Below are 117,746 nucleotides of genomic sequence, written 5' to 3' on the forward strand. Positions count from 1 at the left end.
TTATAAGTTTTCCCATTAATTAAAAATTACAAAAACTATGAGATAAAGATTGACCACAATTCTCCAAACAAAACTTTCCAACTTTGTCATTGTCAGAGTATTCTATGGCGAATATATATAGAAGCTTAAAAAATAAGTTACTAGCTAGACCTATTTTCCATGGAAGTTATACTATGGGGATAATATGAAAATCTATCCTTTGAAAATATACTTCCTTAATTAGTTTTTGATGAACTTTTTCATTCCAAGTCTGCAAGTGAAAGGATGTTATTTTTGTACGTGTCAGCTCGAAATTAATGTTAGAAAAGTTTCAAAAATGTTCTAGGAAAAAAAGTACACTGTCATTTTGTTCCAAATTAGTTTGCTTTATACTATTCACCCGTGGTAGCTAGATGAGGAACTTGTTAGAATGTTTTTTTTTTTATAAAAAATAAAATAATAATAAAAAAATAAAATAAAATTATAATCGTTAAAATATTGATTCCACACTAAAATAGACATATCAACGGGTATCTGATATGTAACTTTGACCCAAATGTATTTGATAGCTTTAATTAGAGCTACTTTGATAATTTTTGACATAATTTATAAATTTGATACGAATTTAATACAAAATTAACATATTATAATTTGGTATAATCAAGTTAGAGTCATTAACAAGTCGACCCGGCCGCTTAACCTATTAAATAAATTGATTAATCCTAAGTCGACCTAGCTACTTAACTTATGAGTGACCTATTTGCCTATTTATAAAATTATATATATTTTTCTATATAATAACTACAGGTCGAAACAAGTCGTGTTGGCCGGATTGATCCAATACGACACGTTTATTAAATAGGTTATGTGGGTTGGGTTAACTTAACATGATCTGTTTAACTGTGTCGTACTGAGTCGTCCACCTAGTTAAATGGGTTATGTCATGATTAAAAGGTTTAACTTATTTAACTAAACATATAATGTATGAATTGACCCTCAACGAAGTGACTAGTTAAACAAAATGAATCCAGACCCGACATGCCAACCCCTAACTTTAACGTGTCTCTTTGATTACAAATTGACCCTACTAAACTTAGACGAAATATCAACAGTACTATGTAGCTTATATATGGAAGTTTTATTTCTCAAAATCCTCCTAGATCTCAAATAAGCTTTTGTAGTTGGATCTGACTTTGGTCAAATATGGGGGCGAGAATCATGACCTATGACAAGACATGATAATCCATAGTTGTACGGTTATACATGGAATGGCATGTTGCAGTGTTTTTTGAACAAGAAACTTCGTTTTTTTTTGTTTTTTTTTATTGAGGTCACAAAAATTTTTGTTTTGTTTTGTTTTTTATTTTATTTTATTTTAATTTTATTGAGGTTTTAGCATCTCTTAGAATTGTAGGGTGCAATTCTCTCCTCTCAAAGCATTCATTCAAGATAAGGAAAAAAAAAAAAAAAAGACTAAAGATCAAGATAAGTTAATGTGGTCGGCTACCCAGGATCACAGTTTGGGGTGGCGCCTATTTAGAATTGTAGGGTGCAATTCTTCGCTTCAGAACATTAATTCAAAACTTGATTAAAAAAAAAAAAAAAAGTTGAAAGATGAAAATAAATTAAAGGATAGTTAGTCATGACCCAATGACGCAACATGAGATGGTCGGCTACCCTAAAAAGGCTGTTTAGGGTTGGTTGACCACTCTCAGTGGAACCTCTAACCACCCCCTCATCCCCTCACAAGTGGTCGACTACCCTCCTCCCAAAATCCCCAATATGACAACCCCTTTATCCTTTAAAGGATGGTTGGTCATCCTATAACTAGTTTCCAATGAATTGGATACCTAAATAAAAATAGGTATAAGGAATGGTTAACCATTCCAAAACAATTATAAAGGTGGTCGGCAACTCCCAAAACCCAATTATGGGGGTGGCCGGCCACCATCAAGTCAATTATGGGAAGTTGCTAATTAACTAACCCCTCAAGCCAATTCCCATAATAGAATATTGATGATAACCTAGCACCATATGAAAGCTTCACCCATGGTAATGTGACAACTCCAATAGTGGTGAATCAAAGTGATTGTGCATGTGTGTATTGGTGGCTCCCACAATAGCATAAGGCGACTCCTATGATAACTTTGTTACTTATTTGAGAAATGTTATACACTCTTACTATCGCACTCCAAAATGACGTAACTTAACAATGAAAATCACCATTATATTTTGGATGGATTATTATTGAATCCAATAATACTGATATTCACTACTAATTAGTCAGAGAGTGTGCCATTGAAAGTATGAGAGTAAGAGTGTGTGTAGCGTTTCTCTACTTATTAAGCTCATGGCCTACTCTTTCCTGCTTTAGTAGTTTCCGCGGGATTTCCTAATTATAATTATTTTTTGTGCATGGGTATACCCCATTTTAGATTTTTTTTTATTTTTTTTTCAATTAATTCTTAATTATTAAAAAAAAAAAAAAAAACCGGTTGCTTATTAAGTTTTCTTAGTGTGGAAGGAAATCATTTTCCTTATCATTGTACCATATATAGAATAAGAAGTACTAGAGCCCACAAATAAGCATTATTTCTAAAGTTTCAGCCACATCAATCTAAGTGGTGGCTTCGACCCAATAGGCAATAGAGGTGTCAAAAACAAGCTAAAGAAAAGTATACAGACCTTAATTGTATATTTACATGGTAATTTAACTGTACACAAGTTAAGCCTATTTATAATTGCATGAGGCCGCACGGCCGGTTAGAATAAGAAATACAATAAGAAAGAAATCAGAGAATATATGCAAAATATTACCAAATAATATAAAAATACACAAAAAAAAAAAAGTAAAAAAGAAAATAAAGAGTACATGATATATATGTCCTATGAATGGCAATTGATCTCCACAGAAATAGATTTTGGTATGATTGCCAATAAGGTAAGTATCCAAAATATATTTGTTTGTGAGTATATATTTGGAGTACTGTAGTTTACATGAACTAATAAAGTAAACTTTTTCTTTTCATTTTTTCGAGTAACAAAAAGGCATTCGTTCAACTCAAGGAGTGTAGAGATATTTCTCTCAAAAATGAGTTACAAGTAGAGCATTTGCAAAGGTATAGATCGAGATAAAGAAGACCAAAAAAGGGTTATGAAAGAATAGAAAGGAGCATTTAAGTAGTCAATAATGAGACGTTTCATGGTGAAAGTTTTCCAAAAAAGTTGTATAAAGGATATGGATTTTAGCGTGTCATGTGGTTTGGTTGCTCCCATTTAGGTTCAAAAGCAGGGTGATCTTTTTCCTCATGCTTTTGAATCTCTAAGTTTGGTGGATTTTGTACGTCACATTAATGTGAGAGCATAGGGGCCAGATGACCATACTTGTGCTTCCTTTGTGTTTCATATATTATAAATGTTCTTGAAAAATGAGCCTCTTAACTTATTTCTTTTCTGTTTGAGTTGTCACCCACATGAAAAAGTACAATAAACACAAAAATAATATGACAATTTGATGCACTCAACCCCCATTATTTTCATCCTGGCCCGTACCCTCACCTAAATATGATTGTGAATCACTACTTTTTTTTTTAATTATTATTATTATTTATTTTAATTCAAATCACTACTTAATTAATTAAAAGCATTACCTTACACAAAACTCAAGGTATAATGTACTGATTGCCAGAATATCGATCAATACGGAAAATATATATAGGCTCATGACTGATCGATCAGTTGAGTAGGTGTTCACAAGTTGAATAGGTATTCACAAGATAATGCAGGATTTAAAAAATAACTATTATACAAACAATTATTAAATATTATAAAAACAGTAAATCAATAAACATAAGGAATTTAATAATAAAATGGAAATCTTTTGAAAAACTCTTCAAAAGTAAAACCGTCTCTGGGCAGTTAAATCTAAAAAAATCATTTCATTAAATAGAATTATCAAGTACAGAAAATACACACTTGCAAAACCTTTGTAACACTTACTCCCTTGTACCAAGCAAATTAATGACATTTTTGCTTCTACTGTAGTAGTTTCAGAACTTTTGAGCAATTCTTCTACAAAGCTTCCTCTTGCAATCCCAAGACTCATGTGATTGAAGGTTTTATGTGAAGAATGCGATTATGTAGCTTAGCAAAACTAACTCTAAGAGAGGAGAAACATGAATGTTCGAGGCTCGAAGAAACCTCGTTTAACACAAAGCAATGTAACCTAAAAGCTTTGCAATAGGCCTGCATGGAGTAGCCTTAATCAAGCTTGAGAAACTTGGTGTCCAAGCACAAAATCGAAATCCTGATGTTTTGCAGTTTTTAAGTCAGTGTTTGAACTGATCATTAAGCAGTTTCAACTGCATTAGGGTTATAGGTTGAAAACAAGAATTTCTTTGACAATGTTTTCGAACTAACTTAGAGTCTGTTTGAAATTGCGTTTGAGAAATATAGCTTTTAACTCAAAAATGATTTTTTGACAAAAACTTCATTTTTAAACTTTTGTCAAAAGTGCGTATTGGCCATTTTCTAACTTTTAGAACATTTAAAAACACTTTTAAGTTAAAAATCACTTTTTGGCAAAAGTTTCATTTTTAAACTTTTGTCAAAAGTGCGCTTTAACCATTTTTTTAGCTTTTTTGACATTTAAAAGCGCTTTAATTTTATTTTTTTTACCAAACAAATACTCTTCAAACAAATTCTTTTAGTGTTAAACGCACTTTTAAGCTTTTCAAACACACACTCAAATAGGTCTTTAGGCTGACTTAGAACACTATATTCTGTAAGTCTTCAGGCTAGGTTTATAAAGGGAACGCCACATGGAATGCTGCATTATTCTGCCGGTCTTTTAAGTTTTTTGAAACGTCTAGTACAGCTCAAATTAGAACACCCAATACTGCCAAACTTCAGAAAAGTATTAGTTCGAACTTAAATAATAGGGCTCTTACTGCCTAATCTTCAAAGTCGTATTAACATAGCTTAATTCGAACCAACTTGGAATGATACTTGAAAGTTTAAAACTACCACAAGTTAGCTACGGCTGCAACCTGAACGACTCAGGCTACGTTAGATTTGTGTTGATGTCTAGGGTTCAGTAGATCGAACACGTACACGTACGCATACGGATTCAATGGTAATAAATGCACCTACTTACTTTATGAAAATAATTACTACCCTACTTCAAAACTATGTAATTTTTAGTAATTTTAAGACAAAATACATTGCCTGCATACATGCACCCACTGTCGTTTAGTGGGATCCGGATTCCCTCAAATTGAGGGGAGAATGGGAGAATTTTTAATTATTCATTTCATTTTGATTCAACGCACTATAGAATACCATGTGTCCCATTATAAAATAATAGCATATTATTTAATTTTTAAAAAGAAAATAAAAATTAAAATAATAAAAAATTAAAAAATTTTATAAAATAATATGGGATGACCGACCACCCCATCTGAGCCATGGGGGTGGCGGGTCGGTTGGGGGTGGCCACAGGGGGTGGTTCAGCCACCCCTAAGGCCAAACCTAAAAAATTATTTTTTGGTTTAAGCTAGCTAGTAGCTAGATACCCTTGGTTTTCAATTTTTCTAATATTACACCTCATATGTTTAATAATTTGGTTTAACCTGGCACTCCCAATATTCGGCCACCCCCATGGCCACATGGGGTGGTTTGACCACCCCTTAGGGCTAAACCTAAAAATTTATGTTTTGGTTTAAGCTAGCTAGTAGCTAGTAGCTAGATACCCTTGGTTTTCAATTTTTCTAATATTATACCTCATATGCTTCATAATTTGGTTTAACCTGGCACTCCCAATATTTAGTTTTCCATTTAAATTTCTAATTGAAGAAAGAAAATTTTAAGGACAAAATTAAAACAGTCAATAGTTTTTGGATTGTACAAGAAATTAACCTCAACCATCTATTACAGAAATTTGAAAAAAACATCCATGCAACAAATTTTTTGGATCAGTAAATCGAAATTCAATAATGACCGTTTCAAATTCAATAGTAATTTTTAAAAGATAAATCTTACAAACTACAACATCCGAAAGGACTGGATTGATCCTACACCTCATCTATGGTGATGTCGACATTCCATTTTGACCCTTCCAAAGAATTCGGACCATTTGACTTATGAGTGAGGAAATTTAAACTAAATTCATATCCATTTGAATAAAATATAAGTTTTTTTCTTATGGTGTTATTTATTTAAAAGTTATGGTTGTTTAAGATTTAATAGAAAATTTTACCAAAGAATTGATTTGTTACCACATGTAAGTCTAAGGGATTAATTATTCAAGTGAAAAATATATATAAGGATTAAATGGACACTCAACTTAAAATGAAAATTTTATTATAAGCTAGCTAGGGTTGATTTATTAATTACAATATATATACCGATTCAAGATATCAATTGTTCAAATTTAAAGTATGAAGAAGAATAAATTGACACTATATAAATTATAAACATCATGTATATATATATATTTGTCACCAGCTGTCAAATCTGTGGAGCCCAAAGAAATTAAAAATGAAAAAATAAAAATAAAAATCCAGCCCGATTAGATGATTTATCATTTAATAGCTTTACTTTTTGGTCATAACGCTGCTACTGTTCTTTTGGCTGTCGGAAGAAAAAAAAATAAAATAACAGTGTGCTCTCTTCCAAGATAAACTGGGTTACTCTTTCCTTTCTTTTCAATTTTATTTACAAAAAAAATATATATATATATAAAAATGCTAGTGTGGGACCAGCTGATGATCAGATGGTCGTGATTGATGGGGAATGAGCATCCTCTGTATGGTATAGGGTACAGCCTTTTCCACCATATTCTCCACCATACATTCTTGTCAAACTGAGCACCAATAAATGATATCTTCTGCGCATGCAGATAATGATAACCATGCGATATATATGATGAATTAATAATATAATGGAAATTTAATATATATATATATATATAGTCGACTCTTATTAGGCCTTGTGGCCCAGTTCTCACCTTGCTTTCCTCTTCCGCTCGGCTAATTAATTGGTCCACATGCATTAGCCCAAGTTTAGACAACTGCAGGTATATATAGCTAGGCCGAAATCACGCATGCTGTAGTTTTCTGGCTTCCCTATATTGCATTTAACCCGAAATCTTCCTTTCATGATCAACCAAGAATTGGTACCAGTTTGACTTTATGAACGTGTTAGGACCTTAATATTAATTCTGGACAATTTTATTAATGTTGAGATTATATATATATATATTTGGGCATGGAGGTAGTGATGGTGACGAATATATATATATATATATATATATATATATATATATATATAAGTATGTAGAATGATCTGACCAAGTGATACTGCTGGCTTTTGACATGGGTTTGGAGGTACTAGATGCTTGCTTCTCATTTTCTTTGAGTTGATATGATAGGCAAAACATGCAATGTTTTAAGCTCCATCTGTTTCCATCGACAAAAGGCATTTCCATAGAGACCATAGTAAAAGTGTTTTGAAAAAGTCATGATGACTAATTTATTTAATTAATTAATTGTACCAAAATTCAACAAAAACCCTATCAGAAATCATTAGACAATGGATTGGCAACTGTGGTAGTGATGTTGGCAGTGAGAGGAGTGCGGAAGGGGTAGGAAGGTAATACAAGTAAAAGATAAAAACGTTTAATAATATGTATATTTTATTCATAGCATTTTTTAAATCACTTTCAGTTTCAAATGAGGAATGAAAGTGTTTTTCTCAAATATACATGCATGTACTAATTAGGCTCTGTCTATTTCGACGTAAAATACTTTTTGTTAGAAAATGTTTTAAGCGAATCATCTTTCATGAAAATGAATTTAACTGATAACTTTTTAGGTGTTTGGCTCGTATGAAAAATAGCAATGACGACCACAATCAGCCTCCGACGACTTCCGACAACCTCCAAAGGCAGCCAACAAACTTCGGCGAATGAATTGCGTGAGAAAGTGTATTCGAGAAGGAGGTCGAGTATTGTGAGTACTTGAGAAGTAGAAGCTTAAACTCGAAAAATTGATTACAAAATAATAATAATAATAATAATAAAATCGCATCTCAAATGAGGTTTTCTTAGTCAACAGAAAATGTTTTCGCTTTGACTAAGATTTTCGATCATATCAAACACCGAAAAATAGAGAAAAACTTTTTTAGAAAATATTTTACGTCAAAACAAACGTCAAAACCTTATATTATATAGTATAATAGAATATTTTGCTAACTATGATTATGTACCTTTTTCTCCCCCCCTCCCCGTCCCCCAATCTTTTGTATTGCACAAAACAAAAAATAAAAAATAATAATAATAAATAAATAAAAACTACGATTAAAGACCATTTTTAATCGCAATGCGTCAAAACAGAAATTAATTAGCCGGACATGTTACCATCAAAATTTTGATTTGTTACATTTAATAATATTATCTACAGTACAGTGTCATTTAAAAATTTTAAATAAATTAGCAATTTACTCACTTTGTGACAATATATATATATATATAAAAGTCTCAATAAGGAAATGAATGTTCTCCCAACTCACTTTCTTTGGATAAATCATAAATCATATCCAAAAAAGTAACCAGACAGCATTTACTTTTACCCAGTTTTTGCATTAAATGCACCATCCAAACAAAGCTTTGAATTAGGGTAGAGCATAGTAAACAAAAGGCTTTAATTAAATTAATTAAAAGATGGCAGTACAAAAAGGTTGCAACCCCCAGATCGAGCTAGTTTTGTTATATCTCCAGACTCCAGTGAGAGCATTTAAAGAAAGGGGTTACTTCCCAATAGAAGAGTTAAGGATCCCATATTATATAAATTAAAAGAATTGACTTCGATTTAGCCTAGGGTTTTGTAAACCCTGACACAGAGAGAGGTGTAGTCAACGAGACGGTGGAAGACATAATAAAACCCACCATGCCAAACGAGGTCGGTCGTTGTTCAATGCTGAAAGATTAGTGGAGGGAATATTTGGGAGGATGGATGAAAGGGGAATTAGAATTTACTAAGGCAATAATAATAATAATGATAATGTAGGATTAGGGTTTAGGATGCGTACAAAACATGAAAGCAAACAAAAAACCCTTTGTGGGTCTCTCTCTCTCTCTCTCTCACTTAGGTCAATGGGGGTCTTTCCATATATATATATATATATATATATACGAATTCAATATCTTCTCCAAGATTTTGTAAAGAAATTTTTAAAAATAAAAAATAAAAAATGTCATGCGCGTTTACCCTCTCCCTTGCCTCTTTTGCCTGCTCATTTGTTTAGGGAAATGAGACCCCATCAATATATATTTTCAGAAGAAAAAATAATATTATGAAAGAGAGTGAGAGAGAGAGAGAGAGCGAGGAGAGTGGGGGAAAAGGAATCACACATGAGGGTGTCTTTCTCTCTCTAACGTTTTTTATCCCGTCGTCTCCGGGGAAGGGAAATCCAAAGTGATCATATTTTTTTGGTGCATTTTGTGGGTTTTGACCAGAGAGAGAGAGAGAGAGAGAGAGCTTTCGCTCTTCTTCTTCTTCTTCTTCTTCTACTTCAAGTGTCATTTTCTGGATTTCTTTTATTATGTCTTCCTCCTTTTCTTAACAACACAATCTCTCTCTTTATCTTTCCAGCTTTCTCTTGAGCATGTCTGTTTGTTTTAGAAGCTAGCTAGCTAGATATAGAGCAGATTTTTTTTCTTTCTTTTTTCTTCCTTTGCTTGAGTTCTACTACCCCTTTTATCTTAAAAGCATACCAAGCTGTTAATCTTTGATATTTTTGGCAGAAACATATCTTGAAGATCGAAGAGCAGCATAGCAAAATTAGAGACCCACATGTTGAACAGATACTTTTTCTTTAGTAATTTCTTTAATATAAAGTTGAATTAAGCGAAGAAAAAGCTTGTATTTGGTAAAGAGAGTGTTAATGAAGATGCCCTTGGAAGGGATTTTCATTGAACCCTCTTCAACCCCACATCCTGATCTTTCCCTCAACATTAGTCCTCCCAACACTTGTTCTTCTTCAATTTGCAATAGCACTAATGACACCCAAGCTCACACTGAGCTCTCTCTTGGGAGGAATTGCAGAGGTAGTACTACTGGAGCTGATCATCAACAACCGCCACAAAATCCCTCCTATCATCATCACCACCACTCCAACAATCACTTGAATCACATAAATCATGGGGTTTCGCTACTGGATGTGTCATCAGACGGTTTGAGGCCAATCAAGGGGATTCCGGTGTATCACAGCCGTTCATTTCCCTTCCTGCCCATGGACCACCAACACCACAACACAAGAGAGAAAGATCCCAAGATGTGCTTCTACCAAATTCCTTCTTATCATCCCTCTTTGTCTTCCTCTTCTGTCTCTCATTCTCCTTCTCCATTCTATGGAGCTGCCTTGGATCCCATCTCATCAATCATGTCTACAACAAGGGATGCCTTCAAATCCAGCCAATTGCACCATCATCATCAACATCTCCACCACAATCAGTACGGGATTGGAGCTTCAGAGGCTTCTCATGGGATGATGAGATCATCAAGATTTTTGCCCAAGCTCCCAACAAAGCGGAGCATGAGAGCACCAAGGATGCGCTGGACTAGCACTCTTCATTCTCGATTCGTTCATGCTGTTGAGCTTCTTGGTGGCCACGAAAGTAAATATATTTTAATTTCATTTTTTTTTTCTTTTCTTTTCTGTTTGTATAAGGATTTTGTTTTTCTGTTTTTTATTTTGTTTTTATTTTTTTTTAATTTTAGATTTTTTATTCTGATATTTTTCTGGGGATGAGTTTCAGGAGCTACACCAAAGTCGGTTCTTGAGCTCATGGATGTCAAGGATCTCACATTAGCTCATGTCAAGAGCCATTTACAGGTAAATATCAGATTCTCTCCCTCTCTCTGATCTATCTCACCGGCACAGTAGCCGATGAAAGCAAGTGAAAGAGTCAATGATGAATGAATGAGTGAGTGAATTAAAGTCTAGGGAGCTTTGTTGGAGTATATAGCTTCTTCTGAGACAGGACAGACAGCTTCCGCTTTCTCAGAGAGAGAGAGAGAGAGAAAAGTAGAATGACGACAGAGCAAAAGTAGTCATCATTTCTCAATAACACACATCATTACAACCTTAACGAACATCTCCTTCGTGGTTAAAGACGAAACGGAGAAGCCCACAGATACCCCAGAGAGAGAGAGAGAGAGAGAGAGATATCTGATTTTTTATTTTTTATTTTGTTTCACATTATTCATTGTTGAGCGATGTTTAATTTATATATCTAAATATCTAAGAAGTGTTGGAAATGGTTTGCAGATGTATCGGACTGTTAAGACAACTGACAAGCCTGCAGCTTCCTCAGGTAATTCGTATTGCTTAGCCTTGAGCTCGGCCTTTTAGTTTTAGCAGCCTTATCTTTTTACGTTCTTCTTTTCCCATTGTTTTTACTGCACCCATTTGGTAAATTCTCTCTTTCTCATTTCCATTCCCCTCTTATCTAATCCTATCAATATCATACTTCAACATACATGCACAAACTTGCCCCGTGATCAATACCACATGCATACATAACATTGATGCACCCATGCGTGCTACCTATCATACATCCACATTTATATATGCTTGCATGACTTAAGCATTCACATGAAAAAAAAAAGTCTTGGTTTTCCTTGAAGGCCAATCAGATGGATCTGGGGAGGACGACATCTTCCCTTTGGGGAGCGCTACAACTGACCGTGGCCTTCGTCCATTTACCGATCAACGAGGACCGTCTGATCAGCCCCTTCCACAAGATCATATGGACTATCCTTCCTCCACTCTCTGGAGTAACTCTTCCAGCAGGTACCTTCACCTCTCTCTCTTTCTCTCTCTCTCTCTCTCATACACACGCATATATATTATACAGCATTCCTTTTGCTTTTGCATGGTACCTTAGCTTAGAAACGAAAACCCACGTCCACCATTTTTGAAGAATAAAAGGGTTCTTGCGGCAGCTTTTGCTTTATTTCTGTTTGTTTGTTTTTCTCTTTCTCTCTCAACCCTTTTTCATCTTTAATTTGTCTCGGAAGATTTTTATTTAAGCTGAGATATGAGATTTGTAGCTTTGATAGGTATCAAAAAAAAAGTTACAGACACAATCAATTAGGTTAACACTTTTTTATTTATTTAGAACGACATAAAGATACTGTTATTATTCGTTTAATTAATTATATATGACTCTTGTCTATTAAAAATAATCTGGTTCTTATTCTGCCCACGAGGATATTGCATATATGACCAAAAAGACCACTCTACTGACTCTCAGTGCTTTTTTCTTTTCAAGGTTCACATCAACGTACTATGTATATATATATAAAAAAGATATAATCCTGTTCGAGGTACCAGCTTCCATTTAAATGTTCTTCACCTTTTTTTTCATTAGATTTATTTCCTCTTTTCCCTTAATTTGTTTTGTTTGAGTATAAAACCTAGGAGCCCAACCAGCTAGCTAGTTAGTGGAACCTGTCGGCCAGGAAATATATATAATGGCTGCCATAGAAGAGTGATAGGATGAAGCTTAGTACTCCTTGGGAAGTTTAGTTTAAATTTCTTTTTTCATGCATCTATAACCGCTAATTAATTCAAAATTGGATGCTTCTTTGCACTTCATTGTGTCTCTGATTCCATCGGGGGAATGATAAGGAACATATATATATAAGGAATGATAAGGTATAAGGTATAGCATGTCAAAAATATATATGCTATAACAAGTTCTTTTCTTTTCTTTATTTTCCTTTCTGGATAACTAAGATGTAAGCATTTACAAATCAATCTTTCCAAATTTTCTATAATTTATCACAACTTGTAAGAGATGGTTATAGTCTACTTCATATGGACATTATCTAGAAACTTACAAATTAATGGATCTTCCTGTCATTATAAGTACTGCTTCTTTAATGCCTTTTGGATTAATTGCTAGTGCGCTATTGGCCGGCATGAGAAATGATTGGTATTAATATCTTGCCCATATTTTTCCTATATCATCTTATAAATCAACCATTATATTAGTAGGCTTATGTACACCCCACATAAGTTAATGGTGGACCTTACAAATTTAATGGTTGATCTATTAAATTTGTAGGAGAATATAGAGGAAGTATGAGCAAAATATTGTACATCAGTAATTTCTCTTTTTTAAAATCTAAATATGTGTGGGGATTTCCTTCTACTATTTTGTAACTCTTTTACTTCAGATCTCATTTCCAATATTACCTCTTTTTGTGAAAGGTTTGATAGATTTGTAGCCCTAGTGAAATTCATATACTTTTGGATACCTGAAACAGTATGAGGATTCATTATCATATTAAACGGTATAATTGCTGCTAATGATCATTATGCTAATTCAACTTTTGTTATAAATTAGTTGAGGGTTATAATTAGTTAAGAGAATGGTTTTGTTTTGCTAATCCTCAACCTTCTGATCAGAAGTTGTTTTGCTACGCATATTGATATGTGATTGTTTAGAAGAAGAACATAAGCATCTAGTAATTAGTCATAACTAGAACTTAGGGCTTGAAAAATGAAATGGCTTTATGGACATTAATTCATAGAAATAATTTAAGTACATGGCCAGAGCTACTAATTGGATCTTTGTTTAGTTAACCAAATCAAACGCAGATGAAGTTTTGCTTTATTAAATATAACATTATCATGCATAGAATATTTAGTTATATCCAAGTTGATATGAACATATATCTACCTGCTTTGAGATGCCATTTCCTTCCTACATATTTTTCCAATCTATGTCTTGAGTCTTTCTACTGCCAAAAACAAATCCTAGGTAGTTCATGTAAATTTAACATAAGATAATGGGATTGCTGATAAGAAATTTAAAGAAATGGATTAAAGAAGAAGAGAATCGAATTCTCTCTCTAGCAGGGTTCATAGAATATTATGTTTTTGGAGATTTAATTTAGAGAAAAATAGTACTAATTAATTTTGATAAAACAAACAAAATACTAAAAGATTACAAACAATGAGTGTTATTACACTAGCTAGCTACTATTCTATATAAATATTAGGGAAAATTACACTTTATACCTTATTAAAGTTTGGGACGATTTTTAATTCGACCTTCAAAATTTTAATTTTTGCAATATATCTTTTCAAATTTTTAAATTTTTACAATTCAACTATTCCGCTAGTGAAAGACTAAGAGTACTGAATATGGTAATTAATTGCTCTTGACAAATATGTAGATAGATAGCAGATCTATATGCTGCAAATTGAACTCTAGCTAGGATAGGGGAATGGGACTAGTACTTCATGTCAGGTGAGAGAAGACGAGTAAAAAAGGATCAAATGTGCTTCTTTCTATGCATGTGAGCTGAACAACATAAAAATAAATAAATAAAAAAGAAGAATTGAATGTGTTTCTTTCTATTAATTGAAATTTATTTAAAGATCTATTTATTCATAAATTAGGGGAAATTTGCTAGGTCTAACTCTTGACTGTTACCATGCAATATATGTATGTATGCACAAATAATCTATCATCAGAATAGTTTCGGGCTAACTGATAAATTCCCGATTGAATTTCGGTAGTAGAGAGGCATGGCCACAAGCTAACTCCAATGACATGGAGGGACCCAGACCAGCATCCTTCGAGCCACAACAAAGACCAAGAGGCCACAATTTGCAGGTACTAAATGTTTATTTATGAATAATATTTATTTTTTTCATGGAGTCCCATCATATAACATGCATCAACCATGCTGCTCAAAATATATATATATCATGTGACATCCATATTCATAAAACTTGTGTCAGCACATTCATCCAACAATGCTGATGTACGTACATAGCACTCTCAATTAATCTTTGGATTAACCCATGTTAAAAAAAAAAAAAAAAAAAAGATCGATCCAAATATTAGTTGAGAGTGTCACGTTAACATTTTTCTTCCCGAAAACCTATTTAATAGAAATGCGTGCATTCATTCACTATATATATATATATATACACACATACTTGGTAGTAATCAAATTTCCCAAAAAAAAAAAAATTACAGGAATGTGATTCAACTCAAGTGAAGAGCTACTTAGGATCGACTAATTTGGAGTGCAAGAAGCCAAGCTTGGAGTTCACATTAGGAAGACCAGACTGGCATAGCAAAAGAACGTGACTAATTTCACTGTCTCTCTCTCTCTCTCTCTCCCCTCTTTTTCTTTGTTTTTGAGTTTGCATTTCTTGAGCGAGCAAGCTAGTTCATTAATTATTATCTTCATGATTGAGAAGTGATCGATAGATACATAGAAGGGTGTTTTGTGAGCGAGCGAGGAAGAGGAAAACCTTAGACATTAATGCAAGTTGATGATGATGATGATGATCAATCTTTCAGTAATTATGTGTGCATGCGTGGATCGATGCTAATTAAGCATGTAGTTCATGTTTCAATGCAAGCGTGTAACCAAGTTCATGCTTGTCGATCTACTGTGGTAATCTGTAATACTAATTAATTTCTCTTCTTGTTAGCTTAATTAATTACTTGTAATTCCATCACATTCATGTAAAGCCAATATTGATAATGAAACCAGGAATCCTTCCGACTTAATTTTATAGAAACGCATCAGGCAAGCATACATGTCCTTTGTTTTTTTTCTTTTCTTTTCTTTTTTCTTTTTGACTGAATATGGACATGTGTTTCTTTTTTTAATAGGAAAACATGTGTTTCAGTGTTTCTCATATGTTCAATGAACATGTGTTACTTTTAGAGACCGAGTAGTTTGTAATAAATTTCTACCTAAATACTTGGTGACTTTAACCTCTTAAAAACTGAATTTTAACTTGTGAATATACGGCCATGGCAGTTCAATCCCTTATATATACCCTAAGGGTACCAACAAATTTTCCATGAAAGAAACTTGCATTACAAAGCTCCTTCACCAATGCCCTAGCTCTCCAATATTGAGCATTTATATATGGATTTCTCAAAAAGTTTTATTGCATTTGAAGGATCCATAGCAGCAATTGAATTAGAATTCGTTTGGATGGAGATAGGGTCAGTTCGATAGATTTTGAGGTTTAAAGGTGATAAATTTAAGTGTGAGACATTTTTTTTTAATATTTAAATATTGATTAATAATATTTTATTTTAAATTCTATATTATATTTTTTATTTAAAGATCATCCTTCTCACTTTTTCGGATGCAAAAATACTAATTAATTTTTACAGCTAATCTACTTAATTATAGTTTTTTATAATATGATAAAATAATAATTATTTATTTTAAAATAATAATTAAAATTAATAGATTTAAACGCTTAAGAGCATGGCCCCGGTTGGGGTTTCGGATGACAACGTACTAAAAGAAGGAAGGTGGTTGTGGTAGTGGTGCTAGTGGCGTTGGCTACTATGGTGGGCGGGATTGAGCATAGAGGAGGATAAAACGAATATGAGTGATGAGGGAGCAAATTCAATGCAGCTGGACTAAAATGCTTTACATTATTTAATGTTAGAAGTCCTCTTTACGTTTCTCATGTGTCATTCCAAAACTAATATGGTTTTAAAATTATTATTGAATTTGTGATAGGTCACTATTAGATTTTAATTAAATGATGATTTTAAAAGCCACGTCAGTTTTGGAGGGACACAAGAGAAACATGTGAATGACTTCTGACGTTACTCATTCAACTATATGTGAATCGCTTCCTGTTTATAATTAATTCTCTCAAATTGGAGAAATTTGCAGAGAAACCCAAAAAACTTTCCTTATTTTTTATTTTATTCTTGAGGGATTATTTATCATTATGAAGCACACTTATCATTATGAAGCACACTTATTTCTCTATAACTTAGCAAACTCAAATGCACTAGTGACAAAAACCAAGAGATTTTTTTATGAAGTTGATGACAAGTATGGGAATCTGAATGGTTTATTCTTAGGGGCAAAGGTTTGAGGCAAGGGGACCCTTTATCTCCTTAAAACATTATCATGATTAATGTTCAATGCTTAGGTCCAAAGCAAAGGAAATAAAGATCTCGACAATTCTTCCAATCAACAAACAATCCCAAAACATTGGAACATTATCTTAATCAACTTAAGAACTTTAGTCAACTAATCTTAATGTTTTTTGTTAGAGTACTGTTACTGTCACCTAGCTAACAGCTAGGCTCTTCCACCTTCACGCTCTGAAATTGAACCAAAAGATAAAGTGGAGCACCCATCTCCATCTCACTACTATTCATTTTTTAGGATAAATTACATGTTTTCTATACAATAGCATATCATTGAAAAATTATTAATAGAAGATTAGGAGATGAATAATTGTTTAATTACGTATATCGAAAATTAATGATATATTCAAAACTATCAGCAATGACGAAATCATACAACAATTTCAAAATATGAAAATTTGTCAGGAACAATTGAATAAATTAACGCTTAAAGTGAAAAAAAAAAAAAAAAAAAGGTTATAAATTACATTTATATATTTTAAACGATAATTAATTAAATTTTGTTGAATTGTTTATTAGTTCTTTAGTAAATTCTTTAATATTTTCCGTCATTTTTTTTTCAACTTTTATCTTTTAATCTTGCCCCATTTTTAAACCAAAATCTAGGCTCATTGCTTTTTGCCATTTTTGTTCTTCTTTTCCAGAAAGTGGTCAAACTCTTAGAGCCTTCTGATGGAAGGACAGTGGACTTGAGCTCCAAAAAGCAAAAGTGGCTCGGGAACATGTGTGCCTTCCTATAAAAGGAGGTCTAAGCATCAGAAGTACGGAATAATAATGGAATAATAAGGCAGCCACATTGAAGCACCTCAAACAAGTGTGGTCTTGTTAGGTCCATTTCCACCTGATCAAAAAATAAGAGTTTTTGAGAGTTCAAAGCTCCTATAGAGTAGAGACTTTTCTTGGGCTTAAGCGTTCAAAGCTCTAAAATTATTTTTTTCCTAGTATTTTAGAATCCACTTCACTTTGGACTATCATATGCTATGGCTACTCTGGCTAAAATTGGGCCAATAATAAATTAAACTGGTTATGCGAGTTGTGTCGAGCCACTAAACCACCCCAGCACTGAGTGATTGGGGTGTCACTGATGACACCAACGGACAAATCCTTCGATGGAGACAAGGCAGACGTTGGCTTCAACTAAACTGGCTTCAACTAAATCATTGCATTGCTCAGTGTTATGTGTGCAATAAGATTTAAGAATGGGCTCTATAATTTTTCTAAAACTCATCTATTTTGAGCCAGGGCATCGAGGTGGTCTTGGGCTTCCCAGCCGGAGAGGGCTTGGGCATGGTGGTGGTGGTGTAAGTTTGAGGAACGGGATTCTCTCTAGTTCAAATGAACCGGAGAAGATCCTAATTCGTAGGTTTAAAGAGAGAAAAATGGCTTAATAATCTAAGTGACCGACGTAAATATATTTTAACCTTTATATCTATTTTAAGAAAGGTCTCTAAAATCTAATAAAAGATGAAACTTTATATCTATTTTTGAGAAAGCTGTCTAAAGTCTAATTAAAGAAACCCACTCAACATGTACTTCCGTCACTGAAAATGACTCGAGCTTTTATTTTATTTTATTTTGCTTGCAGACGAGCAGGCCCTTTGAGCATGGACTACCAACTTTCACTAGTGTTCCATCCAAGCTTTAAGGGCATATACAGGTAACGTAGTATACTTTTGGTTCAAATATGTCTTTGGCTGCACGATCCTTTATTTGCCAAAAGCAGCAACCAAACAAAGAAACCCACTAATCATGATAGAACCCAACTTGGACAAGACCCTAACACACAAAAAAACTAGCATTTTCTGGTCGGATAAAATTGTAACACTCAATCCGACATTGAAAATATGAATTGTCCATATTAGGTGAGTAGATTATAAAACATTCATTAGTGAGCGCTAAATTTCAGAGTCCATATTGGGCGAGTAAATTATAAAACATCTGAACTCATAGCATAGATGTGACTAACACTTTCTCTATGTTGTTATCAAAGAAACCTAGACATCATGGATTTAAAGGGAGAAGATTGTAATACCAGTCTCACATGGAGAAAATAAATAGCCCACATAGACCAACAGACTGCAAGCTCTAATCTGACTGGATTAGCCAATAGACCACCAAGTTTGAGGAAAATACATTCAAATCCTAATGAACAGGGGATTTCTTGTTAGGGGAAAAGTGAGATTTTAATTAAATAGAGATCTAATATGAGAAACCACTATCTTGTCTTGGTACGACCCAAACGAGAGAGAGAGAGAGAGAGAGAGAGAGAGAGAGAATCAATACACATTAAATACGAGAAACCACTGTTTTTTTTTTTTTGAAGTAACCACCGTTTAGTCTTCATATGGACAAGCAGACTGCAAACTATGAAGAATTATACAATACAAAAACCAAAAACAGATATGAAGCGCAATATCTTGGCTAGTAGGATCAGATATGATCTATATTTCAAACCACACGCAACAATATCTAGCAGCAACATAATCACAGCAGCCATGTCTCAAGAGGACTGTGCAAGCATAACCATGTACAATACGTGTAAGAGTTTCTACATACATGGACTTCTATTTGCTGCAACTTTTTAATCCGAAACCTTCTCTACTACTCGAATGTGGCGAACATGTCTACCAGAAGAGTAAGCTGAGAGTGCTGAACCAGTCACAGTCAGAGAGTGCTTAGCAAATTCCAAGCTTTTCTTTGTTGCCAACCACAAAGTCCAGAAGAATGCAATCCAACCTGGTTTAGATAAAATTTTGGATCGATGAGTTAAGAGAAAGGGAGCACTATCAAAAGCAAATCCAGTATGAAATTCAAGCTTCACATAATAAAGAAAAGTAATATAAAGTCCATGGTTTGATGGGATGGGACAGCAAAGTCCAGTTGCATAGAGCATCGATTTCGCTAGAAGGTCCAGTCAATGAAACATTTGCTGGTTTCTTGCTTGCACAAACTCAGAAAGCAACGAAAAAGTATATCCTGATACAAAGTATTTACATAATTATTTGCCCAGAATAACTGATTATCATAGGCCGGTACGTGCCCTGATGGCACCAAATCATTTGACAAGAAAATGGCCCCCCACCCGGGAGGCCCGTACACATTGTCAGTCCTCTTCATAGAACAAATCGAAAGATCCCCTAAAGGCTTCAGCATCAATTTATGGGTGATGTCCAATCATTTTTTATTATATCTATCATCTCTGTGAACATGATTGTTTATAGACATGGTACTGATTGGGAAGTTTAATGAGTTCCTACTTTTTAAAAAAGAAATTTCAAACTAAACTACCATTACAAGATCAGCAATCACTTCAGACTAACACTGAAATGCAAAAGTGGGAAATTATAAGTGAGGTTCAAGAATTCATAAACCATTAACCATGTGGGACTTGATAATGAGAAGTAAATAAGTATAATTTGGGCCAAAAACGAATAGTAAGAGAGAATCAGCTCTACCTGTAGCTATCAGTGCAGCTATGATTGCTGAAATTGTAGCACTTGAAATAACAAACGCAGCTACTGACAATGCTCCAATGTATATAAACGTTACACACGTGAAGAAAAGAGCCAAGAAGCCACCTGCTGCCGCCAAAGACACCAGAAGAGATATGACAATGGCATTGAAGGTTGCAGCCACAAAGAAAAGCATAAAGACAAGCAACCCTGTCAACGCTAGAAAAGCGATTGTTCCAACCTGCAGTAGATTTGGAAAGTAAATCAAGAGAAATTCAGAAGAGCTCTAAAAACATTAGAATATGTGTGTGGAGGACATGCAAGTTCATGTTCCTATTCATAATCTAAACTTTTTTGAGAAGAAATAAGGAATATTTATTTGTACGATGCCATAGGTAGCAAGAAAATCAAGTCATAGCTTAGACATTGTTAAAACATTAATTACATTATTAAAATCACTTAAACTTTTGAGACAACTTGTAATTTGTCATAACATTAGAGTAAAGGTCATGAGTTCAAACATGACTCTACGATTTACCCCTCATTTCGTTTAAATATTTCACGTGTTGGGCCTCACTAATTACATGAAGAGTCCACACGTGAAGCGGAGTGTTAGAATATTAATTAAATTACTAAATTCATCATTTTCTATCAACTTAAATTTTTGGAATAACTGGTAATTTATAAGAAACGAATCATGAACATTCAATCCTCAAACTTTGACAACAATTCAACTATATAGAGCATTTTCATTTGTCTTTTATACTCAGCCATATAGAAACCTTTTGCCATTCAGCCATAACCTCCAAAATATATTTTCAATCATAACGTCCTTCCTCACCTGCATAACTCCTGTACTAGGTTACCAAATTGCTAGTCCACATGCCTCCATAATTATATTTTCATTGAAGCTATCCTCTCTCACCATCTTAACTCATGCAGTCAAGTAAAATAACAGCCAGAGGACACAGTCCCAATGCCAGATCAAAATATCCTTACAGGTGTATCAACTGGAGAAATATCAACATAAGAAGATCTAGAAGATGGTAGGTCTCATCTTTTGAGTTCAAAATAAAAATGCAAGTATTCTAGTTACAATCATCACTAAGAGAGAATAAACCACTTGAGAGCAAAATGCATGAGCACCTGCAAAACCATGAGTGGCAAAAAGATAGACGATACTGTTAATTTTTTTAGTGGATGTCCAAATATCAAGTCAGCAAAGAAGTGTCCGGAATGAATTCAAAAAAAAAAAAAAAAAAAAAAACTAGATAACAGATAAAACTATTATACAGCCATCATTAACAAAGGACGGAAAATTTTGATCAAAAGTTCCAACTGTTACCCGGATGTTCAAACACCAAGACAAAACAAGGGATTCCTAATTTCTAAATCATGCTGGAAAACTGGAAGCCAAAAGAAAAACAATTAAAAAACAAAGTAAATGATCACAAGTTGCGACAGTTCTGAAAAAGTTAAAACTTCGAGTAGCTATATGATCTCATAATATCGTGGGATGTGGAAGGATCGAGAAAGAAGGAAACTAATAAATCCAGTTGGGGATCCAAGGAAGAAAGGCGTTCAAAAAGCTTAGAATTTTCACAATAAGATCCATTAGCGGATACTATTAATTTGACTGAACCCTTCTCTAATTTTCACTGTGGTTGCTACACTACTATGAATTAAAGATGAAACATTTTGAGCCAATAATTGGATCACTGAAACTTGCATTAAACGAAAATTCATGTTCAATAAACAAAATCAAAATCCAAACAGAAATTCCATCAACACCATATTTCTAAATGCATGACACACTTACTTACACCAAAAAATAAAAAGGAAAGAAAACAGGCAAGTAACGATTTCAATTATATCCCAATTCAAAGATTGGATCAAATAACCAAAACCCACAACAAATTTAAACCTTAGAAAAAGAAAAAGGAAAACAAGTGTCAAAAATTGATCTACACATTGTCACCATTAACAGAACATGAGGTCCAAGTAGTAGAAGCACAAGGTACAAGTAAGATACTAAGACAGAGAGACTCACGGAAATGACGAGGAGGGCACGCAGAGGACTGCCCCTCCGAGTCCAGAAAAGAACCTTCCGCCCCGTGTTTCCAGAAGCTTCGCGAAGGAGAGGAGCGTTCTTGGCCACAGAGGTCTTGATCCGGTGCAGCAGACGCCCTCGCTGCTCCCCATCAGGAAAGAAAATCTCGGAAATCAGACGACGGCAAACGCCGCACAAGCTTTCCTCCTCCTCTTCCTTTCGCCCCCGGTGGATCCCCCTGTCCCTACTATCACCGTTCAGCCTCTCAGTCTCGTCGCCCTCCGTCACATCCACGAAGACCCCGCCACCACCGTTGGGCTTCTCCATCCCGTACGTTTCCGCCATTTGTGGGTGCGTACAGTTTGACCGACAGTACTGAGTGTTTCTTGAACTTGAGGGAGGAGAGTGAGGAATGGGGCCGTTGAAGTTGAAGGCTTTTTTGCCTTCTGATCGCTGGGATTTCATCCAATTTTAATTAGTTGGAAGACTTAATTGAAGAGAAGGGGCGCCATGATTGTGATACGTGGGCGTACGGCGTTGTGTGGATTGATCTTGGCCGCGTCAGTGTGAGTGCCCCGTCCCGTCACCGCCCGTCACGTGGAGCTATCGAGTTCTCCGTCAACAACCAAATCGAATGGAAATAAGACTCAAGAATTTATTTGTCACAACATCAATTTTCTGATTTTTTTTTGTTAAAATTAAAAATTTACGCCCTTATTTGTCACATGGGCGAGCAATTTTTGGACAATTTTCTTATAATTAGCAAAAATAGGAGACCACGTCTTATGAAGTGGAGGTCACTAGTTCGAATCTCTCTCCCTTTTTTTGTGTGGACATGTTAAAAAAAAAAAAAAAAGTAAATTAATCAAAAGTTTAATGATTTCGAATATAATGATATAATAAAAATAAGTATGTACTTTCTCTTCTTATTTAACTCCAAAGAAAAGTAAGCGATTTTAAACAAATAGATTCTTAAGATATTAATACACTTTAGTTACCCATTGACACTAATTTACGGAAGTGTATTAAAATAATAAACTTTACTTTTCTTTTAAGTACTCCCTAACGCTTCAATTGCTTACCGAAAAATACTATACACAATTTTACTCTCATTCTCACTCTAATATTATATGGTATTAAATATCATTGTCAGATCCTAATGTAAAGCGAGCAAAAGGCTTGACAAGTCGTGATATTCCATATTTTATGGATTTTGAAAGAATTGTTAAGCATGGTTGAGTTCCTCGTATATTAGATTGATCAAATTTATATAAGTTATTACAAAAGATAAATGATTCACATCAATATTTTTTTTTCACATCCTACAAATTTAATATATCAACTATTAGATTTGTGAAGTCCATTAAGAAAATGATTAAAAATAAAATGAATTATATCATTTCTTATTACAAAAAGTCTCCCACATTCATTAATCCCTGAGGATATAAGGTTGATATGACAAACACATCCACGGATCATTTTTCCCTTTCTGTGATACGTATATAGATAGTCCAGTCCCATCACTTTGGGTTCTTATGTTACCATCATCACAATAGCTTAAGAATAATAGCACAGAAAAGAATTGAAAAGAATAATTCGATTAAAAAATTACCAATTTTAACCAATAAAGCAAATATCAAACTCCGCCAAGGGTTCAAGTAGGTATAATTTTTACAATGCATAACACCACACATCACATTATCTTATTCAACAAAATGCAGCAATAGCACTCGAATCAATCCCTGGGAGGCATCTTTTTATCCCTGCGTCAATGTTTCCAATGCTTAATCCCATTTCTTTGGGTGGGACGGACGCAGACAATCACATGAAATCATCGTCATCAAGAGGATCATAGCCATTAACAGCTAAATCATCATATGCCTTGTCCACATGGATCTGCTGTCTCCTAGTGGCTGCAAGAAAGGGTTGACAGAAGATGCATATAAGTGAGCGTCCAACAATTACAAACGATTAACTCATTTATTAGTAAGAGTCCATGTCTGATGGTCTCAAGTGTCGGCACAAGTTCAAGTTCAATAAAAACACATACGTTTCTTCCTTCTACCGGCATTCGCAGCCTTCTCTGCATTCAGCTTTTCGTTCGCAATTGCGTTGATAGAAGATGCAACATCTTTTGCATCTGCTGCTTTCAAAGCAGTCACTGATAGTCTCATTATAGCTTTGAGTAAACCAATGTAATGGAAACTTTTCTGCAACAAGGAAGTACACATATTTTATCAAAGTTAGAATGCTCAGGATTCTCAGGACTTTTGGTCAAAACAGAGGAAGATTATTTCACACACCTCATGCGGACGCAGCTTCCGTGAAATGAGCTCGGCATATTCCAAGAAGTCACTCTCTGATTTGGGAATAAAATTATCAAGGGTATTCTCGTCACCTCTTTTACCAAACAGTTCTTGAGTGGATTTATAATCTGCTTCTTCCACCAGCCTGCAATGGAGAATATAGTTGCAGAAAAGACCCTCTAAGCATACTAGGAAGTAGGAATGAAAAAAAAAAAAAAAAAGAGAGCATATTATTATGCTTTTATGAGCTTCCATACTAAAATGTCTATTGAGACCAGTGCATAAGCTCCATGTGGGATCAAAGCATGCTGATAAATCCTATTTGATTTTTTTGCACTGATTTCGCTCCTAAAGAAAACTTTACTTTAGTAGGGAAACAGGAAACTAAACACACAGACAAGTCCATTATCTGAAACAGAAGATTGTGCATGCTACAAAATGGGGCAAAAAATTTCAAGCACACCATTTAGATCCGTAGGCAACATCCACCATCAATCATGCACATGATCAGAACAAAGGTACACAAACGAGGTTGATGGGCAACTTCTAGATGCCAAAAACTGACAAAAGAGTTTAACACAGATGCACTTCAGACTTATGATATCATTTTTTTTTTTTGGAGTCCACTTTTGTGGTTTCATTTTGTTAAAGAGTTAATTTAAGAAATTCTCCAGGCTGGACACAGTACCTGTACTGGGTTTTAGGTTTTAATTATGGATCTAAAGCAGACCATGTGGCTTGTGGGCCTCAATGTTCACAAGGTAACACCTCCAACAATATAAGATTTCATCAAAGAGCAAAGGTTGAATGCACATAAGCCAAAAATTTCTGCAGCATACCGAGAGAAACTAACTTGCATCACCGGTTACAATATGAGTTAAGCCTGAGCTCCTCAGAAACAGATCAACGTAAAAATCAAACCTAATCCATAATAGTGCAATATACTCGTAACGCTGACAAGATCATATCAATACAGATAAAAAAAAGAGATGCAACTTTAACACATTATGCTGCTCAAGTGTAAAAATTAGAGTATTGCTGCCAAAATATTTTAAATGTCTTTTCATGCATCATTTACTGATCATCAGATGAGGAATAGCCATACCCAAAAACTAGTTTACTACCAACGAGGAAAAAAGAAAGGAAAAAAAAAAAAAAATCCAATACAAGCAAAATGAAGTATTCAAACCTTTACCTTTGCTGGCGAAGTTTCTCAGCTACAGGATCTACTGCCTCTTCATTTACTACTTCAACAGTTTTCACTTTCTTCCCGGTAGCTTTCACTGCAGGTTTCTTTAGGGCCTTTCCAGCTGGAGGTTTTGCTTCAGGTGCCTGATCCCATCACATATAGCCACATCATTTATTGATCAACATGAACAAGCAAACCACCACAATAATGAGGGATTGGCATCACATTATATATCAATCAATCAACCAATACTCAGTCTTTTTTATTCCAAACCACTTGTAAAAAGAAAAATGCAACGAGATCATAGTTAAATTATCAATCATACCGGTGTCGGTTCATCTTCATCCTCCCATGATTCCTTCACGTTATTGACATCCGCATCTTCTTCATCCCATTTATTTTTAGGTTGCTCCTTCGTAAGGAAAGGTGGAATTTGCTCAACCTCTGAAATAAAACAAAAGCCTTTGTAAAACTAAATAGTTGACACCAACAGAAAAACAAATGCTAAACTTCATGACGAAATTATAAAGGAAATAAATTAGAAACAAACTTGGCTTATTATACAAAGTCCCTTCAGGTTCTAGAAAATTAAACTAATCAGTTATAGCATGCAACTTAATTTACTCCCTTCCATACAAATGCAGACACTGTGAACGATCAATTAACAAAAGCTAATATTGACTAACAAAACAGTAAGACAAGACATCCTCACATGTTATGACATATTAAGTTGAAAGGATGAGGGGCACACCCACATCCACACCCACACCCAAACCCATAACCATAGCTAGAAGCATATACATAGCAAGCCTCAGAATAGTTTCATTTCCCAAACATATAAAGATCAAAAGATACAAATTCAAAGTCATCAGATCCACAAAACCTCAACCACCGAGTCATGTATCACCGTCTAGAATACTAGCTCCTCATTCTAGATCAAGAAAATCCCTAAACAAATAGATAAGTAATTGGAGTTATAGCCTTCAACAAGCTATATCTCGTAAGAAAAGTCGTTTGGTTCTACCACAGCATCCTCAAGCATAAATATGAGCACATATGCAATAATCCAATCTATAAAGAAAAGAAAATGAGCATGATGTTGACAACAAGGCTAATCCTAGTAATTAGTAAACCAGAACCACTAATAATAGATCACAATTCTCATGAATTGAAAAGTAAGCTTGCGCAATCCCAAGATTTAAAAAGCTTCCAATAGCTATGAGTTACAATAGCAAACCAAATTGATGCCATGCATGAAAAGAATTTAGAGCAGAAGAAATTACCCCAGTCCTCCATCTAGTTGTGCCACTTAGTTGATGAAAGAAAAATAGAAACGATCTTTCAAAGTGTGACACTGCATACATAAACATAAAAATTATAAAAATAAATAAAAATAAAAAATCAGACATCAGGATTCAGAAGTAAACAACAACATATTGAATACAAAAAAAAAAAAAGATTCTATTAAAAATAAAATCAATTATGTCAGTTGTTAATAATATTAAATTGCCAACGAGGCCACAGAAATGATAATTAAATTATTTTTCAGCATAACTTTAACTTAGGCCATGACTTTCAATCTCTACTAAACAGCAGTTATTATCAGCACTGAAATTGCAGAACCTCAATGCTTTGTTTGCTAAACCATTCTCCTTCTCACTTTTGTTTTCTGTTTTTAAAATAAAAACATTAGCAAACAACCTAAAACACAAAAAACTCACAACTACTTTCACATTTATGTTATATCATACCACTTTGAAATCGATTCCTAATAGTCGATCACACACTTTCATGGCCTTTTATTTCAACGTCAAGAAAAGTAAAGAAAGATCCGATATTCTCTTACAAAACTCATTTATAACAACAATAGGTTCAAAATATTCAATATATATAAACTTTGATTAATTAAAAAGAGAAGCACCTGGTGGTTGTGGTGAATTGTGGCGTCGGGTTTCAGCAGCCGATGCTTTTTTTTACGTTCTCGGTACGCTCTATAATCCTGCAACTATAAAGCAAACAAAATCACAAAACCAAACAAAAAGAAATCGAAAAGAAAAAAAAAATTAAAAAAACTCACAGATCACTTTCAATATAATTGGACTCTTAAGATTTCGATGTTTTTCCGAGAAAACAAACAGAGATTTCTTGATACAAAACCAAGAGAAACAAACACAGATTTTACAGAAATCAGAGAGAGGAATTTGTTTACCGACAATCGGGCGTTGTGGGGCACGACAACTCCGAGTTGACAACCGAAAAGCCCTAATTTCATTTAAGGGGTGCGCGAGAGAAGGGAGAGGAGGAAGACGAAGGGGTGGCTTGTGTTATAAATCGGTATGGTAATTGAGGCTTTTTCTTTTTTTATATTTAATCCGACAGGTTTTAGATTTTGCTGACTGGTCAGACAGTGGCATTAACAAGTTCTTTTTTGTTTGTTTTTTTTTCTTTTCCCTCGGTTTTGCTAAATTGGCGGTTATGCACGTGTCAACTTTTTGCCTTTTCTGGGCATCTCGAATCTTCTGAATTGGTTTACTCTCGGGTCTGGGCCGTCCTTCCGATTTGGATCCGTAACAAAATCAGGGAGAGAGAGAGAGAGAGAGAGTTAAGAATAAGAAGAGAAGTTATGAAGTGTAAATTCATAAAAGAATTACAAATGTGAGGAGGTATAATAAATTCACTAAAATGGAATAAAAAATTATGAAATTCAAAAAAATATAATAATAATAATAATACAAACCTCTAACGAGCACCGTGTAGCTGAATTCTTCTCTCTTGTTTTTCTTTTCTTGCGGCGGCTTTGAAAAATCAGGAAGAAGCTCAGGCTTTTTTTGTCACCCGTTGTTTACAAGGGCGAGACTCCGCTACTTTATAAGAGGAGAAACGTCGGTTAAAGATTATTGTCCATTTTGTCCTAATACAAGTCTGCATTGGATAGAGGAAGTCTAAACTAAAAGCCCAATGACCGACGCCCATGGCCTAAAGCCCAATGACCCCTCAGGTGCACTCAACGTATCTGTTGTAGGAGATCCGTACTCTCCACCACCTCTACGCAAGGGAGTCCACATGGCCAAGAGGCTAACCAACTGACTAATGCCACGTGTTCTGGGAGTCATACCACAACAAAAGGCCTTCGTGGACCAGGACATAGCAATTGTGGTAATTGGTTTATGTTCTTTCCGTATGTCTTGTGTGGTTGTGTTCTCGTAATCGATATTCTTTCCCCCAACACACATATATATGATGCTTTTCATATATTTAGCATTTTCCTTATTTAATAACCCCAAATTGTCCAACTTCAATCTCTATAAAAGGTAGCCCTACTAGTACACAAACATCTTTTCTCTTTCATTGTGACATTGGGGCATTTTTTCTCTTCATTGTGACATTGGGGCGAGGCTTAGGTGCGGTCCAACTAAACTATCGCAAGTTGGACCATTGAGATCGATTGAGGGGTATTAGAAAATTATTTTCTTTAAAGTAATAATATAAAATTCGTTAAATATTAAAATATTCAATAATTAAAATATTAAAATATTAAAAAAATTAAAACTATTAAAAACTAAAAGAAAAAGAAAAAGAAAAATCAATACACCTATGCAGTTTCTCAACCCTGTCATTATGTTTGGTGACTCTCTCTCTCTCTCTCACAAGTTCATGCCTGAAGTTTGTGATGTTTGATTGTGGGTCTATATTATTGGCCTATAATTTGCAGAAAATTTAGAAAAAGATTGATATTTTTTTCTGAGTATATGATTTTCGAGAGTGTTTGGTATGTTTGGTTGGTAAAATTCTGCTCTGATTGTTTGTTTGTTTGTTTTTTTTTTTTTTTTTTTTTTTGTGCATAATTTTGGGCCAAGGATGGCCGGTCTGTGGTGGACGAACCACCCCCATGGCCAAGGGGGTGGTCCGGCCACCCCCAAAAGGCCTAAAGAAGAAAAAAAATAACTTCAAAAAAAGTTTGGGTTTTGAGAGTGGCCGGACAACCCCCAAGAGCTTGGGGTTGGCTTTGGCCACCCCTTTGTTTTCTTTTCTTCTTTTTTCCCCTTCCCCTTTATTCTGCACGCCGACGCCACTTGCTCCCAATCCTCCGGCTTCCTACCTCTTTCCTCTTTTTTTGTTTTCTTCTTTCTTTTTCTCTGTTTTCACGCATTTACACCTCATTTCTTCTCCGGTCTCTGGTTTTTTTTTTAATCACCCTCTCTGTAATAGATTTCAGAAACAAAGAGAGAGGGAGATTTGACGAGAGGGGAGAATTTTAGGGAAAAGATAGAGAGAGAGAGAGAGAGAGAGAGAGATACAGTGAGACCAAGGGATTTCATTTTTTATTTTCTTTTTTTGAATTATTTTTTATTAGTTTTAATTTTTTTAATTAAATATTAAATTTTATATTATTTCTTTAAAAAATTAATATTTTAACCCATTAAAAGATCTCAGCCTTCCATCCAAATTGCAGTAGTTTGGAAGTACCGCATGTAAGCCTCGCCCGTGACATTCTACCTCTCTTTTTTCCAGTGGATTACTTTATTGACTTAGGCATCAAGGTTTTTCTCGTCGGCACACCCAACAAGCCTTTTTTACTAATTTTTTATCTCTTTGCGATTCTCTTGACAAAGCTATCAGCGTGTGGTCAACTGTATCAACAATACCTATTTTAAGCTTCTTGACAGAGCTATTGGCGTGTGGTCAACTGTATCAACAATACCTATTTTAAACAGCTTAAGATGCAAAACTCACATATTCAAAACAAGTGAATCTGCAACTCACCATAATGAATAGCCATTCATGATCATGAGCATTCAAGGAAAAGCCTATTGCCTAGTTTTAAGAAAGAAAAAGAAAATTCAAGCTTCAAATGAATTGAAATAAAAGGGTAAAATTTTATTCCAAATTGAATTAGAGGAAATTCCTCCAATGTAGTTTATAAAATTGTCATACTTTTTAATAGCATGTGTGAAAAAGAATATATTTTTCACAATGAGAATTTTATAAGCCGGATTTGAGAAATTAGTTTGAAAGAAACTCATTCTCGAAGAAAATGGGCATTTTTTTTTTCCTAATTAAAAAATGAGTTGAAACATACCCATTTCAATCTTTCAACTCTTGCTACATGATTGATGATTGACCCAACCATCATTGATGAACTTGACAGAAAAATTAAAACCAAATTGAATAAAACAAGGGACTCCTAAAATCTTCTGTGTGTAGTTTTTAGTTTTCGTATAGAGAATTACTCAAAGAGAGAAACGGTGTCGTCTGAAATTCCCTCATTTTTTTCATCAAGAGCAATTCAAATATTTCAAAGCCAATAAAGCGTGCTCTCCGACCGAACTCCACCCGCAAGTAAAGGCAAAGAAACTCGGAAAGAGATTTCTTCTGATGGATTCCAGTTCCTTTGAGTTAACGTTAACTCATATGTCTACACCTTTTCTTGTGTCATTTGGTCGTGAAATCCATTGATTACTTCTTCAATGTTTTTCAGGTTTAAAAAAAGAAAAAAGAAAAAAAAAAGGGCTTATCATCCTGTAAAACAATAGCTAGTTCAAGTTCTAGGGTATCAGTCAACCAAAGATTAAACCAAACACAATGAAAAGAAAAGTCAAAAGTCTACATCTTCGAGCATACATCTATGATACACACTTGATAAGTTGGTTGCTCCGTAGTGGAAAATCTTTGCATAAAAACCAGCATAAGCTCAGCAAGAAAATACCAGAAACACACATGGGAAATTTGAGCTCTATTGTAAGGCTTGGATAATATGCAGAGACCTTTTAAGATCCATACAGCCTTTCGCCTATAGATATAGATGAATAGATAGAATGTCAAACGCAAACAGTATCCAAGAGTTCAAGACTTCAGCTAGTCCTTCCAACTAAAGATTCATGGCTATATTTAGATTTGTCTTGCTTCCAACTGCAGACTGGAAACAGCTGGATGTTTCCCAATACTTTTTTTTTATAAGTAATCAAAATATCATTAAAAGTATAAGGTGCCCTAGGTACTCAAGGAGTATACAAGAAAAAGAAAATCATGAAAACATATTACACATATAAGAGTCTGAAAAGGGCACAACCTACAAACTCCTAATGCTCCAGTCTGACTCCATTTTCTTTACGAATTTTACATACATAGCAATGATAGAGTCTGACATCCAACTGCTTCAGTTCTAATAGGTTGTGTGGGGTAACTAATTGAGGTAATGGTGCTACATGTGATCTAACCACTTGATTCATTTTCGAGCATTAAATGTTTAGAGTTTGCAGGCAAACAACTTAAGATGGACTATTTAGTCTCACAGAAGTTGGACTGATTTAGAGTCTAGGTTGGTGTTAGCATTATTCATGGACATAAATCAACATGAGCTCTTCCTATGGCAATGTTCGTTTGAAATTTTACATCTAAGACCACACATCCATTAAACAACTCAACCTACCATTGCCTCAACTATGTCAGATATGCCACACGTTTCTAGTAATATTATAATTCTAGCTATCGGCATATTCTCTCTATCAACCCATTATTCAAATTGCGTTCTGTCCCATTCGGCTTGGCTTCCGTAATTTTGGCTCCTCCACTATCCTTCTGGTGCCATAAAATTCAAGCCACAAAAGGATTGAGGCAGTAATGAGAGCTAAAAGTCACAGAATGCATAATGTTCAAATTCTACTTACCCAAGCCAACGCGCTCACGCATCCTTCATAAAGAATGTAAATTCCAGAAATTTGATTCTGCAAATATCACAGCTTGCCTCACTCAACTACATAAGAGACTGGAGGCCCTAAGAGTAAAACTGGTTTAGTCACTTAAAACCAGTTCCAGGATAGAATTCTACCAAATATTTGACTATGCTAAACCCAGGCCCACCTGCAACTGCACATTGAAAACATTTCAGACGAAGCCCATTTACACACGATGCCTACCCTTTATGGCTTCTAGACAGCAACGATCTTTCAGAGTAACAAAGAATCCCTCCATTCTCTTCAAATCTCTATGCACCTAAGCAATTGCTAACCACACCACAGTCGTTTCAGGGTTGATTAACATAATCTAAAATGCTCAACTTGCAAGCAATATACTAAAAATTCCAAATTCTTTAGCCCTCCTAAGTTCTATCAGCAACCAAACCAACGGTTACTTTCTCTATTTCCTCTTTCATGAATTCCTCAGTTTTCACCTCACTTTCCACGTCCATTTTTTCTTATAAAACGTGTAAGGCACTAAGGAAGTATACAAAAAACACCTAATTAGAAGGAGAAAAAAGAACAAAGGAATAAATTCTGCTCACTTCCCACATCCACTTCGAATTGAATAATGATTTTTTATTCAAATTCTGCTCTCTAGTCTCATAGATACAAAATGGAAATGAACCAACATACATATAAAAAGAACCCCACAAAGGCCATTTCCTCATTGCCCAGCTCATCCAAAGAAGAAACACAAAGCAACAAGTTTTGCAACTTAACTATTACAAAAATTACAAGTACCTCCATCATCACAATACGAAGCCCTTCAAGTACTCCGGGTCCCGCTTCGCCCTCTCCTGAAACTTCTTAAACCACCGATCCAAGATATCCATGGGCACCACCAGCTTGCTCCCGTCGACGCCGCAGAAGGACTGCATGAAGTTGAAGAGGTTCTCCCCAACCTTCAGGGCCAGCCGCTCGATCCTCCTCTCGGCCGCCACGTCGAGCGAGGGCAGCGTCGCCAGGTCCTCCACCGAAACCCCGATCTTGGCCGAGAGCGGCGCAGCGTCGGCGGTGAGCTGCATCTGGCCGCCCGGATCCGGCCACGGCAACGACAGCACGGCGGAGGGTCGAGCCAGAGTGACGGCGCCGCAGAAGAGGAAGGGCGAGCCCGGGGACTGGATGTAGACGGCCAGGGCCTTGTCCGGAGGGAGAGTGAAGCTGTTGAGGAGGAATATGCAGACCTCGCGGACCTGATCGTATGCCTCACCTGCGCAGGTTAGAATTCGTTAAGAGGCAGGGGCTAAAGTGCGCCGGGGGTGCGGAGGAAAAGGTGGTGTATCGAGTACTTACCTACGAAGGTGTTCATGTCGAGGACCCAGTGGAAGGTGTCGATTTGGGAGAAGGTGGAGATGTCCATTGGGAAGCTGCGGTTCGGAAACACCACGCCGAACATTTTCGCTTCGGTTACAGAGAGAGACCGAGTGGGTGTGAAGTGTGAACGACAGGAGTCCGATCATAGATTGATGCCGGCGCAAGCTGAGAAGGCTCGGAAGTGGGTTGGGGGTGTGTGATATATGCGGTGGCTTCGGAAGGGTCCAGTAGCGTCTAGAACGGTGGAGACTCTCAAGTCTCAACAGAGAGCGCGTTCTACACTGTTTTTCTTTTGCTTTTTTAGATTAAAGATTGAGAAATACAAATGGAAGGCCTACACTGACGTGGAATCTTACCAATCAAGCGCGGAATGTTATCAATCATGCCTGTCAGTATGAATCGAGATATTCTTTATTTCATTTAAACCATATAATATTTAGTTATAGTGGACGAGTATTTTTATCTTTTTTTTAAGTGAAAAGATAAAAATATCTATTCATTATAATTAGTAAGATATTATCTAATTCATTTGAGCTGGAAAAAATCTTGTTTCAAGAAGCATGTAACTTTGTGACTTTGTGAGTGAGGGTTCAATTTAGTATTTAAAAATCCTCTAAAATATGTTTATAATGTGTAGCTTAGTTGATTCTAGACTATGCCTCATAAAGCAGATATCACTAGTTCAAATCTCCTCTTTTATTCTCCTCTCCCAAACGATACATTTTATGCCACTTAGTTTAAAATTGCATTTTAAAGGAAAAATCATATTTAGTCTTTAGGTTTTTATATGAGTTTTCAAATTTAATTAAGTTTTGCCCAAGTTTTAAATAGTTAATTCTATCACTTTACTGTCAAAATTAATAATTTGTCATCTACTACATGTTTAATGGCTCATCTCAACATCCCAATGCAATGTTATACCAACCAACAAAACCAAAGTTTTTTGTTAGGGTTAAATACCCTTGAGCCCCATGTGGTTTAACAATTTAATTTTTTGCACCATCAATTTTGTTTTGTATCACAACTCGTATCTTGGTTATGGATAAAAACCAAAATGATTTCGGTCAAACTTCCGTCTAAAATTTAACGGAAATCCACGTAAGCGCGCCTAAAAACTCGATACGTGTCCATAAACCTAATTATTTTTATTTTCCTAAAAAAAAAAAAAATTAATTAAAAATAAAAAAACAAAAAACAAAAAACAAAAACAAAAACAGAAAAAAATTTTGGAGCCCATTGAGTCCCAGGAATTGGACCTCGACTTGCAGGTCCCTAACGGCTGGGAAAAGCGTCTAGACTTGAAGGTTCGTCCAGGTTCGTCCATTTTCTCATATGGATCTCTTTCTTTCCGGGAAAATGTTACCTTTTCCAGAATTTAATCGGGAAAATTTTGCGTTTTCCTCATACTTTGTTTTGAAATTCACGATTTTTCTTTGTGAAGATTCGTGCCGCCATGTTTTTTCTTTGGAATCTCTTTCTCTGATTTGGATCTCTATAACTCTGTTATTTTTAGAGCTTCAATTTTGGGTCTTTGCTTTCTTCTTGTGTAAAGAAGATATTGATTCTTATCTATAATTTTCTCTCTAATCTATGTTTGGTCACATTGGAGGAATAGGAGGAAGAGAAAATTGGGGGTTCAGCCACCCCAAAACGGCCAGGGGGTGGCCGGCCAACCTTTTCCATTTTTTTTTTTTGTTAAAAAAAAAAATTTAATCTAATTTAACTTTTTTAAATGTTTTTAATTTAATTTTTTTTTAAAAAATTATGTATATGAATAAGTGTCAAGTTTTTAGGGACGCTAATGTGGATTTCGCTCAAATTTTTAAAGTATCATTTAACTGAGGTACCAACGAATACAAAACCAAATAAAAAAAAAAAAAAAAAAAAAAAGTTCTCATTAAATAGCTCAATCGGTTAGGATTATGTCTAATAAAGCAGATGTCACTAATTTAAATTTTTCTCTTCCTTTTATGTGAATATGTAAAAAAAAAAAAAAAAAAAAATAGACAAAAAAATAAAGTTATTAAACTACACGAGACAAAAGAGGATTTAGATCTTATTTGAGATTGCGTTTAAGGGGTTTAAAAGTGCTTTTAATACTCAAAAAATCCGTTTAAAAAAAAAGTATTCATTTGATAAAAAAAATTAAAAATATTTTTATAAAAATAATAAAAAAAAATTCTTTTGATAAAAACTTAAAAATGAAACTTTTACTTAAAAACTATTTTTGATTCAAAGTTATATTTCTCAAATTCAATTCCAAAATAACACTTAACCTTTTTTTTTTTTTTTTTTTTTTTTTTTTTTGTTATCATGGGTTCTCAAGTTTAGTTAAAATAAAAAAAATCCCAGAACCGTACGTTCCATCCTTTTCCCCGGTTCTCTTTTTTTTATGGTTTTTTTCCTCTTCTTCTCCCTGTACTCGACTCTCACACTCGCCCACACCATAAACTTCGGTTCCACCACCAGCATCCGCCACCGCCAGCCACGTGAACTCTCATTTGGCGACCAAATCCCAGAGAACACACCGGAGCTAGGACATAGCAGCCCCTTTAGGCTCGGCATCCATCGAAGAAATACGGTAATATCTGAATACCTCAATCTAAATGCTTGACTCTTATTTATACCTGATGGGTAAGAAGTTATCTAAAAGAAAATGGGAGTTTAAAATGCCCATTTGAAAGGCTGGAAGGGCTGGACCTGGGAAGGGGAGAGCCTAGGACGAAATCCACACTTTTGGATTATGCGGTTTTTTTGGGGTTTATGTGCTCAAGTATTCGGAGTGTGGGAAGTGGGTTATGCCGTTTCTGGAGGGGCAGCCCATGAACGGATGGCTTTGGACGTGGATGAGACCGGAACCCATTTTGTTGATGTTTATGTTGGGGAAGTATTTGATGATTTCTTTTGAGAATTTTGGAGTTGAATTGTTAACTTCAAACCTAGTCGCTATGAGTTGTTGTAGCATGAACTGTGTTGGAATTTTGAGTATGGATTTAGGAACTAAGAGTGGAAGAAATTCTATTGTGGCCATGAAAGCCGAACACACACTCTAATGTGGGTGATTGAATACATTATACATCATTCGGATAAAAACTTAGCTTACTTGCAAAGGAGTGGAGGAGTGTGAGGAGTGTCACTTGCAGTTCACGTGCTCTTCCTCTGTCCAAGTTAACTGAGATCAGATTTTTTCTTCAATCATGTGTTGCTTTTTAGTTATCTGCAAATTATACTCCATTGGTCTGAATGGCTGCTTATAAAACTGAGAAAAAAAAAATATTTTTCAAGGTTTGAATTTTGAGTTTTAATGTTGCTCTGGCTTTCTTAAAGAATTGAAATTTTCATCAAATTTTTGTTATTTTTGATGTTGATTAAAAAGAAAGTCACTGTTTCATATTTATGGAAGTTGAAAAGAAAAGAAAGAAAGAATACTTATCAAAAAAAAGAAAAGAAAAGAAAGAATATCAAGAGGAGCTAAGGATCTGTGATTTACTTTTGTTCAATTGAGCTCTTTTAAGAAAGTGGTTGCGGCATTATGTTCATGAGAGAGAAGCTTATGGAAGATCGTAGTGAATTCTAAATATGACATTGCGTGGGGTGGGGCTATGGAAGAATATCAAGAGGGGTTAGGGAGAGTTTTTAGTCATACTAGATTAGAGGTTGATGATGACTCTAAAATTAGATTCTAGCATGATGTGTGAGGTGGGGATAAGGCCCTCAAGGCAGCTTTTCCGAACTTGTTCTCTTTGGCTTGTTGTAAGGAGGCCTATGTGGCAGACCATCTTTCTAGCGACTCTCATTAGTGGCTTATAATTGGGAAGTGGATCTCTTTACCTTGTTTTTTTAATTTGTTGTACTTCCTCAAATTGAGACGGGATGACAGAGAGAAGCTTTATTGGGGTACCTTCGAAGAGAAGGTTGTTCAATGTTAGATCATACTAGGCTAATAGCATTCCTTTCCCTTGGAGGAATATTTGGCAGAATGAGGCTCTTTTGAGAGTGATTTTCTTTGCTTGGTTGGCTGCCTGCGGGAAGATTCTAACCATGGATAACCTTAGAAAGCGGCATGTCTTTGTGTTTGATTAGTATTATATGTGTAAGAAGAGTGAGGAGTCAGTGGACCACCTTTTACTACATTGTGAGATGGCTAGTGCCCTTTGGAATACCATTTTCAGCTTTGCAGAGTTGGCTTAGGTTATGCCTAGTCGAGTAGTAGACCTTTTCGCATGCTAGAAAGGGCAATTTGGAGAATTATGCAATGTGGAAGATAGTTCTGTTGTGGCTTGTGATGTCTTTGGAAGGAAAGAAATTTTGTGTTTTAAAGACCGTTTGTGGACAATAGTGGAACTAAAGAATTTTTTCTTCAAGACTCTTTATCTTTGGACAACTGCCTTTGACTTAACTATTTCTAGCTTTCATGTTGTTCTTGAGCTTTTTTCTTCTTTTAACTAGGTGTTTCTCTTGTATACTTATTGTGTACTTGATTTGCGCCTTTTCCATTTTTAATAAATTGCGTTTACTTATAGTAAAAAAAGAGGAAGGAATGTAATACAGTTTTTTATTTTTTCTATATTTAGCAAACAAAGATATGATACTTGATAATAGAGTTTGATTTCTCATTCACATTTGGTGTTTTGGCTTTTCTTTTCAGATGCCAGTGGCTGTCCGGTGAATATGTCGTTTTCAAGACTTTGTAGAAGAACCGATCTCTTCCCTTACCTTAAGAATTTACAGTATACTTATCCTGAATCTAGGTAATTCTTTTCATAAAAACTAATATTTGAACTTAAATCTTTCTTTGATTCTGTTTGTTTTGGTAGAAAAAGTTGGAAGATTATGTTACCAAAAATTTAGAAATTTTCTTGAGGAGGAGACCTAAAATAACATGAGTAGCAGTGATTAAGGATGATATGTTAAAATAGTAGGGGGGCGATAGAGAATATGACTTTGGATAGGACAGTGGTGGAAAGGATACATGTGCTTGACCCTGAGTAGTTGATGAGTATCCATAGAGTTAACCCCAATTTAATTGGGATTAAAACCTACTTGATCGAGTTGATATGAGCTGTATATTTTCTTAAAGTATGGTTAAACTCCCTGTAAAAATTATGCATTTTCTAGAAGCTATTTGAAGACATGTTGCATTTTTTCTCCAGCTTCAGTGGTAGATTGAGATATTTTGCTCTTCAAAAATCTTTCTGTAAAAAGAAATTTCCAGGGACCATTTATTTTCAAACAGCGTATGAGAATGTTTTCCTTTTTCCTTCTCTCGCCAATGAAGCTTAATTTGTTGGAATTTGTTACATGTGGATGAATTTGTTCTTGATTCAGGTGCACACCTAATGCTTTAGGGTGGTCAAGTTACAATTTCATCCAAGCTAATACAGGATATCAGAGGGGTTTCAATTATGATATATGGGGTTTAAAGTTAAGATGTGAATTTAGTACAAGGCCATTTGGCAAGTGTAGCCAGTTTTCACCTTTTGGTTCTGGGTATGTTGGGAAGTCTTGTTCTTTGCTCAATATCCGACGCCACTATGCTTCTCAAGCTTCCAGTGAACAGAAATCAAGGAAGATGCTTTTATACCTTACAGCTTTGGTTTTTGCAATGGTTGGAAGTAGTTATGCTGCTGTTCCTCTGTACAGAAGGTTTTGCCAAGCTACCGGCTATGGAGGCACTATTCAGCGCCGTGAGGTGTGTTGAATTTATTTCTTTGTCCCCCCCACCCTTTCATATCTTTCTTCTCTTCTCTGTTACAACAAGATCTTGCTATCTGTAGAGTGTTGAAGAAAAGATATCTCGGCATGCTAAAGATGGAACTGTCGCCACAAGGTGTGATTTCTGTTTCATAGTTAGAGCTCATTCTTTTCTTGTTTCCAATATGAATGACAATAGCCTTCTCTATTCTCAGTTGACTAGAAGCTAATTGTGGTGTCAGTACTAGATCTTTTATTATTTTCGTTTGTTATATATTTGTGTTTTGCAAGGTCCCCCTACTTTTCATAGTACTGTTTTCAGATCACATATATATTCCTTTTGTTTGATGCTTTATGTTGAGCACGTAATTTGCAAGGCAGTGGTGATGCTAAAAATGACGAAAGAGGAGAAGGGAAGATAACCTACAAAAGTGTGTGTTGACTCAAACAATTTACTTGGAGAAAACATACAAATTTTCCAAATTAATCCCCCGTCCTTGCATGTCTTGTCCCACTACTAGGTGACAAAGCTTGCATCCCTTCTCCTTCATGTGTGAGACTTTTTGAACTCAATAAACCATACATTTAATATTACGCTTCCACTCTCAATAAAGTGTCTCCTCTCTCATATGGTACAAGGCAGTGCTTAGGAAGTAATAGCATTTGCTATAAAAGCCCCTCTTCCAACTATGCACTATTTCCACACAACTTGGAACTCCTATAGAAGTTGTTGATTGGGCTTGTGCTGCCTTGATTTGTGATTATGATCACATGTTTATGTTCTACTCTCTACATTAAGTGAAAGTACGCATTTCTCGAAGAATGACATTAAATGGACTCTGACCACAATGAAGCTGCTTACGTTTTGTTTTCCATACATGCTCTTCCCTGTTGAGTTTTTGTTGTTGTCCTTGCAGGGAGATTGTGGTCCAGTTCAATGCTGATGTGGCTGATGGCATGCCGTGGAAGTTTGTTCCCACACAAAGAGAGGTTCTTCCTCTCTCTCTCTCTCTCTCTATATATATATATATATGTGTGTGTGTGTGTGTGTGCGCGCGCGCGCGCGTGTTGCACACATTTTATTTTTATACATTTATAATAAATATGTTGGTATATGTGCTAAAACAAATAATTTGATTAACCAGTTATTTTACTTCAGAAATATCAATATAAGAAACAAATTAGCTGTATGAAGGCTCCACGTGACTCTAATACTAGAGTATATACATGTTTGTTTGTGAACAAATTAGCTGTTTCTGTTGCTGAGCTGTTATGATCTTGGTATATTTGCTGCAGGTAAGGGTCAAACCTGGAGAAAGTGCCCTTGCATTTTACACTGCTGAAAATCGAAGTTCAACTCCAATAACCGGTGTGTCTACCTATAATGTCACCCCCATGAAGGTACTGATAAACACTGTTTAGTATTTCATGATAACAAATGTGCAGACTTTTCTGAATTGCGAATAGTGTTTCACTCTAATATCATTGGATTTCATATGATATGGTTACTTGGTTCTCTTTTAAAATACTGACTTCTCTTTGTATGATTAGTTGTTGACTTCTCTTTTTAGGTTTAGGGGGTTATTAGCTGTGATTAAATCTTAAAAATAAACTTGTTTATGCTGGTTATTTTTAGAAGTTGATTATATATTTTGTTTTATGTTTGTTACTCAGTGTGTGTGTGTGTGCATGTGCATGTGTGCAGGGAAGATGCCTGGACGTGCATCTTCCCTTTTTCTGTGTTCTTGTATTCTCAAGGTAGTTAAACATGTAACTTGTGTCCAGTGAAAAATGATAATGAAGAATAGAAAAGTGGTGTAGGTGTATTACGATCAAGGCCTGCAAGTGTTTATTGTTTCTAAAAAGATTACTCGAATTATTGGGTTGGTGAATTTGGGTTGACCTTTAGCTTTAGGTGCCTTTGGGGTCCAGACATATTTTAAGATTCCTGGAAATCCCAGAGAGAATTTGCAGGCATTCTTTTGTCTGGCTACAAATTGCTCAATGGAATCTAGATGCCACGGGTGTCCAGATTCCCACAAATTCTCACATTTGTAGGTATGTGGATTCCCTTCAAAACAGGTGCGTATTCACATTCTCAATCTCAGGGCATGGGAAAATTCTATTTTTCACAGAATAAGAGTGCAACCCTTGTTTAAAATAACAATGTAGACGTAGCTGGTTGGTAGCATTAATAATTACTTTGATTCACTTTTACCTTTTATTAAATTTATGGTAGAAAGCCTCTTTTGAGTTAATCAGCTTGGGAAAAGATGTTATGTTATGTTGCAACTCCCGTCACTCTGAGGTTCTATACATAATCATTTGCTAGGTCGCATAACTATAAGCTTATAATTTTTCTCTCTTTCAAATGAAAAATGTTTCCCTAACCCCAAGGGGTTGGCTCAAGTGGTGAAGGCCTTGGTCTTGAGGGTTTGCTCCTTTCAAGGTCCAAGGTTCAACACCTCAGGGGTGCAAACAATCCCTTGGGGCCACACTCCCTAGTGAAAAGTCAGCGATTTAACCAATTCTGTGTAGAGAAACTTTCGAGAGTGCGGTGCACGGGACTGTAGTTTACTTTGCAGGGGTGAGTCCGAAAGGCTCTACCTTGGAGGGATTCCTGACGTAAAAAAAAAAAAATGTTTCCTTAGCTTTTCAACTCAAAATCATCTAAAGTACTTATACATACACATGCGTATATATCATTGGCATAAGCCATCTAAAGTACTTGATGAGTCTACATCCACATGGTATGGCGGTATATTGCTCATCTTTGGGAGTACAGATCTTATGATATTATGGGTCTATAGTTGAATGGGATATAAACGGGTGACTGCCCATTAGGATACCTTAAGGCTTGAGATTGTTGATATATTTTTTTTCCTTCAAATTTTTTAAAAATCTGTGGAAGGGCAAGTGACCCCCCATTTTTCTCCCCAGGCTGGAGTCTACTTCAATAAAATACAATGCTTTTGCTTTGAGGAGCAGCGCCTTCTTCCTGGAGAGCAGATTGACATGCCTGTAAGCAGTATTTTTCATATTTATATCATGATTTATGAGAAAAAACAGCTTATAACTACTGAAATTATATTTATCAAAATGCAGGTATTCTTTTATATTGATCCCGAGATTGAAGAAGATCCCAGAATGGATGGTATCAATAACTTAATTCTATCATATACTTTTTTCAAGGTTTCTGAGGAATAAAAGGGGAACTGCTACCTGAGATCAGCCATGGCCATGGGAGGAGCTGACTCTTGTTTGTATTAAAGAAAGAAGAGGGCAAACAAACGAAATAAATATCTTTTTTTTTTTGTTTTTTTCGAATAGAAAAAAAAATATATCATTTTTTTTTTTTATACATTGTTTATCTCATTTTCTGCATTTTTGTTTATGTTTCTTCTGCCATCTTCATAATTATGGCAAACTGAGGACACAATGTATTCTCACAAATTCATGGTATAATAAAAATTCTTGCTGTTCTTGAAAACCTGCCATATAGTTTGCCCTCAATGATTGACCCTATCCGGGTGGGCAAACAGTCACTGACACTGATAATTGTTGATCGGGATAAAACCCATACACAAAAGAAAACACACAAAGTGTGCAAAACCTAAAATGTCCTGAACAAAATATGTACAAAACCCAAAATCTCATATTTGAACTAAATGAACAAAATCCGAATGAAGGAAAACAAGAAAAGTATATTTTGCTTTTAGGAGGATTATAGTGGAGTCAATCGAGGCTTGGAGGGGGTTTTCTTGAGGAAGATTGGGGTTGTGACTTGTGAGGGGTCATGGGGGAGGGGTGCAGATCCATAAAATTTCAAAAGTATGTGTGAAGATTGATGTATAAAAAAGATAACATGTAGGCACTAGTTAAAAAAGAAAAAGAAAAAAAAGAAGGGCCCTTCGGATCCACCCCTGCAGAGTAAACCCCGATCCAATGCACCGCACCCTCAAAAGTTTCTCTACTCAGAAGTTAAGTCGCTAGCTTTTCACTAGGGGTGTGACCCCAAGGAATTGTTTGCACCCATGAGATGATAAACCTTGGACCTTGAATGGAGCAAACCTCAAGACCAAGGCCTTCACCACTTGGGCCAATCAATTGAGTTTTTGAATCACACATTCAATTGTTCACTTTGCATTGGTGTTTTTCTTTTTTATAGTCCTTGATTCGGACTATGACAGTAATTCTATCGTTTTAGCTTTCATTTTGGTGGTTGTTGCTATTTTCATGTGGGGATTCAGATAGATTCACTATATAATTTTACTTATGTAACCGCTATATATGACCATATTGAGAGGATCTGGTCACTTGTTTGTCCCATTTTTTACATTTTGATTGTATTTTCGTACTATTACTCTTATTTTTGGTCTATTGTTGAAGACACGTCCATTTTATGGTAGCATTTCCATATAATCCCCAATTATATTTCCTCCTTATAACCCTTTTCCCAAATTCAATTAGAAAAATAAAAAGAAAAAAAAAATTGTACACTTTGCAGGAGAGATTTGGGCATACACATAATTTTAAGTTGTTCAGTAACCAACCAAAATTGGCATACACATAATTTTAAGTTGTTCAGTAACCAACCAAAATTGACATAAAGTCTTATTGGGGGGGGGGGGGGACTAATAGCAGTCTAGTCCATTAAATTTCATCATTGCAAAAAGCATGCAGCAAAGAAATGCGTCTGATTGAGAAGCAGCCGCCTGCGCCTCTCCAACCAAATAGCAAATCATATTGCTCCCTGCAAAAATACTAATTAAGGAAGCAACCCCAACTCTAATTAATTAATGGAATTTGTGGGGTTTAATTGAACCATGACACCAAGTCCATAATGGAATTGACTTTTCCACCAACCCAAACACCGATGGCAATAAATTAAAAGCTTCTTGTTCATTCACTTAGTTTGCCCATCCCCTCTCCTTCTGTTACACTTGTCCATTCATTTGCCTAAATGAACAAAGACACCCAAGGCATTGAAGGCAATATATACAACAGTTCGTTAATTTTATTTATTTTTTCTTGTTAGGGCTAATCATTTTTTCCTGCGAAACTTAAATCACAAGCAATATTGCTTTAGTAGGTTGATTTTCGAATTCATGACCTAACGTATACATGACACGCTGCTTACCCATGATAAGCTGAAAAGCTTCTTAATTAGGGTTTCCAACTTTCCCCTAAATGCAATCAAAGCTAATTGTTTCTGTCTTTGTTATGTAACGGCTTTAACAAGAAATACTCGAGAGTGGGTGGTTAACAACCTGTGCTCATCTTTTTGCTCCTTTGATTTGATGAGTGCTTTTGTGTAGGAAGAGACAGTGACAACGTGAGTCAATCAGAGCTCATTTTTCTGCTCTTTTTTTGTTATTATTAATGTAGTTATTGTACTACTAGACTGCATGTCTCTGCCTTCAACATTTGCTTGTAGTAATAAGTGCAACTTGGGATTTTTTCTTTAATTAGTTTCTTTTGCTAAAATTAAATACAGTGGAGTTGCATGCTTCACTGATCACTCGAGTACTAACATGCAAGCTCGAAACACAATATATATATATATATATATATACACACACACACACTAGATCTCCTCAAATGTAAATCCAATTTGTAATTTTTTTTTCAAACTTTAATTGACTCCCAAATTACTTCGCCCTTTCGGTACTTAATTAGCCTCCTCCGTTAAGATTTACTGCTAAACTAGCATAATTTTTTTAAAAAAAATAGCAATAATTCCGTGCCCCATGCATCACATAAATAAATTTTTTATAACAAACAAAAAAACCAACGTGGGAGGAGACCCATGGCCAGGAATTGAAATATTTGTTTTTTTTTTTTTTTTAATATAAAAAAAAAAAAAAAAAAATAAGGGCATAATTGTATTTTCACATAAGTGATGAGGGTATAATGGATATATATTTTATTATTTTATCGGATTTTTCAGAAAATTCTAACATATGAAGGCTAAGTGAAAGTGGTAGGTAATTTTGGGGGGCTCAATTGCAATTTTTTAAAGTTTAGGCTAAAGTACATTGCAAATTTTTTATTTTTAATTTAAAAGGGTAGGCGAGAAAGACCAACTATGATTATTCTACTTGGGTGTGATCATAGTAACATTTCTCTATTAGGAGTAGCACATGAAGAGTCTAGGTGACAAGAATCATAGGCGCTTCCTCAAGTCCAACTGAGTCATAACCTGACCAGTCTTACCAAAGTATTAATGGGAACCAAAGTCGTTTACAAAACCTCAACTCAAGCAACAAATGGGAACCAAAGTCGTTTACAAAACCTCAACTCAAGCAACAAATTATATACATATATGTCATTACGTACAGTTTATTCTTTATCTATTTTCTGAAATCACAGCCATTAGCATTTGAAATTATTGTATAAATTAACTATAGTATACAAAGAGCTGGGCTCTAGTGTACTGAGATGACAACCTACTGAGACCACAAGTGGTTATATATATCCTTGGTTTACTTAATTAGAAGTGAAGTATTTTGATGATTAGTTAATAGGAACCTGGGATTATGTCTTTAGCAAACGCCAAGAGGAGATTTAATTTGAAGGAACAATTGTTAGGGCATGACAAATATAGGAATGAGAGGGAGGTTTAATCAGAAAGTTTGGTGCAAGAGAGCGTGCAAATTTCCAAGCATGCTGGTGATGTTGCAACAGAAAAGAAGCACGGAAGACAGTTACCAATCTCCAACCTCTAATCCCTTATATATATATTCACTTCAATTCACTAACAATTCCACCCATCAGAGCTTATCATGGAGAAGACACACACCAGAGCCGCACTCAAGGTTGCAATGCTACCTTCTTCTTCTTCTTCTAATTCTTCCTTATTTCTAAATCTTTTCTACTACCCATGTTAATCCTTAATTAATATATATGTTTTGTTTTTCTTTTGCCTTGGAAGTTTGTGAAGGCTAGTTCACAATCTGCAGCAGTCTCTTGGAGCTCTACTTCCAGTGGAATGGTGAGATATATGTTCCACGCCTCAACAGGAGCTAGCTTAATTGCCTCTAGACTTTCTAAGTTGATTAATTAGGTTGGGTTGGGTCCAACTTAAAATTCCAAACTTAATTATTATGTGAGCACAATTTTACATATGAAATAAAAAATACTAATCAAGTTTTGGTTTGGTAAGTAGGAGAAGAGTGAGATACATCTTAAATTCAAAACTTATTATATGGGAGCAAATACGTCTGATTTGGATTTACTCATTTTGTCTTTAAATTCATAATTTAGGGGAAACTACATTTATCCTTCCTTAACTAACAATTTTTTTGCAATTTTTTTCCCAATATTTCCCTTCCAATCTATTTGCGGGGTTGCGATATCCACGTTGTTATATCTAAAATAACAAAAATACTTTTCACATAATAAAAATTAGACAATATTTTTGTCATTTTAAGTCGCATAATAAGAGAGGGACATATCATAATTTAACTCATCATTTTGATAGACAACTTAATTTGCCAACTTTGAATACTCCCTGTAGAAGAAGTGTACCTCATCATTAAAGTCATAATTAACATAGACTACTTTACATAACATAGAGGTGTGGGGAAGAGGAAAAGAAAATCTGATCATTGTTTGATTTGTTTCCCCTTTTAATTATCATAAACTTTCTTTTTTGCCATCATTGTTTCCTTACTTATACAGAAAAAGCAACTCAGGATGCACTGCACAGGAGGTCTTAATGTCACCCTCGCAATTAAATCCACTTGTAGTCTTTACACATATATACACTACCAAATTTTAATACAATATATATATATTCCATGTCACAAGCAAAGCTTTTTTTAAAACACTCTTTCGGACGTGTGTTTTTTATAAACAAAAACTTTAATTTCTAACATAATCCCAAACGGAATCTACATCATCAATTATTGTCACTAAAGGAGCTAACGTACATGGGATGTTTTCACAGACAAAAGACGAACTCAAAGACAGGCTCTTTGGCAAATCTAAGGTAAATATATATATGTATTAAACTTTCAGCCATCCCATTCCTCTCTCTCTCTCTCGATCTTGGTCTTGAGACTCCATACATGTATATATGTCGATCTCTAGGCTTCTCAAAAGTCTCTTACAAAAGAGAACACCAAGCCACAGGAAATCAAACTTCGTACTCAAGAAAGAGCCCTCAAACGCGCCATGTTTAACTACGAGGTGAGTGATGAGCTTGCTGATCTTGTACTCGATCTCTTAATTACTTTGAACATTTCAAACGGAAGCAACTACTCATGCAGGTTGCAACCAAGTTGTATATCATAGAGCAACAGAAAAAACAAGCAGAGAAGTTGCAGAAGGTAATTAATTAAACATGTCTTCAAAACACTAATTTATTAATTTGTAATATATATATATATATATAAACATGCTAACCCTGAAGCAGATGATAGAAGAGGAAGAGATTCGTTTGCTAAGAAAGGAGATGATTCCGAGAGCTCAGTTGATGCCTTTCTTCGATAGACCCTTCTTTCCACAAAGGTAATGATGCTTCCCTTTCATACAGTTGCCATTACCAAACAAAAAATAAAGGAAAAACCACAAGTCAACACGGTAAAGGTAAAAAATATTACCCTTATAACCTTGTGTTACTTTTCTTTAGTAAATTGAGAAAAATGAGATCTTTTTATCTAATAATCCACGTGAGGGATCTGCAAACTCTTGATAACATGTTTTTGTTTTTAATTTTATAGGTCAAACAGGCCCTTGACAGTTCCTAGAGACCCAAGTTTCCGCATCGTGAGTGGCAAGTGCGGAACCCGCATCTCTTCCGGTGGACTCTATGATTTTCAAGGGAGTCAAGGTCTGAAGCCCATCAGATAAGAGCATAGCCTACCGGAAAAGCTTGTCAATTACGTACTCCTCATGCTTGTTCATGCATACTACTAAGTACAATGTAGTCGTAGAAAGCTTCTACTTTACTTTCTGTACGTAGTTGTCATATGCTACGTCGTCGTCTATAGGGAGTTAATATTAGTGAGAATTACCTAGTTTTTTTTTTTTTTTTTCTTTCTTTCTTCTTTTGTGGGTGTTGTTTCTATGGGAGGAGACGGCTTTTTCCTTAGACAAAATAAAGTAAATAGTCTTTTGCCTTGTAATCCCTTTCGTTATTATTACGGTATTACCTCTCTCTCTCTCTCTCTCTCTCTCTCTCTCTCTCTGGTGTTTAAATCACACAAGAATTGGGCCATAATCAGATAGAGATAGTAGCATGGACAATGGACTTTAAGCCTATTAGATATTTATCAAAGGTGGGCCGGGCCACAAGCCCGAAACAGACCAACGGATTGTGAGGCCTGGAAGGATATTTCAAGTACAAAGCTGCGAGCAGCAGCTGATTGAAATAAAATACACTTCTCAAAACAAGCTCCACCTTTTTCTTTTTCTTTTTTTTAAAGAGAAAAGATAAATATATTTTATACCATTATCTATGTCTAAAAAATATAATATGTTACACATAAGCCCATCACTTGAACCCACGGGTCAAAGGCCCAATGACCCAAGAAAGCCCGATACATCCAAATGGGTTCTATGAATGCAACCCAGCACAAAACAATGGATACGGCGTCGTTTCTTACACTCTCGGACGACCAAAGGCCAACTACTTTATCACAATAAATCTCCTACACTTAACAACTAGATGCATCTATCACAATCAGGATACAACTCGGTTATATGAACAGTTCACACATAGCAAGATCATCGGAACGGTTATGATCTTGCTCTTAAAAGACTCCTAACAAATACACGACATCCTCGAAATCCTATTAATATATGTAACAGCCTCTTGCCAATCATAAAGATAGGAGACACGAATATTAACTCTGCCGGCTGTTACACCAAAATCCCGTATCTTCCGCCCAGTCATCATAACCACCTCCGCATGATCAACCATAAAAGGCCTCACCCCAAAGGTACGTGGGGGACTAAGACATATATTAAGTTTAAATAAACACTGACTTAAGTATCGGAGCAGGAACCGCCGACCAACACCCAGCGCATCCTCTTAATGCGTGCTCTAATTTTGCAGGTCTAACAGAAAGCATAAACAAGCAAGGGGTAGTGTGGAGGCTTGGATTCCCCTGAGTTCATCATACTGGAAACTGCTTCAACATAATATAAAAACATTTTTAAAAAATACACCAAATTCAAGTAGTTTTTGATTTATAGATAAAAAGATTCAAGCAAATGCACACAATTATAACAGAACAAATATTTCTAATTGATCATATTCACAAAAAACCCAACAAAGTTTATAATTTTTTTTATTCTTTATCTTTTCTTTCAATATCTTAGCAAATATAAAATATATAGAAAACATATTTATCAAATCTTCTTCTGTTTCTTTCTTTTTAATCATTCATGTTTTTCTCTTTAGCAAATAACAGAATGTTAAAGAGTTTACAACAAGCAATAGAAGAGGTTGACCTCTTTGGGAGGCAGCGAGGCACTATTTTCTGCCTTTTTTCTTGGGACTTTTGAGGAGGATAAAAGCTTAGAAAGTGTGAAAGGGAATGGAAACTTCATTTAAATAAATAAAAAATAGGGAAAGGAAACGTTGTGTGATGAGAGCAGAGAGCCATGCTAGAAGAATATTAAAGAGTACTTCATGCTAAGATTTTATTTTTAGGGAAATGACCAAACGAAGAGAAACCCTAAGCCTTGTGAAAACCTAAGCCTCCCTTCAGAGCGCCGCCGCCTCAGGGGAGGAGGGATGCCCATTGCCTGCATCCCTCCTCCCTTCCTTGCTTCCCGATTTTTGTTTTAGGTTTGTTTCTGTCTTTGGTGTTTTCTGTTCTGTTGTGCTTGTGTTTTCTCTCGGTGGGTACTGCTTTTGGGGGTTTTCACTCAAACTCTCCCCCTCCCTATTTGTTTGTGTGTGCCGCCGATCTCCTCCGCGCTCGCTTTGCTGCTCACCGCTCGCTGTCGGGTCTTTTCACGAGCCCCTCCCGCGCCAAGCTTTTTGTGCCACCTTCCGCGGCAGTTTTCGGCCAGCTCGCGATCGGCCTCCTCCAGCTGCTGTCACCCGCTTTGAGTGTTTTTCGCATTTATTTTTCTGTTTTGTTGTTTTTCTGTTTTGTATTTCCTTTAAGTTCCCCTACATTTGATTTTATTTACTGTAATTTCTTTTCCTACATTAGTTTTATTATTCCCTTTATTTCCCTGTATGGTTTTATTTATGCTTGTAATAAGGCTTACTGGTTCAAACCTTTGGGTTGTGGATGTGAAATTTATCCTGGCTTTCAAGTCGAGGAGGATGAGTATCGGCTTGTGGGTTTTGCTCTCAAGGCCGGAGAATAAGTATCGGCTTGGGAGTTTTGCTCTCAAGGCCGAGAAATAAGTATCGGCTTGGGGGTTTTGCTCTTAAGGCCGAGGAATAAGCGCTACCTATGCATTAGATGGTGTTTGTTTGATGCAGATCTGAGTTTTCAACCTGATATTTAGTCATAGGTTAGCGGATGCTGTGTTTTGGTTGATTTGGTCTGTTGTTGATGACTGTATCTTTAGCTTCGGCTATGATTTACTTCATAATTTTTTGTTCTGTTTGTAAGAGCTTTAGGCTCGCAACTTTTATTAATGAATTAATATGATATGTTTCAAAAAAAAAAAAAAAAAAGATTTTATTTTTAGGAGGGGGAAACATTGACAAAGTGACAAAAATGTCCATGCTTAGGCACATGCTTGGCTTTTGCAAGCCCTGAATAAACCATCTTGTTAATGTATTGATTGAATTTTGATCCTTTATTTACTAAGGTTGGATTTGTTTTTGACAAAAATTGGTTTTTTAGGGAATATATTTTTGGGAAAAATGATTTCTTTTTTATTCTTTGATTGAAACCCTGAAAATAATATTGAAAATTTTTTCATTATGTCAAATCCCGTTTGCTTGTAATTTTTTTTTTTTTTAAAAAAAACAAAACAAAAAAACACCCATAAAAATCTCTATATGAAAAGAGAAGTGATTGACAGACGATCGCTGTAAAAAGAGAAGATTATGACAAAATAAAGGAAATGGCGGTCGAAAGGCAGAGGAGGCAAAGTTTTCCTCTATATATGATAATGGATGATTATGTTGTTCCGAAAGAAGGGGAAACAAGCTTCAGAAAATGATGTACGCGCTCTTCGGGAGCGTGAGTTATTTTCTTTCCTATAGCGACAAATTTATTGTTCACTAAAAAATTATTTATTGGTGGCCAACATTTTCCGTCCATATCAAACAACAAAAATTGGCAAAAGGAACTGAAACAAACGCTACCTAAAGAACATTTGATCTAGCTGTTTAGGTAAAGATCGAGTGAGTAACTAAAGACCTTTTATCTTTATAATATTTATTTATTTATAGAAATAGAAGTATTACTTATTATTATTTTTTTTATTTTTTTTTTTAAAAAAAACTATTAGATTACAAAATTATGATCTAAAACCTTAAACTATAAAAGATTATACATAAAACCACCTTGTATAAACATCCCTCTGTAATGTATGAGTGAAAGGGAGATTATATTTATTATTTTTAGTATTTTGTGTTATAAAAAAGATTGCACTTCCTTTTGGTTCTTTTGGCTCAACAGGAGTTTTGACTAATTGCTCTCGGTTTCTTGAAAAGAACAACCCCACCCCCCCCCCCCCCCCGCCACAAAAAAAAAAAATTAAAACGCCTGTCACGCGCGAGCCGAGACGTGTGGGTCTTTGGTCCGGTTCTTGATAGAACCGGTTGGGTACTATAATCCGTAGGGCGATTGACCATACTACTGTTCCTTTTCTCTATCGCCTTCAATGGTGACGAAAGCCAAAACCAAAACCAAAACCAACTGAGCCAAAACTGAACGGCGTTGTTGTTAGGGTTTACTGCCCGTGCCACATCCTTTAACGTCATCGTATAAGCCGTCGCATTAGCCTCCACCGACTCAGTTCTTCCAATTGGTGCGTAAGCTTTATGATTTCATACCCAATCTCTGCAGCTTTCTCTTTGAATTTGCTTCTCTGTTTGTTTATTTGTTCCAGTATTATCGTATTACTGTTTCAGTTTTGAGGATTTGCAGCTCAATTGTTGGATTATGGCTTTTCGATCTTTGTGTTTTGATTTCTAGGGTTTTTAATATTACCTCTTCGTCTTCTTCGTTTTTTTTTTTTTCTTTATTTATTTTTTTTCTTTCTAGTCCTGTTGCTTTTGATTCCTTTGCCAAAGCTTAATACCTTTTGTTAGGCTGGTTTTGTGTAGGTTATATTTGTGTGTTCTCTCGGATTCTAGATAATGAAAATTACTCGGGAAAAAATTAATTGAAGATTAATATTTCTAAATCGTTTTTTTTTTTTTCCCCTCTGGTCTAAAATAAGGAGAATATAGCTAAGAAATTGAACTTCAGCCTCAGTGGAGTGGGGTTTTTTGTATTTTTTTTGTTTCCCATTTCATTGATTTCTTGGTAATTTCTGTTTTTGGGTTCTGGTATTTGTATTCATTCGGGTGTCCTCATTAGTTGTTGACTTCTTTTGTCACAGGAATGAGACGGTGACGCTTCCAATTTACCGTTATTGCTGAGAATTATAAATTGTCTTCGTTCTGTAAGTGTGGGTGGATATATTTCATAACCAATAATGGAGATACAGACTTGTGGCAAACCAATTGATTCTTTGCTAGAAAAAGTCCTCTGTATGAACATTCTTTCTTCTGATTACTTCAAAGAGCTTTACCGGTTAAAGACATACCATGAGGTGATAGATGAAATTTACAATCAAGTTGATCACGTGGAACCATGGATGACTGGAAACTGCCGTGGTCCTTCAACAGCGTTCTGTCTTCTTTATAAGTTTTTTACTATGAAACTCACTGTCAAACAAATGCATGGCCTCTTAAAGCACCCAGATTCTCCTTACATTAGAGCTGTAAGTAGAGCCTTTTCGTATCTATGTTTCACTTTGTCTATTATGATTAGTCAAAGAATTGACAGTACTGAAATGATTTGCGTGCCTATATGTCAACATGATATATGCGTCTTTGGAGTGTCATTTGAATAAGAGGAAAACCATCTAGCTAAGAAATATATTTTCTAGATTTTTTTGTCAAATTCATATTTTCATTTTAATAGTATTTATCATCTACATAAAATTACTAAGAAATTTCCATGCACTTGTTTTGACATCTTCTTAATGTGGGTTATATAAAATCTGAAGTTGCTTTTTGACTAATTGTTTAGAATGTCTGATCTATGTTTGTGATTCTAGAGGGCTCATTTAGGTCTAGTTTTTCCTTTGCAATAATGAATGCTTTTTCATTGGGATTTTATTAGTAATGAAACTTTAATATTTATTTTTTGTTGTGGTAGTGAGTTGTTCTCCACATGTATTTCTTCCCCACATTGCTTACTTACTAGGTAAAATTGAGCATTATAAGTAATTCTAGAAAAGCTTCAAATTGACTAGCCATTTTAGAGTGATAGTGCAAATGTGGCTAGTGCTTTTTCTTGGATCTGTGCCCCACATGTAATTGGTTTTCTTTGTCTCTATATTTTTCACTTGTAAAAATGGGTTCTTTCTGGCCGTAGTACTAGTAGATAAGGGGTTTTAAGGTAGATATTTTGGGATCAGTTACGAAAAGCTAGGAAAATAGGATTAGGTTTAGGCTCTCTATAAGGGTATGAAAGATGGTTGTGATGTGGGGTTGCTAAGAGGAAGGGACACAAGTTGAAACTTGAGTTATGGGATATGAAGAGTATATGCTTAAACAGTGTTTGGAAGATTAAACATGTTTTTTATTTATTTATTTTATTTTTTATAATATAAGTTATCGAAATATCATTAAAAGTGTAAGGCACGCCCAAGTACACAGGAAGTATATAAGAGAAAACATAGATAAAAAAGAATAAGAAAATCATGATAACTAAGCACTAAAGGATAAACAAAAGTAGTTGTCCAAAGATAAAGAGTATAAAAGAAAAAAGACTCTAGTTCCTCCAACATCCTCTCACGGCCCTCAAAATTTCTATCATTCATTTCCCTCCAAAGATACCACAAGAGGCAAGAAGGCACCATCTTCCACACAACACCACCACACCACCCCTAGTACTGGTGTAGTCAACCAACAAGCAAACGAGTCAATTACATGGCTAGGCATAACCCAAGACAGCCTAGAGCGGCGAAAATTAAACATGTTTAAAAAAAAAAAAAAAAAAATATTGGTTACTATGGGCTACGGTTTTAAGATTAGGATGTTTAAGATCTCGATAGCAGTTTAACGAGGGTGATGGTGTTTAGATGGGGTTTTGGTTGTGGTTTAAAGGAAAGAAGAAGTGCAGGAAATTATTGTAAAAGGGTGATGCAAGAGTAATGTAAATTTCTTTAATAACTAATAAAGTTTTGTTAGAAAAATGAGACACCTTAAGTATAGTAGGATTATACAAAAGGTTCACCTAAAGAATACATGCAAAATTCAGATGATCTATGAAATCTAAAAATTGGATGCTTCGAGAACAAGCATCTATGCATACAATGATCACAAAATTAAAGAAACTAAGCTGGGTCATTCAAAGCTTAAGACCAGAAAAGGTCCTGTTGTTTTTCTCCCTCCTAAGAATCCCCATTGTAAATAGAGGAGTAGCATTCCAGGTTGGTTCATTACTATGTCCCCTCAACATACCCTTCCAACTAAAAACACATCAATAACCTTCAAATGCATCGCCCACTGAACTCCAAATAAAGCAATAGGTGTTCAACTGATTCTTTACTAGACTTACTCATACAAAACCAATTAACAAGAATCATATTCCTTTTGATGAGATATCCCGAGTCAAAATCTTCCACTATGCACATTTCCAAGCTTAAAAAAAAAGGCGACCTCCTTAGGGATTTTAACAGCAACCTTTTCTTGGATTTTGCTTTGCCATTTGCTTTTCCAATGAAACAACACCTGATTAGATACTCTCAAAGCCTCGTAAATGTATGGCTAGGATTATAATTAATTTAGGGCTATGATTCAATTATACTTGGATTTTAGGGTTCTATCCTCTTATAAATAGAGGTTATGAAACGCTAAGGACACTTGAATTTGTGTTCTATATAAAGTTTCCTTTTGACTTCTAGGTTCTTTTGAGAACCTAGGGTTCTTGCTTCTCTTAGCACCGTAAGAGGCTCTTTGTTTGTTTTTCTATAGAAACACAACTTTGTCTTCGCTATCATATTTTTGTTAAGTAGGTTTCATGTATATTAGAACTACTATTCGTCGTATGCTCTTGTTCTTATAACTTTTAGATGCCTCATCCATTTGTGCTTTAAAGTTGGGATCAATTTTATATTCTTTCTGACATTGTAGCCAATTTTTATTTTTATTTTTTAATGAATAGTAATTTATTAAAAAGAAAGGGGCATTGTAGCTAATGTTATGATATTCATTATTTTCATGTACATCATATGTTAATATAGTGCTTACAGTTCATCTTAGCTTTGAGCTTGTTATGCCTTAGAATATCTGGGACTGATATGTCAAATGTTGGTTGCAGGTTGGATTCCTGTACTTGAGATATGCTGCAGATCCAAAGACCTTATGGAGTTGGTTTGATCCATATGTTAAAGACGAAGAGGTATTGAAAGGTGTTATGCTGCTTTTATCTATTGGCATATGGTATTTTAGTATTTCATATTTCATTAGAATTTAAGGGAGTGTCTTACTTTCTAAATTTGATTGAATTTATTGAATGGTTGCTTTCTTCTAGTGTGATTACATGCTTTTTCTTTTGCTGCAAAAAATGGTAACTCTTGAAAAGGAAGATGTATTTCTTGATCTCTTTCCTTAATATAGCAATTTTCTTGTCAATAGACCAAAATGTCAAATGTATAGAAAAAAAATTAAAAAATTAGATAGATTTGTAATTTGAAGTACATGAAGAAACCTGGGCAGTTCTACAATAACTGCCTCAGTTTAACAGGTCATAAAAAACCCATGGGGTTTGGTTTGGTTTGATAGAGTCATATGCTTAAACGATCTAATTAAAGACCTGGACTGATCTAGGCATTGGTTCGCTGGCTTTAATAAGGTGTTGAGCCCCCATGGCAAGGTTTTCAATGCCTTAAGAAGAGGTCAGTCTTTTTAGTTATCATTAATGTAAATCCTTACCTTGAGACTTTTTGTTAACTTCATAAGGGAAGCAAGATGGTTCCAGCTCTAGTTCTCTATTCTGATTAACGGCACTCCCAATTAATTTTTCAATAGATCTCGTGGTCTGAGACAAGGTGATCCTCTATCCCCTTTCCTATTTGTGATTGTTATGGAAGTTCTAAGTCGAATGATGCCAGCTGCTGTGAATGGGGGTTTTATCTCAGGTTGTTTGGTGGGGGCTGGGAATGATGATTCATTATCTATCTCTCATCTCTTATTTGCTGATGATACCCTTATTTTCTGTGGAATTGCACCAGATTATTTCGTTATTTGAGATGTGTTCTCATTTGTTTTGAAGCTGCTTTAGGGTTGAAGATTAATTTGGCGAAATTGAATTGGTTCATGTTGGTAATGTGCTGAATGTGAATGGTTTGGCTCGTATTCTAGGTTATAGGGTTTTGTCTTTGCCCATGAAATACTTGGGCCTTTGGGTGCTCCATTCAAGGCAAAATTGAATTGGAATACAATTATTGAGAAAATGGAGAGAAGATTAGTGGGCTGGAAAAGGGCTCTACTTATCTAAGGTGGTCGGGTAAAGATTTTCAGGCTCATTTGCTGGACTAGTTTGAATTCAACTAAAAATAACCTCTTATGTCCAATTAGCTCTCAAGGCTTCTGCTACGTTATCTTTGGGCTGCAAGTGTTGGTTGATCTTATCCAACTATAAAAATATTGCGTTTTTTTCTTTTTCTTTTGTAAGTAAATATCATTTTCACCATATCTATTTGAACTGCCAGTCTTGTGATAACTGTTAAAACACTTACTCAAATTCAATGGAATTAGTTATTTTTCTTAATATAATCCTTGTCCATTTTATAATAGAATCATGATATTGTACTTCAGGAATTCTCTCCTGGATCCAATGGAAGAATGACCACGATGGGTGTATATGTTCGTGATTTGCTTCTTGGACAGGTTAGGTGTGCTTAATATTTCAAATATCAGTGTGCCTGCTTCAGCACTTTCTTCTCTACTCTTGTTTGACTTTATTGAGCATTGGTTAATAATATCCAAGATTCATAAATAATTACTTACTTTGCATACCACAGTCTATTGAATCACTTGATATTGGAATTCCTGAAAATAAATTCTTAAAACTTAAAGTAAGGAGAATACAATAGTTAGTATTTCTAAGTTAAACTGAGATCTTTTCATCTTCAGATACTTTCTTCTAGAATCTTGATGTGCCAGAAAATTCCAAAAAAACAGATACAATGCTGCTCCCATGTTTTAATGTAACAGCTTAATGAGGCACTATAGATGTCTGTGGGCATAAGTCCAGCCTTCTTGTCCTACAAATAATTTGTAAAAGAACGAGCTTAAAAGAGCAAGATGTGGCTGCCTTCTTTTCCCTTCAAGTCTCATGCCAAAGAGAAAGAATTGTGCACTCCTGTGAGGTCTTGTAAAATAAGGTTACAAAATGAATTGCAATAAATTTTAGAGTATTTGTATTTGATATTCTACCTTGCAAGTTTTTACTAAACATCTGGACAGAATCATGGCTTGTCTTCATTTCCAATTTGGTGGAAAAGTGAATTAACACACTTCGTGCTCTTGCAGTACTACTTTGATACCCTTTTTCCCCGCATCCCTGTTCCTGTAATGCGCCAGGTTGTATCGAATCTTGAGAAGTTGAACCTCCCCACTAAGCATTGTGGTGTAACTGGGGATACTACCCGGCATGGATCTGATGACACTGCTCGTCGGCCACCCTCTGTCAAAGCTGCACTTTCTGTCTCTTTTGGTCAGCGTGCTCCTCATCGTGCTTCTACCAGGGACTCCTCACCTGTTCGTCGTACCATAACACCTGCCTCTCATGATAGAGCCAGCAATGATGATCTGCAAAGATCTCCCCGGAGCCGTCGCAGCCAGAGTCGTGAATACTCTGATAGAGATTATCCAGACAGGGATCGAGACAGAGATAGAGACAGGGATCGAGACCGATATCGGAATCGAGAAAGAGAAAGGGATCTGGAGCAAGATCGAGAAAGGGACAGGGATCGGGTTCGAGATCGAGAAAGGGATAGGGATAGAGAGAGGGACAGAGTCAGGGATAGAGATAGGGACCGGGAGAGAGATAGAGAGCGGAGTTATGATTATGATCGGAGGTCCAAATATTCTGAGAGGGAAAGCAGAAGGGAGCATGAGAAGAGCAGCCATGATGATGGTAGGCATTATCATAGTAGGAGTAGAAGTAGGAGCAGGAGCAGAAGTCGGAGCTTGCAAGCTGGCCTTGCACAGATTGATCGTCCTTCAAGTCCACAAAGAAATGGGAGCAAGGAGAGGACATCGGTATCTAGCAATTTGGCTAAACTTAAGGATCTATATGGTGATTTAGGCAATCAAAAAGGCGACTCTAGCATGGAAAGGATTCCTACGAGGGATAATGGTGGTGAAGAAGTAATTAGACTCGGTGGTTCTACTTGGAAATAGTGTGAAGTGGTTCTCAGGCAAATTCCTGTGGTATCAAATGTGTTATTGACGTCTTTAAGGAGTACAGCTCCTTGTGTTTGGATCAATAAAGCAAACGCCTTCATGACTTGGACCCTTTATTCTCTCTCTCTCTCTCTCTCTCTCTCTGAGTAGATGTAGATTGAGGGATGCTATCAATACCAGCCTTGTATTCCATGTGTGCTTTTGCAAGGCTGGCTGCTGTACATTAGTTGTTATTCAGTTTTTGTTTTGCGTACTGGTTACATTCTATTTAATGCTTCATAATTGGATAATTGTTTGGGAGACTTCTGTGGAACATGTAATACTACATCTAACTGATTAAACGTGGATGACTACTTTTGACTTTCATGTTGTGCTTAGATTTTGTTTCCTCAAATTTTTGTGTTTTAGCACTAAGCATGCCCTGAGGGCTGACCTGGGAAAGGCCAACGGGCCAACCAGCGATGTAGAATGGAACTGTTCAAATGCTCTACCAGTTCGGTATCCCATGTCAAAGCTGGAACTGGGATAGATGAATGGTGGTTTAAATGCAGGCTTTGTAAGTTCCCACGAGGAGCTGGTTTGGCGGGAATCTGGTTCCCCCATCCTTTCTGGAAAATCAGAAGCTTGAAATTGTTGAGAGTAATCAAATGAAGAGTGCTACCAATACTCTTGTACTAAAAATTATTATTTAATAGGGATAATTTTTAGTGTCACGTTAGAGCGAGACAGTAGCCATTTATTTCTCCTTCTATATCAGACTTTGGATATTACTGTGTTGCGCCAAGTATGACATAGGAATAAAAAAGACTGTTTTAGTGTTTTTTCCTTTTTAAGGAACAAAAAAAATGTGGATGACAGGGAATAAAACAGATTATTTTTTTAAAACCACACTAGTTTGCAATGGAAGCTTTCTTTCAACGGAAAAAGAAAATAACTCAGCCCACCAGTTAGGCAGTACTGACTTTGTTTTCTTGGTGTTCCTTAAGAAATGGAATATTGAAAATGTAAAAGTAAAGAGGACTGCATCGACCCACATATATAACAAAAGGAAAAAGGATTTGTATAGCCATACCCATGCAGCTCATACGACGATTTGAACAAGTTAGGAGGGTGTCGAATAAAATGAAAAGAATATATCAGAACCAATTTTGGAGGTAAGCATAGGAGTCAGGAGAAGAAGAAGTTATACAAGGTGCCGCTTCAGGTAAGCAGTACAAGATTCTAAGGAATTCTACAGTCCCACTAGATCTCCACTATAGATGCTACCACATTGATAGATTGTGTCAAATCAATCCCTGAAGATTCGAATGATAAGAAACTTGGAAGACAAATCTGTCGCATTGCTTCAATCTTCTCCTGTAATATCAGAAACATTATAATGCGCCTTTCATAGAAGGGGTAGCTTTAAAAAATAGGGCCTACTAAAGGAAAAAGCACACCACCTGTTGAACTTTAGGGAGACCAAGTGCCTTCTTACTCGCACTTGATAGAGCGGTATATGTGACGGACAAAAAATAAGGCAGCACGGAAACCGACAGCCCCAAGCATGAGAAAGAAACCATAGCAAATGCAAGCCATGTACCCAAAGAAGAACGAGGTTTGCATGAAACCTGACATATCTGATCGTGCATAATAGTAGTACAAGCAGTAGCCATAGATGAACAAGCCAGTTGATCCACCACAAAGGAAAGACCTGAGTGCGTAAGAAGTATATAGATGTCAAACACAACCCCTAACAGGAAAATCTCTCTGAGTTGGATCATATAATGCTCCCTGAGTTCCATTTGCATCCAAATGATTTTAAGTGTACAATTACTGAAAGAGGTAAACTACAAGCAGATCTTCCTAAAGATCCAAGCTTAACAAGGTAATATATTTTGCCTTGCCATGATATCATTAAGAAATTAATTAAAAGTAAACACACTGAAAGTTATTGGACAGTGCATATGCTTCTATCCGGACTAGGGCAATTGAGCTAAAAGACTGGTCAACACGCAAACTTCTATTCAAACATATTATAAAAGCAACACTAGATTTTTAGTTTTAACCTCTATGTCACCACCAAACTATTGATGAGCCTGTCTAAGTAACTTTAGTTATAAGAAAGCAGGCAGTAAAATCTGAGAAACTAACAAGAAGCATAGCATTGCTGCATGCAACAGAACACGCGGATTGACAATGAAAACACCCAATAAAACACAGCACGTACTACAGGTAGGAGATATTTTGTGCTACACATGATGCAGAAAGAAAATATCAGAAGCCTGAAAAAGAAAATAATACCTCCACCACCACTCATGGTCTTCGGCAGCAAGTTGAAAATACGTCAACGCCACAGTGATAAATGCAGTGACAATCAAGAGAATGATGAAAACTATAAACAGAATGCTGTAAATGGTGTAGATCCGGTGACCCCATACACTAGCAAAGATGTAGTAGAGTTCAATATAGATAGCACTGAAAGGCAAAAACCCTGCCATTGCCATCTGAGGAAGGGTTTTACGATACCAAGGCAATGATGGGATCTCCCTAGGAAATTTTGCAGTGCGACATGGAGCTTGAAACTCAGCCTTGCTATTCTTTCCAGCAATTCCACCCAATACTAATAAAGGTGAAGTTACAAGAGTCCATATAAGAAAAATCACCACAATTGTTCCAAATGGTAATGCTGCAGTGGAACTGTAACCAATTGCAACGGTATTAAGAAAGCAGAATGTGAGAAACAGTGGTCCGCAGAACAAGCTTCCAGTCAATAACAAATTTCTCACCTGTCATGACAAAAATCATAACTGTTAAATGTAGCATCTTTCCAACTAAGGCTTCTCGTTTCCACAAGGACAGTACCACTGAATAATGTTTTACTCAAGAAAATAATTACCATATGTAATTAGAATTTAAATTATGCATAAAAGATTGAAGACTATGCTAATTTTCAGATATTTCTAATCAAGAAAAACAAGGAACTCAAATCCATTCAAGTTGGAGAATAGAATTAATAAGTTCCAGAGCTTAGTCAAATAGGACAATATGAAGGCTTCTATATTCTGACTTTTACTCAGTCCCTTTGTCCACTTTTTACATGAACTGAAATGCACTCCAAGGACTACATTACTAGACCACCATTTGAAACTTCTTATGTTTGGGTCCCATTTATCACCCAATAAAATCTGATCGCCTTTTTTGGCATTTTGTATAGTTTTCAATGAACAAATCCAAAAACATTGTGAATGAAGCAATCCAAAAATCACAATTATCATGATAACAAATTAAAAGTTAGGATATTTCATGCACTGGAGAAACGACTTATCCTGCCCATTGCAGCGATGGCTCCAGCTTTTCTTAAAGGTGCTATTCAAGATGATAGATTTGCACATTAAATATGAAGGGTCAATCAAATTCATGGGACACACAAACTAGACATTAGATTATTCATCCCCTTCTCCCACCCTTAATTCAAGAAGGCAATTTAATTCAAGACTCAAAACCTCCAAGCGACTTCTGTTTGGAATAAATATCGTGAAACTAACTAAATTCACTATTCAAGACATGTCACTACAAAGGAGTCCCAAGAATATGAACCTCAAAATGGACCACCTATAAAATGATCTATATAAGGGACAAGAAAACAAATAATCCATTAATACATACCCAGTTGTTTCCTTCTAGCTGGCAATAGAAAGAGGCTGCAGTATAGCCCGCAATCCCAGATGTAAGTGCATATATGACGACAAGTGCCGTGAACAAAGCTCCGCGATTATAAGGATAAAATACACCAACTAGTGCAAGCATAAAAATGAAAATGGCACTGAAAACAAGTGCACATAGACAACATTACCAGGTTGCTTAACAAAGAAGTTAAAACAAGCTTAATTGCACTAAACATTTAAGAAGAGAACTTCTTATGCTTACAGAGTAAATAGCTGGGTGCCAGAACCAAGTGATGCTGCAAACAATGACTTGTACTTTGGATACCTGAATACATCACCATGAATGTACTTCCAACCAGTCTCCTCTTGGTCATCGGCTGCCTCCTCATCATGAGCATACCTTATACAAATAAAAGTGTAGACATTACCTTAGGCAATGAAAGGTTTGACCCATGTACTAATTAACAAGTAGGAGATGGTTCTTACTTAACAAAATCATTCTTAAGGACTCGCATGAGAATCGTGGCAAGGAATCCAGTTAAGAGGAGAACAGTCACGCATGAATTTATTATTGAAAACCAATGGATTTCCAAATGATGAGGCAACGAAGAAGATTGTGAGTACTTCTCCATCCTCTTCTCGAATGGAATATCTGTTTCCTTCCATTTGACTGAGTATGTCAATTCCAGATCAACTTCTTTGTCCTCGGTCAGGTCCACAAGGGCATCTGGATCACTTTTTGCAGTAATCTCAATAACACGATCCTTATTGTAAAACACCTCGAAATGAAGATGCTTAAAGAGGTAATACTTGTACTCGCTGGGGTCATCTTTTCCTTCCTTCTCAACTTTCCCTAAGAAACCCCATATGGGCAAGTCGTCATAGTACATTTGGAAGTAGTAGTCCTTTAAAACTGCAGTCCGAAATTGAGAAACTTCTTCCTGTGTCAGCTTCTTTTTGCAAACAATCTTAGATTCTTTGTCTCTTTGGAATTCGAGTTTGTAGGGGGCAACAACTAATCGATCCCCATTCAGCACTTCCCCAAGAGCTTCTGTCTTTTCTTGCAGATGAGCTGCAACCAACACCCATCAACACAAAAAAGAAATAAGAAAGAGAACTTCCACATTGGATTTAGAGCATTTGGATGAAGAGAAAGATGAACATGCACAAACCTGGGTAACAGAAAGGGAGATCAAAATAACGGTATGTCTCACTGTTGCATTAAAGAACAAACAATAACATAACAACGTCAGCCAGTGTGAGAAACAAGCTACGACAAAATCTGAAACCAGCTACACAATAATCTCAAAATTATCTTCCAAATATCAAAATAAACATTAAACTCCAAATTGATTACGGTCTTCATTACATTAGCATGATCCTAGTTTCCTACATATAGATGGGATCGCATAATTTATTCCATTAATCAAACATGTACGAAGCCAACAAAAAATGGGGAAAAATGAGTGAGAATGATCCAATTTCAGGATAAACATTTCAAAACCCGAAACCTCAATCTACTAAACAAAATGAGGAACCAGTAGAGAACGTGTATTTAGGCATCATTTCCTCAACATTTTAGACTTATTGCTTTCAAACGAAAAAATTGGTTAGCTTGTTGTTTTGCCCCCTTGAAATATCCAAAATACTAGGCATTACAGTGTAGTTAGTGCTACTCATAATAAAATATTAATCTACTCAACCGATCTTCTACAGAAATTCGCCTATCTCAGGTTCTATCATTGAATTGGAAACTTAACAACACAAAACGGCAAGCTTCCAATTTTCATTCCTTCTATTTCCAAGCAACCAAACAGAGTTCATGTAACTAAAAACACAACCAAATCGCCGTATATCTGCAACGAAAATCCACTATTCATTATAAGGCTCCATGGATTGCACAGAACCGAAGCACTGACACAAAATTCAGAATCCCCATCCCCAATCCCCCGGTTCGGTTGTTGTACACGCAGACGCATTTGGAATTGAATTCGAATTCTATATCCCAGAAAGGCAAGAATTTTAACTTCCACGGAACTGATATCCCAAAAAGTTCCAATTCAATTGATTGGACTTTTGTGCGATCAAGTCCAAATCCTCGCGGGAAATGAAATCTTAAACCGAATCCAACTCAGTGCGAATCGAATCATAGAAAACAATAAATAAATAAATGAAGAAATTGATTGAATATACCTGGGATTGTGGAAGGGTCCCACCTTGTTAGCGTAGAGAGGGACGCCCTCCCCTCCTTTGTAACGGTGATCGGACGCGTCCGATCTCACGTGAGTCAGGCTGCAGACGATCACAATGGCCACAAACAAACACGCCATTATCTTGCCCATCGAGAGTCAGAGAGAGAATGGCTGAGTCTGCTATGTGCAAAACCGGGGTTGAAGAAGTGTTAATGATAAAGTGGGGGAGGGGAAAGAATGTAGACGCTGGATTTCCCACGCGCCTTTTTGTGGAGTGGCAAACACTCTTCATAACGGGTGGAGAAGGAAAATGACCGGCGTAGATATGTCGGTTAGCCGTCAGCCTAACTATATCGGATCATCACGGAGTTAGCCAAGGGCATGTCATTGCCTGCCCGAATTGCCTCCAATTCGGTCAAATAATTCTAGTCAACGGAGAAGCTATCCTTCATAGATTATAGGATTTATTTGTAATGCTTTCTAAACTACACATTTTTAATCCATCCAAATTAAGAGTAATTTTTAGCATTAAGTCCAAATTTGTATAAAAATTAACAAATTCATGGATGGGGTGAGTGGATGCCATGGTATTACATTCTTACTCTCATATTTTTTGAAATGACTTTAAGAACCTCTATTAGATTAAATGATAATTTTAAGGGCCTCTATTGTGTCGCTTCTAATCCAATAAGGAAGGTGTGATATAATAGTCATGACTTGACCACATTTCCATTATACGAGGGAGGCTAGCCACGATAACAATTCATGAAAATTACTTATTCGTGTTGGGTGGTCCTAAACCTGTCTTAACTCCAAAAGCTAGCTTAAGAAGTAAGACTTTTCTTCACACTTATAAAGTGACAACCAGCCGCTTCTACAATCAATGTGAGATAACCCCAATAATCTCTCCCTCACACATCAGGTCCTAGGTTGGAGGGAGACAACCCATTTCTCCTGTGAACTGTTAGGCCTAAACTTGTTGGTAAACTTGAGCTCTGATATCAGTGTTGAGTGGTCTTGGGCTTATCTCAACCCCAAAAGCTAGATCAAGAGATAAGGTTTTCCTTCACACTTATAAAGTGACCACTAACCCCTTCCACAACCGTTGTGAGATAATCATAACAATTCGAATTGCTATAACTCAACTACCTAAATAGATAGCCAATCAAGCGAAATAGACAAGGTATTCGAGGCTAATAACAAGTAATGACACCATCTGTATACTAATTGAAGCACAACCAAGACCTAGGTGCATGGAAGCGGAACTACATAGACAATTGTCCTTTGAAATTTTAAAATTTTCTCTACATTATAATTTTTTTATGAAATAGACACTTCAAATTTATTATTATTTTTTTTTAAAAAAAAAAAAAGAAAAAAAAAAGAAAATTGCCCCTTAAATTTTAGTTCCTCTCTGCATACAATAAACGAGACAAAATTAGTTGGTGCTAAAAAAAAGGTAAATAGATATATAGCAAGTGGTGCTGCCATGTGTATACATGCAGATTGTCGCTATAACGCATTGGCTCAACGATCAACATCAAGGATGATTTACGGAAGCATTAGCAACCAACAAGCTGAAAGCTTGGCGGTAGACAGCCTGCCCCCTACAATGTACCGCCAAATTGCAAAGGCAACAGTGTGATCGAAGGCAGGCTGCAACGCGCTGCGAGAAGGGCATATGTGTCATATTCCCTACCGTAATTCTAGCTCAACCCATAGGTTATAGCCCATGATGATGGGCTTAAATTGGGCTGGACCTAGGTTAGCTTAGTAGAATGGTTCAAGGCCCATAAACATGTTAATAAAATTCTTAATTTTAATTTGTTTTTGAATGAGATGAATGGTGTAAAAATAGGTTACACTTGGGGCGTGGGTTTTTAAATCTCCAAAGGGTTAAAAAAAAAAAATTTGAAAAAAAAAATCCCTAATTTTGTAATAAGTTTTAGGGTTAAAATACATTTTTGCTAACTATGGTTTAGGGCAATAGCAAAGATCTCAATAATTTAATTAAGTATCAATCTGCAAAGTGGGTGATTGAGCCAACTCCCTATCCTCTCTAGTCTCACTCACCTACCACAATCTCTCTATAAATAGGGCATGTTAACCTAATTGTATCATACAATTCAAGAGAATGGGACGTGCAAAAAATCTTGGAGGTTTGGGTTTCCGAGACCTTTTTTGTTTTAACAAGGCTCTCCTAGCGAAACAATGTTGGCGCCTAATGCAATACCCCGACAGTTTGGCAGCGAAGATAATCAAAGCAAAGCATTACTCCACAGGGTCTTTGTTGTCAGCAAAATTGGGGAATAAACCATCATTTGCCTGGAGGAGCATTTTGGCTGGAAGGGAACTGTTTGAAGACGGACTACTCTGGCGCATTGGCGATGGGACTTCAGTTCGGATCAGGGGGGATAAATGGATTCCTCTGCCGATCACTTATTCCACACAGAGTTGCAGCACACATATTGGACAAGATGCGTTGGTAGCTGAGTTAATGAAGGAAAATCCTGTGCGGTGGAAGAGACAGTACATATTCCCGAATTTTGGTGAGGAGGAAGCCACTGCGATTTGTAATCTCCCGCTTAGTAGACATCATCAGGAAGACAAGTTGATCTGGCGTGCGACGAACTCAGGAGAATTTTCAGTGAGAAGTGCATATCACCTTGAGAAAGAAAGACAAGAAAGAATAAAGGGAGAATGCTCTCTAGGGGTGAAAACGCAGACTATATGGAAGATGATTTGGGGGTTGAAGATACCACATTCAGCCCAAATATTTCTGTGGAGGGCGTGCAACAAAATTCTTCCGACAAAAGATAATCTCAAGCAGCGGAGGGTGGTTGAGGATGATTTTTGCATTTTCTGTTCCAGTAATGTCGAAACAACCCATCACATACTATGGGATTGCCCTTCTTCTCAGGATGTTTGGAGTGTTAGTGGGAATAAGCTCCAAAAGTGCAGATCGGGTGGTGATAATTTTTGTGAGTTGGTGGAATATCTGATGGGGACAGTACCGAGAGAAGACCTGGACCTGTTTGCTACGGTAGCAAAAGGAATATGGAAAAGACGAAATGATGTGGTGCACGGGGAAGTTTTTTCACACCCTAGCATCGTAGCAAGGCAAGCCATTGATCAACTCCAACTATACCGTAAGGTGAACGAGAAACAGGGGGTTGCTCCTGATTGTCCTATGCCGACTCAACAAAAATGGGAAGCTCCACCGGAAGGGTATTTCAAGATTAATTGGGATGTTGCTATCAATGAAGGTGAGCAAAAAATGGGAGTGGGGGTTATCATTCGAGATGAGAAGGGCAACACCATGGCAGCATTAAGTCAACCTGTAATGGCAATCCATGAAACTGTCTCTGCTGAGGCAATGGCTGCTCTACGGGCAGTGGAGTTCAGCAGGGAAGTTGGAATTTTTGATGTGGTACTCGAGGGGGACTCGCTACAAGTGGTGAAGGCGATCATTGATTCCCAAAAAAGTTGGCTACGATATGGGCAGATTATTGATGATATCAAATGGGTTATAGGCTCTCTAAACAGATGGAGTGTTAGGCATGTGAAGAGAGAGGCTAATACAGCAGCCCATGGTTTAGCCAAATTTGCAATTAGGAGTTCAGAAACTCATGCTTGGGTGGAGGAGCATCCTAGTTGTATATCAGATATTGTTTTTTTAGAGCAGATGACTCTATCTTTGTAAGGCTTAGGCCTAATTTCCCCATGTTATTTGAATGAAGAGATTACCATTTCAAAAAAAAAAGAAAAAAGAAAAAAGAATAAAGATGTAGACTTAAGGACCCTTAATTAATCGTGGTGTACATAGGCCACCAAGTACAATTCTCATGTTCTTTCCCTTCTCTATTTATTGCCTTCTTCTATATTTTACATAAATTCCAAATCTCTTGTGTTCTTTTCTTTTTCTATTTGCTTTCGCTATTATTTCTTTCTTTTATATTTTATGTAGAAATTCGTGTAAAAAAAGAAAAGAAAAAAAGAACACAACAGATTTAGTCTCTAGACTAGAAAATGAAGGAAATTAATGACAGAGCTACAAACTATTTCAACATATAGATCATAGTACTCATAGAGCATTGAAAAATAGCATACTTAAAATAAATAAATAAATAAATAACTAGAAGCTTTATTATTCCTATGCAAGGAGGATTATTGAAATGGACTAATGATGTCAATGATACATCTATTGAAAAATTCAAATATTAAATCCAAATAAACTATTAATATTCCTATGGAGAAAACGTCAGACGGACGGGTATAAAATGGGAAGCCTCAAATGCGTTCAATGCTTTGACAATAACGAATGCAACCTTGAATATAACATATTCTCTTTTTCAAAAAAAAAAAAAACCAGCATTATTGCCCCCTGTTTTGATAAAATGAATCGGGACAAAAAGTGGATTCTGCTATGAGATGATCATATTGGTCACTGGTTTCATTTCATTTCTTTTTCTTTTTCTTCTTTTTCTCTTTTTTTTTTTTTTTAAAAAAAAATTAATTTGACTGACCATTCAAACTTTGACATTGGTGCAAAAGGTGGGCAAGCCCCTCTTTTTTCTTCTTTTCTAAGTTTAAATATTTAATTTGCAGATAAAAAAAAAAAAAGAAAAAAAAAAGGGAAGAAAGAAGAAGTCTCGAAACTAGTATATAATATATGCTGTTGATCATTAAAAGGATGCCTCACCCGAATCATAATTGACTAAATTCTGTACTTTTAAAAGCAAAACAACAAGCTACCTTTATATTATACTAAATTCCTGTAATTGTCAAGTGTTGTTTTCTTTCAAGAAAAATCTTATCATCAAAGAATAAAGGGGTACGTACGTACGTATCTTCAACATCAACTTCTGTACATATAACAAAACAAATTCTTCTGTACATTAATTATGAAAGACAGCTTCCCAAATCCCGCTAGTCGCTTCAAGAATGTTCGATCTGCTTCTTTACGTAGACAACAAATAAAACCAGACAACACAAACACTCCTGGCCTATATATATAAATGCCCGCGGCAACCCAATTCTAGTTTAATATATACAAAGGCTTCTTCATTATTGCAGAGAGACACAGAGAGATGGGGAAGGCGCGTGCGATTGGTGTTGGCATGGACTACTCTCCAACGAGCAAAGCAGCGCTTCGATGGGCCGCCGATAATATAATCGAGGAAGGAGATCGAATCATCCTAATCCACGTTCAGCCGCCCAAATCAGATCATACCAGGAAGAAGCTTTTCGAGGACACTGGATCACGTCTCTACCTTTTTACCTTAAGATCTACAGCACAGTATTTTTACCGTCCATGACTTCTTTATATATCGATTTACACCATTTTTTTGTTTTGTTTTGCAGCTTTAGTTCCTCTTGAGGAATTCAGGGAGATTAACTTTTCGAAGCAATATGGGATTACCAATGATCCGGAGGTTCTTGATATTCTTGATACAGTGTCAAAGACCAAAGGGGTATAGTTAAATTTGCTTTTACTACTGTGCATAATTTTTGCTGTAGTATTTGTAAATTAAGTGTGTGTACGTTGGAGCAGGCTAAGGTGGTGGCGAAGGTGTACTGGGGGGATCCAAGGGAGAAGTTGTGCGATGCTGTGGAAGATCTGAAGCTTGACTCGCTTGTTGTTGGGAGCAGGGGTCTTGGCGTTATCAAAAGGTAATTAACCTCTCATAATGATCTCATTGCTTAGTGATCAGAATTCAGAAATATATATATGTTCTCCATTTTTATGTGTCAAAGTGGTAACTTAATTGGCCACATTAATTCATTCATACCCTTCTTTTTCTTTTTATACACCTGAATGAGTTTTTAATTCAGATAGGCAAATATAGATAGAGTTTTCCTCTAAACGATTGGAGGAATTTCTTTCAATTTAGTTGATAAAAGTCATATGTGTCTCCTTTTTAATAACATGTAAAATACACATAAATTTTTAATAAAATCTATTCAAATTTTGTCAAATGCTATTAAAAAAATTACATGTTCAAAGATACATATTACTTTTATAGATTAGGTTAAAAAAAATTTCTCTAACCTAATTTTGAGGAAAATTCTGTCCAGCAGATATTATATGATTAGATTGAGGGAACCGGTTGATAATGATTGAGCGAGGCCTTTTAATTTGTTTTTATTTTATTAATGCAGCAATAATACAGCCGCCCTTTTTTTATGTCAAAAACTAGAGTTTTTTGGGTAGCATCCAAAAAAATATTCTGGATGTAAAATATTCTGTTGAAAAGAGAAGTGTTAAAAGTACTGAAGATCGAGTTACTTGGGCTATGAAAAATAAAATTGCATTCCCTTCTTGGCTTGTCTTTGTCCCCTCATGGAACATCCTGGATCGATTGGTTCCTTAATTGATGATAGAGGATTACAGTTGATGTATAGCTTCATGTACATCACATCACATATCACGCCTGTTTGATTAAAAGCTAAGATGAGCAATAATGTTATTTTGCAGGCTCTTGCTTGGCAGCGTTAGCAACTACGTTGTAACAAATGCTTCATGTCCTGTCACCGTGGTTAAACTTAAGGGAGCCCAATCTTCTAATAAGCCTTAATTGTTAAGGTTCACGTCCCTTATGTGCTCATTCTCTGGATGTTTCTTTTTCTTTTATATATATGATTGGAGTGCGATTGTTGCCTTGATGAGAGAGAAATTTGTATTATAATATATATGTTAGATTGTATGTAGGGATGTTTGTCCCACATGGATTATGTATGTATTTATATGCATTATTGGCATGTATATATTGGCCTCTTCTGTACAATATTCAGTATAATTCAATATGCAATTTTATTTTCAACATGGTATCAGAATCAAAGGTTTTAAATTCGAACATTAACTCACAATTTACTCCTAATTTAATTAAATTATTCCGTGTGTTGAACCTCACCTACTAAAAGTGAGTCTAAGCCCACACAAGAGGGAAGTGTTAAAGTTTTAATTAAATGATTAAATTTACATTTTTCTATTAGTTTAAACTTTTGAAACAAGTAATAATTTAACAATGTAAATATTCGTTTTAGAGTTTGCATGGCCGTTAACAAATTAACATTTTCTCTAGAGTTACCTCCTTTACCACAATGACGCTGTCTATAGATCAATTCAGTTGTGGATTGAATCTCAATTTGATTGTCTATGATTTTATTGTGTGTACTTAGGTTGGAAGTTTAGTATAAAAGTTAGGGGTGAAAAAGCGGTTGTAGTTAGTGGCTAAAACCGCTAACCGTTAACGGTTAACCGCATCCAAATAATCACTTTTTTACTAAGCGCTTTTTTTGGGCTTTTTTTTTTTTGGCCGGTTTTGGAATGGTTTTGGGACTCACTTTAAACAATTTTTCTTTTCCTTTTCATGGCCATTTTAACATTAAAAATTGTTATATACCAAAATCCTTATTGGTCACCTTCTACGAATCTATACAACATATAATACAAATAAAATTACAACGATTTTTGTAAATCATCACTTCTCTTATAGTTTTGTACACAACATATAAATAAATATATATATTATATGAAATATATATATAAGCGGTTAACGGTTAGTGGTTTTCAAAAACCCAATAACCGCTAACCGCTAGAGGTTAACGGTTATAGTGGTTAGTGGTTAGCAAAGCAGTTAGTGGTTCTAAATTTTCACCCCTAATAAAAGTATTGTTATCCTATTAAGTATTTTTATTGAGTAATGCTATAAGTCTTCCTAGAGTCCTCCTAGAGTTATTCCAAATGTGATGTGGCTTTTAAAATCACCAATAGATCAAAAGTCAATAAATCACATCTCAAATTTAACAGTGATTTTAAAAGCCACATCACATTTGGGATGGCTCTAGGAGGACTCTATGAAGACTTAAGCATTCCCAGCAGCTTACTTGTCATTTTTTTTACATTTAAATATCCAAATTACTTTTTGCTTCCTTATGTCAAAATGCACCCCAATAGTTTCCCTTAATCATTTCCTATATCATTAAATATTTGTTTTTTTAATTATATTATATATATGAGAGGAGAGATGAGAGAAAATTGTAAGACATGAGAGGAGAGAGGAGAGAATCTTTTTTTTATTTTTTATTTTTTATTTATTTTTATTTTTTTAATAATCAAAAGGATTGCAATAGTGAAACCCAAAATATTAGGTTCTACTGTAGTAATCATAATGTTTAGAGTTCATTTAGGGAGTCTGATGTGATACATTTTTTACGATTTCTTGGACATATTCCCTAAACATAGGGAATAGACTCCCTTATAAGGAGTCTGCTAAAAATGCTTTAACATTGCTCATTTTTATTTAAATTCTTAAAATATAATAACTTGGTTGAAGCGTAACGATGTTAAAGAGTCAACAAATAAGTTATGGTTAAGGGCCAAATGTCACACAAACCTAGAACTAGTTGAAATAGTAGTTGATTGAACATCTAAGGATAAAACACTGTTTTAGTGCGGGCTTAGGGAGTTGTACCAAATCGAGAAAAAATTTCAATACTATATATGACCTCAAAATAACAAGAGTCATGGCAACAAACGAAACGATGGATAATAAACTTTATCGCTGAGAGGATAAAAGCCCCTAAATGATTGCTCAATAATAAATGAGATAGCGGTCGTACGAAGAAAAATGGAGTACAACGATCTATTAACTTTAGAAAAAATGTCTCGTTACAAAGAAAATGGGGTACAACAATCTACTAACTTTTGAAAAAATGTCTCATTACAAAGAAAAAAGGGGTACAACGATCTACTAACTTTTGAAAAAATGTCTTGTTACATTGTAATGCCTGATCCTGTTATAATCAATGTTGAACTTTTGCCAAAATCTTCATTTATGATCAATGTTGATCTTTCGCCAAAATCTTCATACATTAATTAGCAACGACAATACTCAACTTGCAAGCTATGATGCTAGGTGGGTCTCATGTCTAACCAAAGACACAAAAGCCAATCCACATGACTTACTCCAAGTTTTACATGATATCCGCTTGATCAATTTAATTTTGTGTGGTCTCTAGATAACACTCATCACTCAACTACCAGTCCCACAGGCCTCAAGAATATAAAAACCGATTATATCCCTGGTGGGCTATAAGCCGAAAAGAAGAAATTCATTCCACAGTCGTCTATACTCCTCTGGAGTCAAATAGTAATCAATCACGTGTGGAGCAAAGTCAAATAACAAGGCGCGCAGAATTCAACTATTCATGACCCAAGTGAAAAGCTATCACCCAAATAATTCAATTGCTTATTAAAATATCAGCAGCATGTAAGCTAGATACCACAAGCAAGCAGAGCCAAAACCCTCTCACTTTTAGGAAAAGGATCACATTAAAAAAGAGGTAAAAAGTAAGGGAAGAAGATGGGTAAGCTCGGCTGCAACATTGATGGGAACCTGGATGACACAAAGTTCAGCCAGCCAATGCCATGGATTGGCATCTACGTTGCAGCAGCATCACTGGTCTGCCTTGTTGCAATGGCTGCGGATGCCATCCTAGGAATCCGCAATCGGAAGTTCTGGTTCCCGTGCAAATTCTCCTCAGGCAACGCCACTTCCCTGACCTTGTTAGCCGTAGCAATAAAGCTGTCAGTGGATCTAAATACCTCGATGCCTCGCCCCCAAGATCAGCTTGCAAAACTCAGCAGCACGGTTTTCATCTGCACAGTAATGGGTAATTCTATGCCTTCTCTTGGAACCATGGAGAACAAAGAAATGTTTATGAACATTATGGCCTTGGGAATACTTGTTATTACAGTAATTGTCAATATCTGCATCCAATTAACTACTGGGGTAATCTATGTTTTCTGGAAAGAACATGCTTTTATCATGTTTATCATGCTTCTTTTGCTTCTTATCATAAGTTTTTCTTCTCTAACCGTTCCAACTACTAAGCAGTTTTTGGAACATAAGTACAATAAGAAGTACGAATTAGCTCTGAAAGAAGGCTCAAACGAAACTGGTAAACCGGTTGTTGACAAACTTAAAGAGGACGTTATGAAATATTGGGTGATGTCTCATTCAAGTAGCCCCCAGTTTGTGATGGCCCGTTCAGTGACGTGCACCGCCTCTGGAGCATTCTGCCTTATGAGTGCTGCAACTTTAGCAGAAGCCATGCTTAGATCATTCTTTATGCCCAGGTCATTTAAATTTTGCAACGGAGAGTCTGAGTATAAATGGTCCACCACTCTAGTTCTTGTTATACAGACTCTTGCAGTAGGAGTTGGTACTATAGCTCCAGCATGTAGATGGTTCTTCGCCATCAATTACGGTGGCCAAAAACGAGAGAATCAAAGCTCCAGAAAAGAATTGAAGGTAGAGCACTACTGGGTACAGAGCCTAGTAGAGATGAAAGAGTGCCCATTAACTTTAGGAATCCGAAATCGGCACTACAGGAAGCTTGCCCATGATGCAAAAAAACAATTCTTAAACTTGTGTATCAGAGTGCAGAGTGGGATTGTGATAATGAGCAAATTGATTTGCCTCATTTCCATTTTCTCTGTTTACCCGATCTTGTTATGCCGCAACTACTGCACAGAGTTAAAGAAGAAATTCAAATTCATGAACGGTGTTTCAAACACTGCATCAGCTTCCGAATCAGAGCCTTGCTCGAAGCTGGATCTTAGTCGTTTTGTTTTGCGTCTTGAAGGCGAGGATGAATTGGTTGGGATGATGATGAAATGCAGCCATAACCCTACTGATCATTGGATTCGGGAGGGTGACAAGAAGCGGCCAAAATACCTCATAGAACTGTTGGAGACATCAACACGAGGTTTCAAGGGAGTTGGCGAGTTTGACAATAACCAAGTTCCTTCTCTAGATTCTGAAGAACCACCAAATTGTTGGGCTCTTCCTGTGGTGACACTGGCAAGTATTGCAGTAGCACTTCCGAACATCAGCCCTAGATTCATTAGAGGCTTAATATGTAGTGTGAATGAAGGTCTGATGTATGTAAGACTCATAGAAAATAATCTGCAAAACAAAGGAGATTTGACCAACATCAGAAAGGCAGCAGATGTTGTCTGGCTAGGAGTTGAACTTTATCACAAGTGGTTGGATGTGGATCTCCACAAACTGTCTCTTCAAGGAAAAAGCTTAAAGGAAACACTTCAAAAACTTGCCGACAACGCAAAGAACAGGCTTGTGGAATTCCACAAGGAACAAAATACTCAATGTCTAGAGCGAAGCCCTTCGAAGTGGCCCATCAAGGTATTGGCTGCGAATTCCATGTATAGAATAGCTCAAACTATGTTGCTAAATAGTGAAAGCAGATATGATCAGATGAGTGAGAAATTATCAGAAGCAATAGCTGTCATGATTTCTGATATACTGGGTGCTTGCCTCACTAACATACACCGTGTTGTATCCATGAAATGTTTGAGCAGCGCCATCGAAGAGAGGGAGGAGAGTGTGAGGTATGCCGTTTGCATTCTTGGTAAAACTGAAAAGATTCTGAAACTTCTAGAAAAGAAAGCACTCCCCAGTTTAGATCCTTGTCAAATGATATGCATTGACGAGTGGCGCACATTATACATGCAGAAGAAACCCTTGCCCTTTCCATCAGAGGGCAAGATAGCTTCTTCCAGGTCAGGTGACTTGTGCCTAACCATTAAGTAGAGTTGACAAGCCTGGAGTTGATAAACAGAGCAGCCTATGATTTTAATGTCAGTGCAAAGCTTGTAAAAGGGGAGAAGAAATTGTTTTGCTTCATAGATGATGATCATGTAATTACTTGCAACCACTCTCATTATGAAATAAAATTTTGTTCTATTAAGTGAAATCTACTTTGTATAGATTTTGTGATCTTCCTTTTATTTTCAGTGCCAAAATTTATGCAGACTAAATACTTTATAGTTTATACCACCAGGCACCAGCTATAGATGTATCAATTGCAAAGCTAATATGAAAACCACATAAGCAAATGATGTAAAGAGACATGGAAAAAATGACCCTTTTATAGGTCATTGAATGAACAATTCACCGCCATTACCCTCCACTTGAGAAGTGGGAGTGCCTGGAGTGCGATTGGATTAAAGGATTTCATATTGACCAAGAAGAAACTCCATTGAATACACAAACACGTTATACGTTCAAGGATTTCATAGAAGAACAACTGACTTACAAACAAACCATTTTGTAGTTGATATTCAAAAGGGGGAAGAAATGAAATGAGACGGTGACTGGGAGGTTGATTGGGCTATTGTAAAATTCCAAGTCTCTTTCCTTACGATACAATATTTCACAAACCAAATGGATTCAGACAGCACAAATTGAATCAAATTGGAACCAAAAGGCAACAAAAAAGTTGCTTAAATTTCCATAAACTGTTTAGAATCGAAATCCGAAACATCCCAACCTACAGCGACCGTCACTTCCGCCGCAAACCCCCCAACAAGTTCTCTCCAAAAGAAAATTAACGAAAAGAAAACCTGGTTCCTAAACGACATCGTAAACAGGGGACTAATCGTCCTTGTCGCTCTTCTTTGGCTTCCGATAGGTCTCTTCGATGTGCTTCGCTATCAAAAGCCCAGAGTCGGCGAGCTTCTTGATGTTGGGGACAGCGTAGTTTTGGGCCACGTAGACTCCGACCACTGTGCCCACTAGGAACGAGAAGGTGCTCTTGATCAAACCCATTTTGCCAAGGGCTTCAACGATCGGTCAATGGGGTCTGTATATGGTGGTGACACGCTTCTTCTTTTCTCCCGCTCCTCACGCGTCCTGGTAGTTTACCCCTTCCCCAAGCACCGTTGCAGAGCCAGAGTTTTAAGAGAAAACGCAACCATTGGCCCGATTATTCCGTAGGGTCCAGTCTGCTGACTGGGCAGAATAATGCCCCTTCTTTGTTTTCCCCACTAACCGCTTATGTTTTGCGTCTCGATTTTGTTTTCTAAATGATTTCCGGGAAAATTGTTTTTATATTCCAAAGTTATACATTTGAATTATGTCGCGTTTGTTTTTGGTGCGATAAGCTTAATCATTTATATAGATTTAATAAGCGATAGAATATTCATTAAATAATTATTATTTTTTAATCTATTTTAAGTTTTAAAACAAATAATAATTTAAAGTACTATCAAAATAATCATATTAAATTTTTTTTTTTGAAGATTTGGCCCAAGGGGATGGTTCCACCCCCGAGTTTTTTTTTATTTTTTTTTTATTTTTTTATTTTGGTTTTTGTTTTATTTTTTTATTTTAAATAAAATATGATGTGGCACCCAAAAATTCAGGTACCACATCATGTGGCGTCCACGTATAAGAGTGACGTGACATTCCGTTAAAAAACTTAACCGAATCTCGACAAAGGTACTAAGTGGATTTATTGACTTACAACAAATACCATTTATAATATTTTTGAAAACTTAAATGACTATTTGATTTTAATGCAAACCACATTAGTATTTAACCCTATTATTTATCTCCATCATTCCCACTCACTTAAGTTGACACGAGCTACAAGCAATCCAGGCATGATGAACCTTGATCAAGGGCCCGTGGCTGTGGCCCAAGTCACTTGTTGAACCATTTGTTGTTTATTTTGAGCTTCTCTCACAAAACTTTCATATGGACCCGTGGCCAATATGAGATCCTCCCACTCCCATTCAGCCACATTTGAGCTTCCCACACAAAAGTTGTAGACGGCTGAAAATAATTGCTCTGTAAAGAAAACCAAAAACAAAAAAAAAGAGACGGCTGAACCAAACCAGCAGTACCTTCTCTCCAGTTCATTTTACATAGACAAACAATAATAGAGTCAGCTGAGTAAGCATTACCAAGCTCAAACGAAAGTATGCTTAATAACTTCGTCCACTTAATGAAAAAGAAAGAGGATGATCACCAACTCCAATACGTCGTCGTCAATTCAACTTCAAGCTCTAACAAACACCGTTCATCTTCTTCCTCTCCAATACAAACTTCCTCCAAACCGTAGTGATCTCCCTCTGCGTCTCTATATCACTCTTCTTTGACACCACAGTGACACTTTTGCCAGCCTCTCCACCATCAACTGCTGTCTTCGGGGTGATCTTGGCAGGAAGGCCATCAAGTTCATGCAGCACTTTCCGGATGTCAACCACCAGGCGCTCAGCAAGAGTGCGCGAAAAGTCTTCCCTTATGACAACACGGAGCACCGTCACATGTTGGGCGTCCGGTGGCATGGTGTAAGCAGGCACTATCCACCCAAAGCGCCGCAAATAGTCGGACACCTCAAACTCATCATGGCGTTTGCTGTCTTTTAGAGAGAATGCCACCAATGGCACACCATTGTCTTTTGAGACTATGTTAAAGCGCCCTGTATTCTCCAATCCTTCTTTGAGTACCTGCATGTTTTCTCGACAATTCTCCATGATATTCCTGTATCCCTGGATAACAAAAACTATATATAATTATGATATGAACATGTACACTAACAAATTAATCGTTTTATTAAAGAACATCTCTTGACTAACCTCAAAACCCAGGCGAATTAGTTGATAGTACTGAGCAATAACTTGACTAGAGCCTGCATAAGAGAAAGCATACTACAATTTATAAGAAGCTGGCCATGGAACACATGCAATGACAAATACAATTGATATGGAAGGCTAAAAAAAATGATATAGAGTAATTAGAAGCTTTAATTGCCTTTGGAAAAGTTGAGGGTGAAGGTGGGTTGGTCAGCTCCAAGATAATTGATATGAAAGATGAGTTCTTCAGGCAAATCCTCTTTGCTCCTCCAAATGACCCACCCAATCCCGGCATAGACAAGTCCATACTTGTGGCCACTGACATTGATGCTCTTCACCAGTTTCAAGCGGAAATCCCACTCAAGCTCCGGGTAGAGAAACGGTGCAATGAATCCACCGCTCGCCGCATCCACATGGATCGGAGTATCCCATCTACCCAACAAAATACAATTTATACACTAATTGATAACTTGAAAATTTTGCAGACAGACAAAACTTGAAAGAGAGGGAGGAACAGAGGAAATACCCAGTTTTGCTGTTCTTCTCAGCCAAGAGATCGTTTAGGAGCTTCACATCTTCAAACTCACCGTTGAGAGTGGAACCAAGGATGGCAGCGACACAAATAGTGTTTTCGTCTACCATCTCTACTGCCTTCTCCGGGTCCATCACAAAGTAGTCTTCCCTCAGCTTCACCTCCTTCAACTCTACCTCGAAGTATCTTGCAAACTTCTCCCAACATACCTTCATACAGTACGACACAACTTAGAAGATATATACGAACTGAAATTGTGAAGTATTCGAAGTAATATGAACAAGTGTACCACGATTATGGTCTTCAATATTTGTGCTCTGTTTTCTCCTAACTAATGGCATAGAATCAACCCCCCTTTGAAACCCTTTCCCATTACCAATTAGAAGAAAAAAAAATGACATAGAATCATTCATGGAGAGGTATTTGATTTCTGAAATATATAGTAATTTTGATTTCATTTGCTCTTGCCTTACATACATTTCAACAATAAAATGTTATTTGGTAGGAGGAAATGAAAGAGTTAGGAAGGAGAGTGTTAATAAATAATTTTGTCTTGATTCAAATGGTTTAAGAGAAAGGAAGATCACTTTTGGACAGATTAATTTTGGTGGGTCAAGGTTTTGCCTCCCCTCCATCCCTCTCTCACTGCCGCATCCCCTCCCTACCCAAACGAATAGATTATTGTTTCTTCCATCCACTAAAAAAAAAAAAAAAATCCTTTGACTCACAAAACTTTTTAAATTATTATTATTTTTTTTTTAATTTTTTACTTTTTAACAAAAATAAAAAGTAAAAAATAAAAGCATTAACAAACTGTTCCAAACAAACAAATCCATAATGCTTAACTGCCTCAAATAAAACAATTATTAATTTGATACCCAATTTTTTAGTATAAAACTTAATAAACTATCTCTTTTTTTTTTTTTTGTTATTAATTGGACGCACTGCTTTTTCTTTTTCTTTTTTCCCAATCATATTACAAGCACAAGGTTGATAGCAATCCACTTAGCAAGATGGTGAGCACGAAAGTTTGCACTTTTTGAAACTTATGTAGTATTCCAATCTTAAAAATGTTGGGAGTTTCAGTTGTATGTCAAAGATGATAAGAGCAAAAGACCAGCATGAGAGGAAATACGGTTGATTGATACCCATAATTGTAACCACAGAGTCACATTTCAGCAATTGGACCCAATGCTTGAAGGAAAATAATCATTTTCATTTCAAATTCTCTCTCTTTCCTCGATTAGTGCATTTAAAAGAATAGTGTAGTCATAAAATTTTAACCTCAAATCCCTACAACTCTACATCAATAATTGAGACACTATTCTAAGCTAAGAAGTCGGGATAAGAATCATAAAGCATGTGACTAGCTACAAGGGAGTTGTTAATTAATTGGGTAATACGCGCCAAAAATAAATAAATAAACAAGCACATCTTGGTCACTGTAATTCACTAATTGTGCTTTACCAGGAATGTTACACCTGAGGATTTCCTATTAATTATATTAAATATGCAAATGTTAATTTACTAGAAAATCATACTTGTCCTTATTTGTTGACTGGGCCACATTTAGTATATTATTACATAAACCCCGAATTCAATAAGCTTTACACATCAAACCGACTAATTAAAGAATTATTTAATTTGATTAAACACTAATTAAGACCATAGTCAGGTCAATCATTGTAGGCATGCTTTTATGCAAATTCAGCTAATTAATCTCAAGTGGGTAAGATCAAAAGCTGAACCGTTAAAAAATGATCATACCTGAACATTGGCTCCGGTGACAATGTTGGGTTTGTCATGGGGTTTACCCTCTGCTTTCCTCTTGTTCTGCCACTTCCTCTTGAATGCTAGCCCAGCCAACATTATGGCCTCCGACGACCCCACCGTCCCCACTCCAACCGCAGGCTCGGATTCTTCCAGTGGGGCATTAAAGAGATGCGCAATCATGTTAACACACCGGTTCTGCATGCATACACAAATCAAAAGATGGTTGGCCTTTGCTTTAAGCATCATTTACTTGCCTAAAAGCAGATATTATAAATAAACAAATGATCAATTAGAATATATTGTTATCATTGCAATATTGTTTGATGCACATCTTTCTGTGGAGCCAATAGCCATAAGCCGTCTCTCAAAAGCTTCTTTATGGAACAAATATTCTTAACTAAGATTATTATTTCTTGTCACGTATGCCAGTCAGGAACAATACTGATACTGCCGGTGTTGTATCGAAAGAAACGGGCCCGCCATGCCCCCAAGAAGAAGAAGAAAAAGAAAGACACGCAACCCTTATATAAGTCACTATTGGACATATATAAATTTCATACGAAGAAGAAGATAAAGAAAGACGCCCAACCCTCGTAAGTCACAATAGTATTATTCACTGTGGACATCCAACCCAGTCTTTAAGGAACACATAAAAAGTAAATAAATAAAGAAATGCACCCCTCATATGTAAGTCACATAATAGTATTATTCATTATGAACAAAAATTTCCTAGAAACTGACTTATAGGAATTTTTTTTTTTTTTTTTTAAAGTGTAATGTGTTCTTTAGTACAAGGGAAGCACATGTTTTTTTTTTATTATTATTATAATTATTAATGTATAGCATATGCTTCTTAAATGCTTTTTTAATAGCATAAAAAAAAAAAAAAAAAAAAAAGTGTTTCTCACACGCTCAAAGTACATAGGGTTAAAGAAATTTGTATAATTAATATAATTTGTAGGAACTTTATATCCATTCATTATTGTGTGTAGTATCAAATTTGAGATCAAGATATCTAACAAATGCGTGAGAGAGAACTCATATGGGTCCATCTATTTGAATAAATGAAGTGACTGAACTGATAAATTTCGTAGAGACTCACTTTAATTTTATTACTTGAATTGGTAGAAATATGGACTTTATGGAAATCTCTATGCTCAAATCTGTATGGCTCTCACCAAAATCAAACATTTTATATCTCTTTGTCCTCTCATTCCTTGCAACGAAGAGCATTATCAATCACTTCATGAATCGGGACAGAAAAATAAAAGCGAAACAAGTAGTCCAAAAATCTTTTTTCCAAATTTGGAACCGTATTGACCAGACATTATATATATATATATATATATTGATTGATCGGTTTGATGAGGCGACTAGTTTGGGTTTCTTTGGAGGCCGGAGTACAAATTGTCAAATTTTCACATTCACATTCAATTCTCCATCTGTTCGGTGATTGGAACTTTGGTAGTATCCTTTTGGGTATTAGTTTTTCCTTTCTTTCTTCTTTTCAAAGTTGGAATGATTTGAAAATTTATAGATTTGACAATTTCTATGTACATACTTTAGTTCAACCGATTGCTTCTTACTTTGTATTTTGAAGTATTCCAAACATATCTTTTATTCTCTTTTCATTTGAATCAATAATAAAAAATACTTAATCTGGGGATCACACCTCATTAAACAGAACTCACTAGTTTAAATCCTCTTTTCTATATTCATTTTGGGTGGACATTAAAAAAAAAAAAAAAAAAGTCATCCATTATAACCTTTTTTTTTTTTTTTCCCCCTTATCAAAAAGGAGAAAAAAATTGCTTGGCAGCCGGCTACCAACTCCTATGAAATAATGAAAGTGTGACACGACCTTGTTGAGGCCTCCACAGTCAGAAAATGTTTTCTTAGACGGTGTCTCTTGAGTGCGACTGGGGTTAACTTATAAAGGTGGTTTGGTTCAAAAAGACAGGAGGGTTGGGCAAATAGTCTTGGTTTGACAACATTTTTCGTGGTCGAATGATTCGAGTTGTCTTGTTATAACCATACGTTATGAATTTCATGATGGTCGCTCGAGTCAAAGGCGCTTCAAATTGAATTTCAGTAAGAAAAATATTTTTTAACAGAAGAGTGTATATAACTTCAAATAATATGATAATATATTCCTTATGTGCCAATAGATATTATTAAATTAATTAAAGATAATTTAGACTATAAAATAATTTATCTTCTTTTCATTTAAAATGAAAAAGAACCACTTGAAAAGGAGAGAAAAATAAATAGAAGAAACCGGCAGCCAGCCAATCATAATCTATTACACTAAAATATTACTAAGTACTATTCATAAATCTTTCAGCAAATAATATTTGTATTTGATCTTTTATGGGTTGAAAGCTGTTGCACCTTAATTTTTGGTCCATCTGCTATTTATTCATCCTTTTTAAGTGCAAATTCGCTGTATAAAAATGTACAGCAAATGAACAAGGAAATTATTTTTATCCTATTTCTTATGAGTGAGAGTGGGCCCGAGTGCCCGACGATTAGTCTATCCCGACTCTGTCGTACACGATGATGCAGCTTTGAAGTTTGAACAGAAAAGCCCATCACCCTTAACCACTATAGTCTATCCCGACTCTGGTGTTAGTGCATGGCTTCACTTGGTTCAATGGAACTGGTCGGCAATTTTATTTAGGGTCAGTGCTGCAATCTCGGCGATAATTACGTCTAATCATTATAAAGACAGCTACAAATATAGAAGAAGACAGTTATTTTTTACATTTTTTTTTTTAATATGAAGAAGGTTTAAAAAAGAAAAGACTCAGAGACAAAACAATCGTGTAAGAACAGACCCAAAAAATTAAAATAAAATAATCAGTTTCCGGGCCAGCTATTTATATTCAATGATTATTTGGGATTGTTGCGCATGTGAGGTTACTCTTTCAAAACTAAGAGTGTTTGTTAAACACTACAGTACTGTTAATTCTTTACAGTAATGTTCATGAATAAAAAAAATAAAATAATAATAATGATAATTGATATGAGAAATTAAAAAAGTGGTATTAGAAAGTAAAAAATTTTATTTTATAGTGATTTTTTTATTTAAATAATAATAAAAAGTAAATAATGTGATATAAAAAGTGAATAATGCGATATAAATATAAAAAAAAAAAATTTTTAAAAAAAAGTAAATAGTGTGATAGGATGATAAATAGTATAACAAGCCTAAAAATACAATACTTGGAAGTTGGAAGCCGTCAATTAAGGCACAAGTCAATAGTTTCATCTCCGGTCAATTAAGGCACAAGTTATTGACTGCAACCACTGCCTATGACCATTAGTACGAAAAAGTAAGATGGAACTGTATGTTGTGTTGAATATAATTGGATGATATAAAAGTAAAATTCAGCCTTTAAATAAGTATTTTTTTTATCAAATATTAATTTAAAAGTTAATTTTTACTCATCTAATAAAAATTATATAAAAATTTACTAAATAAAATTACTGAGAAGCACATGTTCTAGAAGGCTACCGATCGGATCTGGCTTAGCTGTGGTAAAAATACTAAAAAAACAGTCTAGGAGATCTTTTATAGTTTTTTTAATAATTCAAATTTAATTTAAGTATTTTATGAGAAAAAGAGAAAGTAGAATTAAATTAAGACAGAATTTTCTGTAGTTTTTTTTTTTTTTTCAACGCCTTAGCCAAAGTCAGGTATTCAAATTTGGATTTCCATCCAAGTACTGGACCATTCTAGCTAGTTTTGAAATTTCCATGAATTACAAGGGGGACCATCCTAAACCCACAGTCAAAATAAGGTGACGCTCCACAAATTAAAATGATGCACGCGCGTTTTAATTTTCCATTGGTCAAATAAAATTATAAATATAGTTATTATTCTATTCTACTTGAAATGCAAGTAAAGAAAAAAGACGACATCAATACTACTAGAAAAATATGGATGTCGGTGAAAAATAGAAACCCAAAATAAAAGATTAGCAAAAAGAAAGAAAATCCAAAAGCATCGATCTAAGAGCCAGGTCACGGAAGAAACTATTCATTAAAAAAAATTTATTTTAGCTCAATTATTTCGAATTTTGTTTTAAACACTCATATTAAAATGAGATCTATGATGTAGTGGATCTAGGCTTCTAGATGTTTCAGTTTGATAAGAGTCTAGGAGAGCGAGGCATATACTGTTATATACCCCGAATGATCGAAATCCAACGGCTACAAAAGGATTGACCTTCATCAAAACAACTTAGAACAAGTTATATCTCGCGCGTCAATCATAACCGTTGATTTTCGTTTCACGTCAAACGTAACTAATAATCTCGATCTTATGAAACTCCAAAGAATTAAGATAGAGAAATGGCAAAGTTCTTATGTGTAGGATCGATGTAAAAAGACTTGCCTGGAGCTCGGTGGTGACAGGGTACTCGTCCATGTCGACGTAGTTCTTGTTGATGGAAGCCATCATGAGCTTATCACACTCCGGCTCCATCCAGGTGGTCACGAACGAAGCAAGGTTCAGCCTCGGGTTCCCGTCCAACATGAGCTCGTCGTTGATGATCTGGTACGCGGCCTCCTTGGGGATCGAGTTCTCCGGCATTCTGAACCTGAAACAATCATATATATATGTCGATCGCCAAAGTAGGGTTTTAGAAAGAGAGATCCGAATACAATTCTGTTGTTCAGAATCAAGTCGCCATTGACAATCACTGAATCTAAAACCTAATTGACCAAAAAAAAAAAAGGAATTGAACAACAGTTTAAAATATGATTAATCAATCACCTAGGAAGCGATGTTCGAACATATCGAGAGGCAAAGGTTGAGTGGACGGAAACATCCGACTCTGATGCAGTTTTGGAGAGAACCATGGTGTGAGAGAGGGTAGATCGAATAAGGGGGAAGACCTAGGGACTTAAATAAGCTACGAGGAAAGGTGGCACCGGTTTGCAGCATCTCCATTAGAAAAATTCATTTTTGTAAATTTGTAAATTTATTTTTAAAATGAAACAAATAGTAAACTCATTATATCTTCCTTTATTTTAATTAAATATTATTATTTTCTTATTTTTTTAATTTTTTTTTATTCTTGGTAGATGAGAGAGAGGAAAAATTAATATATAAGGTTAAAAAATTAAATAACTTTTATTTTATGGCACTTGATATTTAGAGAGCTTTGTTGATCAAAGTTAAATTTAAAATAGAATAAAAAATTTGTTAAATAACTTTTTGAGGAAACTTCAGAAAACTCCCCTGAAGTTCCAGCCGATTTGAAATACCCCCCCTGAATTTCCAAAACTCTCATTTAAGCCACTTGAACTTCCATTTTCTCTCACTTTGGACCCCTTTAACATTAAACTATGTCGTTTTGAATGTTTTATACCCATTTTACTCTTCCCCAAAACTACGTCGTTTTGTGTCCTAAAATTACCCAGCCTAAAACGACGTCGTTTTAAGCATTAATTTTTATTTTTTTAAAAAAAAAAAAAGAAAAAATTTAAAAATTTAAAAATTTAAAAAAATTTAAAAAAAAGAAAAAAACTGGGGTGGCTTCAGCCACCCCCTGGCCGGTCTTGGGGTGGCCGGACCACCCCATGGCCAATGGGGTGGTCCGGCCACCCCCAAAAGGAAGAAAAAAAAAAAAAAAAAAAAAAAAAAAACGGGGGGTGCATATGGGGTGGCTGGACCACCCCCAAGGGGCTGGGGGTGGTTTCGGCCACCCCATACGGCCGGTATGGGGTGGCCGAAACCACCCCAGCCCGGACCACCCCCAAAAACACCCCATCCCCTTTTTTTTTTTTTTTTTTTTTTTTGGCCAAGGGGGTGGCCGGACCACCCCCTTGGCCATGGGGTGGTTCGACCACCCCCAGATCGGCCAGGAGGTGGCTACAGCCACCCCCTTGGCCAAAAATGGGGTGGTCCGGCCACCCCATTTTGGCCAAGGGGTGGCTGAAGCCACCACCGGTTTTTTTTTTTTTTTTAATTTTTTTTTTATATATATATATTTTACTTTTTTAATTTTTTTTTTTAAAAAAAAAAATTATGCTTAAAACGACGTCGTTTGGGGCTGGATATGTGTTGTGATTTTAGGACACAAAACGACATAGTTTTGGGGAAGGGTAAAATGGGTATAAAACATCCAAAACGACGTAGTTTAATGTTAAAGGGGTTCAAAGTGAGAGAAAACCAAAGTTCAAGTGGTCTAAGTGAGAGCTTTGGAAATTCAGGAGGGGTTTTTCAAATCGGCTGAAACTTCAGGGGCGTTTTCTGAAGTTTTCCCTAACTTTTTTATGAGGTTTTTTAAATTTAAAAATAATCAAATTGAAAAAGCTCAATAAAAATGCTTTGACGATAAAAGAATAACGGAGGTGGTTTTAGTCTTCTAAAGCAGAAATATATTATGTTTCATCAGAGAAACACGCGCGGGGCCAATGCGCGGCATTTTTAATAGTGTAAGTGGGAATGCGTTTATTTTTTCGTTGGGATGGTTCATTACTTTCCTCACAGCTAAAAGCCAGCGAGTAAAGGAATAGAAAATTTCAAAAGCAATTTTTATATTTAAGTTTGTTTCGACCTAGCTAGCTACCATTCCATGCATTCAAGAGCCCGAAAGCAAAGGTGATCCGATTCCCAAACTGCAGGAGTTTCAAAACTTCCGAAAGCAAAGATCTATGTTTCGTTTTCCTTCATTTAGGCTCCGTTTACTTCGATGTAAAATCATTTTCAAAAAATAATTTTCGTATTTTACGGTGTTTACTTCGACGTAAAATAGTGGTCAACAGAAAATATTTTCTTTTTGACCGAAAATTCTTCTTTAATTTTCAGAAAATAGTTTACGGTTTTCAAAACCGTAAACCATTTTCTGACTATGAGCATCTCATTCTTAAATCGATAGACATTGCCAAGACTCACCCAAAACCTCGCTGGGACTTGACCGGGACCCACCCGGGACTTGACCGAGACCCGCCCGAACTTGCCTGGGACCCAGGCAGAACCCGCCCAGGACCTAACTGAGACCCACTCGGGACTCTCCTGGGACTTGACCGAGACCTGCCTGAGACCTGCCCGGGACTTGCCCGGGACCCTCCCGGAACTTGACCGGGACCCGCCCGGGACCTGCCCGAGACTTGACTGGGACCCACCTGGGACTTGCCCGAGACTTGACTGGGACCTGACCGGAACCCGACGAGGTCCCGTGCAAGTCCCGGCGAGGTCCCGAGCAAGTCCCGAACGGGTTTCGGTCAAGTCCTGGCGGGTTCCCGGGAGGGTCCCAGGCAAGTCCCGGGCGGGTTTCGGTCAAGTCCTGGCGGGGTCCCAGGAGGGTCCCAGGCAAGTCCCGGGCGGGTTCCGGTCAAGTCCCAGAAGGGTCCCAGTCAAGTCCTGTGCAGGTCCTGAGCAAGTTCCAGTCAGGTCCCGGTCAAGTCCTGGGCGGGGTCCCAGGCAAGTCCCGGGCGGGTCCCGGTCAAGTCCTGGGCAGGTCCCGGGCGAGTCCCGATCAAGTCCTGGGTAGGTCCCGGTTAAGTTCCAGTGGGGTCCCGAGCAGATCCCTGCGAGGTCTCGAATAAGTCCCGGCGGGGACCTTATTGGAAAAAATATATATATTAAAAAAAATTATTAAAAAAAAAATTATTTTTCGTGTGCAAGGTAAATGCCGTAAAATATTTTCAACGAAAAATATTTTCAGGGAAAATAGCTTTCCTGAAAATATTTTACGAAGGAAACCATTTTACGTTGAAGTAAACGGAGCCTTAATTTATTATCAGCGGCCTATATGTTAATTAAAGTTTATCGAATTCGAAGCAAACATGTTTTAGATTTGTCTTTTTTGGCATTTTAAATATATTAGATCTCAACAATAATAGGCCTAGAATTTTTTGTTTTTCTATTTACGTCTTTCTTCTTCTTCTTTTATTTATTTATTTATTTATTTTTTGTCGATCAAGATGTGTTACAAACTTGCAAGGAATTGAATTCTTGCTCCTCTACTGTTATTATTTGTTGAGGTGTCGAAGGTTAAATAGAACAAGGCTTTCTTCCATTCTCGGTTGTAAGAATTTTTTCCAATTCACTTTGTTGATTCTCTCATATAAATAGAACATGAGATTTTAAAGTATTTTTAATGAAAATGATATGGAAGAAATTAAATGCTTTTTAGATATGCAATTAGGGTCGACTAAGGTTAAGAAATTTGTAGATCTAACATTTTTAATTATATGAGTCGGATTATGGTTGACATATATATATATAGTCTTACACTTATTTCTCAACACGAACGACCCAACTTAACATACAAACACAAATTACCATCCCTTACTACGCCATTCATAATACATAAAATTCTTAAACATTATAAACTTTAAATGAGTTCAAAAGTGAATTTATGTCCGTCAAAAGATTTGATCTCACGCAAATTCTGAAGCATGTACACCGTGATGTAAATGTTATATGTAAGAGAAATGTTATTTCGAATTTTTCCAACATTCTTATATGATATTTCTCAATTCACCTTTAATTAAAATATGTAAATACACACCATCAAGTTAAAGGAATTTTCCAATTTAGGGTTAAAAGTATGTCCAAAACTTTTACTTCATTATTTTATTTTTTCTTTTTGCCAAAAATAAGTCTTCTTCGGGTTCTCAGGGTTTGCCAATCACTGTTCATATCCTTTTTTTTTTTTCTTCATTGCATGTCAATTTCCATGAAGTTATCATTGCCATTTGCCGTGATCCCGTGGCGATCAGCCTTCGTGGGGTCAAAATCATGTCACATGCATCTGCACTACGAGTCTTCGCATTTGTAGCACAACAAATTGGCAATCAAGGTGTTCTTGTCGGCTGAATGAAATTGACGCCTCCGGCCCAATTAGGCACCACAAACAAAAACAAAAACAAAAACAAGAAGTTTGGAGTATTATAATTTGTCACATACCCATCTATATTTTAGTGTCTAATGCTTGAATGCCATATGAATTACTATGTTAATTTATAAACATATCGATCGAGTTTACATTTAGTATGTAACACTGTAAGTACCTATATGAACTATTATATTAATTTGTAAATATGACGAGAGCCATATAATTTATATTTTAAAGGTTGATGCCATGTAATAGTTGTAGTATCTTTTATCATCACAAATTATATAATAACATATCCTGGTTCATCTAAGTAAGATGAGAACAACAAAAATGCAAAGAATTGGAATAATTTACACAAATATTCGATCTAATGTGAAATATAGCTGAAATTATCTTCTAAAGTACTATTACGAAGATTGAGAAGATTCACAAATAATTATTTGGCTTTGGAAAATAATACCTTCTTTTCTCGCCTCTCAGAATCATTCGATGCCAAAAACAAATGAGAGAGAGATGTGAAGACAAGTGGCATGAGGGATCCAGTTTACATGCTGTTATTAAAATAACAGCATGTATGCTGTAGTTTAATTAACGGTCAAAATTGAATCTTAAAATTAACTTATTTTTAAAAACTTTTAATAGGAGAGAGAAAATTAATAGAGATTTTGAGAAATTCAATATTGACCGTTGATTAAACTACAACATAAAATAACAGCATGTAAGCCGAATCCGTGGAATGATAACTCATTCATCTTTCATTTTTCCCTTATAATCATATAAGTCAACATATTAATAAACAAATTTCTTCACATAATACATCAAAACATTTTTTCAATAAAAAACAAGAAGAAGAAGAAAAAAAGAAAAAAAAAAGCCCTCTTAAAAGGCCACCTAGCCGAACACCAATAATGGGAAAGGAGAAAGATTAAAGGGAAAAATATAAAAAAGCCCCATAAACTATCAGCCGTTTTCGATTTAGCCTCCTAATGTTCCAAAAGTGATAAAGTAGTCCCTCAAACTACTAAATTATTGCATTTTGGCCACTCCGTTAGTCAAAACCGTCAGTTTGGACGGAAACTGCAAAACGACGTCGTTTGTTACGGGTAAGTTACTACAATGCCCTTTTGAGAAAAATATAAAAAAGCCTCCCAAACTACCAGCCATTTTCATTTTAGCCCCCTAATGTTCAGAAAGTGATAAAGTAGCCCCCTAACTACCAAACTGTTGCAATTTGGCTACTCCGTTAGTCATTACTGTCAAATATGATGAAAAATTCAAAACTACGTCGTTTTAACAAGGGTAAGTTACTAAAATGCCCTTTTAGGAAAAAAATCATATTAAAACAAGCACGCTAAACGGCACCGTTTTTCTTGAAATTAGGGTTTCCTTACACTTACCAAAACGGCACCGTTTTGATAAGTGTTAGGAATAAAAGAAAAAACCTTAGACCCCATGCAGAAAAAAACCCCAACCCCAGTTTATCTCTCTCCCCCAAACCGCCGGCCACCATGTCGTTCTATCTCTGGCAACCTTCTCCCTCAAGTGAAAAAAACGCAACACCCCTCTCTCTCTTTCTCTCAAAACCGACTGCCCCTGCCACCACCATCCATCACCGCCGGCCACACCATCCACTAGCTACGAAGCGCCACCAAAAAATTCTTACCCATTGTAGAAATCGAACAAAAAAATCACGTTCGTAGATAAATAACACCGATCCGATAACTATACCATGAAATACAATAAAAAGATTGAGTTATGGGTAAGATTTACATGCTGCCGGAGATAGACGACGTGGTGGCCGGCGGTTTTGGGGAGAGAGATAAACTAGGGTTGGGGGTTTTTTCGTGGGTCACCTGCGTGGGGTCTAGGGTTTTTTCTTTTAATTCCTAACACTTGCCAAAGTGGCGTCATTTTGGTAAGTGTAAGGAAACCCTAATTTCAAGCAAAACGGTGCCGTTTTGCTTGCTTGTTTTAATATGATTTTTTTTTTCAAAAAGGGCATTTTGGTAACTTACCATTGCCAAAATGACGTAGTTTTATATTTCTCATCATATTTGATGGTAATGAATAACGGAGTGGCCAAATTGCAATTGTTTGGTAGTTTGGGGGCTACTTTATCACTTTCTGAATATTAGGGGGCTAAAATGAAAAAGGCTGGTACTTTGGGGGGCTTTTTTACATTTTTCCCAAAAGGGTATTGTAGTAACTTACTCGTAACAAACGACGTCGTTTTGCTGTTTCCATCTAAACTGACGGTTTTGACTAACGGAGTGGCCAAAATGCAATAGTTTGGTAATTTAGGGGGCTACTTTATCACTTTTGGAACATTAGGGGGCTAAATCGAAAACGGCTGGTAGTTTGGGGGGCTTTTTTATATTTTTCCCAAGATTAAACTTAGGGGAAAGAAGTTTGACATATTTTTCAATTTGAACCCAAATGTTTAAATTTTGTAATGTATTCTCTTAAAGTTTCAAAAAATATCAATTCAAACCCTCTGTCACTCATTGTTGTCTAAGAAGACAAAAAATTCATATGTGAGACGCACGTGCATTTTTTGGTCTTATTTTCCCTAAATTGCCCCTAAAAAAAAGAGAAGTAAAAACTAGGGGTGGACGTGCCACTCCCACGGCCGGATGGAGGTGGCTAGGCCACCAATACGGCCAGATGGGGGTGGTCTAGCCACCCTAGTTTTTCTCTCTTCTTCTTCTTCTTCTTCTTTTTTTTTTTTTTTTTTAAAAAAAAGAAAGAAAATTTTTAATTTAGGAGTAATTTGTGAAAAATAAGATCAAAAAACGCATGTGCGTCTCACGTGTGGATTTTTCGTCTTCTTAGACGGTAATAAGTGACGGAAGGTTTGAATTAAAATTTTTTGAAACTTTAAAATGGTACATTACAAATTTTTAAATATTGAAGTTCAAAATGAAAAGAGGTTAAACTTCAAAAATGCATTTTCCCCTTAAACTTAATCTTTTATTTGGACAACTAATTAAAAAGGAAAAGTGCGCATGTACTTTGTGCATCAAAAGGGTAGTAGTTGAGTTGGTAGAAGAATTCCTTTCATCCTAGTGGTCGCGTGTTCGAATCCGCTTGCGGTAGTAGATGCGTGAATCAGATGCTATTTTGAAAGGGTTCTACTGGCTCACACCTTTGTGGGGTCGTGGTGACGGGCTCGCCTTCCCAGGTAGTAGCTATGGCTCAAACCGGACATTCCACAGCGGGTGGAAACCTCGATGGTAACGCCCAAGAGGGAAAACTACACTAGTCGCCCCTTCCCACCTTTTTAATTAGAAAAACAAAAAAAAGGTTTAAATATATTAATGAGTAAAGAACTAAGAAAGATTATTTTTTGGCTGTGTAACTTCTCTCTATATATATTTTACGTAATTGAGCACGTTTTGGGCAGAACACATTAAAGAAAGAGAAGGAATCGTCGGTGTTTGAATGGATCGTAAATTAGACCTCTTTCCAAGAGTAGCCGAGTAGGTGTTGTCGCCCATATGCACAAAATGTTAACCAACTCACCAGTTCATGTATGAATTATTTATCACAAATTTAATAATAATTTTAAAAATTATGTAGGCTCATTTTAAGATGCAAGCAGTTGGTTTGAAATTCCGGTAAAAGCAAAACCTCCAACTCTAAGAGCCCATGAAATTAAACTCATTTTAAGGTGCATGAAAAACCAAGACAAAAGTGAATGCACGAGGTTTTCTTTCAAAATTGTTTTGGAAAATTTTATTTTAAATTGATATATGTTCAAAATGTAGGTAATTTTTATGTATATTTTTAATTTTAATATGCATTTTAGACACATGTCAAATTAACAACTAAATTAAAAAAATTCTCCTGAGCCAGCTCATTGAGCAATTCACATGTGTTCTATTTGTTTTATCTAAATCATTATTAAAAAAATAAAATAAAAATTGATTAGAACTGTCGGCACTGTAAAAAAAAAAAAAAAAAAAAGAGATAAAAGAGTCGGTGGTATATAGCATTACAATTTGGGTTTTTTTTTTTTTTTTTTGGTTATTGTTATTGTTATTATTATTATTAAATTGGGGAAATTATCTTTTTCTCTCATGAACTACAGCGTTTTGATACTTTTTTTCTATGAACTACCAACTGTGACACCCGACCCTCATGAACTACCATTTTGTGCTCAACTAATTTTATCCGTCAAAGGCCCATTTCGTCAGTTAAAGTCGTTAACCCAGACGGTCTACCTGTTACTTTGCCTTCATAAACTACAATTCATTATCATTTTGTCACCATGAACTACAATGCCAATGCATCGTCACTTTGCCCCATGAACGACAATGTATTGTCACTTTGATCATTTAAATTAACGCCTTTGATTGACATAATAAACGTTTAACTGATAAAATTGAGATTTTAAATACAAAATTATAGTTCATAAGGTCGAATGTCACTATTGATATTTCATGGGTCAAAATAAAAAAGCTTTGTACTTCAAGGTAGTTTCCCCTATTAAATTTTGTAAAAGTTTTGAAAGTTGCTATTTGGGTTTTGAGTTACTGAGGTCCGCCTCCTACTCTGCACTGGAAAAGAGAGACAATTCCAGAGACCCGAAAATGAGTAGTACAACTTTCAAGTTTCCCGCGAAGGCAAAGACCGCTCTGTATCTCATAACAGGCACTGGCACAGCCACAGGCCTTGCCTTCAATGTCTCTAACCCTAATTCCCTCTCACTTTCACACGATTCTTTATTCGGTTCCTCTAATTTACCTGAGAAAATTCGGACTGTCTTCCATGGCGTCCTCCGCTCGTCTCGTGCAATCTCCACCGTCCGTCCCCATTCTTTTTCTCTCGCTTTTATACTGCAATACATTTGTTTTTTGCTCCACACAATTGGCTATGTAGTTATTGTTATTGTTCTTTTCTTTCTATTGGGAAGCTGTGATGCAGATTGCTTGCACTGTTGTCGACTACAAGTATTCTTTACATGGGCTGCCGGTGGACTCTGACGAGTACCTTCGCAAATTGAATGAGGTTTTCCTCTCTCTCTCTCTCTCTCTCTCTGGTTCGCTCAATAGCTCTGTGCTTCTGTTTAATTTATGTTTGTTATTGAGAAATGGTAGGGATTGATTACAGATTAATTGCAATTGCAAAATGAGAGTTTGTTACTGCTGGAGCACATGCATGCGAGTATGCAATGAGAGATTTCATATGCTTGAAATTGCTCTGTCAACAATAGATTACTCTTGGCCTTAACATTTTGCCTTTTTGCTATTTTAGACTCTCTCGAAGCTGAACCATATAGGGTGAATTAATGCTACACGATGTTTCACCTCATAATTGTAATGGCAGATGCATTTATGGGTATAGCTTCCTGATAACAACATATTTTGCAGTATATGCAACAGGGCTTCTTTGGTTTCAGATCTGATTCTATAACTTTAGTTTTCAAATGTGTCGCTAGGTTTTACAGAATTGATCAAAGGCATTTGATTATTCTTTCAAATAACGTCATTCTCAAGAAGTCCACAGCCGCCAACTCATATTAAGTGTATTCTCTAGAAATTACAATAGCCCTAAGAGGAAAAGGACCCTCAATAGAAAAAAGTAAACCATGAATATAGTTGGAGTGTTCTAGTGAGAATTTTGATCTTACAATGGAATTTAGGTCCATTTACGCTCGGCCAAGAGAATGCTGAAATTATGTGAAGCAAATAAAGGTTTTTATGTCAAAGCTGGCCAGTTTGTTGCTGCCATGCGGCAGGTCCCAAAAGAATACTCATCAACTCTTTCTTCATTGCAGGATCAGGTATGAATTAATACATTTGTTTAGTAATAGTCCTTTTAAAAAAAAAATCTGTCTACATTTATGTAGGAAGGGGCACATCTGACTGGTTCTTATGCTAATTTTGTGGTTACGAATGCCTTAGGCAGTTCCTTGTCATTTCAAAGCTATAAAGCAAGTACTAATCAGCAATCTGGGACATGATTTGTCTGAGATGTAAGTCGTTCTTCATTAATTAAAATCTTTGTTTTCTAAATCAATTTATCTGTTTGGTATCTCTTTCCACATTCATGTTATTATATTTATGTTGTAACCTTTTTATGTTTTTGAGTATTACCAATTTCTTCGCTGTCCTGCACTCCAGGTAGAGTAATCCGTTCACTTCATGCAGAGGGTTGAGATTTACGTCCTAGAAAACTCTCTTGTCAAGAATTTATTGTTTATCTGTTAAAACTTCTTATGAATGGAACATGTAATTTCCTTCAGTATCAAGGAACATTATGTTTAGATAATTACTTTTCTTTTCTTTTTGGGCTCCCTCAGGGAAAGTGTTCATTGATTTTTGGAAATCTATCGTGCTTAGTGGTTTGCATTTTTAACGCACTGTTCATTATTAACTATATGTGACATACTATGTACCTTCAGTCCCTTACTACTTACTTTTCATAGAATAAATTCAATGAAATGACATGAATACATTGTCTGTCAAAATTGTCAGCTTTGCCTGTGCTGGTTCTCTTCCTGAATGGATCGTCTTATCTATCAATACAATTTTCCACAAGCAAATGCTTGTTTACACAACATTGTGTGTTATTGGTACTTCGACATAGCTTGGCTAAAGATGTGGTTGATATACGTCAATAGCATGACCCTAATTTTTCAATTCATGTTATGGTGCGTATTTTTTCCCTCAAGATGCACTTTGTGCAATATGGATGTATATACTATGAGGTGCATCCTCGCTTATTCATTTTAGATGGGCCTTAATTGATCTTCATGTGCAATTCAGACCATGTGAACAAGAAATGGAAAAGTTTTGAGTTTATTTGGGACATACTTTATATTAGTAGATGCTATGTAGGCATACTTTGGTAGTTTTTACTTGCCATTGGAGTTCTCTGGAGTATAAATTTGGTTCACCATACCGATTTGGGATTTAGAGACTTTTATTGAAGGCATGGTTGCTTAGTTTCTTGTTCTTCTTCTTTCTTAATGAATGAATTTAATAAGGTCCTCATTTACTTCGTTAATTCTTCTTGTTCTAAGTCCTTATGACTTCTTCATCTACTTCTTGAACTCTCTTTTTAACTCTTCTATCTCCTTCACAGCACTAACTTTCCTTTCCTAGACATTTTTATATCTTTCTTATTTTTAGTGGCATGCCATTGCACTTTTCACTTTCCAAATCGGTAGCATACTCCTTAAATCTACTCATCAACTTACTTCGCTCCCCCAAGAGAAAAGTAGATTCTTTTACTTGAAACGCTGGAATTGTTTCTTGACTTTGGAATACACTTCAGATTTTTGTCATTTGATGAACAACCGATAGCTGCTGCATCTATTGCTCAAGTGCACCGTGGGATATTGAAAGATCACCAAGAAGTAGCAGTTAAGGTTGGTTAAAAAAGTAATGTCAATCTAAGTAATCCTGACATGATTTTAGTCTTAGTATTATATCATACTTGTTTGTGCACCACCTTTTTTGTGTGGTTATTTTCATCAATTTTGCTCAGTTTAGATATTATATTACTGACATTAGGGAAATGAATGATAGAAACTTTGAGGACCGCAAGAGAACGTTAGAGGAGCTTGAGTCCTTTTTCTTCTGTACTCTTTTTCTTAGGATCCCTGCATTTATTTCTCCATTGGTGCTCAATTACTACATTAACCACCATCCTGGGATCTTGTGGAAATACATACATACGTGTATTGTGTATATATATACTGGGCTCTTGCCTCTCATCTCCTCTCAACCACCATCCATGTCCAGTTTCCTATAAAAACTGAAGTCTTTTTGATATTGTTACAACTACAGTTGATAATCACAGTGTTTCAACTTGATGATGAGGACATTCATAGATGATTTGTACCTAAGATACTTCTTTGGATATTAACTTGTGCCAAAAGTAACTGGAATCATAATAGATTGTACCGTCATTGAATTGGTCTACGAACTTTATTGCGTTTCTATTGGCAGATTGCTAGTATCCCAAAATAATGGGATATCCTGCATCGGTGATCTAACCCAAAAACCTGTCCTCAATTTGGATTGTATGTTGCAATTTGCCTGCGTAAAGCCGGAATTGCTGGTCAGCCATACAACGATGAAAAAAAAATACTTAAATCATCTGTAACTAATTGTTTGTTCTTTATCATAAAAGGGGAAGGAGGAGGGGGGGGGGGGGGGGGGGGAGTTATATCATGCCTCTCTCTTCCTTGTCATCTTTGCTTATGTTCTTACACTTATTGCATCTTGTTCATAATCCTGGATTAATATGAGTGTAAGTAGAACTTGATAATGAACTGGTTTGCTTTTGTGGATCATAGGTGCAATACCCCGGGTTAGAGCAACAGATGAAACTGGACACGAGTACCATGTCTTTCATTTCGAAATACATTGCATGGGTGCGCACTGAATTTCTGGAGACTGATGGTTATTTGTCTCGTAATATTGATGTTGCCTTTGTGTTATTTAGGTTATAAATTATATATGCTATTCAAATCATTCTGGAAATGTGCATGAAATTGAAGTCAGTTCTTTCCTAAGATGTGATGTTGAAGCTCTCTTTCCATTTGATATGTCCATTACACTGCAACTCTGTAAATATCCACATTAGCCTTTTAGTCAAATACTGTAATTTGTAATTTTATCAAGTGTGGTCATGTTTGCGTATGGTATGCTATATGCAACACATGACAGTGATGTGCTTAGATTCATTGATTAAAAGATTTGGTTTGTGCCAGGCAAATTCTTATTTAATTCAAGGAAGCCTTAAGTTCAACTATTTAGCTTCAGCTACATCAGTCCCTTTGTTCCTTTAGCTCTATTGGGAGTCATATCTGCCATTAAGCCTGAATCAAATAACTCCTCCTTAGGGGTTCAGCATTGGGATTTTGTTTTACATGACCAAGCCATCTTGAAGAAGTTTACATTAGCTTATACTTAATCCATGCCACTTCTGCCTTCGTACAATGCATTTATTTCTTGATTTTTCTTTTCATTGTGTTGCCAACCATGTACCATATCTTCATCTTGCTGGCTAGTCACAAGGTGAAACATATACTATTTCTCGATACCAACATTTTGTCATGTAAAGCACTACTGCCCTTATTGGAGTCTGAATAAGATATTTGAGAATATGACTCCAGCACCTGGTTTACACATTTCGCCCGTAGCCTGTCATTCACACCTGGTGGATATCTCATTTACCATCCCTCTGCATGGTAATCACATTCTCACAGTTGACACATTACAATCAGCACTAGTTGGGAATTTCATATTATCATACGTTACCACATCTCTCGTGGGGATGTGAGGCCTGAAGAAATCTGAGATGTCAGAATCTTGAGTCATAACTGCAAACCAATCAAAGGAATCCTGACAGATTTCCAAAGAGCGATGGGAATCTTGCAAGGATTCCCTGACTTAAATTGTCCCTTAGCTTATCTTTGTGCATTGGTGACTCTTGCATTTACTTTCCAAGTCATGTGATGTCAACTTTTGTCCTTGTCTTTGTGTTATCAAATGTTTCCTAAATGATTCTGTATTCTGGTTGGCTGAAATGACACACACCAGCGAAATTTAATTTGTTGTCTCCTTATAGTTTAATGATATGTATATAAAATTTTGTTTCAGTATGCACTTTTTTACTTCCCCGAAAAAAAAAGGAAGATTTGTAGTTGAACTCGTATGTGATTTAAGAATCTAAAAGTTCTAGTTCATTTGGGGATTTTCTTTTTGGCTGAGAATCTGTTGAGGAATTTAATTTATTTTTTTTTCTATTCCTTTTTCCTTTGTCTTTTTTCTGTTATAATTTTGTGCTTTTGGCCCAATGTTTTTCATTTGCTTATCATTTTTTTTTTCCTTTTCATTCTTTTCTGCCACAGTTATTCCCCGATTACAGGTTTGAGTGGCTGGTAACAGAATTTGCGGAAACTATTTCTTCAGAACTTGGTGAGTCATAGAATGTCTCTGGTAATTATACCTACTATTGGTTCTTGTTGATTAGAAGCTTGAGTTTCAGGAATGAGGTATAGAAAAGTTTTTAATATAATGAGGATAAACTGCTTAGCCCGTCAGGGGTGAAAGCTCCTGGATTACCTGGTAACTGGTTATAGCGGGTGTGGTCAGTTATCCGTAGGAGTTTGATTAACGGTGAGGATTGTTGTACAATATGCGTTTGCAACGTGCAATTAATCTAAGTAAAGTTCTCCTACGTTATCAAAAAAAAAAAAAGTTTTTAATATAATATTTCAACCTCTGTCCTCTTCAAAATTTTTCGTACTTGTGTTATCTTCTTTGTCCTGCCTATTTGATAGTTCTATAATGGAGTTGGTGTGGGACCAATAGACATCTATGATATCTTTTATGAAAAAAATGTTATTATCAATTGATGAATGCATGGCTCAGTATATTATCTCACTGTTGACCATGATATTGAGTATCTATGACACATGTAGGTAATGAACTAGGTAGTGGTTGAAATGTTTTAAATGCCAATTTAGTGGACAAAGTAACCTATGAAGATGTAAGATATTTAGATATTTCTAAAAGTGCTTTGAAAATTTTCAGTGAGCAGAAAGTTTTTGTTTGCTTTCCATAAGTGTTAGACTTAACAGGTCCCATAAATTGGTCATCTCACAATTGTCTAATATGTAGGTATTAAGGTCTAAGATAAATGCTAAGGATCGAAGGAAAATAATTACTACTTGTCAAATATTAACTCATAAATAAAAATTATACTTTCTTCCCACAATTTTGGGCGCATTTTTACTTTTCAACCGTACGGATCAATATGCAATGTAAAAGTTCATATAGATTTTGATGTTAGTTGTTTTAGCAATAGAAGTTATAAATGTCCCCCAACTTTTTTGAGAGTCGCCAAACCTAACATAAAAACCATTGCAGTACTGTCACTGCCACATCCTCCTGAATCTCGCGTACTTATTAATAGTCGATCCAAGATAGTGATAGTGATTACCTTTTAATATTTATTCAGCTTCACTTTTTCTTATCCCCCTTATTGGTGTTCCTAATAGTTCTTAATCATCATTCCCATATCATCGAATAATATTGATCAAGGAGGCTATGACAGCCTTTTGACCTGGGTGTTAAATTCAAGTAGGTCAAACTTGGAAACGAAATTTAAATTGAAATAGATTTCAGTTTATTGTATCAATCAAAGGCACTTTTGGGAACATCCAAAATATTTTATACCCAAGGTTCTGCCGTGTGAAGTGCATTTGGTTGATTTATGGTCATATAGTATGTAATTTTCCAGTTTGGTGTTGGAAAATATGTACTTTTTTTTCCCATCTTTTCAATAATTTTCTCTTTTTCGTCATAAATTATATTCTCCATATCTGCTTGTTACTGGCAATGACTTTTGTAAAAGTCCATCTATATATAATCTGATATCAATGCTGATAACCGTGGTTGAGAGTATATTAGCTTATGCCTTAAATATCACTTGTTAATTTAGATGAGCACGACTCTTGAAATTCCCCTTTTTAGTCATTATCTAAGATCATTGAAAGAGTAGTTGTTTCCCTCTCTTTTTTTTTTTACTCCACAGACTTCATTCAGGAAGCTAAAAATTCTGAGAGAACTGCTAGAAACTTCAAAAACAATGACTTTGTCAAGGTTCCTAGAGTATTTTGGGTATGGTGATTGGCCTCTTCCTCATTTTTAATACATTGCCCATCAAACAGTTGTCTTCAGTACTATAAATACCTTGAGTTCAAGATAAATACATTGACATGCTTTATTACCTGACTGCCATATAAATGGGTTCAGGAGTTTACGACAAGCCAGGTTCTGACGATGGAGTTTTGTAGGGGTCACAAGGTACGATACTTATGATACATTCAATATCATTTTTCTTTTCTTTTTCTGATTCCTTAGGCTGTTCTAATATGTGTCTATCTCTGTAAGAAAGGAAATGGCTGGTCTAGGTATTACTAGTGGAGAAACTTTAAGAATCCTTCTCATATTTGAAGCTAGAAAACGAAAAAATAAATGAATTTGGTTAGAAAAAGTTTGCTACTCACCAAATTCCCATTTGGATATAGTTCAGGTTAAGGGTTTGTAACTATTTTAGTTCTGCATGTTGACTGCAGGCATATGTTTTTACTTAAAAGAACTTCTGGGGTCCCAGTTAATGATATAGGACGTGAAGGGCAAATCTTAGGGTTTGGGAATTAGGTTTGGGCTTGGAGAGAAAAAGGGGATTGGTAAAATTAGGTATGAGAAAACAAACGGTTTGTTTGGATTTCAATGCATTTTCTGTAAACTGCAAAGAAGACGAGATGGTGATTAGTCTGAATTGGAGGGACCGTTTACCTATTTAAAAAGAAAAAATAGAAAACACTTCTAACTGACGGAAAAAGCTATCACATTTTGAAGTTTATTCTTTACACGGATAACCGTGTGCATGGTTAGGATTGTTGACAATACTATGTACCACTACTTCAGTATTGAATTTGTTTCAAGAACAAGAGAGAATGCATGAAATCATTCTTCTGAAGATCTCATTACCCAACAAGAAAATAATTAAAAAGGAAGTTTTCTTTTTGTTTCTCCCAAACTTTAATTTATCTAGATATTTAAAGTATTCCAAAAGCAACGGAAGTTATAACTTGTAAATTTTTTTTCTAATATCCCCTTTGATGCATTCCATTCTTTTGTATAGCTATTTACTCGATCGCAGACATTGGAATGACTATCTTATGCTATAGTTGTTATATTATGCTTTTGACGTCATACTGTTTTGTGCTATTAACAGGAAGTTTCTTAGATTTCAGGTTGATGACGTGGAATTTCTAAAAGAAATGGGAATCAATCCAACAAAGGTTGGTTTTCTGACACAGCTACAGGTTATGTCTTTGTAATTTTTTTCTGCAATGGCTATGGTATATGTTTTAGGGCTGCAAATGAGCTGCCAAGCCAAATGTCTGGCTGTGCCAGCTTGGCTTGGTGAGATTATAGATATTCAAGCTTAGCCAGGGATCAACCTGAGAAAAGAGCATGAGTTTGAGAATTCGTTTAGATGCTTGGCAACTTAAGATCAGTTTGCTTATGTTACTTAGAAGCTTGTCCATTCTGCTTTGCATCAATTACTCCAATCAATGTGGGTGGGGAGGACGCCCCTATCGCAGCTTCCACTTTTAATTTTCTTGTTCCTGATTATTATGGTTTTATATATATATATATTATTTCAAGTTGAAAAGAAAACCTACACGTGCTCCTCCCCCATATATAGCCTGCAGTTCGGTGAGTAATTGAGATGTGAAGCCTCTGGTCAATGTGCGACTTCAAGCAGCATTTTTTAAAGCTTTTAACCATGAGATATGTTGAAAGAATGATATTTATGAGATAACAGGAATCCCATGATGTCTTTTCCCTTACCAACTCATAAGCTTAATTATGAGTACATATCAACTTGGCTCACAAGGCTAATGAACTGAGCCCAATAATGTTTGGACTTGGCTCATTTTCTTAATGAGCTTGGAAGGTGGACCTGGGCTTGGTTTGCTAGCAAACTATTATCAAGCCTGCCAAGCACCAGCTACTTGCTAGCAGCTTCGCTCACTTCAGCCATATGATATCTCTTTTTTGTGGTGAAACTATACAACCTACGTCCAAGCATGATGTTGACTGATCAAATTTTTCATTAATAAACATTGGCAGATTGTGGAAAGGTCTTAATCGTATAAGTTTTCCCTAAATTATCCTTTTAGCATTGAATCTGACAGGCCTTCCATAGCTCATCCTAGTGCAGTTGCACAAACTTCTGTCCTACTAAATCCTTGGATATGTCAAATCGTTCACCTATTGTAGGTTGCAAAAGCACTGGTGGAAGTATTCGCTGAAATGATATTTATCCATGGTTTCCTGCATGGAGATCCACATCCTGGTAATATATTAGTTTCTCCAGAAGGTCGGAATGGCTTTACTTTGGGTATGTCCTGATTCATAATTAAATATCCATTAATTTCCATCTGGGATAAAACAATGTTGTATATGGGATTTCTGACCATTTTCTTTGTCATAAACAAACCATGCAGTTCTTTTAGATCATGGAATCTACAAACAACTAGATGAAGGATTTAGACTAGACTACTGTGAGCTTTGGAAGGCTTTAATTCTTCTGGATCCAAATAAAATACAACAACTAGGTGAACACTTTGGTGTTGGAAAGTATGCTAAATACTTCCCTCTCATTTTCACTGGAAGAACTATTGATAGGTGATTGTTGTTTTTCCTTTTAGTTTGTGAATAATGGAGTATGTTGTTTAATTATTGATTAAATGATTAAATTCATTCATTTATATCAGCTTAAGTTTTTGGGACAAGTGAAGGTGTTGAGTGAAAATTAACTCTTTATGGAAGTCTCTGGTCCTTTTATTTTCATTTTTTTTTTCCTTTTTTTCTTGCCACAAGGCAAACTAAGCCACAATGTGCTTTTGAATCAACTCTTGCTCTACTTTTGACAGTGAGAACCTCATGTGTCAAAAGGAATTTTGTTTTACGTTCTCATTTTTTTCTTCATTTGTTTTTTCTTGTTTGTTTCTTTGCGTTTAGAGAGACATATTTTGTCTTATATGCCCCATCTACTTTTCCTTTCACATATAAATTCTAAAAATTCAAATTGATAATATGTTATTTTGGTAATTTCTTGAGAGGACCATAAGAAATTTTTTCCCCTAAATATAGTAATCTATATTTTCTTCTTTTTTTATTTTTTTCCCTTCGGTTCTTTCTTTCTACTGTTGGAAACGTTCAGGAACTCCTCTGTTAAATCCTCTCCTTGTTGCTAGATATCCCATTTGTCCTTGGTGATCCTTTTATATGTTACAACAGCAATCTCATGTAACTTTTGTCACATGATTGATAGTAAATCAGCCCTTGGGAGGGGAATGTCCGGTGAAGAGAAAAAGAATTTAAAGCAGGAGTTGAAGTATCTGAAGATGGAGGACATATCTTCATTTATGGAATCTCTGCCTCCAGACTTTTGCAGAATATTGCGAACAGAGTAAGAAGAGCTCAATTTCAACTACAAAAGATGCTAACTAATTTCTGGCAAAGAAGAGCGAAAAGTAAGCTTTATAAGGAAATAAAGAAAGAAAAAATGCTGACTGATATTTTCTACATCCTCTGTTTTTTCATTTTCTTTCTTTCAGTGGGCTACTGAGGTCTGTCATTAGCAAGCTGGGTGCTTCACAACGGGTTAGGTTGCTTGCCTATGCCAAATATGCATTATATGGTCTTTCCCCAAAGTTGAATCATCAATCTGGTAAGCTAACAAAGTGCATAATTCTAATCATGACCCCTAATTTTTTTCTTTTTTAAAGTTTTGAAAGGAAACTTGTCTTGTGGTCAAGGACTTGCTTTCTAATAATTATCAAGGAAATTATATTGAAGGAATTAAAATTTGCTAGGTGCTGAATTCTGCTGCTGGATAATGAACATATGTGACACACACACACACACACACACACACGTGCAGTGAGTTTTTTATGTTCTGTGGGCCTTTCGGACCATATGACTGGACCTGCAAGTTTCCAAACATCTGTCTTTTATATGTCATACAGATCCCACTCTTATTTATTTTCTTCCTTTTCTGTTGTGCTTCAGACTCTACTGTAAAAGTTCTATTATCCAGATTCAAGACAACTGTTAGTTATCTTCGGTTAAGGCTTGTTCTTGGTAAGTTTTCACTTACGTATTTATTTGATGCCCATCTAGTCATAATAACCGCATTGACCTTAGTATTGAACTATTTTAGATGTACTGGAGCTGCTTTCTTGGATGGAGAAGGTCAGGCATTTTCTCTGGACCTTGCCTAAAAGGTTTGTTGGTGCTGTCAGGAGTATCCTCAAGCTTTCTTTGAGCATTGAATTCAAGCCCAGATGAAGATTTTTTATTTTATTTTTTTATGTTGTCTCATTTTAGTCCTTTTGATCGGTGTAGCCTGAATGTTTGTCTCCATCTTGCTGCCTGCAATCTTAAAAGGTGCTTAGGTGCATCTTCCGTGGTCTGAGGGATATTATGAAGCTGCTGATCTGCTTACTGATTGCTTTGACCGGTATTTTCACCTCTTTGAGTTTGGATACACGTACAAAAATCATTCATTTCTGGTTAGGGATCAATAAGATTTTGGGTGACCATATATATTGTCATCTTTCAACTGAGGGAACCCCTTTTCTGGTTGTATTTGCCACTTAATTTAGGCATTAGCCAAACCTTGTGATTTTTGCATATGCCCTAGGTTTTGATTTTGTTGTTTGTTCGTGTATATAGTATGGTTGAGATTCATCTCTAAAAGACATTATATTTATGTATGGATGTCATAAAACTAGAAAGGAGTTCCCTTGGAAGAACAATGGTCCGATCTTTGTTGTTTTCTCCTTTTGTAGCTTGCTTCATTTTATGCAGATTTTCCTTAGTGCCTCTTTTTTGTTTTTTGGTTCCCGTCTTTTTTGCTTCTCTCAATCAAAATAGTTATGTTGGTCTGAATTTCTTAGCCTCTTCTACTGCCTTTTGTTTGAATTTTGTTGTAGTTCACAATTCTTTTGTCCATAGTGTCGTAGATTTATTGTATGGCTGAAAGAAAAGGAAACTATGGAATGGCTGTCCCAAAAAGTTACACTTCGTTTGGCACACAAAAGAGCAATGCCATTAAACAAAGAAAAAGGCAGAATAAATAGACTTGGAATAGCGGCCATTTCGAGTGTTATCATGTACTATAACACCATGGTTATTTTATTCAACATTCTTTTATTTCTAATAGAAGTTATTCCTTTTTTCTTATAGAATAACAATTCCACGTAACAAATGCACTCCAATTGCTTGGTGGATATTAATTCAATTTAATAAGATACTTGGGGATGTTAAAAAAGCAATTCGATAAAACCAAATTCATTTCAAGCATGCAGAGCATCAGTCTGCTATGAAAATGAGATTTAAGATGATCAAGAGTTGAGAGCTCTGTTAAAGCAATCAGAATTAGCCCCGCAAAACTTCACCACATGAAGGCACCAAACGTCCAACCCCCCCCCCCCCCCCCACCCAACAAATGTTTTATTGCTCCCTAATATTATATCAAGTTACCAAACGACTTCTCATTCTTCATGGTGCCTATCCACTTCCTGCAACAAAAAACCAAAACTTTATTTATTTATTCATATTCTCATGGCTCCAAATGAATGTGAAAAATTCATAAACCAACGGAACGAACAGCATAAAGGTAATTTCAAATTTTATAAGCCATGTACAAAATAAAAAAAAAATAAAAATAGAGAAGAATAGACTCCTCCCCATATGCTCGCCTTTTAGCAATAATAAGATTCATAAATCATAATGGGAGATGCTCCCTCCTAATAAATGACAATTGTGACAAAACGATTCATGCTTCTTTCAAGTATGCAAGGCGTTGCACATTAAAAACCACAAAGATGATGAAACAAGCATCTATCTCCCAATGTTTCAGCACTACCCATACCATTTTTTTTAACCACTATACCAATCTAGCAGAAAATATAAGATGGTTTAGGTCAAAGTAATTCGCCAAAGAGATTATTTCACAGTTTTTATCTTTCATCAGATACAGGAGGGGGGGAAATAAATCAGAAACTGAAGTATAAACACCATTCTAGTGCATAGAAAGAAACTAGTAAAATGTTTACGTACAAGCATGCTTAAAGTTTTGCCCTAAGGTTCGCCGCAACAGCATCAATGAAGTCCTCCGTATTCAGATAGTGTTCCCTAGCAAGCCTGTACCACGCATGACAGTATATCACAAACATGAAAACAGTAATAATGTTAAATAGAACGTCTACCAACTCTACACATGCTTACTTAGGTCCATGGATAATAAGTGCAAGATCCTTGGTCATCTTTCCAGATTCCACAGCTCCAATACAAGCTGCTTCTAGTTTCTCAGTGAAATCCAAGAGTCTAGGATTCTCATCCAGCTTTGCCCTGTCAACCAAACCATAGTTAGATACTCGAGCAAAATCTGTTTCCTCTAATTATGAAGCTTAAAATATACATAATATGTCAAGAACCTAGTGCTGAGCCCAACTCCGCAGATCAACAAAACCATACCTGTGTGCAAGCCCTCGTGACCAAGCAAAGATTGAGGCTATGCTGTTTGTGCTGGTTTCACCTCCTTTCTGATGAACCCTATAATGCCGTGTAACCGTTCCATGGGCAGCTTCCGCTTCTATGGTCTTTCCATCTGGACAAACCTGAAACAAATCCATACTTCCAGCAAATCAAAACTACACACATAAAGGAACAAAAAAGGTAGAGAAAGATTGAATCATCTTTTGACCCCAATGCCTTATCTAGTGTGTTTCTACAACCTATATTTTTGTATTCACCCCAATGCTTATGCTCCTTCACTCCCAAACGCTCAAAATACAAAAACACCTCCGGACCAAGAGTAATAGTACATATGTCAGAATTTTGTAATCCATCATATACACCCTTCGACAAGGCCATGGCATTTACGTCTTACCACCTAATGTTGAAATTGTGCATTTTTCTTAAATTAAAAGTTCATTATTTTGGCAGATTTACATGGTATGATGGTATGACAAGTAAACAATGTTGTTCGTATTATGGATATATCTACAATACAATTGCAGCTACTAAGCTAACGCAAGAGATCCAATATGCCACCCATAATTTTTGTTTACACAAGGAACTGTTAAACAAAAAACGCACCAGTACAGATGTCATCAATCCAAGAGATCCAAACCCTGTAAGCACGCATTTCAAAAGAAAGCAGTGAATTCCCAGATACAACATTCAACTCACAACATTAAGCAGTTATAATATGTCGAAGGTCAAGGTTACAGAATACAGAAAGTCTATCTATATTGACTCCTTAAAAGTCACCAGCAGTTTGTTACACACACCTTGGGCTAAGAAATCACTCTGGACATCACCATCATAGTTCTTGCATGCCCATACATAACCTCCATCGCTCTTGATAGCATAAGCCACCATATCATCAATGAGACGGTGTTCATACCTTCCAATTCAATCATATAACTTAATAAACAAAAGGGTGGCCTGCATAAACCATCACTTTAAAGCAAAAAACTAACAGAATGCTCACCATATGCCAGCAGCCTCAAACTTTGATTTCCAGTTGGCCTCGTAAACTTCTTGAAATATGTCCTTGAATCTTCATTGAATGAATTCATAAGATCAAACATACGTTGATGGAATAAGAGGCCAGGAACATGGGTTTAACAAAATTCCCACGAATTAAAAAGTAAAAGAATAGTATTAATTTAAAAATGGAGTAAAAAGTAACAAGCTGACAAGGTCACATACCTTCCATCATACTTCTTAAGAATGGTATTCTTTGTGCTAAGATAAAGTGGCCACTTTTTCTCATAGGCAGTGTTCATGGAAGCCTCAGCAAAAGAACGGATAGACTGAACGCATCAAATATGAAAAAGGAAAATCAGTTTTTGTCCAGCAATCGAGATATTTGTCTCCAACTGAAATACTTGGGAGGTCCAAGAATCAAACCTCATCAGTGTTATACATAGACAATGCCACTCCTCCAGCACCTGTAAAGTTGAAAACCTCAAACTCTGTCTTCTCCTCTTTTCCTTCTGGTACTGCAAGCATTTTAGGAACCTTTTCTCATAAACCATTATATATGAATACCAATTGGAGAAAATTTAAAAGAAAAGAAAAAAAAAAAGTACAAATGAATCATCTGTGTCTCCAGTTGGCAGTAATTATAGAATCAAAATATGTAGGATCTCAAAAAGCCATCAAACAAACTAAAATATTTACCAAACACCAGTTTCAATTTCCCCGCTCCTTTAATAACAGTATCAGTTGCTCGGTATTGATCACCAAAAGCATGCCTTCCAATGCATATAGGCTTGTTCCAACCTGACAACAACCACAAATAAGTAGAAATTCTACTACACTAAAAGAATATAAAGGCCATCTCATCATACATACATGGGACAAGGCGAGGAATGTTTTTGCAAATAATTGGTTCTCTGAAGACAGTACCTGCAGAAAATGCCAACCACAACATCCCATCATAAAAAATTGCAAACAATTGTAACTAAAACATATAACCATAAGCGCAAGTTCACTGACCATTCAAAATATTCCTAATTGTTCCATTTGGACTCTTCCACATGTTCTTCAAGTTAAACTCCTTCATACGAGCTTCATCTGTCAATCACCAGAAAAATTATGAGACTCCTGTTCGTGTCCAGTACTGATGGAAATATCATTACAAAAGTAAGGATTCAGGCAGTTCAGGATTTTAAAATGGATTTTACAAGTATTACCTGGAGTAATAGTTGCACACTTGATTGCTACATTATACCTATAATTGACAAAATATCCGTCAATGTACAACAATAATAAAGGGAGCCAATTAGGAAAAAAAGAAAGAAAGAAAGCAAGAAAGCAAGTCTATGCTGCCACAAATAAAAACAGCGCAAGTCATATATCATGATTAGGTCACACCACAGTCAGGTAAATAATGATTTTTACTACCAAATATTAATAGAATCATAGGCATAGGAATATTAAAAAACCACAAGAAGCAACATTTTCTTTCTGCTTATGAAGGATTGAATATTATTAACAAGCTATGATAAATGAGAAAGAAATATATTATAATTTTCATTCAGAAGTTGCTTCAAGGTAGCTGCATAGAATTGCAAGACTGAATGGTTTGTAGTGCTATTAAAAAAGGAGAAAGACATTATTTCTAGAAACATCAAATAAAAATGTACCAACTACATACTTAAGAGTAGCTTCTGCACTTTCAACAGTAACTTTATCATCAGTGGCATCACGATGAGGAAGTCCAAGGTCAAAGTACTTAATGTCCAACTCCAGAAAGGGGAAAATAAGCTGCAGATACAACAAAGAAAGTTATGCATCTAAGCAATTCCCTCAAAGTTTTAACCAGAATGACGCAACATGTGGATGAGACACAATAATATTAAATCACCTTATCCTTTATTGATTTCCAGAATACTCGAGTCATTTCGTCTCCTGTGTCATGGAATAAAAATTGCATAGTATGAGAAGCAAAAAAGAGAAATATATTTCATTGCATAAAAGTAATTCTTTGAAACATTGAAAATTGCAAAGTCTCGTCATATCCAGTCAAATTTAAAGTGTAATGCTTTGTGGCCACACCCACATGAAGCCAACCCCTTCTTCCAATGATCAGCCATTTCATAAAGAAGTAGCATATTAGACGGCATGATATGCTACTGCCTACTAATATGCAGTTAATATGCTGCATGTGTTGCAAATGATGGAAAAGTTTGTCAAAAAATTAGAAGATGAAATGAGGTCACCAACAAGATAGTAGCCCAAGAACTTGCATATCTGAACAACCCATGACTTCACATATGTTGTTAAAGCTCCATACAAGTTCATCAATTGCAAATTGCACAGATGCTTGTCCCACTACCGAATCCCCTCTATTCTTTTAAAGACTCATTTTTGCCTTTTTAAAAAAAAAATTATTTTCTATTTTTTTATAAGTCGTTTTGAGATTGATATTGTATTATTTGCACATAAAATTTGGATATATAGCTTATTTTAAGAAGAACTTTCATTTGAAAAAGGGACTCCTTCATCATGGATATAGAAAGAGGCAGCAATCTTTACTCATGCATATATCAAAATTGATAGCAGAAAATTGCATTATATCATATCACTTGCAATGATATACGTCATACAGGGGATTTTGTTACTAATATTAAGTTCAGAACTTTTTTATATTTAATATCCCTTGATTGTTAAAAAATAATACTCAAACATGGCACATATGCTTCACATTATGTGCTATAGTTTTTTCCAACGGTCCAAATTTAACTTTACTCCCTCTTTTTCTCATAAAAAAAAATTATAATTAAATTTGGACCATTGAAAAAACTAATAGTTTTTTTTTTTTTTTTTTTTTAACAGCACCTAATCCAAATCCATTATCAAATACCACTCTCAATTATTATTCCATAGAATGACCTGCAGACTAGGGAAAGAATAAAAAATAAACCTCAAAACATGTAGTAAATTCAGAATCTATCACAGATAATAGCAACCAGGTCAGCTGTCTCATGTCATCTTCACCAACAATCTTATTAGTATATTACTTTCTAAACTTCAGATTAGCAACTGAAGCAATCAAATAACTCAACCAATCAACCAGAGAACCAACAAGCCAGGCCTAGCTCAATCCCGGTGATTTTCTCGCAAGCGGAGCACAGCTCGGAATGGAACCTTACATGTACTTGAAAAAAAAAAAATATATATATATATATAGACTTAAAATTCTGCTATTGGTTACCATAAAGCTACTATTGAATAAAATCCATACTAATGAATAATCTTTACAAAAAGCTAGGGATCGGAATATTGTCATTTGTCATCAAGATAAAGCCTCTAAAAGACTAGAAATATATAGAGATCTTATCTGCGACACATATGTACATCAAATACTCTACCGAACAGATCTTAGAGAGTAGAAAAGCATTCTATCAATTAAAAAAATAGATCGGCCTTTTCTGAAACTTGGACATTAAAATAACTTCATGTTGATCATAGTTTATATGCAATCGCAGGTGTTATTTGTGATCTAATGAAAGAGAAAATGTCTTTCTTCGTTCGTTGATAGTGAAATAGGTGTTTGTAGGTACAAATAGTCGGTAAAGGTCGAACAAACAGATCTGCAAATTGGCAGCTCAAGAGAGACAAAGAACAGAGCATTGAAAAGCGCTTCTTAGGAGAGGGAGGAGATCTCACCGTCCATCTCAACGATGGGGTTGGCCACCTTGATCTTCTCGAACGCCATTTTTTCTCAAAACGCTCTGGACAGAAAAGAGTCGTGCAGGAATTGGTATGAAGACAAAGAGCGTTGAAAGAATGGAGCGCAGTTGGAGAGGCAGGAACACCCCTTTTATAATATGAGAAATGAATCACGTTATGCACTATTCACTAAGATTAGCCAAGTAATTCACTAATTCTCTGTCCTTCTGCTCCACCTTTATTACTGTATTGCCATTCCATTCGTTGGTGAAAAAATAATCTCTCTCTTCTAAATTCAATTAAACAAAATTTCAGCGCTTAATATAGAATTATAGAAACAAGCTATTTTTATTTTACATATAGATAGATTTTAGATGAGAAGTCAACTCTTTATAAGCATCTCACATAATGCAGGTTAAAGAGTTTGACACCTCATTTGTAATAATCCCTTAGGAACATTTCAGAATTCACGTGACATAGTAATTATGCCATACGTTTAGGGCGGAGAGATCTGGGATTAATAAAGATTGATGCTGTTTTTTTTTTTTTTTAACCACTGTCAATACAATTAACATTCTCGTAGACTTCGGATCGCCTTTCAAATAAGAGTTCTATTTGCACTCTCAAAATAAGAAGAGGGTGGTCAAAAGGCCGTCAGTCTAGAGATTGAAAGTATTTTGATTTTTTGACGCCCAAATTAGTACAACTTACGGAATGGAGAGTAAAAATAGTAAAAATTTGTAAAAAGGAAATAAAGTGTTTTCGTGAGCGTGGTTGTGGTGTATTCCATGAGGGTAGTCACGCATCTTGTTATTGGTCTTAAACTTTGTGTTGGCTTAATCATATATGCATCTTTTTAAGCTTCCTTTAATCTATTTTTTTATCAGTCGAGCCTTAGAGGTTTGACGTGTAGTGACCAAAATAATTAACTAAACTTAAGTAGCTTAGGGTCGTTACATAACGGTATGAAATTTGATATTTCAGTAGTTCTCCTATTCATTTAGTTGATTGGTATGCTAATGAAAAAGAATCTGAATTTGCCTTGTAAACCTACCAAAATCTGGGCCTCCAGACAAGATTATTGTTTAGCTTTGAGTAGGGGTAAAATTCTTACCTAAATTGGCACACTAATGCTGGACCTTCCAATCCACCAAGGCGAGTTTGGTGCTTGTTTAGTTTAGTCAGCTGGAGATGATCAAAGCGTTGACGGATTGTTGCCTCGGACGGTCAAGGTATGTAAGAGGATCCACTTCTTTTTCGGTAGGTATCACTAAAAGGGTAATTAAGATAGATTTTTTTTAAGGTAGTAACTAAAGTCTAAAGATAACACTTTCTTCCATTCAAATTACAATAAACGTAGGGTAATATCTTGAGTAATTTTATAAGTCTCTCTTGTGTCTATTTTAAATCCCTCTAAAAATGATATGCCTATTAAAATTATCATTTGATCAAAATTCAATAATGATTAATCACAAGCTTAATGGTAATTTTAATAGTCACATCGTTCTTGAAGGGATTCAAAAGGAACTTGTAACATTATTCATAATATTTCACCCACATTTGCTTCATAGATTGTTGTATTGCTGCTTTCATTAACCTTTGAGCTGTCATGTTTATTTTTATTTTTATTTTTTTGTTTCATATTCCATGATCGGAGACCTTCAAATACCATCTTAGCATTCTCAATCAATTGTTCATATCAACTCTAAGATTATCCTTTCATCATCTCTATTATATCACCCTCCGATATGATATTCAAAATACCCAAATCTTTATTAAATTTCAGAGATTTCCATGTCTCATATTCTTCAGTAATACCAAATTACCAATTACTTAAGACTTGAATGAACATGTTCTTGCCAAAACATCCTCATTTTCTCTAACAATTAAGATACTACTTAAACCATATACATGAGCTAATACTTGAGTCATATGGTGCAATAACTTATTTCTTTTTTTTATTTTGTTTTATTAGCCATTCTGGATGGCAACAAGGTTACATACACAGTATGAGAAAATAAAAATTAGTATTAGTATTAGTATTGTCGATCACATTTGGCAGTAATTCATTATCTTAACTAGTGATAGTAGTAAATTAATTAGGACAAAAAAAACTAGTGATAGTAGTATATTTGAAAAATAACAGCATCACATGGCTTAACACATATGTAGATGCTAGCCACTTCAATCATGTTGCGTAGTAGCTCATTTTCTTGATTGGTGTCATGAGTCACTTTTGTCACTTGTCCATTTCATACACAAAGTAACCGGGTCACATAAGACAATGCTTGGATTCATTGCATGACTCCTTGTCTCGCACTGCTTGACAAGAGACCATTCGACAATAATTCGTTATTTTTCATCCAAAAAATTTAATTATCAACATTTTTATTTTTTACATCACATTAATTACCTTTTACTATTCAAATAAAAAAATATTATAAAATTAATTTTTTTCACTTTTCTACATCAAACATTTTATTTTTTTATTTTTTTCAATCAATTTTTTTCTACAATTTTAATCTACTAAACAGTAACTGTCCAATACCAAACGGAGCCATTTTCTGCAAAATTCTTATATGCAAACCTCTCCCATCTTTGTAGGAATCATTTCTCTTAAACCCATCCCAAAATTCACCATTAAAACTATCCTATAATGGAGATTCCTCTCTTCTCTCAAAGGTACATTATGGCTTTGAGGATGAGTTTGTGGTGTCAAAAAGAAAGAAAAATTGTATGCTTTGATATTTCTACTGTATGAGTTCTGTTATTATTATTACTACGTATTAGCACCTCACTTGCTACTCGCATATAAAGTTGGAGAATTATAAGAACATTTTGTAACATAAGTACTTCTATGGTAGATACTTTTGAGGTTAGTTGACTTTGGAGTGATTTTACATTTACTTGGTTATCAAAATCTTGATAACTTTGTGTTAATCGTTGTATTCCTTTTTTGAATTTTGAATATATATATATATATATATATATATATATATATATATAGAGAGAGAGAGAGAGAGAGAGAGAAGTGTTAGGGAGATAAATGAATGAATTCAGAAAAATTTTCAAACTGACATGACAAACTGTGAATGGCAGACAAGAGAGAGAATTGCATTTTTTTTTTAATTTAAAACCTCTTGCCACGTCAGTTTGAAAATTTTTCTGAATTCATTTGTTTGGCTCCCTAGTACTTCTCATATATATATATATATATATATATATATATATCCCTAAAGCCTAAAGGTGGTGTCTATGGTGCAAATATTATAATGTTGAACAACATTTTTTTTAAAGAAATATTCTGTCCTTTTTATTTTTTTCTCAAACTTTCAAAATACTATAGTATGGCAATCCGCCAATCCCTTATTTAATTGGCATAAAACGGCTAAAAATAAAAGGAAACCGACAAATGACATTGCAATGGATTACACGCACAGTCGATAATATGTCACCACCTTGACTTTAGATGTCCTCAGTCAATTTCGAATAGTGATAAGAAAATGTACTCGCTTAAATATTTTCTCTCATGTGAGGTCATGTGTTGGGTGTACATGAAAATAGTTGGTCTGATTATATTTCCTAAAATAATGATTTTGTGACCATTTTAATACAAGGTGTGGACCATTTGTTACAACTGATGTGATATCATAATTTTTTCATATCAATATGTATGAAGGTTTTGAATAAACTACTATCTGTAACGTTTTCTTCATGCATGCCGAAAAGATATAACAAAATTAAAAACCTTCAAAATTGTAAATATATGATGTGAATTAGGATTACAACTGAAACCTCTCATTTTCACGGATTGAGTATGTCTAATTCGGTCAATGAATTGCACCAAATTTCGACTCATCTTACCTTATAATTTTCATTAACTGTTTTCATAGAGAATGCTTCTTTGAAAACCAAACGTAGGAGGTTTTTGTTAAACAGCCTGTCACTTCCAAACATTATTCATCTCATTTTTTTAAAAAAAAATCAATTTCAAAACATTTTTATTTTTTTTATCACATTATTTATTCTTTACTATTATTTAAATAAAAAAATACTTAAAAAAAAAACTTTTTCAATCTTCCACCGCCACTACCAATTCCACTTTAAGGCTGGGAATTTCAACAATAAAGTCTATCATTCCGGTGA

General features: G+C 35.6%; 14 protein-coding genes across 24 annotated transcripts; 7 read left to right on the plus strand and 7 right to left on the minus strand.

Annotated features, from left to right (window-relative positions):
• Window positions 1-9,334: 9,334 nt before the first annotated feature.
• On the plus strand, window positions 9,335-15,583 carry KAN (Homeodomain-like superfamily protein). 4 transcript variants are annotated; one of them, XM_059595818.2, is made up of 6 exons: window positions 9,335-10,654; window positions 10,796-10,872; window positions 11,308-11,353; window positions 11,649-11,832; window positions 14,578-14,671; window positions 15,041-15,583. In XM_059595818.2, exons 1-6 carry the CDS (start codon window positions 9,922-9,924, stop codon window positions 15,152-15,154), a joined length of 1,248 nt encoding a protein of 415 aa, XP_059451801.1. In that variant the 5' UTR covers window positions 9,335-9,921; the 3' UTR covers window positions 15,155-15,583. The 4 variants fall into 4 exon arrangements, with proteins under 4 accessions (XP_059451801.1, XP_059451803.1, XP_059451800.1 ...); XM_059595820.2 differs by having other exon boundaries at window positions 9,336-10,654; window positions 11,667-11,832; XM_059595817.2 differs by having other exon boundaries at window positions 9,337-10,654; window positions 14,575-14,671.
• Window positions 15,584-19,278: 3,695 nt separating this feature from the next.
• LOC132183395 (voltage-dependent L-type calcium channel subunit) lies at window positions 19,279-23,118 on the minus strand. The gene is made up of 3 exons (XM_059596823.2): window positions 22,490-23,118; window positions 20,443-20,680; window positions 19,279-19,723 (listed from the first exon to the last, which is right to left on the minus strand). Exons 1-3 carry the CDS (start codon window positions 22,952-22,954, stop codon window positions 19,569-19,571), a joined length of 858 nt encoding a protein of 285 aa, XP_059452806.1. The 5' UTR covers window positions 22,955-23,118; the 3' UTR covers window positions 19,279-19,568.
• A 950-nt stretch (window positions 23,119-24,068) lies between these two features.
• LOC132181236 (uncharacterized) lies at window positions 24,069-28,313 on the minus strand. Of its 2 annotated transcripts, none has more exons than XM_059594360.2 (8): window positions 28,194-28,313; window positions 27,906-27,983; window positions 27,268-27,338; window positions 26,310-26,428; window positions 25,991-26,127; window positions 24,793-24,940; window positions 24,540-24,699; window positions 24,069-24,402 (listed from the first exon to the last, which is right to left on the minus strand). In XM_059594360.2, the coding sequence occupies exons 3-8, from the start codon at window positions 27,278-27,280 to the stop codon at window positions 24,311-24,313; spliced, it is 669 nt and encodes a 222-aa protein (XP_059450343.2). In that variant the 5' UTR covers window positions 27,281-27,338; window positions 27,906-27,983; window positions 28,194-28,313; the 3' UTR covers window positions 24,069-24,310. The 2 variants fall into 2 exon arrangements, with proteins under 2 accessions (XP_059450343.2, XP_059450342.2); XM_059594359.2 differs by having other exon boundaries at window positions 27,906-27,989.
• A 4,963-nt stretch (window positions 28,314-33,276) lies between these two features.
• LOC132182512 (hikeshi-like protein) lies at window positions 33,277-34,343 on the minus strand. The gene is made up of 2 exons (XM_059595779.2): window positions 34,018-34,343; window positions 33,277-33,934 (listed from the first exon to the last, which is right to left on the minus strand). Exons 1-2 carry the CDS (start codon window positions 34,118-34,120, stop codon window positions 33,474-33,476), a joined length of 564 nt encoding a protein of 187 aa, XP_059451762.1. The 5' UTR covers window positions 34,121-34,343; the 3' UTR covers window positions 33,277-33,473.
• A 932-nt stretch (window positions 34,344-35,275) lies between these two features.
• LOC132181275 (cytochrome c oxidase assembly protein CtaG / Cox11 family) lies at window positions 35,276-43,214 on the plus strand. Of its 2 annotated transcripts, none has more exons than XM_088516205.1 (9): window positions 35,276-35,352; window positions 36,508-36,619; window positions 38,687-38,789; window positions 39,367-39,730; window positions 39,816-39,868; window positions 40,650-40,722; window positions 41,029-41,133; window positions 42,673-42,753; window positions 42,838-43,214. In XM_088516205.1, the coding sequence occupies exons 3-9, from the start codon at window positions 38,710-38,712 to the stop codon at window positions 42,937-42,939; spliced, it is 858 nt and encodes a 285-aa protein (XP_088372331.1). In that variant the 5' UTR covers window positions 35,276-35,352; window positions 36,508-36,619; window positions 38,687-38,709; the 3' UTR covers window positions 42,940-43,214. The 2 variants fall into 2 exon arrangements, with proteins under 2 accessions (XP_088372331.1, XP_088372332.1); XM_088516206.1 differs by having other exon boundaries at window positions 35,298-35,342.
• A 3,302-nt stretch (window positions 43,215-46,516) lies between these two features.
• Window positions 46,517-48,726, plus strand: LOC132182125 (TPX2 (targeting protein for Xklp2) protein family). The gene is made up of 7 exons (XM_088516932.1): window positions 46,517-46,550; window positions 46,667-46,726; window positions 47,684-47,725; window positions 47,827-47,925; window positions 48,006-48,065; window positions 48,152-48,246; window positions 48,459-48,726. Exons 1-7 carry the CDS (start codon window positions 46,518-46,520, stop codon window positions 48,586-48,588), a joined length of 519 nt encoding a protein of 172 aa, XP_088373058.1. The 5' UTR covers window position 46,517; the 3' UTR covers window positions 48,589-48,726.
• Window positions 48,727-52,451: 3,725 nt separating this feature from the next.
• On the plus strand, window positions 52,452-59,716 carry ATSRL1 (PRP38 family protein). 2 transcript variants are annotated; one of them, XM_059594353.2, is made up of 5 exons: window positions 52,452-52,689; window positions 53,266-53,649; window positions 56,259-56,339; window positions 57,758-57,829; window positions 58,475-59,716. In XM_059594353.2, exons 2-5 carry the CDS (start codon window positions 53,362-53,364, stop codon window positions 59,345-59,347), a joined length of 1,314 nt encoding a protein of 437 aa, XP_059450336.2. In that variant the 5' UTR covers window positions 52,452-52,689; window positions 53,266-53,361; the 3' UTR covers window positions 59,348-59,716. The 2 variants fall into 2 exon arrangements, with proteins under 2 accessions (XP_059450336.2, XP_088373089.1); XM_088516963.1 differs by lacking the exons at window positions 52,452-52,689; window positions 53,266-53,649 and having other exon boundaries at window positions 56,261-56,349.
• A 673-nt stretch (window positions 59,717-60,389) lies between these two features.
• On the minus strand, window positions 60,390-65,444 carry LOC132180451 (Endomembrane protein 70 protein family). The gene is made up of 8 exons (XM_059593277.2): window positions 65,191-65,444; window positions 64,170-64,210; window positions 63,484-64,069; window positions 63,260-63,397; window positions 62,999-63,155; window positions 61,634-62,118; window positions 60,793-61,043; window positions 60,390-60,706 (listed from the first exon to the last, which is right to left on the minus strand). The coding sequence occupies exons 1-7, from the start codon at window positions 65,337-65,339 to the stop codon at window positions 60,824-60,826; spliced, it is 1,776 nt and encodes a 591-aa protein (XP_059449260.1). The 5' UTR covers window positions 65,340-65,444; the 3' UTR covers window positions 60,390-60,706; window positions 60,793-60,823.
• Window positions 65,445-70,170: 4,726 nt separating this feature from the next.
• On the plus strand, window positions 70,171-71,966 carry LOC132183015 (Adenine nucleotide alpha hydrolases-like superfamily protein). The gene is made up of 4 exons (XM_059596401.2): window positions 70,171-70,454; window positions 70,554-70,663; window positions 70,744-70,862; window positions 71,668-71,966. The coding sequence occupies exons 1-4, from the start codon at window positions 70,280-70,282 to the stop codon at window positions 71,765-71,767; spliced, it is 504 nt and encodes a 167-aa protein (XP_059452384.2). The 5' UTR covers window positions 70,171-70,279; the 3' UTR covers window positions 71,768-71,966.
• A 2,533-nt stretch (window positions 71,967-74,499) lies between these two features.
• Window positions 74,500-76,964, plus strand: LOC132180450 (uncharacterized). The gene has a single exon (XM_059593276.2). The coding sequence runs from the start codon at window positions 74,558-74,560 to the stop codon at window positions 76,808-76,810; it is 2,253 nt and encodes a 750-aa protein (XP_059449259.2). The 5' UTR covers window positions 74,500-74,557; the 3' UTR covers window positions 76,811-76,964.
• A 499-nt stretch (window positions 76,965-77,463) lies between these two features.
• On the minus strand, window positions 77,464-77,955 carry LOC148585985 (uncharacterized). The gene has a single exon (XM_088516918.1). It carries the CDS (start codon window positions 77,825-77,827, stop codon window positions 77,654-77,656), a length of 174 nt encoding a protein of 57 aa, XP_088373044.1. The 5' UTR covers window positions 77,828-77,955; the 3' UTR covers window positions 77,464-77,653.
• A 932-nt stretch (window positions 77,956-78,887) lies between these two features.
• LOC132182523 (glutamate decarboxylase 1) lies at window positions 78,888-86,893 on the minus strand. The gene is made up of 7 exons (XM_059595792.2): window positions 86,724-86,893; window positions 86,343-86,547; window positions 81,938-82,138; window positions 80,165-80,379; window positions 79,817-80,070; window positions 79,642-79,694; window positions 78,888-79,554 (listed from the first exon to the last, which is right to left on the minus strand). Exons 1-7 carry the CDS (start codon window positions 86,807-86,809, stop codon window positions 79,069-79,071), a joined length of 1,500 nt encoding a protein of 499 aa, XP_059451775.2. The 5' UTR covers window positions 86,810-86,893; the 3' UTR covers window positions 78,888-79,068.
• Window positions 86,894-95,325: 8,432 nt separating this feature from the next.
• LOC132182448 (Protein kinase superfamily protein) lies at window positions 95,326-107,217 on the plus strand. 5 transcript variants are annotated; one of them, XM_059595693.2, is made up of 17 exons: window positions 95,326-95,603; window positions 95,725-95,808; window positions 96,443-96,583; window positions 96,705-96,775; window positions 98,080-98,173; window positions 99,107-99,184; window positions 100,667-100,733; window positions 102,355-102,440; window positions 102,576-102,626; window positions 103,583-103,630; window positions 104,619-104,739; window positions 104,846-105,026; window positions 105,676-105,813; window positions 105,962-106,074; window positions 106,416-106,487; window positions 106,567-106,630; window positions 106,752-107,217. In XM_059595693.2, the coding sequence occupies exons 1-17, from the start codon at window positions 95,391-95,393 to the stop codon at window positions 106,819-106,821; spliced, it is 1,692 nt and encodes a 563-aa protein (XP_059451676.2). In that variant the 5' UTR covers window positions 95,326-95,390; the 3' UTR covers window positions 106,822-107,217. The 5 variants fall into 5 exon arrangements, with proteins under 5 accessions (XP_059451676.2, XP_059451677.2, XP_088372737.1 ...); XM_059595694.2 differs by having other exon boundaries at window positions 106,794-107,217; XM_059595696.2 differs by having other exon boundaries at window positions 95,515-95,603; window positions 95,714-95,808.
• A 620-nt stretch (window positions 107,218-107,837) lies between these two features.
• CICDH (cytosolic NADP+-dependent isocitrate dehydrogenase) lies at window positions 107,838-113,745 on the minus strand. The gene is made up of 16 exons (XM_059593250.2): window positions 113,598-113,745; window positions 111,793-111,836; window positions 111,583-111,692; window positions 111,119-111,156; window positions 110,922-110,999; window positions 110,778-110,831; window positions 110,604-110,705; window positions 110,331-110,422; window positions 110,130-110,233; window positions 109,909-109,977; window positions 109,706-109,821; window positions 109,512-109,546; window positions 108,888-109,030; window positions 108,639-108,761; window positions 108,471-108,554; window positions 107,838-107,929 (listed from the first exon to the last, which is right to left on the minus strand). The coding sequence occupies exons 1-15, from the start codon at window positions 113,644-113,646 to the stop codon at window positions 108,479-108,481; spliced, it is 1,233 nt and encodes a 410-aa protein (XP_059449233.1). The 5' UTR covers window positions 113,647-113,745; the 3' UTR covers window positions 107,838-107,929; window positions 108,471-108,478.
• Window positions 113,746-117,746: the final 4,001 nt, after the last annotated feature.

This window comes from Corylus avellana, chromosome 5, assembly GCF_965113065.1.
Source record: "Corylus avellana chromosome 5, dhCorAvel1.hap1.2, whole genome shotgun sequence".
NCBI classification, from domain to species: Eukaryota; Viridiplantae; Streptophyta; class Magnoliopsida; order Fagales; family Betulaceae; genus Corylus; species Corylus avellana.

Coding starts and splice junctions, on each gene's coding strand:
- KAN (XM_059595817.2), top strand. CDS start 9,922: ATGAAGATGCCCTTGGAAGGGATTTTCATTGAACCCTCTTCAACCCCA. Junction 11,354..11,648: donor CAAGCCTGCAGCTTCCTCAG/GTAATTCGTATT, acceptor GAAAAAAAAAAG/TCTTGGTTTTCCTTGAAGGC. Junction 14,672..15,040: donor CAAGAGGCCACAATTTGCAG/GTACTAAATGTT, acceptor AAAAAATTACAG/GAATGTGATTCAACTCAAGT.
- LOC132183395 (XM_059596823.2), bottom strand. CDS start 22,954: ATGAAATCCCAGCGATCAGAAGGCAAAAAAGCCTTCAACTTCAACGGC. Junction 20,681..22,489: donor GTGCCCTCCTCGTCATTTCC/GTGAGTCTCTCT, acceptor AATCTACTGCAG/GTTGGAACAATCGCTTTTCT. Junction 19,724..20,442: donor AGCTGCACTGATAGCTACAG/GTAGAGCTGATT, acceptor TATCTAAACCAG/GTTGGATTGCATTCTTCTGG.
- LOC132181236 (XM_059594360.2), bottom strand. Junction 26,128..26,309: donor ATGAAGATGAACCGACACCG/GTATGATTGATA, acceptor TGATGGGATCAG/GCACCTGAAGCAAAACCTCC. Junction 24,700..24,792: donor GGAAGCTGCGTCCGCATGAG/GTGTGTGAAATA, acceptor TCCTTGTTGCAG/AAAAGTTTCCATTACATTGG.
- LOC132182512 (XM_059595779.2), bottom strand. CDS start 34,120: ATGTTCGGCGTGGTGTTTCCGAACCGCAGCTTCCCAATGGACATCTCC. Junction 33,935..34,017: donor CGACATGAACACCTTCGTAG/GTAAGTACTCGA, acceptor TAACCTGCGCAG/GTGAGGCATACGATCAGGTC.
- LOC132181275 (XM_088516205.1), top strand. CDS start 38,710: ATGTCGTTTTCAAGACTTTGTAGAAGAACCGATCTCTTCCCTTACCTT. Junction 40,723..41,028: donor TTGTTCCCACACAAAGAGAG/GTTCTTCCTCTC, acceptor TATTTGCTGCAG/GTAAGGGTCAAACCTGGAGA. Junction 41,134..42,672: donor ATAATGTCACCCCCATGAAG/GTACTGATAAAC, acceptor TTTTCTCCCCAG/GCTGGAGTCTACTTCAATAA.
- LOC132182125 (XM_088516932.1), top strand. CDS start 46,518: ATGGAGAAGACACACACCAGAGCCGCACTCAAG. Junction 46,727..47,683: donor GCTCTACTTCCAGTGGAATG/GTGAGATATATG, acceptor ATGTTTTCACAG/ACAAAAGACGAACTCAAAGA. Junction 47,926..48,005: donor GCGCCATGTTTAACTACGAG/GTGAGTGATGAG, acceptor CTACTCATGCAG/GTTGCAACCAAGTTGTATAT.
- ATSRL1 (XM_059594353.2), top strand. CDS start 53,362: ATGGAGATACAGACTTGTGGCAAACCAATTGATTCTTTGCTAGAAAAA. Junction 53,650..56,258: donor ATTCTCCTTACATTAGAGCT/GTAAGTAGAGCC, acceptor TGTTGGTTGCAG/GTTGGATTCCTGTACTTGAG. Junction 57,830..58,474: donor GTGATTTGCTTCTTGGACAG/GTTAGGTGTGCT, acceptor GTGCTCTTGCAG/TACTACTTTGATACCCTTTT.
- LOC132180451 (XM_059593277.2), bottom strand. CDS start 65,339: ATGGGCAAGATAATGGCGTGTTTGTTTGTGGCCATTGTGATCGTCTGC. Junction 64,070..64,169: donor TCTCCCTTTCTGTTACCCAG/GTTTGTGCATGT, acceptor TGTTGGTTGCAG/CTCATCTGCAAGAAAAGACA. Junction 61,044..61,633: donor GACCATGAGTGGTGGTGGAG/GTATTATTTTCT, acceptor TTACGCACTCAG/GTCTTTCCTTTGTGGTGGAT.
- LOC132183015 (XM_059596401.2), top strand. CDS start 70,280: ATGGGGAAGGCGCGTGCGATTGGTGTTGGCATGGACTACTCTCCAACG. Junction 70,455..70,553: donor TTTCGAGGACACTGGATCAC/GTCTCTACCTTT, acceptor TTTGTTTTGCAG/CTTTAGTTCCTCTTGAGGAA. Junction 70,664..70,743: donor CAGTGTCAAAGACCAAAGGG/GTATAGTTAAAT, acceptor ACGTTGGAGCAG/GCTAAGGTGGTGGCGAAGGT.
- LOC132180450 (XM_059593276.2), top strand. CDS start 74,558: ATGGGTAAGCTCGGCTGCAACATTGATGGGAACCTGGATGACACAAAG.
- LOC148585985 (XM_088516918.1), bottom strand. CDS start 77,827: ATGGGTTTGATCAAGAGCACCTTCTCGTTCCTAGTGGGCACAGTGGTC.
- LOC132182523 (XM_059595792.2), bottom strand. CDS start 86,809: ATGGTTCTCTCCAAAACTGCATCAGAGTCGGATGTTTCCGTCCACTCA. Junction 80,380..81,937: donor TCACCGGAGCCAATGTTCAG/GTATGATCATTT, acceptor TACTGTATGAAG/GTATGTTGGGAGAAGTTTGC. Junction 79,695..79,816: donor CACCCTCAACTTTTCCAAAG/GCAATTAAAGCT, acceptor TCTCTTATGCAG/GCTCTAGTCAAGTTATTGCT.
- LOC132182448 (XM_059595693.2), top strand. CDS start 95,391: ATGAGTAGTACAACTTTCAAGTTTCCCGCGAAGGCAAAGACCGCTCTG. Junction 95,604..95,724: donor CGTCTCGTGCAATCTCCACC/GTCCGTCCCCAT, acceptor GCTGTGATGCAG/ATTGCTTGCACTGTTGTCGA. Junction 105,814..105,961: donor TGCAGAATATTGCGAACAGA/GTAAGAAGAGCT, acceptor TCTTTCTTTCAG/TGGGCTACTGAGGTCTGTCA.
- CICDH (XM_059593250.2), bottom strand. CDS start 113,646: ATGGCGTTCGAGAAGATCAAGGTGGCCAACCCCATCGTTGAGATGGAC. Junction 110,423..110,603: donor GAAATTGAAACTGGTGTTTG/GTAAATATTTTA, acceptor AAATGCTTGCAG/TACCAGAAGGAAAAGAGGAG. Junction 110,234..110,330: donor CTATGTATAACACTGATGAG/GTTTGATTCTTG, acceptor TGATGCGTTCAG/TCTATCCGTTCTTTTGCTGA.